Here is a 144,179-nt window from a genome sequence, read left to right as displayed (position 1 = left end):
CTACATTATTCTACGAAATGAGTGAATTACAACACTGACTCACTTTAAATCACGAATTTAATTGTTAAAAAAGCAAAATAAAATCTGAAATGTCGTTACGTCTCAAATGGCTCCAACGTTCCTGATGATAGGCACTACCTATCATTATAATGATATTCTGCCCTCTTGAACTCGTTGAGAAAAGTTGAAAAAGGTGTATTTTTTTTTTTTTAATACATTTTGCGGGTGAGATTTGGTCGTTGAGAGATTCGCCGGTGTCACTCGCGAAATCAGCGGAGCGGACGTAACGAACTCGCTGTCTGCGCCTCCACGCTCCGCGCCGAGGGCCGCTCTTGGCTGATAGATTTTTTGCATTATACATCACTGTAAAAAATATTCACTTTTAAATCAATACCGACCACATAATATATTTTATTCGATGCTACCTAATAGCCGCCCGCTTCACTGGGCCCAAGTAATTAACGAGTACGTTTTACGGGAATTAAATCCGTGGACAGTGTAAAAATTTAAATAATATTTGTTAAATATAAAATAGAGATTTATATTATTACTTTACTTTACTGTTTAGGTTAATACGAGTACAAGTCTGTATGAGAGAAATTCTTCCTTGGGTTTTTTTTACTATTACAGTGACGTGTATTGAGATGCGAATAAACCTATTGATTCTGTGCCTAGTCTGCCAGCCAAACTGTCACATTAGTGCACAGAATAGTTCACATGTGCTTGCATATATTTATGCAAGAAAATATTTTCAACGCCAGTTGGCCAGCCATTGAATTCTAAGTCGATTAATTGGCCGTAAGCTAAACTCAGTCAGGATAAAATATTTAATATTCAATATTAAAAATTGTAATTCCTATATTCGAAGTTATGGTTAACTTCAAATATATGATTTATGTGTCTCTATCCTCTCTCACCTTTCACTTCTCACCTCTTCATTCCTTTAATAGTTGATTTTCATGAATTTATCAAAAATATCCATCTAGTACCTAGAGCGATACCTAAAATTTTAAGTACATCGGACTTACAGCGAGCTCCGTACTCTTAAATTGCGATGTGAATTGTCGAGTGAAGTGGTATATTTTTGCCAAGAATTCGAAAAATTTTAAAAAAGCTTTAGATCTATTCTGTTTCGCTAGGTCGTCGCTGTTGGCTTACTACAACTATTATTACTAAAAATAATATAATTAATAAAAATAATTATTACGCAACTGGTTTTACGGTGTGAGTGAGGATGCGTTTCTATTCACGCTAGATTCACGGCTTGTGAATGTTTTGATGCACAAATTTAGACTCGAAGTGAAGAACAAGGTGCGAACATGCGTAAAACGTGAACAGGCGCAAAAAAACATCCGCATTTGTTTTCGTGGTGTTTGCGCAAAAACTTGAAATATGTTGAATACGTATAGTACTCCACAACTCAGATGTAGCATCGGCAAAATTCATAAAACCGATCATATACGAATTTAGTACGCTATCCCAAATTATCAATATTTATTTCTTATGTGAATATGATCTTTACACAAACGAAATAGCTTGTAATATGTGGTAGTATTTAATTATTGACGATTCAAAAACGCTTCACTGTAAAGTTTACTTGAATAAAATTGATTTGATTTGATATCATAGGACCTAATATATTTGTCAATTTGACATGTCTATTTACATGCACTTGCTTTCTCGGGTTGAACTAACGGGAATCTATAGCGAAATTAATTTTTTGACATGTATAACTTTTAACATACTTTTAACATATTGTAAAATGTATATACTGATTATAATTCAACATATTTTGTTTATTATGTGAAATAAACTACAAATGTTGCAAAAATGACAACAACATTCTGTAAATTTCCTAATGTTGGGCTCCTCTTAAGGCCTCCCCTCTCTTTGAGGAGAAGATTTGGAGGATATTCCACCACAGGTATCAGAATTTCGTTGAAACTAGACACCCGTAGGTTTTCGTCCGATGTTTTCCTTCACCGCCGATACATACCTGTGTTGGAACACGCAATTATCGGTTAAGATGTACGCTTTTTACCACTGGACCATCTCGGTGTATATATTAAATTTTTTAATAATGTTTGTTTTTTTTAATATTATATATAGTAAACTCGACTTGCCTATTAATATACAATAGCGGTATTCTTCGTTCGTAGCGGCGTTCCGAAGCTTAACAAACCGCACATACACGTACAAGTTACCTTGTTTCCGTTATAGCTTAAGTAGCGTTCGCTTCAAAAGTGCTCAGCAGTGCTGCTCTTTAAGATCTCACTCGTAAAATGTTGAAAACCGACTTAGAATGATATTTTGATGCATGTATTATTTAAATATTGACTATTAAAATTATTATAGTCAACGTTACATATAATTTCACATTTGTTTCTTGCAGCGAGTTTCGAATTGTAATATCTCGTATCAATCAATCAATCAACCCATTCTCGTCCTAGTCTCGGCGTATGGCCACTACTGGACATTGGCCTCCAATTGCACGCCACTGTGATCGTTCTTGGGCTACTCGCATCCAGCTCCTGCCAGCCATCTTGTAATATATATTGTTGGAATAAACAAGCAACATCTGCGTCAAGTCACACAACTTCCCTTAAAAAAAAAAGAAAAGGCAGGAGATTCGTGGCTGACACATTGAGATCGCGATTACGATTATTATTGTGTAGTGTGATTATTGATGGTTATTCGCGTTGTATACTAAATGTTTTTCTTTTGTGGTAGATTGATTGTTATTGTAAATTAATGATAATTGTTATAGAGGTTAGCCTACTTCCTACTTCTGGTTCTAAAAATGTATATATAATATCTCATCTATCTCTACTCTATATCTACAATTTTCTTTCCGACTGTGTAGACAGATTACAGAGATGCTGGTCCCGGTATTATACGAGTACAATAAAATTATATAATTAGTAAATAAAATGTTTATTTGGAGAACAAATATGAAAAAAAGTTTCTTAATTTATTTCGACTACGAAAGTTGACATTTGAGTTGAGATTATTTTAACTGTAATAACTCTTTACTATACATTCTAAATTTAAACCTCTCTCTTGAACCAATCTGCTTATTGATAAAAATGGTATTGGAATCCGTAATTGCATAATTTAAGAGATCTTACCATACACACAATATGAATGAAGCAATTATGTTTATACTATGTAGAGATGTAGAATGTTTTGTTCTCTATCTCATATAATATAAACATACTATGTGTTTAGTTTTTTCTGTCCAGATAATAAGTAATACAAAACATATATATCAATACATTTAGTAGTTTTTTGGAATCACGTAGAGAAAAAAGCAAACAAATTTTATATACTAATATAGTAGGTTGAAGCGTTAGGTTGTGAGGCTATTTGATATTATGCGACGGTCCACGGGAGCAGAGGGGAGCTTAATGCGTGTGAAATCGCGCAGAGAAGCTAGTCTCTTCATAATATTCATATGCACTTATATGATATACTTTTATACACAAAGTAAAGTATTTTTGATTGTATAATAATCTAACTCCAGCACAAGTAAGTTCTTTTAGCATATAATGTAACCTTATTTTATGATTTTTATTTATCAAAATAAGAAAATTCTTTAATAGTAGATTTCGTAAAGTTGAATCTCGTTGGTTAAATTCGGAATTGGTTGGTTAATGTGCTAAGGAGTAGGAAAAGTTTCAGGTAAGCGTCTTCTTTCGTGAGACGTGAGCCGCCTACTTATCGAAGTACTTCCTCCATCCTCCTGAAGCTTGGTTAGTTAGTCCACATTGCAGATAAAGATTCCTCTACTCAGTTGGACAAATTGTATAAAATACAAATATATAAAACGTACTTAAACTAACGTAAAACTTTTACACTACACAGACTTATAAAAAGTAATATCAACTGTTGTATTATTCGTATATTAAAACTAAATAAACTAAGTTGTACGGTAAAGGTCTAGACCTAAATTGTATCGAAATTTAAAATTACTTTAAAATTAATGTATAACTTTATTCAAATCAATGATGAAAATTAAATACGATGAAAAAAAAATCGAAGACGCATTTCGTTAGAATATTAGCAACGCGCCACAACTCCCAGTCGTGGGACCTTCAGAAGATGAAAATATAATAATAGAGGCGCATCAAACGTGATGTTATTAAGGAGCTCCGTGACCGGCGTTGAGATCGCGCGCGAACGAGCGCGGCGCGCACGCACCACGCGTGCCGAATGTCTATTCACATGCAAAATCATCTGCTTACCGAATCCTGTGCGACATTTTGTAAAAACGCTGCCGATATTTCTCACGATTTCGTCTTCTTTGTGTGTATTAAACTTTTTCTATGTACCATAAATACATCTAACACATTTTAACGGTGTTAACATATTTAGGCAGAATGAATGATTTATTTTTAAATATTTATTTAGCAACGTTAAATAACATAGAACGAAGTGTATTTATATATAAGAACCGAACCGCAGTGTAACTAAAACTAAACGTGTAAAGTTTCCCGGAAAGTTACATTTCTTTTCAATCCACCATGATTTCTTCAGTTGCCCGTAAAGAGAAAAATACTTTTATTTGTTGTAGAGAAGAAGCAACGGCCGTCGGCGCCTAATCAAGGAGTTGGCCGGGAGTCGCGCCGCTAACGAACAGGTGTACCTATAAATACTTTCCGGGGCGATTGCTTCAGGCTTTAATCAGCGCCGCGGCACCACTTTACCGCTTTTCATTGACTCCCGACTGACCTGCCAGCGCCGATTGGAAACCTACACTCCAGGGAAATACCGAAGAAAAATCTACGCGTATTTCCGAAGCTTTGCGACTTTATGTAACAAGATAAATTAATTTTTATTAATCCCTAAACGTGCTTGACGACCTATTGTTGAAAATGTTACAGTTTACTTTTAGAGTTTTTCATTTTATAGTTAAAATATCGTTCTACACCAAATATTTATAATAAGTATTTTTTATTAATAAACATTTAAACATAATCATTGTAATGTTTTTACTATTCCGATAATTTATAACTAAATACAAGTAAAAGTAATACGAGATTATGATTAAGAAAAAAAAATTAATTCGGTGGTATTATTATCACATAATCTAGAATATCATTAAAAAAACAGCAACTAAATAATAACAACATTTATGGTTACTTCATATGCGATTTATAAGTAACATAATTTCTTTCAATTATGAATTAACTTTTAAATTTCAATTATTAATTAATTAAATAACTCGTATTTTTAGTTCAAACAAGGCAATATAGAGAATCGCGATACGATTAACTTTATTCATATCTTATTTAACATTTTCTTTTCAACGTGTATTTAAGGTTGATAGGTGGCCCAGTGGTTAGAACGCGTGCATCTTAACCGATGATTGCGGGTTCAAATCCAGGCGAACTTCATCGAAATTCCGCCACATGTGCATTCCACCAACCCGCATTGGAACAGCGTGGTGGAATATGTTCCAAACCCTCTCCTTAATGGAAGAGGAGGCCTTATCTCAGCAGTGGGAAATTTACAAGCTGTTACTTTACTTTACTTTACTTTATGTATTTAATATTGAAATTAATCATACTGTCTGGAAATAAAAATATGCAGACATAAAAAACGTAAAGCATAACAATATTAAAGTGTACCATATAATTAATGCACGTGTATCATTATTTGAGAAAAAAGGACAAAAATTATGATAAGCCTAGTTTTTATTTTTATTTTGAAAAAACACAAAGTTTGATACGGAAAGTGTATGTTCAAAAAAGACATTATACTGTCGGAAGTTTACACTCGAAGTTAGATTATACAGCGTCGCAGTCAATTATAAGCAAGTTATTAAGACGTAACAAATATATCAATATAAAATACGAAAAAAAATATATTATTTTTGTAAATTGGTCTTCGGGGGCAACGAGAACAACATCGTTGTATAAAATTCCTTATAACTTACTAACGACCCGCCCTGGCGTCGCATAGCTATTTATTATGTATCGTTATATTATCGCCTAATTACATAAAATCATTATAAACATTAGTCTATGTGTTATTCTGATATATAAACCTATATTACTTTAAAATTTCATCCAAACCCGTTCAGCAGTTTTTTTTTTTTTTTGAATGAGTAACACACGTACATAAATTTATCCTCACGAACTTTCACCTTTATACTATTAGTAGGATTTACATGACGTTTCAAATAATGCCCATAACATAAAAATGTCTCCTGTTACGTGGTTCTTTATTCGATAACAGTTACTGCGAATTACTGAAGATAACATTCAGCTTAGCTGAAATCGCTCTAAGGAAAGGAGACTATCGTATCTGCTTAGACAGCATATACTTTAATGTCATTAAATAAAAGTCAGTAGTCGTAATTATTGTTGCAAGTTCGAAAATATTTCAGCGATATTTGATAGAGGGCTATTCATCATCAAGTACATATTTACAGACAAAATGTTTTAAAAACCTTTTCATTAATATTAATTTGGATTTCAATCAGACGCGTGAAATAAAATAATGCAACACATATAAATATAAAGATTTATTCATATAACTTAAATTCCATTATTTGTATCTGCAAATACAACAATCTTATGATCTATCTTACATCATATACGTATATTACTTATCATATCTTACATTGAATGGTCTTATAGCTAACTATCTGTAACTATGAATATACAAGCTCACTTTAAGTAGAATGATATACATTTAAATAATCTAATACAAACTGTCTAATACAATTTTTTCCAAAAAATCTTTTATGGCTGAGGCTACTCGATTGTGGAATGCCCTCCCGCTTAATATCAAATCTGCAACCTCTTTAACATTATTTAAAACTAAAGTTATTAATTATTACCTCACACTCTCACACTGAATGGCGACTAGATACCATTTGTTATTTGTATATATCTGTATTTTTATATGTTTTTATGTATGACTCTATGTATATATGTATGTATAAATGTATTTATGTACCTAGCTATATGTATGTAGTAGTTTATTTATGTATTATATTATTTGTATCTATGCATGTAGTCTATTTTACACCACCTACCATTTCTCTGTTGGCTACTACTCCATATCACCTCGGTTGTCTGGAAGAAATCGCTTTAAAGCGATAAGACCGCCGGTTGTACCATCTATTTTTTTTATGTGTTCTTACTTATCTGTTTAATTTGTGGTGTACAATAAAGTGTTTAAATAAAAAAAAAAATAAATAAACTGTAATTATATGTGACTACGCTATTAACAGCTTATATAAAATAATAATTGAAATACTTAAGTTTTGAACTAGTCGCTTCGGCGGCCGAACAAAAACTGCCCCAGAGACCAGTCACCATATCTCGGTTGACACCGCACTTACTTGAAATAATTTTTATTTTTCACCTACCCTCAATGATTGATCAGTACACAACACTTGTAATAAACGAGTATTATACTTTTTACAAACATGATTCAATTGCTATTAGTATAATAATCTATCACGTGTATTTATATCGACGCTTAAAGCTGATTTACATCAAGAAACATTAATGCGGAACCGAGTAAGTCGTCTTAAATAAAGAACTAACGCGACTATTCCCCGCACGTCGCAAGCGCACGCGTTTTGTGCCAAACTTTGACTGGATAAAATTAAAAATGAATGCTATGCACGGCAAGCAAAAATAGGGCTGGAATCTTAGGAAAAAACGGCCGTAATTATCTTACAACGATGGTACTGATTTGATTTGTTTCTTTTTTATTACACTTTATAAAATTTACAACTGCACTATTTCAATGTTTACATTTTATAACAATTATGTATAAAACCAAATTTTTGAGTTGATTAAGATAATAATAATAATTGTGACATCCGTGGTCGAGTGTACACCGATTTTCATAGGTATGCCACTCTGAGGTCCCGGGTTCGATTCCCGGACGAGTCGTAGAAAAGTTAATAGTTTCCTATCTTATCTTGGATCTGGGTGTCTGTGATGCCGTCGTTATTTCTGATTTTCCACACTAAAAGTGCTTTAGTTACTTACATTGGGATCAGACTAATTTATATGATGTTGTCGAACATATATTATTATAAAATTATTTATTATTTAATTATTATTATATTACATAAGTAACGATATTGATTCGGTATATAAAATTATGAATACAGAATAATGCGAAGAATATATCTTTGTTTTTGTTTTACTCCTATTATTTTTTATATTTTTATATTGGTGTGCAATAAAGAGTATATAAATAAATAAATAAGAATAGTTAAACGGATGTTAAATAGAATTCTATTTCTTAATTTTAATTCTCCAAAGCACGTTGTAAATCGTCAACCCTGAAGACATACGGCGCTAGTGTGCCACGAACGAAGTGCACTTTGCGACTTTTCAATACGTTCTAGACTCCGTTGCTTTTAATTGGGTTCGCACCGCTTCTCACGGTTTGTCTCGTGATTTCGTAACAAAAATGAACAACCCCATGATATACTGTACAAGACTACTAAATAAAATAAAATTTATTTGTTAAAGTTATTAATTTCAGGATAATTACCATGTTTTTTTATTTTTATTCGGTAGATAGTAGTATAGTAGACGAGACTGAAGTTTGCGGGTAGATGTTGATAATGTTAGAAGTGTCCATATCACACATAATAAAAATAACCATGTTAATTTAAAATCTTATATAAATTTTATTTGTATCAATATCAAAGTATACTCCATTCAAGTAGACTTTTGCAAGTACTTGAATCATTGTTTAACAATTTGTATTAAGTATAGCTTGATGTCCGAAAATCCACAACAGCGCGATTTCGTAGACATTTCTGCCTCGAATAACCACTTTGTGGAACCAGCATTCACTGGCGGTTTTTCCAAATCGATACGACATGGAAACCTTAAAGAAAAGAGCGTTCTTCTTTCTTAAAGGCCGGCAACGCACCTGCAAGCCCCCTGGTGTTGCAGATGTCCATGGACGGTGGTAGTCACTTTCCATCAGGTGAGCCTCCTGCTCGTTGCCAACTATGTCATAAAAAAAATGCAGATGCAGTAAATCAGTGTAACTACTGATATTATGTATTTTTCTTAACGACGATAATCTACACTTTGTATTTATAACAAAAGTAACTTTGTCTATCTGTCTATCAGTGACGCTTTCTGAACAACTCAACTAAATATGGTCATGTACTTTTTAAATCTAAATCCTACGACCACGAAAACTAGTTTAAAATAAATTAATAAAAAAGGGTCTTTTTTTAGATATACTTCCATTAGGTAAAATCATCTGAAAACTCATCAAAGGGAGAGGAGGCCTTTAGCCCAGCAGTGGGAATTTACAGGCTGTTGTTATTTATTATATCTGAAAACAATTGTGTAGAATAGTTGTTTACCTTAGAAATATTATAAATGTGAAAGTAACTCTGTCTGAATGTCTGCCGCTTTTTCACTACCAAACCAACAACTACAACAACCTGTAAATTCCCACTGCTGGGCTAAAGGCCTCCTCTCCCTTTGAGGAGAAGGTTTGGAACATATTCCACCACGCTGTTCCAATGCGGGTTGGTGGAATACACATGTGGCAGAATTTCTATTAGACAAAATTTGTCACATGTAGGTTTCCTCACGATGTTTTCCTTCACCGCTGAGCACGAGATGAATTATAAAGACAAATTAAGCATATGAATCAGCGGTGCTTGAATGGGTTTGAACCCGCAGTCATCGGTTAAGATGCACGCGTTCTAACCACTGGGCCATCTCGACTCTACTCTCTACTCTAGACTTATAAATTATGTATATATTTGATGCCGAAGCGTATGTTAAAGAACAGGCCGGCAACTTGAGGGTAATGTTAGTGTCAAGCTTGTACTAAAACGGGAACGACAGCAAGCAACAGCGGTTGTATAAAACGAACATAATATTAAAGCACGTTATTTATAAAAAATGTTTATCTTTTGTGAAAAAAATAACTCTTAAATCTCGTAATTTATTCTGGATAGAAAAGCACATTGTAAATCATGTATATTTATGCAATACTGATGGAGAATCTATCTATATGGTAAGCGAGTCCCTATCGAGTGACCGTAACCACAAAACTCGCAGAACGTATCGTCGAAATGAATACTAATAAATCAAAAGAAGCAATACTAAACTTTTGAAGTAAATTAATATAAAGTTGTGCAATCTTACGTGCATTGGTATTCAGAGACTACGTTCATATAACAGGGAAACGAAAGATTTTAATGAAAGCCTGCCATCTTGAGATTTTCATAGAGTTGTTACTACCACTTGTTTTATTTTATTCGATTTTTTTATTACTTTACCATTTTTAAAAACATATATTTAACTGCCAGCCAGACCCGGCTTCGCACGGACAGAAATTTTTTATATTTTTACCTTGTATTTATGTTTTTGTTGCTTTTTTCCGACCTGTTAAACAATTCTTGTTCAACTTCAATTTATTTAAACAAAAACCTTAATGTACCTTATATTCCTAAACCATGAATCACCCCTGTCTGTTAGTGAAAACCTCATGAAAATCCATTCAGTAGTTTTGGAGGTTTTCGCGAACATACAGACAGATGCGGCCGGTGGACTTTGTTTTATAATATGTAGTAAATAAATATAAGTTTTGGGTAGCATTTACAAAATATTGTAGGTTCAGTTTCTAAGGTGCAGTAAATATTAACGTTAAGAAGATCCTAGATTTCGAATTTATGATTTATACTACAAACATATAGTCATTCAATCGAAGAAGCAATGAAGATAAAATAATCTTAGATTCAATTATTCCAAGCGATTTGTTAAGCTCAGCTCAGCTATATTGTGCACGACTAGCAGTTCCTGAATCATATAGTCGTCGATTACGAATAATTATTAAATCAGATGATTTTGTTGTATCTGTGAAGTGTGAACGCCGTGACATAAAGAGTCACGTGTTGAAGGGACAACTGTCACATTCTATTAATTCATTTCAAGAGCGACGAGTCGAATATTATAAGGAGGAGAGATACAGTTCGAGCCTTCCAAACGGGACCGTTGGTTCACGCAACTGTGATAATTACTGCTAAAATTATATACCTACTTTATAATTTGTTACTGAATATAATACAGGAATTGTCATAATTGTCATACTGTATCGTTGTACTAAATTGCCTGAGACCTACGCCCTGAATCCTGTACCAGAATATCCTACTGATGACGAGCCTGCCACTGATCTATTGCAGCCGCCGTCATATTTATTTTTAATAAAATATTCCTCTTTACTATTTATATCCTCCAACTTTCGATAACTGTCTCGTCTACGTTGAAGTCGTAATTTTTTCGCAAATCCATAGTTAATATAATAGATTAAATATTCAAGCTGTCGACCAATAATATCGCGTCAATTTGATCTCAAATGTTTTTTATACGCCTTTTATTCTGTTGTTATCGGCACAGACTATAATATATATGTGAACGTATTACAGATATAATAATGAGCAGGTATTTATATTATATTATGTATACATATAATTAGAGACTGGAAATGGAACGCGTCTTAATATTATAAATGTAAAAATAATTTTACCTCTCACACTTAAACCGCTGAACCGGTTTACATGAAATTTCATTTAGAGATAGTTTGCATTCCGAGAAAGACATAGGCTATTTTTTTAATAAATCCTTAGAAGGGAAGAAGTTGCGTGTGGTCGTTAGTGTGCAGATAAAGTTTTATAAATTTCACGCGGGTAAAGCAGGTTTAACTAGTGAACAGTAGTCTAAAATATCATGAAAGTAGATTTAACATAATTAATTAGAATACAAAAAATACTTCAAAATGTAACTGAGCATTATATTAAAAGATATGTGCCTAATATTTAGAAGTACCAAACTATAATAATAATATAACTTAATGAAATTGGAAAAGTGATGGTTGTAACAGCTCCATGTAATCGGAATCTCGGAATATCATATCCTTGAACTCGCAGCAGTCGCAACAGCTGTTCCTTTAAGCGTTCCTCCCGCGGCTGACCACCTCCTTCTCTTTCCATCTCCTAATTATTTGCTTTTTCATTATTTCATTACAAAACGCCTATCGCAGTTCGATTATATCATATAATTTAAATTTGTTTCATATCACATTACAATATTTTGTCCATGTAAGGGTAAGAGGGTAAAGTAAGTAGTGAAAACCCCAAAAATTTTCATCATCATCATGTGAGCCGTAAGACGTCCACTGCTGAACATAGGCCTATCCCAATGATTTCCATCTTGACCGGTGAGTAGCGGCCTGCATCCAGCGATACAAGGCTGACTTGACCAGATCGTCGGTCCATCTGGGGGGACGCCCTACGCTGCGCTTGCCGGTACGTGGTCTCTACTCGAGAACTTTTTTACCCCAACTGCCATCAGGTTACCTTTGTTCATCTACGGATCTCCTCGTTTCTGATTCGACCAAAAATGTTACAGCTAAGCTAAACCTTTATTTACAAAGTTTTGGAATTTCTCCTACCTCGTTTCTCCAATACAGTGGGGTGCAGACATTTATGCTGGTTTCCTATCGATGATGTCCTGCAGCGTTAAGCATGAGATGAATTGTATACACAATATAGCACCATCTTATTCTTATATTAATATAGAAGATGTTTATAATTAGACCTCGTTCGTGGTAGTGTTTGACTAAGGCGGATCTGACTTTGATGTTGGATGCGCCCAATTAAAATATTAGGTTCTGTATAACTATTCATCGTTCATCATGTATATCGGACTTAGAGCGAATTGTGTGTTTGTAGTAGTTTACACACACATTTGTTTTTTTTATGTCATCGAAAGAAATCAAGATGTAGTTATAAAATTAGACACTGTGGCTGAAATTTGGTTTGAATTCAGAACGTTTATCCATTTTTGTTGTTTTCACAGTCATGAAATATAGGAATCTACTATTATTAAAAAGCGAACTTCGATTTTGTATTCTTAACTTTTATATGTATTTATAAATAAATATATGTATCTAATCAATAAGAGATCATGTAATAGCGCTATCGAAAGAGATATAACATAACATACAATGTTATATTAATATTAAGTCTAAAATTATACTATTTTTCTATTTAAAGAAAAACGTAAAGACAAAAATAAACTTTACCCCGTAACTGTAAATTCCACTTCGTAACTTCCTTTTAAGAAATAACTTTTATACACAAATACAACAATATTACAATATTATAACATAATGTCGAGCTAATAAATATATGTATATTAAATTGGCTCATTTATAAAATTCTGCAAAACAAAAACCCGACAAGCACAGCTTATGTACACACGCACACACTCAGTATTTTTGTCTCATTAATTCTTGCTATTTGTTTAGGATCAAAACGTCAAACACATCAGCTTCACGGCGGCGCCATAATAGATTTTGCGTTTTAAATATTTAACGTGTTTTGACCAGCTGTGATATTCACGACAGTTACTCAAATAAAACACTTTTTTTTCATTAAATGCGGCAAGAAAAACATCTATCTAACATAATTTCCCGCAAATACGACCTATTTTTTAAACCACCAATAGGTATTTTTAAAAGCATATTCAATTCCGTTCTCTTTGTAAGAAAAATAAGGAAAATAATTTGAAATTATAAACGGCATTGATATGCCGTTCGTTAATATTAACCAATCAAAAGGCAGATGTCAGTTCACAGTTGCAATGCACGTTGACTAAGGAAATTTTCATTGCAAATTCTGTCATCGTGCTACATGCGGAGGAGCTGCTATACAAACAGCGCGTTATGGATGTCAAACTTAAACGAACCGAAATCGACCCCGTGCTTTAGAACTGAAGCCACTTTTAATACGACAGGGCTGCTACGATGTGTGAGTATTCCACACAACGTTTAATGATTGCGAACGAAAAATAAAAATGCTTTCAATTAAACTTAGCATATACAAATAGCAGCGTTAATACAAATAAGGATCAAAGTGAATTTTAAAGTTAATAAATACGGCGCACTTTGTCGTTCGCTGTGAAATTTTTGACATTCATTTCTACTTCATAGATTTAAATTATTTTATATTTTAACGCAAGGGATGTTGAACGTTTTGACAGCCCTAAATACGAATCGAGAGCGCCGTAACGAACCACACTGAACACGTGTGTTCTTAGTAAGGAACTGTTGATCCATGCTTAGCTTACGAAAACACACGACATGTCCACGTCGCTTAAAAATTGATTTAATGCTAAATTAATGTTGGCTTAATAACTAAAATAATTTTAATCAAATGTAGCGCTAATTTAAACAATTCAAAAATTTATATTAATTAACTATATACAAAAAATGTTTGAGTGTTTTTTGGATAAATTTTGATAATTATAGCATTATAAGAAAATACAGTAAACGTTTTTAAGAATAGTGTTGAATTTAATGACTAATATTACCTACTAATAGATTCCATACCAATTGAATCGTAGGGACTTCTCGTGCGGTAATAGTATAGACAGATAAAATATAGAGCATAATATCATAAGACAGATACGTCGTATTGATCGAGTCATCGATGCGACAACAATTTGCCGGTCTGGTCGTTTCCAGTGGCGCTATGCAAATGCCCGCGCTCCATTTTCCGCTGGGCCGGTGGCTGCGGCAAAGAGCTTTACGGGGCTAGGGCGAGGGGCCTTGCATACCGGATGTTCCGCTGTCGTCGCAGGAAATTGAGAACGCTGCATAAATCCTCATCCTACAAACCAAATTTGATTCGCCCTAATCCGGATATTGATATGAAACCAACACCGCGGGCAAATATTTTAATCATTTAACCAGAGATTTCTTTGAAAGTTTTGTAATCATAATATTAGAAAACATCCGTTCAATTTCCGTACATAAATGTATTTTTACAAATTCTTGTGGGGACCGAGTATAGCGCGTCGAATGTCAGTAGGGTGAAATATTGTCGGGAAAATTGAATACGTGCAGGTATTCACAGCCACTTCAGTGTCCTTTGGATATTTCACTACAAACACTTTCTATACACTACGACTACAGACACACGCGTGCGTACCGTCGCGTTAAAATCTCGTTTTATAGGGATACGAATTGTATATCGGTAGAGATCAATTTTTATTAACTTAGCTTGCAATGATCTCACGTGCTGGCTAAGATAAGCAGTTCATTCAACCACGTTACACTTACGTAGATTAGTGGTTTTAAAATTACTAATGTAAGTTTCTTCACCGCCTCGCTCTACAAGAAATGTAAAATTACTACTCGTGTTTTAGGGTTAGTTGTCAAGTGTTAGCCAAAAAGTAGCCTATGCCCTTTCTTGGAGTTCAAGTTTTATCACACAAAATTACATCAAATTCGGTTCATTGGTTTAGCCGTGAAAAAGCGACGGACAAACAGATGACGTACATTCGACTAACATTGTAAACATAAGCATTGCAAGTATTCAAACCACAACATCGCATTCCCTGCTTAAAAGAAAATAAACATTAACTACATTATAATTTATTAAAAAATAAAATAAAAATATTATTTATTTATATAAGAATCAGTATTTGTACATAAATTTAAACACGCAAATTGCTCAGTGGCATCTTTCACCTGCTCCTGTGATTAAACAGCTTTACCCACAAACAGTCTTAAAGACGCGACGACGTCAAATGTAAATGTTGGCATAAGGAAACCTTTTGCGGCAGACCGAAAGAAAAATTTACACGTTCACGGTATTCGATGTTTACTTTCCTCGATAATGAATAAACACGGATCACTCTGATTCTAACATTAATATTAACGCAAATATTCTAATAATTTTCATTAAATTGTCGTTAATTACAAAATCAATTGTAACTTACACTATAAGGTTACATGTATTAAGAATTAAAAAATATATATCGATATCCATAATTATTTATTTCATTGAAGAGTAATGAATTTACATCACGTAAACTCTTAAAGAATAACTAACGATAACTATAGCTAATTTTACTTCTCTGAACTTTTAAACTCTTATATTACTATTTTTTTTAATTCCAAGTCGATGATATGACTATTTACACTAGAGTAAAATACGTAAGTATGGCAACATCACACAGAATTACAGATTAAATTTTAATCAGCGTCGATATGGTGATACCCTTATTCAATCAATTCAATAATTGTATATGAAGTAGAGTTATTGTAAAAACCATGACATTATAATTTCACTTTAGCCGCTATATGTACAGAGTTTTATTTTTCTTTCGATTCAGTACTCTTACCGTAGAAATATAAATAAGCCTAGTTCAATTAATTGTGTTGTCGTCCTAACTGATTTCGGCTACAGCATAGGCTTAAGGAAGACTAGAATAGGACAGATATATTATCTCACTCTCTTAATCCCATGGGAAAGACTTCAGATGCAATATCAATAGCTTTAAATACTATCTAAGGCACGGTAGTGTACACTCGGCTGGACCTGGGGTTTGCACCCAGGTGTTCAGAATCGGTGAAGGAAAACATCGTGAGGAAACCTGCACAAATTTCATTGAAATTCTGCCACATGTGCATTCCACCAACCCGCATTGGAACAGCGTGGTGGAATATATTCCAAACCATCTCCTCAAAGGGAGAGGAGGCCTTTAGCCACACAGTGGGAATTTACAGGCTGTTGTTGTTTTTTTTGTTGTTCAGAATCTGCAGACACATATCTACCATCTACCTCTAGACTAATGAGGCAGTTTAGTTCTACATTAATTACTTATAGCAGTTATCTCTTTCAGTGTTACATTGTATTAAAAGTATGAGAATAAATTTGCTAGATTAGTAAAACGCAAACATACAGAAGTCGTCCAAATCGTATACTAGTCTATCTATAAGCTATTTGTGCAAATTATATTACAGTGCAGTACAGTGTGTGCGCCAACACAGATTCTTTTGTAAACAAATAATCAAATGAACAGGTTTAGTACCAACACCAATTTTCGAACTACGAGACTTTCGAGTCCTCTTCGAATTTTTCATCTTATTCTGATCTCAAAATAAAACCGCAAAGATCCTGTACATGACATTTATATAAAATGTCTATAAGTATAAACTATCATAATTCACTTAATACAAAGTTATTCGTACACAAACAATTTATACTTGGAGAATGTTTATTACTTGCATTAGATATTAACGAGTACAGCGAAGTCTAACTGCTCCAAGTGATTTTATCGACACGGAATAGAACTAGCTACGAGCTGGGGGTACATTAAATTCAATAACACGAGTTAGGGAGTTCGGCGCTCGCTCCGACCGTCCTCAAATAAGTAAAGAAGAAAACTTTCGAAAAACTCCGCTCAACTTGTACTGTTATATGTATAAATTTTTGCAAGGCAAACTAAAATAAGTATGTATTGTATCAATGGAACGACGAACCTATTTATAAAGTTCCTCGCAACCTCCTCAGATGCATTCCGAAATTCCCAAACAATGTGATCTTTCTGTTCGATGTTTTATTTTGTTTATTACTAAGGAGTTATTAATTTTATCCGGTTTCAAACGGAGAACAGTTTTCTATCACAAAAGGTTCTCTTTAGTTTCATTACGGTAAGTTTATTATAAACTAGCTGTGTCCGTGACTTCTTACGCTTTAAAATTAACAATAAAGTTATTCTTGTAGGCTACGTCACTACCTATTAATTCAGCGTTCTGCCAATAAAAGTTATCTCAAAATTCAAAAGTCCAGACGTTCCAAAAATTAGCTGTAACAGACAAGCATACAGACACAAAAATTGTAAAAAATATTATTTTGGTATATATATCGTACTTATACTTATGCCTGTTATTTTAATATTACAAACAGACACTTCAATTTAGTTATACGAATCCATATGTAAAGAAAGTCTAAATCTAAATACTGTTTGGTTTTTATGGAATGGTTAGGTCAACAAGTAAATGGACCAGTTAATATTAAGCGGTTTCAAATGCCTTTAGACATTGTCGCCATAAAAGAAACTACAATACATTGCCAATGTGCCATCGACCTTGAGAACTGTGATGTCATATCTTTTTTATCAGCTACACGTGCTCTCTCTTCCTTCAAACGGGAACATATCAAGCTTACTGCAACTATTACTGCCTGGCGGTAGAATATATAAGCGGATGTTACCTAGTCAGACTTGCATATAGCTCTACTACTAAGATTTTCGGGACTACACATTTTTTTAACATAGTTAGCAAGATTTTATCATCATTACATATATGAAACAAAGTCGTTTACCGCTCACCGTCCCTATGTATGCTTAGACCTTTCAAATTACGCAACGGATTTTAAAAGATCTAAGAAATATTAATATAATGAGGGCATAATGAAATATTTGACGTTTTCTATTAATAATAATCACGGATCATTTGTGTTACATACAAGATATTTATATTACATGATTTTTTATTATACATCATATTTCGTAAACATTACGATCGATGACTAGGTGCTATATTTCCTTCATAACATTTAATTTAATATAATTAAACTTAACAAAATTTCATAATTTAACTCTCTTAAAAAATAGTATGATCAAACCTTAACCTTATTTAAAGTCAAATATGACAGAATAGTTTCAGGGACAAGATACATATACTACAAGATTTTTGATTGGAAAGCACGCATGATGTTTCATAAACCGTAAGATGGAACACGAGGCGATATATTTATTTAATTACATCCAATTTACATTTACAATACAATTAAACTTAATAAAATTTCATAAAATAACTATCATAATTAAAAAAAAATAATGTGATAAATTCTTAACCTTATTTAAAGTTAAATCAGAGAGTATAACACAACTTTCTTCAATAGAAATGGTTGATGAAAGTCAAAGGAATGATCTTTTCGACTTCATTCATGGTTTAGCTGCACAGTAAACGGAGCGTTTATTGAGTAGAAAATTATATGCAAAATCACGACTGTAGTCACGGCATACCACAGAGGCGAGGGAGAAATAATTAATGTTGGCCGCGGAAACTCTCAGAAATTCAGTTTTTATAAAATGAGGCAAACTTTTTCGAAATAGATTATTCTAATTTTATGAAACAATATTGTAGTAGGGGATTAATTTGGATCGTGGGTCATGCGCTATGGAAAGCCGTTTTAAAAACATGGCGCCGCCATAATGATTGCTTGATGAGCGTCATGTTGCACCATCCAGCTCAACCGACTTGTACTATATTATAACATACATAGATTTCCACTTTATATTAAGCTGTTATACGTTTACTTTCATTAATTATCTAATATATCAATTATTCATGTTAGTTTTTTGATTTTATGATTACATTACTATAACAAAACAATCTCAATAATTATAAATAACGACTCCAGTTTGCTTCAAAAATAAATACTTTATGATTGTAAATATAATACTTGAGACCAAAAATATCCCACAGAGTTTCTTCCCGGACTCATCTGATATCTGAGACGTTTCTTTCCGGTCTGGTGGTAGAGTTTTGACAATCAATAAGACAGTGGTATATGTATTTATAAGTTCAATTAATATATTTAAATTTGAACGCTAATAAGTTGTGGAGAACGAAACAATGTGACAATAATACTACATCACTACATATTATAAAACAAAGTCCTCCAACCGTGTATGTCTGTCTGTATGTTTGCGATATCATGCGGTTTTCACTAATATATAGAGGGATTCATCAGGAAGGTTTAGGTACATAATATATTTAGGCTTTTGTTTAAATAACTTGAAACAATTGGTAAACGTGTCGGAAAGAGGCAACAAAAAATATATAAATAAATAAGGTAAAAATATAAAAAAAAAACTTATGTCCACCCGCGTGAAGCCGGGGCGGACCGCTAGTTAATATAATAAAATAAAGTCGAATAGTATTCCAAAGAATATTATAATAACAAACACATGATCTAACAAACAACTTAAACTTTAGTTAATTCGATACTCGACGTCTAACTCGGTTGTGTGCGCTAACGTGCGAGCGAAAATTAGAGAGTAAACTAACGAATACTTACTAGTTTAGTCATAGGCACTAGAGTGGAGACGAGTTGAGAATGTCCTAACAAGTAAACTGTCCGGACCCGCGGCGAATAATAATGCACAAAACGCGGCGACAGCGACGGCCTTTACTGCAAACCATAACGACTCTCGGAACTTCTACAGATATCTTTGAGTACTTTGTATGCTTGTAATACGATAGAATTTAAAGTGACTGCACTGTACAATACTGCAATTTATTCTATATTTGAATAAGTGTTCGTTTTTTTTTTTACTTTCAACAGTTTTTGTAGAGGCCAGTTGTTATGTAAATATTGCCTTTTCATAAAATATTAAGAGAAGATACGTAGAAATGTTTGTTAACTTTATTTTTTACTTTTTTTTTCTTTAAAGTTTTAAAGATGCGCGGTGCGCTCAACATTATTTACTTCAAGGTGTTTGACCTATTTTCATTAATTCTATTTTTTTTCAAACGAATCACTTGCAAAAACTGAGTGAAATACTCGAGGATTGAACTTTTTTTACTGACAAGTGTTGTTTGCAGGCCTCAAGTTAAGTAGTATTCTTTTAGCCAGCTTACCCGATTTTCGTTTTGAATTCTCATTTTATGTCATTATAACGTCGTCCAATCATATTACAATATTTGGCAGCATTTTATTAGAGTTGAATCGAATTTGGAAATATTTCATCAGTTATTATCTATATAAAGATAGTCTAGCGCGATTATATAAATCCACACGACTCGCTCCATTTTTTATAAAGTTCTTTTAACCCGTAACTAATGTCTTAATAACTACTGACCCATTTAAGCGTTTAATTTTATCTGCGGTAAAATTTTACTTATTACCATTACTTAAAAGTTGAAAATAATTGGTATAAGTTATGCATCCTAACAAGTGCTATTTTATACAGAACTGTCTGGGTGGGTACCATCCACTCCATAGCTACTCCACCGTCTTACAACAATACAGCTTTGGTTGTTGGTTGGAACGGTGAGTGAGCTAGTGTAAATACAGGCTCAAGGGACATAATCTCTTACAGTTGGCAGCCATTGATGATGTTACAATTTTATACGTCTATGACTTAAAGTGACCACTTACCATTCGGTGTTCAATTTTCACATATAATATAAGATATTTACATAAAATCAAAAGCCATAAATATTGGGTAAATCTATGAAATCTTCTTTTACGGATGTATGTAGAGATAGAATATTTTATCATACTATGTTTCCGTATATATGTTATAGTTTAAGTAACGGTCCTTATAAAAACAGTTTTCTGTACTTATTAAATAAATTATTTTTAGAAAAACTTAACTCCGCTTTCTGTCCGCCTGTCCATTTGAACGCGATATCCTTAAATGCCAAAGATCCTGAAGGAAGCCTGAGGCGTATAATTCATTGTGGTTTTGTGTGTAAATTGATTGAATGAGGACGATGATTGTAAAAGGTTAACCAATAAAGTTAAAGGAGGGATTAAACGCTTTTATGTAGAACCTCGTTTTAACCATGTGAAGCCGAAAAGGGTAGATTAGTATACTTTGAAACAATTATTATACATATATTCAGTCCATAGGAATTCCAAAAGTATAAACTGTTATCTATTATATACAAAAAGGTAAATCATTTCGATCAAATTGTTAGGTTATTCGGATGTCGATATATTACAAACAAATATAAAACATCATAATTAAAAATATTTATTTAAAAGCATGTGAGTATGGAACAGTTAGGTGCCACAGCTGACCACAGAAGTTAAAAGTGTATCCTGACATGCTGCTCTAATGACAGTTGGTGTAAAATAAAAACCTCCTAAAATACAAGACGTTGCTATTAGTCATTACGTTAGACAAATAATATATCATTTTGCGTTTCTATGACGATTTAACTTTTTTTATAAAATGACGCGATGTTACAAAATAGCTTTTTCTTATTTTGGCTAAGAAATATAATTTCAAAAAAAAATAATCTAATAGAAAAAAAAGTATCATTTATTATAAAATTATACAAGTTAAATTTAAAAACGTTATGAATGTTTTGTTTGTCTGATTAAACAATGCCTTAAGTACAATGAAAAGCGAGAGAGGTAAAATTCTCTTATCTTATTTAAAGTGCAGCGCCGCCGCACCCCAGCGTTGCGGGCGGTAATAAAACCGCAAATTTACTTGCAAGTCACGGACTAGATTACCGCGAACGTCGCGGCCTCTCGGTCGGTCCGCAGAACAGATGCTCAATTGCTTATCTCCTTTTCATATCTTACTTTAAATCATAACTTACATTTCTTATACGTGTAGTGTAAATTATATGTTTTTAAGACTTCGTAGCACAACAAACCTGTATTGTGATTTAAAAGTTATTCGTCGACAATTTAAAAAATATAAATCGTTTTTACCAAACGTGCTCTGCTGATTGAATCTAAGATGCTCGGTCACGTGTGCTTGTATACTTAATATATATCCGTAATACTAATTTATCAACTCTTTAAACCTCTCTTAGGTACAAACATACTTAAAGATTAATAGAAGAAAGTTATAATATTATTATTTTCTTTAATAAACAGTTACGGAAGATGTTGTTGTATTCAAACAATCTATTAAAATATAAATTTTATTCGCGAAGGCTTAGAAATGACTTTTGAATCATCATTTACAGAATTTACATAAATGTATTGTTATATATTTTTAATGTATAACGTAAAACTACCACCGGTTCGAAATGTATATTCTACCGAGTTGATCAAGCAAGAAACTTAGTAGTTATAAATAAAATATAAATATAATTTATATTATTATGATAATTCACATTCATATTAATAGACCTAATATATTTTGTTTGAGCACCTTGTCTTAGAGAAAAGAAATTGGGCGAAAAAAGTAGGCCCCGTCAATGAATAAGTGCTGGTGGAGTTAGCAAATTGAATTGAATAAAACACACAAGTCCGCTAACGAGCCGGTGTTTACCCAAGTGGACACTAATTGGCTTAGCCGGTGGTCGCCATCGCATTCAAAACAAAACAATCTGAGCTCAGCGCTCGAATGGATATGGTATTTTCACTATTTTTTTCACACTTTCGTTTGAAATATTTGCAAGCTGGCTTTGATCACCTTTATTGTGAGGATTCGTTGTCTATTTTCAATATATGAAGGTACCGCTATTTTTAGACTCACTACATTTAGAAAGTTTCGTTATTTATGGATTTTAATTGGATTTAACTTATACATTAATTATGAATATTATAACTAAAGCAAATTATACCTATTATCGATTTACCATAAGAATTCGTTAAAAAAAGTTAAATAATGATAAAATTTGTCTCAAATACTTTTATATTTATTATGTTATATCCCGGTAAAGAATACCACTTACTATGTGCCATATTAAGAACATTGTTTTCAAACAAAATATACAATGCAGCTCAACGCATGCGCGACGTAGCCATGTATACTATACTGTAGACAAATTATTTATATTAGTATAAATAATTCGCCTTTATTATTAAGTAATTTAGTTATATTATGCAATTTATGAACACAAAAATATAAACATTCTTATAGTCACGAAATATATATAAATATAATACGTCTATTTATTTCAAGTAAATAAATAAAAACAAATCAATATTAATACAATTCTTATACTTCTTCATTTGCCGCCAATTTGTGTGATTTGAGTTTGCAAAAAAGAAATAAATCAAAGTAGGTTTTATTTTGATCATGTATTGATAAATATTAACTATGTTCGATAAGGTCGTAATCATTAAACAGTATCATTAATATATAATTAATGAAATAACTATAAAACTGTAATTAATTTACGTTTTACAATTTGTATCCGGAGTTTTCGGGGACATAACAATATTTAAAATGTGATATTTATACATATTTATACATAATCTGCTAATTATCTGCAAACTCAAATCAAATGATTACATAATAAAAATCAAAATAGAATACCGTATCCAATTAATTTTAAAACTAGTTTAGTTTTCATTTGGGGTGAATCTTGAATGAAAATACAATCACTGTAACAAGACGCTCAACTCATTTAAGACTTTAATTACTTTGCAATTATATGAATGACTTCATTAATCATTAAATTTAATTAACCACGGCTTTGCTGTCTTTTTTTTTCGGGAAAAAAAGAAACTTCGGAAATCTCACTCTTCACCCAATAAACCCCATGGAAAAACATACGTCGATTCCATACACTACACTAAGTGAAAGCTTAAAAGATCTTACTTTCCGAAATTATAGTCACAGCGAGATAAATATACAGAACTAAATAATATATTTTTATAAGTATTAGTCAAAACTTTATTATTGATAAGCATAAAATGTAATTTTTTTTTTAAATTATATAGCTTTCAAGAGAACCTTACCTTACCTTACCTTACCTTACATTACCTGACCTTACCTTACCTTTCAACAAAGGAAGTTAACAAGCAGCCATAACTTGTGTCGCGGTAGGCCTTACTTTTTTTTCCGCGCTACAAATTAAATTGTACAAAGGAAAAACTGCATGTTATTGATATGTTTTATAGCGTTAACTATATCTTAATAGGATTTGTGGCATATCATAAGCAAAGTAAAACAAAATATAACAGTCTCATAAGAGCCAGGTAATTTCGGAGATGCCGCGAGGCAGTCGCTAACCTAGGTACACACCTCAAGCGAAAACAGTAAAGGAAAATTTAAATAAACACACTTAAGTTTACTGCGGTGAAATGAGCTCGAAATAAAAGTAAACATTCCTCTTCGTATTCAAGTCTGCGAGTACGAAAGAAATATTAATTGTGTTAGCCTAATTTATAATGTCTTCTAAACCAGAATGTTTTGTAAACGTTGAATGTTATTATGCAATTTTATACAGCGGCCGAGCAATTTTGAGACTAGCTCATTATCACGGGTGACGGTAGTAATTTATATTATTATTAGTACTCACACTCGCATTTTACAGTGTTGGTTGTCATGTGTCAGCCAAAAGTAGCCAAGTATCCTTTCTTGGAGTTCGAGTTTGCTTCATACCAAATTTCATCACATTCGGTTCAGCAGTTTGGTTGTGAAATAGCGACAAACAGACAGTCAGACAGAGTTACTTTCACATTTATAATAGATTATATAATAATATTATTTATTTACATATTATAGGGATGTTAGGGGGCGCAAACTACACCTTAGTGCTCCAAGCCAACCTCCTGCATCCTGCCGACCAGCAAACGAGGCTCTGGCGACCAACCGGTATAACAATCAACAAAATAGGCGTAGCTAAATACCATAGGCCGATGACGGGCAGCAGCGTCACCGGTGCAAGGAGCTACGTCCTGCGATCGCCAACCCGCCTGCCCAGCGTGGCGATTATGGGCAATATCCTCCTTATGCAGCACTCATGCAAGCCATGGCCCCCAGTTCCCGGCAGCCCCGCTATTCCTAGTCATGGTTTTTTTTTATGATATAGGTTGGCGGACGAGCATATGGGCCACCTGATGGTAAGTGGTCACCATCACCCATAGACAATGACGCTGTGAGATATATTAACTATTCCTTACATCGTCACTGCGCCACTAACCTTGGGAACTAAGATGTTATGTCCCTTGTGCCTGAAGTTACACTGGCTCACTCACCCTTCAAACCGGAACACAACAATACTGACTACTGTTATTTGGCGGTAGAATAACTGATGAGTGGGTGGTACCTACCCAGACGGGCTCGCACAAAGCCCTACCATTGTAACGGCAGGAAGGAAGGTGCTAAGAATCATCGGGCTACGGAAGGTCACCACAACCGACTGACCCTGGCGACACTAAAACGTTGTCATGGGGGACTTTAACGCAAAAGTGGGAGTACAAAATTGTAGCGAATCGGTAGTAGGACCCCATGGATTTGGAAGCAGGAATCATAGGGGGCAAATGCTTGTTGGTTTCCTCGAACGGGAGGGGCTCTTCTTGATGAGCTTCAAGAAGCAGCCGCAAAAGAAGTGGACGTGGCAAAGCCCCGAAAAAATTAGATCGAATTCATAATGACGGACAAGAGGCACTTATTCAGAGACGTCTCAGTGATAAACAGGTAGTGATCACCGATTTCGCCGAGGCTCTCTGAATATCAATTTTAAGGCCGAGCGCGTCCGTTTGATGAAGTCCACGCTCCGACCAAAGCTTCTCCAAACCATTGCGGGATCTGAAACATTCCAGTTAATCCTGGAGAACCGATTCGCTGCCGTGGAAACCACAACAGTCGTAAACCAGAACCTTGAAAATATAGTTCAAATTTTCAGGGAAGAAGGCACGAGATGTTGTGGCATGCAGCGTAAGGGCAGGAAGTCCAAACTTTCGGCAGAGACTTTAGGGCACATGAAAAAACGACGTGAAAACCCACCTGCCACTTCGTCAGAAAAACGGCAATTAAACCAAGAGATCAGCAGGCGCGTACGACACGACCTCCGGTGCTCCAATATTGCAAATGAAAGAGCGATTGAGCAGAATCGGGGGTCTAAGGTATTCGTATAATCTCTTGGAAGTAGCCACCTGGCGAAGTTGACCACAGCAAGGGGAGAAGTCGTTTCTTCCAAGCCTGCAGTACTTTCGAAAGTAGAGGACTTCTACGGCTGGTTATACGCATCGCATGCATCTCGACCTGATCCCGAAAATGAGGATTCTAGAGCTACATTAAAACGCCATTTCTCCAAAGACCTGCTTGAAGTCAGTATTGGCGAAATAGAGATTGCTTTTAGACAGCTTAAAAATGGAAAAGCCCCTAGAGAAGACGGCGTTACCAAAGAGTTATTTAAAGCAGGAGGTAAACCGGTATTTAGGGAACTCCAGAAGCTTTTTAATTCTGTCTTCTTCGAAGGGAGAACTCCAGAGGCGTGATGTAGGAGTCTGGTCGTCCTGTTCTTAAAAAAAAAAGGAGACAAAACCATGCTGAAGAACTATCGTCCCATATCCCCACTTAACAGACCGGGATTCGAACCGGATACGGCACCATTGACCACATTCACACAGTGCGGCAGATTATACAGAAGTCCCAAGAGTATAATCGGCCCCAGTGTCTTGATGATGATGATGTTGGTGATGATTATTTATTTAAAATAAAATGAAATACCGACATTTTTATGATATAGAAAAAAATATAGAATTGAATCCTATTCTCTCGTAGGAGTAGAGTATAATGATCATAATCATTTAGTGTCAGCGTGTGTCCGTCCTTGGACTGGTAAAAAGAGTACAAATCGACTGACTTGATTTGTTTCTTACTAAATTCGTTCACGCGGAAGATTGAACCAGATCAACCGTCATTACTGTCGACAGAAACGTTATCAAACATGTCTGTTTGAGATATCTCTATGTATTTAGAGATATCATAAATTTCATCGGACAATAATCATCGCACATGTAATTTCAGTAGTTCGGGATAACCAAAATAATATTATCGTTTTACTATGATACACCAATCTCTCTTTCTTTTGTTACAATGCCACGCTATCGTCCAATTGTTTTATAATGACAGCTCAATCATATTTAAAATAAGAAATTGTAACACTATTTCTTATTTTAAATATGATTGAGCTGCCAGTATTAAAAGCTACGCCATATAAAACAATATTAATTACAGTTTTACAAATTATTGATCAATTAGTTACAATAATAATTGCATATAATAAAGTAAATTCAATAGCCCCTGCTATATTCATAATATGCAATAATAATGTGATATAAATTATGATATAGAATCAAATGTCATAACACCGTATTGAAGGCTAGGGTTACTCTTGTAACACACTCTTTACATATTACAATTCGAATGCCTGTATTTTATTTTATTGTTTTGTCCTTATTTTAGTCACTGCTGAGGCGAGATGGCCCATTGGTTAGTGCGCGTGCATCTTAACCATTGATTGCGGGTTCAAGCTCAGGCAAGCACCACTGAATATTCATATGCTTAATTTTTTTATAGAAAAACATCCTTGAAAACCTACATGTTTCTAATTTAAAGTTTACTGCTGCACACCTTGGGAATGAGATGATCGCCTCCAGGCTGTTTCAGATAACAAAAATATGTTTGTTATTGTAAATGTAACATGACATTAATAAAAAAGATCCCGCTAAGTTCTTCTCGGGTCATTCGAACAGCATGGTAGAATATGTTCCAAATTTTCTTTTCAAAAGGAGAGGAGGCCAGCAGTGGGAAATATACATTGTTATTATTGTTGTTTAGTTATTGGTTTGATCCAATCTTCGCTTCATCGATAAATCTATAAGATTCACTAAATGTACTCCTGAAATCTCAAATTAAAGACAATACATTGAGCAATAGTGATAAATTTTATCTATGTTTGTTTTTAAGAAATCAAAGTATAATATATTCAGCGACTTTTTAATCTCTATTTTACTTGATGAATTAAAGATCATTCAGGATTTTGATTACACCAGCAAGAGATTCAGTAATTTTATCATATATTTTTGTCATCTTTACAGAATTAAGGGACAAATGTACGAAGAATTGAAGCTTTATCGCAAAATCAAATACCCTACATTTACCTCGGGGTAGAACTAATCCGAAGTCGGTCAATTAAATCAACCGAATAACTAAAAAGGTACTGAACCTAAATGAACTATGTTTTATAATAGACGTGGAAATTCAATCAATTAGCATCATATTATACAATTCGAATTACCAGTTTTATACATAAATCTGTAAAAATGAAATAAAAGTAAAAATAAAGTAACAGCCTGGTAAAGTTCCCACTGCTGGTCTAAGGCCTCCTCTCCCATTAAGGATTTGAGCATATTCCACCTCGCTGTTCCAATGCTTGTTGGTGGAATGCACATGTGTCTGAATTTCGATGAAATTAGACACATGCAGGTTTCCTCCCGATGTTTTCCTTCACCACCGAGTACGAGATGAATTATAAACACAAATTAAACACATATATACAGTGGTGCTTGCCTGGGTTTGAACCCGAAATAATCGGTTAAGATGCACGCTAACTACTGGGCCATCTCAGCTCATGAAATAAAAAAAATGAAATAATTTCCATTTACAATATTCATGTGGAATCCTAGCCGTATCTATCAAAATCTAAAACGTACACAAGCCGAGTTGGTGCAAATAGTATTCAGATCGCGAAAGTAATTTTAGAAGTGTTAATACAAGGCGGTGCGTCTCAGTGGGTTCTCATGCCGCGCTTACGTCACACCCGGCGCGCGCCTCGGCATATCACTGGCTTGTATCTTGTGTTCAATTTGCATATAAATTGTGTCTTGCGGTCAGACAGCCCCACAAGATGACACACGTCTATGATGTCCCCGACCAAAAGTTTATCATATCCCCCAAATTGCATAGAAGATTGTATTATGTAATTCTGTAATTTAAACTCAAAACTCTCTCGACTTAAATTATGCTATAATTATAATTATATAAGTATACAAATTTATGTATAATTGTATTATTTAATGGCGGTCATAAAATCATCTTTTATCGTTACTAAGTTAAATTAACGCCTGTATTAGTCTTCATCGCCCTCGGCTTCTAACGCAGCAATAAAACGATGAAAGAACGTAATTTTTCAGCAAATCATCTCCGGCCGCCATGAAGTCATCAATATTCATTTTGCGGCGCGCCTCCAAAACAAACACCTTTCCGAAGTAGCATAGCGCGGTTCCTTTGAAGGCAACTATGACGCGGGTGACGGCTCGCCGGCGCAGGGGGCTAACTCAATTTATTTGGATAATTGGCTTGTTTCACAAGCGCGTTGTATACCAATAAATTGTTTCACTTTACTGAATAGATTATAACGATGTCGTTATTACTTTAATGTGTGCTCTATAGCGTACAATATATTTGTACACTACTCAATAAAATTCCTTTAATTAGTATTGAATATTTATTTGATATAAAAGTTAAGTAAAGTACTAAGTACTAAGTTCAACTACTATGCTAAAGTATCAGGCCTGAGATTTATAAGCAAATATTTTGGAAATTTAATTAGTAATGGGATTGTTATCAAAACTTATAATATTGTAAAGAGGTAAAATTTGTTTCATTATATGTAGGGCGTCATCTCCGAATAAGAGGATCAATTTGTAGGTAAAATTTAGTAGGTAAAATGCGTTATACCAAAGTATATAGTATATATTGAACATAATTATATTATGTATATTGCTTTCTTTATTACTAAACTGCACATATACATGGGGCTAGTTTGACGTATATTTTTTGATTTGGGGGTTATAATTAAATAAAAGTTTTATAAATGCTACGAATGATTTTGTCTAAATAAATAACAAGAAAGGATGTGTTTAAATATATCATTACAAAAAAAATACCATTTGTTATAAGTGTACATATACGAGAAACCCTTTTTTATTTCGATTCCGACATTAGAGCAAATTGTTATTATTACTCTAAAAGATTATATTCCGATTTTCGAAATCTATATCCAATAAATTGAATCAGAGTATTATAGTGTATAATTTAAGGAAGGTCCAGTGGATAGGGCGATGCCGGAGTGCTCTCCGACGCTTCCGCAACACCCCTTACATTTGCATATAAATTATGTCCCACATATTGAGAAAAGGAAACTTTGAATGTCGTAAACTCAAATTACGATGGCATATTATATGAATGACGTGTATCGGGAAAAATAAATATTCGTAATCTTTATTATACTTTCTGCATTATCGTAATTGTTGTAATCTTCAACGAGATACATAGATAGACTTTAAAATCTGTAAACAATATTTATAATTGTCATAATAATTATACATAAATTATACTCAAATATGCGTTGTCTTTCGGAGAAAGTTATTGTATAATGATATAATATATAGTTATGCTTCGCGGATCAATTCTTCAATTTCGACTATCTACATGACATACCTATGTAAATTTTACGTTCCGGTGATAAATAAAACTTTATATAAGTGTAAGATATATATAAAATACAGCTAAAACAGAGCTCTTGAAAAGTATATACTAAATAAACGGAATCAAAAGAACGCTGGCACAGCTCTATTGATAAAATGATTATCGAAACGAAGGCACCGGTGGATTGGTTTAGCCGGCGCACGTACGGCCGCGGCGCTCGGCGTCCAGCCATCATTACGGCGGCTCCGCGCCAAATTGCGACATCCGCAGCCTTTAACCGTTGCACTGGCTGCACTGCCCTCACACTGACCGACCGACCAATTTGACCCATTTCATCATTATAATAAATGTCATTTCTGCTACTGAATTTCTAAATTTTATACTTAATAGATTCGAATACTCAAAGATTCTCAGCTTTTTTTGGAAAACGCAATCAAATAACGTGATTAATGAATAAATTTACTTTAGTTGTGGTGACAATACAGTTTAGTATTATATTAAAATACTTAATTTAAGTAGTGATTTATGACATGAAATATATATTTATAGAAAATTAATTCTATCAGATTGAAAAAATAAATGTCAAAAGCTTTCAAATTATGAAGAAAGGAGTCGCTGCAGTCGCTGCTTATTACGGAAGAAATGTCTGATTCAGAATAATTTCTTTCATCATAATCTTCCGGAATTCAAAGGAAAGAGTTTTATGGTAGATATTTGTTGTGGCAACCGCCGTCAACCCTGGCCCGTCCCGCGGCGTACGCTACTCTGTCCACAGTAACAAGCTACTGCTGTTTATTTTACCGCAATGAATTTCCTAGAAATATTTTCTTCGTTTTTTAATTTTGAATACATTTGAGTACAATTCTCTGTGGCGGTGGCGCGCCCCCGGCAATCTCCAAATTGCCTCTTTATGTACAGACGTTCCGACCCTCGGTTTTTCCGTCTTTTGAATGTCGTTTTGCTGTTAAATAACGGTACTCTATTATTGTAATTTGGATCATGTAAGTTTTATATCTGCTTACGTATTTGTGATTGATAGCAGACGTCTTGTTATTTTTTTTGAATTTTTATTCGCTTTGAAATTACGACCAGAACGAAATTGTACAAAGGAAAATGCGTGAAAACTCTAATGGACACAATATTTTCATCAATCCTCGTCAATTTTTGTAACTTTAAAGCGGCGAAAGAGATGAGAGAAATACAATTTACAATTAAAGCAAATTGTATAAAAACAAGCTTTCCTTTAAATCTATTTACAATTTAACATCATTTGCTTATGACTTAAGTACTTCTTTTTATGAAAAACTCCGTTTTCAAAATTAGCTTTTAGCGAAAGAATTCCTTTGAATTTCAATCCACTAAAGATCACAATTACACGTTTTACAAGATTCGAACTCATTTATTTTTCCTTAAAGAAATTATTTCTCGTGAAGCAAATTAATTCCTTGGCATTATACTTCTTTCAAAATCTGAATAAACTTGGAAAAGATTTCATAAAAAATAGACGAGACCGAGAGCCCGCGGCTAACGCCAAATTACGTCGTTATTTACAAGTATTTTCTTCTTACCGGAAAGGACGGATAATATCAGCACGCGGAATCACACGGGATTCATTGAACGGTAAATGCGAATATTTATGAATTAAATTAATACTAGTAGTGAGATATTTTTTACAATTAATTAAATAGCCGATTTATTTCAAATTTATAAGCAAATTAAATTACATAACACATATATCGTTATATTTTAATTGACATGTGGAAAATATGTTTGTTTATATTTTATTGCAAAAAAATAATGTCCTTATTTTTATATCAGACCAGGTTAACCGAAAAAGTAGGCAGTCTTGTCTCATAGCGTTCTCTCACAGACAACATTTATTAAAAATAAATTTAGTATTTTATTATATAGTAGTTATACTATTTACTTGAATTGTTTGTAAGTAAATTACAGCTTTTCATATCAACAGTACTGAACAGTTTCATAAAGTATAATATTCTAATATTATTTTTTACTAACTTGTTAAATGACGATTCAAAAATGCTTGTAAAAGCCCATTTGAATAAAATTTATTTTGATTTTGATTTTGACTATATTTAACTGATGTTATTAAATTAATTCTTATGTAATTCTATTCTCTGCTCTGGTGATAGATATCCTAAACGAAGACTTAGGGAACTATAAATTAAAATAAAACATTTGTTTATCTTTAATGTGTTATATATTAGTATATTAAATTAATTGCTTCTCCAAAAGTCAGCTAGCCTCAGGATTTAAAATAAGAAATAAAACTGAAACAGAACAAAAGTTCAGTCAAAATTCAATACCTGATATACATATAATATTAAAATTTTATAAATGAAATGAAATGATTTAATACTGAATATATTTTTATTAAATGATAATTAAACTTACATTAGGATCTTGGGCGTAAGAACATTTGTGGACATCGAATGCTCTCTGACATTTGTCTTTATCGGGCGTATCTAAAAAAAGAAAGCAGTATCATGAATTAATATAACATATCCTGTTTATAATCAAAAACAAACAAATGCACCATTGCCTATCTTTACTACAAAGTATAAAACAAAGTCTCATTTTACATTCATATATCCCTATGTGTGCTTAAATCAGTAAAACTACGCAACGGATTTTAATTCCGATTTTTTATTGGATAGAGTGATTCGAGAGGAAGGTTTATATATATAAGATACGGACAATTAAGTAAAGAAGCGCTGACAATTTTAGAAGTTACATTAATAAAATCAATCAATGAGATATATGTACATGCTTAGTAGTTGTTTATTTTAATAGTGCGATGTCTTCAAAATGGTCCATTTAATTGGCATCAAAACTGATCAATAGGCACATGTCTTTTATAAAGCGTATTTATACATACATATATAACCCACGTCTTACAGTTTTAATTAAAACTACTCAACAAAGGACAATACGCATTTGAAATGTACTATCTCATAATATACGCCTTAAAACGAGTAATAGATTAGTGAAGCAAGATTGTCAGTGATATGCAAATGTTATTTGAACAAACATAAAAGTAGAAAAGATAACAGCCTTTATTTCCTTTTGGACTGGACTTGTATTCCACTGCTCCAATTTCTGGAGAAAGTTGGAGCGTATTCCACTACTCTACTCTAAGTGAGTTTACGGATGCTCATGTTATGGAATTTATGCGACACTCACCTTATATAGGTACCTACTGATTCGTAAATAACGTTTTCCTTCACTCGAAGCAAGAAGAGTTATAAACACTAATTAACTGTTTATTTAAATATTTGGTTGAATTGTCTTTATAATTTCAGAAAATTCAGAGTTTGTAAACCACAATCTTCGGCTAACATTTACCTGTTAAACCATTAGGCTATCGTATCTTAATATTGATTTGCAGGGAGTCGTTGGACCCCTTACGTCTTCGACTGCATTCGAACCATTCAACTTTATATTTAGAACACGAAGACAAATAAATATGGTCATTATTTATGAAATTAAGTAAAATGTCGCGCTATAAACGTACTATAACACTTTTTTCTTATCGCAGACAAAGGTGCGAACGTGTAATGCCAGTAATATAACTTTTTTTTAATATTATACAATCTTACTTTTTTGTAATCTGTATGAACTCACCGAGACCTTTGCAAGCATTTATCATTTTCACGACTCGATCCGTGTACTTATCTGGTATTAAACTGACCATCATGTCGTAATCTACGTTGCCATCGTCGTCCACCTAAGAATGAAAGAAATGTATATCATTAAATAAATAGTATCAGTTTAATAAAACAGTAATGTTATGAATAAATAAACAAAAAGGATAAGTAATAACTTACAAGACTCCCTTCCTCCAGTAAGCAGAACATGTAGCACTTCAATTTGACGTCTTCCTTAAATATGCCGTTTTCGCAATTCGCTATGTCCTCTGGGGCCAAGTAAAAATAAAGACTTTCGAAACATACAAATATTTCTTTTATATATAACATACTATGAATACAAAATATTATAACACACACTCGTATATAAATTGGATTTTTTTTCCTTAATTAAGACTTTTCCTTTTCACCACTTTCAGTAAATAAAATATTTTAGTTTTATAGATGTGAGCTTTACTGTTGTTTATTATAAAACAATACAATTTGTATGTAAAATAAATATGATGCTACAAGCTTTGACGATGGCCTGAAGAAAATACTCTGTGATGACTTTATTGGTGAATTTGATACTGCCGCCAAACCGCAAAAATTGGTGACTGAAACGACTGATTGGGTTAGTGTTAATGGCACAAAGACATAACATCTTAGAACTTATGGCTGGCGGTAAATTTATAAAAAATAATTGACGTTCCTCACAAAAATGTATGGGCGACCTCTTTATAATAATTATCGACTTTATTATGAAGAGTATAAAAATTTAAAAAAAAAAATCTGTACTAATATCATAAATACGAAAGTAACTGTATCTGCTAGGTGAAATTTAGTATGGAGGTAGATTCAGTCTCAGGGAAGGGGACAAGTACTGTTCAATTTAACCCTTGAGGGGAGAAAATGGGGAGACCGTTTGTGTACTATAAATATAGTTTCAAATATAAATTGAAAATGACATAATATTATATTCTAGTATTTTTTATATTTTTTAATTAGCTTAAAATTAATAGTTATTTATTCTACAATTTGAAATTTCGAAATGAAATCAGAAAAATAATTAAAAATATTAGCTGGCAGTTCTGATATTATTGACGACAACGTGAAAAGCTTAGTTGCGAATATATCACGTCACACACAAGCGAATCAAGAACAAAGTTAACGGAAATAACATTTTCTCTCACTCACCCTCCGCCACCCCGGTCTTGCCGACGCACTCGTTATGAACATGTTGTATTATTTCTTTGATTTCCTCACTAAGTTCCTAAAAATACAATTTGTTTACGTGAAAACATTTTTCGATCGCTTTCTCGGATCTCTATTCGGTACTAAAATATTGACTATTACATTGTAGAGACGAACAAGGTATTTGTTATTAAGGAGAGGACTGTATCCTTAACACAGGTTATTTAATTAGCCTAGCTATTATAGCCAGTACTTGATCTGTGTTTCTTTTGATGACCGTGTTATGATACATTGAGACTTTTGTAATAGTTCAAGCATGTAACTGTTTATAAAGTGGCATTAAAAATATTAATCCTACCGTAATCCGTATCCTACTGTAACAAACCCCATATTGATGTAGATAATCTGTTATATATTATATAGGTGACCTTAAAGATCTACACATGAATGCTGTAAGAAATAGTAACCATTAATAACTAACCAACTAAGGCGCTATGTCCCTTGAGCCTGTAGTAGTAGTATTGGCTCAAACACGCTTCAAACCGGAACAAAAAAGTATTGCTGTTCGAGGGAATCAGTAAAGTAAAAAAAGAAAAATAACAGCCTATACTTAAATTTCCCACTGTTGGCCTAACTCTCCCATCAAGGACAGGGTTTGGAACATATTCCACCATGCTGTTCCAATGCGGGTTGGTGGAATGCACATGTGGCAGAATTTCAATGAAATTTGACACATGCAGGTTACCTCACGATGTTTTCAACGCCGAGTACGAGATGAATTATAATACAAATTAAGCACATATATATATAGTGGTGCTTGCCTGGGTTTGAACCCGAAGTCATCGGTTAAGATGCACGCGTTCTAACCAAGGGGCCACCTCAGCTCAAGGGTTCGAGGGTATCAGTGCGTGGTTCTTACCCAGATGGGCCCAGGCTGTATATGTTGCAGTAGCTAATGGGAGCGCAAAGTCGCGAACCCAGATGTCGAATAAAATTTTTAAAACAATCAAACAAAGTCCTTATCCGTATACATTTGTCTATATAGTGTTATCATTTTAAATGAATTGATAAGTTATATTTATTTGGAAAATAGATTGTGTTGAATCTATGTGGATGGAGAGATAATACAAGATTATAAATCAACATTAAATAGCAATTTTAAAGAACTAATATTCAAATCAAGGCGACGGAATAATTACTGAAATTAATATAAGTTGTATATTTTAATTTTGCATTGCGTTTTTTGCATGATTCGAATACTCTTTTAAGCTCTTATTCCATTTTTTAATTGATAACACAACAAACTCTGAGATGGAAATAGGTACAGAAGTATTTGGCTCCTTTATGTATAGTAATAATAATAATTTCCATTAAAAATGTTTTCATCGATAAATTCTCACAAAAAAAACGAATCTACATTATAATAGTGTGTTATTATATACATATACAATATACACGTTATATATTGTATATGCAATACATCGAGTTTTTTATAACAATTTTCAGTTTTATCATTTACATATACATATTCCTTAATAAAAACCCTGAATTTGTTACTCTTACACGACTACGTAAACCAATAAACTTATATTTACGCATTTCTACTTAATGTAGTGTCATTATACAGTCCCTTAGTATATTTGTTCTACATAAGATCCCTTTGTGAACTCAGAGAGGCAAAGAAGTCACTTCAATATTAAAAATGACATAACATTCTCAAAGAAAATTATTAAGCTGAGATTCCACGGGGACCAACCCTATGCACGTCAACTTGTATCATAACGTTAAATATTCATTTAGACAACTAAGGATCGTTTCCACTATATTTTCAAAAACCATACATTATAATAAAATATAGAACCTCTTTCCATGAGTTAATTTACATATTTCTTTGAATTCATGCTTTTTTTCAATGTGAGATCACGCTTCTTTCATTTGATTGGCGTTTTTTGTTTTTTGTAAATTATATGAGAGTTTCTAACATAGCACAATCACTGTACATAAATTACAAGCAAGTATCGGATAGTAGCTTACAAAATAATCAAAGGCGGTTTAAAACGCACAATGGATATTGTATAGTATTAGTGGTAGTACCTTTACCACCTTGTGATGATGGCAGTGGTTTCGTCTCATACAAGAAGTCCGATAATTCATAGGTATTTACATTTAAATCCAAACTGTACAACTATTCAATTTTTCGTGCCCAGGAATTCCTGAATAAAAAAATATTTTAATTTGATCTAGCTATCCAATTAAAACAATGACTTTGATTATTTCAAGGTATCCCCAATAACGGACATGTATAAGGAAGTTGACACAAGTACATTTCAGAACCCCGTAAAGCACATAGGTTTCCTGCATCTGTTCTCTCCGCTCGAGTCGGAATTCCGTTCCACCGGACTATGAAAGTTCATATGTATAATACACTACTGAGAATCCTTTGAAATAAGCAACCGTAGCGAAATACAAATAAGGAACTATGTTATTAATACTTAGTTTTGTTTTTTAAATATAAATTTCAGCTTAAATAATGAGAATAAGGAATAATGAGGATTGTTTGCCATAATCCAATGTGATCTCTAGCTATTTGATGCAGGAATTTGCGGTCTACTCGCGGCCCCGGTGCGGCTGCAATGCGGTTTTATGTATAACCTAATACTGCGGTCCACTGCCGGTGCGACGGCGGCACCGTGTACGCGATGCCTTATTGCAAATGTCAGACGGATAAACAAAACATATGTTACAAATAAAAATAAAGTAAATAAATACTAAATAGTTTATATTCATATTATATAGATATTTATATCATTTTTATCATAGGTGTTTAAACCTTGTTATTCAGTTGTTCAACGGCTAAATATCAAATCTTTGTTTTGTTGTACCGATGGATAAATTAATTAAACACACAAGAGACCAGTTACATGCCTAAGTGGTGTGCGGAAACATTCTTGCAGTCGTACGCGCCACTCATCATATTATTTCTATAATTTTTATTTTTTAAATTATAAAGGAAATGGAAAAAAGTTGTGAAGGAGTCTTTTTCGCATCAGCATAACATATTCGCAGTCGACGCGAGACGTTGAGCAATAGTGTCGCGCGCATTCCCGCACCGTCACTCATCCATCAACTCCGATCTTCTCTACGTTTCATAAACTACAAGACACGTCACAGATCGTGAAAAATTGACTTTGTGAAAGTACCCCGCGATACTTGGGGGACGCTTCGCGAGTATCATCTGTCTCTTGCAATCACTAAAAATGTTATCGGACTAATTTCCGAATGATTACTTTCAAACCAATTTTTTAATTTTAGTATTATTTTTGATTTAATATTTTTTTTTTGCTAGAAAATATGTTTTTTGTCTCGTAAACGAGACATTCGTACATAATGTCGAAATATCGAGCTCCACCGAATAAAAATAAAAAACGTGGTAAATATCCCGAAATTAATAATATTTTAATTTTGGTATTATTTTTGATTGTATGATTTTTTTTTATTTTCTATTATATATAGTTGCAAAAAAACGTAATTAAAAAAATACAGATTACTGGTAAACTTACCGGTTTTTCTTTTGCTCCATGTCCAAAAGTTATTAGAAGGAAAACAAGCAGCGCCGCCGGTAGCATGGCGTCTCGCTGCCTTTGCTCCAAGGATAGACTAACGGCGAGCCGTTTTTATACTGGATAAGATCACCTTTCTAGACTTAAATTATAAAGTGTAAAGCTGTACTTATCTAGTCACTAATTAGCACGATACCAGCATTAGCGTTTTATTGCAAGGCGTAATCAAAAGGCGTGAATTTTAGACTTATGAATGATTAAGCAAGTAATTTTGCGATGCATAAGTTTGAATTCAAATTCTATTTTGATTTTATTTTTTTATGAATAGACTAAGTTCTATAATATTATCATCAGATCATACCCTTTCCCTGACGAAATAAGACTACGTCATAATAATTAAATTGTCGGTCCAAAATTAATTCAATAGAGGGTATACACGTATAAGAATATATAAATGTACATTACACAGCCTGTTAATATCAAAAATCCTCCATTTGGCTTCGCCGTCGTCGGTAAATAAAATATTTATATACAATAATATTAAAAGTAAATAAAAATTTGTAAACTATTTTATTTACAGTGAAAAAAATGCTAATATATAATGTTGACGGAAACCCAATGAGAAACTAATATGTTTCGGTGAGAAAGGTCTCCATTGTGCTCTGAGCGATAATTATAAAATTAATGTCAAAATATACGGCGCTCAGCCCGTCGTCGACCACAATAAGCCGAAAGGATATCAGTCCTAATGATTATTAATGTTCTGAAGACAGCTTGTAAAATCACGCGGCGCTCGCATTGAACTCTACTCCGCTATTATGTGTTATAAAGTGTTCGCAAATTGCTTTCCTTGTTTTAAAACTCATATTATACATGTAATGTTGCTGTTCTATAAATATTTGTTGTTGTTTTATTATTTTTCTGAAATTTGCAATGGTACTAGGAAGTACATATGTAGATAAGAAGTTATCGCTAATTGTCTTACTTCTTAATTATTATTTCACTACTTTGTACTGAATTCTGTTTTGACATGAAAGGTGAATGAGGCAGATTCAATGATATTCTAATAAACAGATTTGTTATATCCATACTAAACAACAGAAAAAAGTGTACCGCGCCGGGGACCGTTTATTTTAGTTTATTTTTACATTTCGTTACAAAGTAAAAAGGATACCTTGATAAAAACAATAAGTAAAAGGGATAACTAGATGTTTTAATTACGCAAAACGTGTTACTACGTAATTATGATGTATTATAACGTATTACTACGTAAAACGACTTAAGGCAAACGTCCCAATTAGGACGTTTTCTAGCAGATTTATATTCAATACTTCATGAAAAATCAATAAAAACGTATTTTCTAATCTGTCAAATAACAATTTTATTCGAAGCCACTTTCGGTTCGACTGATCGAAAAAAAGAAATCCTTTATAAAATAATATTAATAGTTACGAAGCTTTAATTCAGAAAGAAAATACAATTTCAATTTCAAATGAACAATTTACTCGAAAGTTAATAGAAGGAATAAAAAGCTAACTCATAGTAGCCTTCAAAAATGGTTAGGAAAAATATTTCTATAGGAGCCTTTTGATAATCTCGTACGCACACTTATGCAGAATGCAATCGACATGAAAAATCCATTAAGGCCGTTTGCGTCGGTACCGTCCCAGCATAGGCGGCGCCAGTGACCGTGCTAAGCGGATTTGTTGCGTCCCTGTCGGCTGCATCCGCATCCATTCTCTATGCAGATGAACACGCACATGCATCATCGCATGCTTTATGTACTGGCAACAATATTATAGCCATGAACCGATTAGACTCTGCGCTCGCCAATGATTGTTATTTTTCAAATGGTCATGAATGTTCGATTAACACGATCCACGCACACGAACCCAAGCGACGGAATAAGATTAACGAGTTTTCTAAACACTATGAGTAAAGGTATTATATAAGAAGGAAGTCGCAACTCACAGTTAAAAAAAAATAATTATACGCGACGTTAGCTATAATAATACAAAATTTATAGGGTACACGTGTCAAATGGAGTGTCCAAGTAAGTCGGATGGCGAATTTTCAATAATTCAATTCAATAAACAAAAATATTTTTGAGCGCTTTAAACTCAAAAAGAATTATATTTCAGTGATGTTAGCTATATTAGTTAAAGAAAAACATTTTTTTTAAATAATAGTAGGCTGGCCAGTATGTTGCCCTCAAAAGAATAAGGGCTCGCTGTTGGCTAAGGCTGTTGCATTACACCACGCTGCTGCAATACTTGTTTGTGGATTTCGACAGGTTTGTTCCTGATGTCCTTTTTCACCGCTGAGTCTGAAATAATTACACACATAAACTAAATGGTTCTTATCTATCCCTAAAAGTTTAATGGGTTAGGTTAGGTAAAGTTAGGCGGGGACAAGGTATTGTAGGGATGGGGTGCATGTCAGTCGCCTCCTCGTGGCGCACCCTGGGCAACGGGGCCGGCTTGAACTTGCTCGCCGGCCGCGGCTAAGACTGACACGGAGGAAGGCCGCGGGGTCGCTCCTAGTACTTCTCCGATTACGGCGGAGTGGACTATGTGAGCGGCCTTGCTGGCAATTAGCGGAGGAGTATATATATGTAATATATGTACACATGTAAATATTGTATTATTTGTAAATATTGTATTATTTGTAAGTATTGTAAATATTTATATATAGAGCGGAGGGCTCGTTACGAGCACTGAAGGAGGAGTGGTGGTCCACCATCTGATGCGTGGTGGTCCGCTGTTTGTGGGTGTGGAGATACACCGGTCGGTCGGCGGCGGAGCCTGTCATCTTATCCGCCGCCACCAGGGCGTCAGCATTGTTGGCGCCCAGCCTCCAGTGGCGGACTCGGGGGAGTCCGTCACGTTTACTGGACGGAGGCAACGGAGGAAGGCGCGCCCTTGGGCGCGCATTCAAAGATTTGACCGCCTCACGGCGGTCGCCGCGGGGGGGCCGCGGAAGTATGCTTTAGCGTTCCCGTAGCCCCTCCATCACGCGGTACGGTGGAAACCCGAGGAGGTTTTAGTGGGTAGGACAGGGCCTTCTGCCCTGGCACGGGGCCCTTATGGCCCCGGTCGAGTCCCACATACCCGTCCCGGTCCCCCGGCCGGGCGGGAGGCGTAAATGCCTTTCCTCCTCGTAAAACAAAAAAAAAAAAAAAAAAAGGTATTGTAGGGATGGCGATTTTAAAGAGGATGTAATTTTTTAATGTTTGACATTGCAGCAGTTGCCTACTCTATCTATCATTTCATCCGTGTACTGGCTTTATGGAAACATAATAGACCAAAAACGCCATATTCAGAAATTGTAGCAGATCAGCTCTTTAATCAAACACCAACAACCACAACACACACGTGACAGTACTGTACAGCAAAAATTACTGTTGATGACTACTGGGCGGTTAGACCGTGGACACGAGAAAATCATGCTTTTTGCTTGATAGAATAATTATGATATGAATTGGCGCTAAAACAGTGTAATATTAAGTAAATTAAGCCTTTAGAACTAGCAGAATTATAATGGGGAAATTGTACAGATTTTAGAAGATGTACGGAAAGTAAAATAAAAAAATATCGAGTTTTAGTACTTCTTTTTCACGTTTAATAGCGTAATATTAAATCAAAAAATAATTAAATAAAAAATATCAAGTGAGTAAAGCCTATAGAACTGATCATCTTCGATGGTCGGTCGATCTGAATGAAGACGATTGTAATTAATTGCTGTCGTCAAAAAAGTGTATATTGCTTTTTTGTAACAAAACGAACGTAAACTATTATATCTAAAAAATCGGACTTCAATCATCCACCCAAATATACGCTTCAAATAAAACTTTAACAATGTCCAATATCAATGCAATTAAAATAGGACCACTTTGGAGTTACACTAAACCTGATGTAAAAATCATCAAAATCACTTTACAAAAAATAAAATATTCTACATAGGGCATCTCCTCTTTTATTCTAAAGTCGGTTAAAAAACCCTTTTCAGCTGCGACTTTGGTTAATTAAAAGTAAATTCTCACCTGATATACTCGCAGAGTAAAGAAAATCTTATTAAAATATTCTCGACACTGCAATTGTAAGACAGGCATTCAAAAGCTATGAAAAGATGTGTTGCACCGGAGAGATGTTATTAGACGTACTCATAGGCACGCAATGAGTGGGCTACAGCGCCATATGTTGCCGCTCTAGCAATTTCATGTTATAAATTTTTATTGACAAAAAGTCCCTTAATTAAAAAGATGCATCAATTTGTAAAGAAATAATTTAAAGATAGTGAAGAGAGGCGAGTCAAGTTGGAACGAGAGAGACGTCATTACCGCAATCAAAGCATGAACCCGCAGCATGCACCCTGTGCCCGCTAACGATGAGTGCTCTCGATAAAAATTAAAAACACGTGCAAGCCCAGTCTGAGGAAAGTTTTAATGAGACTACACGGTTTGCGCTCCACCAAAAGATACGAGTATTAAATATACATACGTTTATATCCGTGCCGTTTATTGTACGAATAGGTAACCGCGATTTAAAGTGGTCATTTAATGTTTTAGTTTGAGCAGTTTGTTTGGCGTAACATTTGTGTATTATTAAGTTTATAGTACTTATTATAGGTTTATAAATAAAATATTTATATGTTGTTCTTGTAATCATTCTAATTAAATGATATTGAAACTATTAGAGAGCATTTGGAAACGATGAATGAGTAAAGACTTATTTATCGGTGGCTTATATCGAAGTTTACTGATATTATAGTTTATAAAATACTGAATGTTAGTTATATTTCAGCTTATCTATATAATCTTAATTCACTTATAAATTATGGATTTACTTCAATAACCAGCGATATAGAACTTTGCTTGGTAAGCGGGCGATTAGTACAATCAGCAATAAAAAATAGGAATGCAGATGAACCAAAGACCAAGAATAATACATAAGTATTTTTCATCGCCCGTAGAGAAACAATAAGTAGAAACCATTCCTTGGTACAGCAATGCCACGCTAATTGATTATATACCTTCTAACTTGTAATTACTGGTCATCGAATGTGGGTCTCAGTATATAATTACAAACGTACCAACATTTGATCGCTCCAAAATTCTATACTGTAAAGGTATACTCGTCTGTTCACTAAGAAATAAAACAATTCTTTGTTAATTAAAACAAATTTATCCTGTATTCTTAATATGCAATTCATAATTTCTGCATAATAACTATAATCATAGTTTTATTCCACTATAATTGAATGAAGATGTTGTATTAATGCCATCAGCATTAATAAACAGTCCGTAGATATATTTCATAGACGTACAAAGCACGACAGTTATCATTCGGACGAAATCCAGTAAGTGTTTTCGAAACACATGAAATCCATTAGAATTTTTGTAGTAGGTATTGCAGATTGTCCTACCGTTTCATTGCACAAACAGAGGTGGCGCGTAGAAGCGGGGTTTGTGCTCATTGACCGTGTATAAACGGATTTATAGCGGACTATCAGCAATCAACATCAACAAACTAGCCGTCATACGGCAAAACATCTATGTCAATATTCATTGATTATTATAAATGGTATCAAGTTAAATGTTTCATGTAAATGAATCAAAGTTATTGTATATAAATAATATTGTTTTCAATTATATTAATCAATCAGATAAAATAATAATAATACATAGATATGATATATGCTTATATTTTTAATTTTACCTAAAAATGATTTTATTTTCTATTTTTTTTGCTACTGTGGGCTCCACAGAATTTTATATTATGTCTGTGGGTACCCAACCCGTATTATAATATCATGGCGTTGATTACTTTTTGTTTATAGCAACTTTATTTTAATGTTAAAATCATGTAAACTTTAATGTTTAAATAGTATATAATCAGTATTAACCGTTTTTATAAAAAAAATACGCAAGTACAAATTCCCTTAAAAATAAATAATTACAGCTAGACATCAAATCCTTAATATTTAATTTCACAGAACAAATAACACTAATTCGTCCGGAGAGAACAAAAGCTTTTCATTTCAACCTAACCGAAAAGATGCTTTATTGTTCTCAATAGCTTTCTCCGCCGCGATGCAGTCTGATAAAAATAGGAATAAATTGTGAGGATCTTTGCAAAACAATAGTTGGAAATGGTCTACGCGAGAAAAAGCCGGATGCAAATGCCATTCATATTAATTAGCAAAGCGAGACGGGGCTTTTACGAAATTAGACCGTGATTTCAGCGAAGATTTATTGTTGTGTTTCAAATAGTTTTCGGAGCAAAGGTAGCCATTTAGACACTGGGAAATTGATGTTGTCAGATTGTTATTTAGATTGAATTGACTAAAGTTTCTTGTTTACGTATTAGCTATAGGTACTTATTTAATTAATAAGATCATTTTTTACACTAGTTATGCTGGAACTGTGAGGTCATATTCATAATTAAAATACAAGGGGTCGTGTGATTTCTTCTGGGTAACCTATCAGCAAATTTTTAAGTATGTTTTCGATTTTTAAGCGTGTGTATCTCAAAACATATACCTACCAATTACTCAGACAAAATAGTTTATTTTTTTTTATTACATAACCATTTCTAACATTCGTACAGGTAACGCATGGCAAGAAGATAAAAACATAAGATTAAATCATAGATATTTTTGTTTTACTTTTATTTATAGTAAATAACTATAAGATAAAATAAGGTAAGTAAAGTAACAACCATTAAATTTCCCCATGCTGGGCTAAGGACTCCTCTCCGATTAAGGAGAGAGTGAATATATTCCACCACGCTGTTCCAATGCGAGTTGGTGGAATGCACATGTGGCAAAATTTCGATGAAATTAGACACATACAGATTTCCTTACGATGTTTTACTTCACCGCCGAGCACGAAATGAATTATAAAAACAAATTAAGCACATATATATAGTGGTGCTTGCCACGAGTTCTAACCACTGGACCATTTCAGCTCTACTATATGATATATACTTATCTATAAATAGTTAATTTTACTTTCTATAACTCAGAAACGATGAAATATTTGAAAGCATTGCTATTTGATGAATTAATATTTTCTCTATTGTTCATAGTATTAAGCATTGATATGGGTTGCCCGCCTGAATTACGTGAAAGCAATTTATTTATAACGATAGTCAATTCAATTTAACGTTTTACAGTTTTAGGTTGCAGTGGTTTGTACCTGTAATGATTCTAATAATTAATGAATGAATTGCATAACACGCGATCACTCTTTTATTGACTTGCCCGCTGAACTTTGCCGAAGCCCACGTAACTGGAATTTGCTTTTCTACTAATATTGTTTTCGTACAATTACGTCAATTACACCTGAGGGCCCTTACATTTATTACGTAAGGCAATTTAGTGATCGACCATGTCTTATGTTTTCTTACCACGGATCAAGTTAACACTATTGCCGAGGTTCAAACGCATACCCTTAGAACTTTTATATTAAAAAAAAACATTTCAAAACATTATTACTTTCAAAAATAAACCAAACGTGTAATCACAATACGTATAAATAAGTTTTCTTTTAGATAAATATTAAATAGAGGGAGAAGGTCTTATTTTAAGTCTTATTTTTTCTTATTATGGAAAGAGAGGAGGCCAAAAACTAGTGAAAATAGTCTTACGTCATAAATGAATGTTCCCTAATCATCACGTTCTAGCTTTCCAATTCCTACAATAAAAAAAGACATTTTTCTTTTATTAAAATTATATAAGTTTTCTTTAAATGTATGTGTACAAACAATATACCCAGGTGACATGAAAATATTAATTTAATTGGCATGCCAGTGTCGGAAAAATATCATGAAAGCTTGTCGAAGTAGATAAACACACCTTGTCTACGGCGAATAAGCCACAAGCCACAATTAATCCATTTAGGACCTTGGCATTTAAACGTTGACGAAAATCACAACCGAGATGAGCAAATACTGGTGACGAATTGTGGGAACGTATCGTGTCGGACGCAAATTAAATCCGTGAAAAGCATAGCTAAACGACTACGAAGGATATGGCTTTCGAAATGTCGAAAAATATTTTGAAGTTAAATAATTTTATATCCTATAAACAATTTATGAATATATATTTTCACGGAGTGGAAACTAAAAAAAAAGAATACCAAGAAATTTTTAAATCATATTATATAATTTAAAACAAATAAAGTATTTTGCAACAGAACACAATCACAAGAAGACCTTAGACTTACATGTGACGAAATGTAAGCAATAAAATAAATAACATCTAATATATCATAATATAAATAAATAAATATGAGACAACATCACATACATTACTCTGATCCCAATGTAAGTAGCTGAAGCACTTGTGTTATGGAAATCAGAAGTAACGACGGTACCACATACACCCAGACCCAAGACAACATAGAAAAATAATGGTAATCTACATCGACTCGGCCGGGAATCGAACCCGGGACCTCAGAGTGGCGTACCCATGAAAACCGGTGTACACACCACTCGACCATGGAGGTCGTCTAAACAATTTATGAATATATATTTTCACGGAGTGGAAACTAAAAAAAAAGAATACCAAGAAATTTTTAAATCATATTATATAATTTAAAACAAATAAAATATTTTGCCACAGAACACAATCACAAGAAGACCTTAGACTTACATGAGACGAAATGTAAGCAATAAAATAAATAACATCTAGTATATCATAATATACCGGTATGCTATAGATCAAAAATGATTTCATAGTAATTATTAAATAAGTCAGATTCAATGATCATTTATTTAATATTATTTTTAATAACGTAATAACAATGAATGTTATCTCGACTCACACAGCTTCACGTCACGCAGATGAAAATGCTGAGGTAGATGTGCGGCGTAACGCTGGCTGACCGCATACGCAACTCCTACATCCGAGGTAGTCTCGGAATCCATGACGTAGCGGACTAGCTTCAAGAGCGTCGTCTGAGGAAGTATGGCCATGTCGCGTGTCGACTATGTCGGGTGAAAGTGCCTTGCTATATTTGTATCTGGAACTAGGCCTCCTGGGTGTCCCAGGAAGCGATGGTTGGATGTCGTGAAGCAAGACATAAGAGCCAATGGACTCACACAGAAAGACACTAAAGACCGTGCAAAGTGGAGTAGACTTAGTCGGAAGGCAGACCTCGTAATAACTGGGATTAATAAATTCCAGGCATAAAAAGAATAACGATGAATGTTTTATATGTCTAGTAAGGACAAGAGAAAATATTTTTTCAATTACAACTATGCCAGCACCACGATCAAGTAAGTCACACTTACTACGACATACTTAATATTTAATATAAAAACGTTTTCACGTATTCCTTTGGTCATAAATTCAACTTTTTTTTAACACTTAATAATGGTAAGCTGTCAAATCTTAGTTATAAGTATATGAAAAGCGTAAGCACATTTTTGTTACAGTGATTATGGGACAATAGATGCACGTAGATCTTATTTTGAAGGGCTTCAACCATAGTTGTCCAGAAAATAAAGATTGCAATTTACTAAATGGTTATGGTTTAACAAAAAAATGATTTTAAAAAAAAAGGTACTAGCCGGTAATCGAACGGCTACGGTTGTATAAAAAAAACTAAATGAGAAACTTGCGAAATAACAACGACATGCGTTGTACTCGAATTTAAAAAAAATTCCACCCTCATATTTTACAATTGTAAATTGGTTGAATTGTCATACTGCTGGGTTCACGAAGAAGCTTCTGAAGTGCTACCAATGTTCAGTCAAGTTGGTATTTGCCAAGTCGATGACAAGAGCCAAGGACTAACTTTGGAGAAACTCACGTTGCGATATCTCAACAATAAAATTAAAAACTACTAGTAGCGTAGTGTTATTAATAACAACACATGGTCCTTTTCCATTAATGGAAAGGACTATTGACAAATTCACAATTCATTGGGTCATTAAACAAATTGTTATTGAATTAATTTAATTTGGATAACAATATATAAGTTGTAAATTGTGAAAATCACTTTTAAATAAAATCATTTTTTTATCAATAAATACCAATTCTAACTGAACTAATATATGTGTTATACATTAGTTTACAATTAAGAAATTATTTGATATTAAAAATATGTAATAGAAATTTAGATTGTAATTTGATGTACACAATTAACTAAAAAAAAAACATATCATAGGTTGGCAATTTCTAAAAAAAATATGGAATAAACACGAAAATTCGCGGGCGACCCACTAGTATTTAAATCAATCATCTTTGTTGTGATTGCTGACATTAATATTATATGATATAATATTAATGCCATTGCCAGCATATAATTTATATGTTGTAATTTCAGTTGGTCAGCATGACAAAATAAATATAAGCTTGATAATAATTCTTCAACAAATTATATTTATCAACACCACGCCATCATCTAATTATTTTCCGTGACAGGTCAATCTTTCACAAAAAAAAGGATGTGTGTACTTTTGTCTTAATTATTATGCCACATAAAATAACATCAATTAAAGTTCAACAAAATTATTAAGCAACTAATTACAACAATCATTTTATAAGTATTCAATAATGTATAATTCATAGTATCGTTTATATGTAAATGATCTGATATAATTAATAATGACATCCTATGACGTAACATAACACTATTTTGGAGGCTAGGGTTACTCTAACTCGTTAACCCTCGTTATTTTACCAACGATATATAAAATAAAAGACTTAATAGGAAAAATTGTATATTTGTCAACACATTAGCTTATGTGAACCTTTGTTAAAAAATATATATAAAATCAATGATGTTTTAGTAAACAGATATGTTATTAACGCGCAAAAAGTGAAGACTAGACGACGTCCTAATTGGGACGTTTGCCTTTAGTTGTTTTACGTAATAATAGTAATAATAATAATAAAGTAATACGTTATAATATATCATAATTACGCAGTAATACGTTTTGCGCAATTAAAACATCTAGTTATCCCTTTTACTTATTGTTTTTATCAAGCTATCATTTTTACTTTTAACCTTTAAGTACCGACGTGCGGTCTCACAGGCCCCGACAGATATACGAATTGCTAGTTTACCCCTTTCCCTGCACCATATCGAATCCAGTTTTTCAGTAGCTGCGTGGTTAGCGCATTCATTGATATTGGAACAGGAAATGCTGTTTTAGGGGCCATATTTGGTGAGTAATTACCCTTTGAAATTCCGACGCGGCCTCACAGGCCTCACGTCGGTACTAACGTAACTTTTTCTATTAATTTATATTTTAAATAATATGTTATTTTTAATGATATTATGAACAATAGATACACCAGGGACCTCCGTTTATTAATGAAATAGTTTTGCAACAAATTAAATTAAAAAAAAACCAGGGTTTTTGCCTACTAACATAAGAATAAACTTTATTTGGTTTTTACAAAGCATTCAACGATCTGGTCTCATCTTCCGAAGAAGGGAAAAGCAGTCATTTTAACTTAATTAATGTTTCGTAACGACAAAACAAACAGTAAAGCCAGAAATTATAAGTTTTTATAATTCTATGAAAGGCGGTATAGATAAATAATTTGATACAGTATACACATGCAATCGCCGAGCAAGACGGTGGCCTGTGTCAATTTTCACCGAATTTTATATATTAGTTGCGTCAATTCTTATCTTTTAAATAATGTTAATATGGGAAAACATTGTGATAGAGATACATTTGTATAAAAAGTCAACAGTTAGTATTAGAGCATATAAAGCAAAGATTTTGTAGCCTAAGGTTGCACGTGAACGTAGAATGAGTTTGGCTAGAGTGCTTGAAGCTGTGGAAGTCAAGAATTGTGTCTCCTCAGCTTCATATTTTCTTTCACACCAACCTAAATTCAAAAGAAAATCGATCTATGCATACTATTCGTGTAATAAGTACGTTTGTTTGTAGTGCGCTAAACAAGGGTGACCTGGCAGGGCTTAAAATTTAAGGAGTAGTTGGACTATGGATGTTTTTTTATTCAGAAGCTTTATGTCAATATATTATTTTTTATCTAACAGGTATATAAGTCATAAGTTAGAAATACTATTTTTTGCTATTCTGAAAGGAGTATTTTTTGTGTTTTGATTTTTTATATCGAATGGTCTAAATTTTTCCCGAAATTGAAGCCAAATAATATTATTGTGTTATAATTACATGTTTCATAAAGTAGAATTTATTTCTATGCTTATTTTTTCGTAAAACCCTTTAGTTTTCAACATAATCTAAGGAAAAATATCAACTCATACTTTTGTTATAAAAAACTGATATTATATACGCGGCCTCTCAGGCCTCACGTCGGTACTAACGTTACAAAAAATGCACGTCGGTACTTAAAGGTTAAAGAAATGTAAAAATAAACTAAAATAAACGGCCCCCAGCGCGGACACTTTTTTCTGTTGTTTAGTATGGATATAACATATCTGTTTATCATATCATTGTATAAAATGGAATAAAATATGGATCACGACCTTGATCAACTTAATCTAGCGACAGTTGTAGCTTAAAAAAATAGATAAAATTTAAACCAACATTTTTAATTAGTTTATTTAGAGTACAAATGGAGATTTGTATGAATAAAAACATTAAATAGTAATGAATGAGGGCTATCGTTTTTGGAGGCATCAGTTGGCACAACTAACTAGTAAGCTTTCGTTGAAAAAGTATTTAATAGTGTGGCAGGGCCAAAAGATGATTTACTTTTAATTAATATGCCTTCGTTTGTCAGTCCCGAATCAAAATCAGAAAAAAAGGATGACATACTTTTCTGAAAGACAAAACTCGCCTAAAACTTAGTGAATAGCAGCAATAAAAAATAAACATTCTTTCAGTGTTCATTAAATTTGTTCCGTGACATTTAACAATCCTAGAAACTGAAGTTTCTAGAAATGTTTGTTTCTCTGCAATAGCAATCTCGCACTATTCAAATGTAGTAACCCTCATTACAATAATCTCAAATAACTTGATAGAGTTTAATTTATAAACTTTTGCGTAGTTATCAATATTTTTTATAATATAATAATTGTACCTCATATTTATTATTAGTAAATTGAAAGTTATATATACTACAGTTTAAACAGTTTTCTTTATCCTAGTTGCTTTACAATACCTCCCTAAATCGCAATTCACAATAACAAATAAATTGATACCCTATAAATAAATGCAAAAGACACAACCAATGTAATAAAAACAACAAATTTTATAATTACTTTTTAAATTAATTTTATCTTTGTATAAAGTAAAATCGTGTAAAACATTAAAAATAAAAGCTAAAAATTACAAAATACTTTTTAAATTTAAGGAACATTTTCTTTATCAAATTAGGCAATGGAATAATACTTTTCTATATATAATAATAACTAACCTTGCAAAATAAAACATTTATATATCTAATTTGTGACATTTAAAAATAAATTTGTCTTTCATAATAATTGAATTACTTTTTTGAAAAATGTCATTTGTACAAAAAAAACAATAGTAAACGAAATAAAATTAAAAAGCTATTAATAACTTATTTAAAAGTAAAAATAATGGCATATTTAATATTACGGTATAAAAACCAAGTACTTGTACCTTGAAATTTTAATAGGAAATCTGAAGTATGTCAAAAGTAACTTACTTATTATTTGTGCCATATATTTTATATCCTTCATTTAAAAAACGCAAGATTATCCAATAACAATGATTTTAGGATGGAACCTTGGATCTAAACTTTACTGTATACAATGCAAAAATAATTATCTAAATCGATTCATAAAAATATATAGCCATAAAGAATATATAATCATAAAGAACTATGCTTCATCCTGGTCAAAATTTTACTGACATTCCATTGAAAAACATTAAAAAAAATAGCCATAAACATTTTTGGCATTAAACAAATACTTAGTGGCTCACTTGAATATATATTTATGTTTAGTGCATTGTTTGAATAAACAAAAGGTATTTTGTGATCACTACAGTATCTGGTTCTTATTTCACAATACAATCTACAACAATAGGCTGAAGTCTGAGCAAATTTAGTTGAGTATAATCTTCCAAATATTACATAATAGGTTTTTGTTTAAAGAGTAAAATATGTTTAATTTTCTGTTTTGAACGTCACAAGCATGGTGGAGGCAATGGCATATTAATAAATTTACACACTTCCAAAAGAAAATTCTTCAAGATGAGCATTTGATTATCTCTTGACCCATTTATTGTAATTGTCGGAATAAATGTTGGTTTTAATATATTTGTGTCATCGCCATGTTTCTTCAGCAGAGCTGATCCATGTGCACTGACTGCACAGTTAATTATTGGATCTGGATCAATTTTCATAAGTTTCGCACACTGAAATAATTAAACAAATATTATGTTTCTTTTTATTAGAACCTGTATTAAATTAAAATCTATTGTGTATTGCTCAATATAATTAGTTCTCAAACAATCCAAGACATTTACAAGTAAGGTGTAATACATAAACTTATATTATTAATAAAAAAATGTCATTAGCATATTAATATTCACAATATCCTGACTAATGTGACAGGTATCAGCAAAAAGAAAACAATATTTTCTTTTTTTCACTAGCGGACTGTGGAGTTAAAAAAGAATAGCAATTATAGAATTATCATAAGAAAAGCAATATCTGAGATAACAAAAAATATAAGTATTGTGTTACAATGATTTGATATGCATTTGTTACAGATATGAAAAAATTTAAGAAGGAAATAATAGTTACCCGTGATAAAGCCTCATCTGCATTCCTATTGTCTAAAATCATACACTCTGTCATCTGCACAGAGGCTGTCATGTTATTCAAGGAATCAATAGTGCAAGCATGCACTTTATTTGCATAGCATTCTAACTCTCCATGTTGACAATTAAAATGGAATTGGCCATTTCCTTCTGTGGTCTGTATTAGAATTAAAAATGACAATTAAATTGAAATTGTTTTTTTTTCTTAAAAACTACTTATAAGCATAATAACATAGAAACTTAAGCATTTCAATATAAAATATTATATGCAGATACTTACACTGGCTTTCCCATAAGGAACCAAAGTTACATCTATAAATTCAGATAGCTTCTCTGTTACAGGCAGTAAATGCGCTTTGAAAAAATGCTTAGAATCAGGACAAAGTGTTTCATAGTATACTCTTATTTTAACTTTATCTTGCTTATGTTTGTTGTACTTATCATCTTCTAGTTCTACTATACTACTCTGTAATTAAAATAATTAATTTTCATTAGCATATATAATTTTATATAAGTATTATATACCTTCATATACCTATGAATATAAGCTCATATGAATCAGATCTTACCTCTAATAACTGATTGCTGGGTTTTTCTGACGGTAATAAACGAAAGCACTGCCAAATTATCAGCGCTAACATTATCAACACTAATAATCTATATCGATTACACGAGTAAAAAGCCATCTTAAGGGATTTCTATATATAGATTTTGATTTTTAGCTGTAAGCACAATTTATATTACCATTATAATATTAACACTAATTATTTTATGGAAAATTAATGCACCATTAATACTTCTATAATTAAACTTCAATAATATTTTATTTTAATTCTATTACTGATACCATTATTCCGAGACATATGTCATATGTGACATTATCAATGTTGTCATGTCAGACCGCAGATGTCATATATCACGATCAGAAATCAAGCGATCAAGAGCCAAAACAAATTGTATGCAAAGCCCAAATACCATTTTATTAAATAGGCAGTAGAATAAAATATCTTTCAACTCGAAATTTAATGTTAATTTGATTTTATATTTATATAAAACAGAACTCATTGTACTTATTAGTATGTATAATACGACACAATTTAGATGTAGCATTGGCAAAATTCGTAAAACCGATCACATCCGAATTAAGTACGCTATCCCAAGTTTTCAATATTTATTTGTTATGTGAGTATGATCTTTTCACAAACTTACGTAATAACTTGTAATATCACATGACCCTAATACTTGCTTTCTCGGGTAGGGAACTAACGTGAACATCTATAGCGACGAATAGCGCCGAATGGCGCGACAGGGAGCTATTGGTTGTATTAATCGGCAGTAATCGGTTTTGCCGATGCTTCATCTAAGTTGTGTCGTACTATACTCAAGGAGAAAAGTAAAATAAGCAACATTCGACACCAAATTGACGCTATATCATTGATTCGTCATCGGTTTGATTAATCGATGATATTTACTATGGATTTGCGAAAAAACATTTCGTTTTGAACGTCGATTAAACTGTTATGGGAAATAATGTTGTCTTAAATTTTCGCGATTATTACACATTTAAATAAAACTAAGACTTGAGTCTACCCGTGACCACGAACACTGCAAAGTGCTCGAAACGTCGGGATGTTTAAAAATAATTAATATACGCGATTCATCCGTTATAATTAGTTTTATTTAAATCTATTATGGGAATTTTTGAATTAAAATTAAATTGGATAGAAGCAGTTAAGTGTACCTAATACACAATATAGCTGATATATTAAAAAAATAGCATGAAATGCGTACATTTAAAACTTCTTATATAGGCTATATGTAACTTACTAACTATATGGATACCTACTTATAAATAATGTAAAAGTATGTGTATTATGTGTGTTTTCTGTTTCAGTTAAACACAATCTATATAATTCATAGCATATTATATTTTCAAACTAATTTCATATGAAAACAAATATATTTTCAGATAGATATGGAAATAGAAAAACTTGTACCTACCCTATATAATGGGAAACAAAAAATAAAACAAGTCCGACATAAATATGCTTTATCACAATATATTATGTATAATATATTATATACTACACATATTTCTAATCTATAACGATAATGTTGAACTTGATAGAAATATTTCTTTATTCCAACGTCTTTTTTATTCGTCTATTCAATCCTTTTAATGTCGTTAAATATACTATCATTTTCTACATAAGCAACAATATGTATTTATTTAGTAAAGAAAAGGAATGAAAAAAGGAATGTCTTTAGTACTTAGTCTTGCTTTGCTTTTTTCTTAAACACAGTTCGGTCTTTCGCAGTTCATTTTGCTTTTACCTCATATTCCGCTGTTTAATGCTTTGCGCATTTTTTGCCCTTATATTTACAATTCCACAGCCATTCAAGTATCAGATAAGAGTATCAGAGATATAAGGTCTCAACCTTTTAAGAGATTAAGAACCTCAATGGTACAGTACAGATTAAATATAAATCCCTTTATCTTTTACAATACATTATATTCTAATACCAATAAAATATATATTGAAACCCACTGCTAGTGTTAGATTATCAGGTCAGGGGTTTCAATAGCCTGTTTGTTTTAAAGTGCTTTGTAATGAAGCCCTCCTGTGGGACATATATTAGCCAGCACCAGTATGTGCGCAAGCACAAATGCAATCTGATAATCTGATGGGATAGCAAATCCGAAACGAGCCGAAAGCGTTTAGGTTCAGAACTATGTGCTTTCCGACGCACGTATGTATACTCGTAGTATGTATTCTCATACATACTTTCAGCTACTAAGAAAGAAATTCTATTTCAGAGTACTTAGTTTTATTTTTTATCTTTCTTGATTCAGTAAACATTGTGGATTTTATATTTAATTTTATTCAATGAAACTTTATTCCTCCTCAAACATAATATAATATTTATGCAAGGTCTCGGATAAAATCAACTTTACGTTAATCGAATTCATTCTTTCCATTCTTCAGGAATTTCTCTAAAGACCCACGCCACTTATTTCGGAAACTTTTCCCATCATTATGGTGAACTGCAGTTTTTATCTCTAGTACCTAAACACTTATTAAAAATATGCAACTACGATTATGATGCCATGCATTCATTTGTTGTATTTGCAATACCTTCTGGTTTCAGACTTTGTAAGCAATGGTGAAGTCTTTAATATCTATGCCTCACAACAATATACAAGTATGAGTGAATCATTAGTACCAATACAAATTAAATCAAAAGCTTTATTGTAGTCAATAAAGTAGAGGAAAATATCTTGTTCCATATCTCTGTATTTTTTTTATATACATGTATATATATTTTAAATTTATAATAGTAGTAGTTGCTTGCTCTATCTGCATCTCCAATAACTTGCATCATCATCAAAGTTGATCTAAGATCTAAGAAATTAGAGGGCTAGAGAATAGTATTGGTAAATAAATAATAAATGAATATTTTTTCTTAATTTTATATTTTGATTAATTAATTATATTTCATTCGGTTAGTTGTAAGGTACCAAATTTTTCTATGTCATAAAAGCCAGCTTTCACTTGTCGCCCACCAAAAAATCTTCCATTTAAATCAACAACTGCTTTAATTGCACTTTCAATTCTTTTAAACTCGACGAAAATTCGAACAGCCTCGTCATGTGGGACATTTGGCATCTCGAATATCAGTACCTTCACCACTTCACCATATTTTGTATTACACTCATCTTTTACTTCTGGCTCCAGCTCTTCATCGACATCACCAGGACCCACCATATTCTGAAAGAATGTATGTAACATGAGGTTTGCAATTTTAAAAATAGCTACCTTTACAAATTTGATAGCCAAACATTGCTCTCCACAACCCTTTTTTTAGTTCGAAAAGGATGTGCCTATTTGGAGATTCTTGGCATATTTAGTACCCAAGCTACTCCTTTTTCTGTACCCCAAAGCAACTTTGTATGGAGTTGATAGACAGACTATCATATTTGTTTCTTTAAAAAGTATGATGATTAATGTGTCTAGAACAAAATCAGCATCATATTTAACACAATTTAAATTATAATAAAAATACTTACCCTCAACAGAACTACTTTACTAGGTGTCTTCATAATTTCTGTAATTGAAGGCTCTTGTTTAAGAAGTTGTGAACTTGAATTGGGTGAATCTGTAAATACAATGAGATAATAGGAGAAATTTGAAGCACTCTTAACAAAATTTTTGTACACGTAAGCCTCACCTTTTTTAAAAAAATATATGTAATATGAAAATGATAAAATAATTAGGTACAATAGACTATTTGACAATCCGAAAAATAAATTGTGAATTATTGTAATCAGTGTATATTGTGAGTTTAAAAATGGTTATTTACTAACGAAACTTGAAAATAATACTTAATTTATTCAAAAATCAATACATAAAAATGCATTTTTTCAAATGTTTGTCACGTGACAAAAAACGCTCCTGATTGGCCGGGCTTATGATGAAGTTACTTTCTTGTAAACCTTGCTTTTCCACTATATGTACCACAGATTAAAACACAGCAAAGTGACGTCACCGACCCCATTGCAGCGCCATATTGTCTAAGTAGCGTTTTCGCGCGTTACTTAAATATGGTATTTTTAAAATGATATTTTTCGGTAAATATGTACTAGAAATAAAAAAATCAGGTTCCTTAACCACTACTAAATAATATAAGATGGATTTTAAAAATCAGTCAAATAGCCTATTTTTTGCATGAAAATAACTGTCCGAAACATCTAGTGTGGTTAAAAGTAACGACTTATGTTATAAATACAGCATACAAACCTGATCCAGGAAGTGAAGGTAGAAGGAAACTAGGCGGTGGCATGGCACTGTTGTCCTTTTCATGAATAATGCGACCCCCTCTTTTAGACGTCTTTTCCACTTGTAATGCTACAGACATTCCCTGTTCTTTCTTACCTAAACCTTGTCCTTCCTATTTAAAAAAAAGTATATGTATAAAATTATGGTAAGACTAAATTATTATAAAAATTAGGGTTACATTACATGATGCCTATAAGTTTTGATATACCTTAAAACCATATTTAGCCATAATTTTTGCTGCAACTGAACTTGCACCATATCCCCCGATTGAGAATCCTTGACTGGCAGCGGGAATAGGAACAATTGATGGGGGCGGTGAAAGAGATTCCATCGTAAGAGATGGTGGAGGTGCAATGGCAACCCCGGCGGCTCTTTTTGATATTTCCTCTGCCTCTTCCTCTTCAGGTTGCTACAATATAATTTATCAATTAATATGTTTCCTATGTACCATAACACATCTTAATGAATGACAAATAAATAATTTTAAAATTGTTACATTAATATAAATTATGTTTACTAACTTGCAAAATGTTATTTGTTTTTTTTAAGTAATAATATAGTACATTACCATAGGTACAAGAGTTTTTTCTGGAACAATATCTTCATCATCACCAAACCTTGATTTACGTTTCCTCTCTAATCTATCATTTCTTTCACTTCCATCAAGATTTAACCTTTTTGCTTGCATTTCTAAAATATAAAGCGCAATTAATTTAATGAAAAAAGAATTTTCTCTTTTTTATCTTTTTAATCTTACCTTTGGCAACTTTTTCATAATCATTTGGCCACATAGGATCATACTCATTAGCAACATTCCAATCAAAGTCTCGTACATTTAATGAAGCTGTTATCGTTTTTGAATGAGTTTTGGGGCTGTTTGTGTTTAAGTCATCGTCATCTTTTTGTTTACTTTTCAAATCAATAACAGGTGTTAAAACCTTAAAAAATATATAGTACTTTACTATATTGACATTATATTAGATACTCGATTATTTTAAATATTGTAGTAGATAAATAAAATACCTGATTCGATCTACGCAATGCTTCCCTCTTTGGTTGAGTTACTGCAGCCTTCTTAAGTTGCAATTGAGACTGTAAAAGTTTAATTCCCGAAGACCATTCTGCTACTTTCTCAGTAGTTCTAGCTTTAATTGTATCAAGATCGTCGTATAAAGACATTTTATTGATTCAAATATGCGAAGGCATATAAAAAATATTCACTATAACCTGTTATTACAATTAATTTCAATTAGAAATTTAGTAAGGATATTTAGTTTCTGAAATTCTCGATAGTTAAATGCTTTTTTTATGTAATGATATTTTAAAAGAATAATTAAAGATTTTCTTCGAAAGCTAAATAAAACACTTCAATGTTAGTATTTTATGACAATGACAGTTGTAATGTTGCTAGCACTCAAATAATTCTACCCATTTCTTTCGAAAAAACTTGATTTAACAATTGAATTAATAACAAATATTGTTGTATGATGAGCACCAATATATTTATTATTAAATAATGTACCAAAGACTTGCCTTTAACTTATACATTTTGAATTGACAACTTCTGGATGCCAAACTGCTTCGATATAATTATATTATTATTATATAATTATAATATGTACGTACGTTACTCATTGTCTCTTAAGGCAGCGGTAGGGAGGCTGAAGGCTCCTCTTCTCCCACTCTAACAGCGCTAGCCGTATTTAGAACAGTCGTTTTTTTAAGTAATCAATTATGTCTTATGTTATTTTTTTATAAAGTTCTTATCACAAAAATGTAATGATTCCTGAAAAGCATTTAAGTTTTTTAATATGAGTAATAATAAAAAAAAAACATTTAAATTAGCTTTAAGGTTTTACGTAACATTTTTAATTAATACGACAATATAAAAGCTTTTTGTTAATTCAAATATAAAAGTAAGCCTATTAAAACAAATTTAATGTAATACATCAAGCCTATTAGACCTACATACGAAATTTGATGGGTACAAAATAAAAATTATGTAAGTAGAATTTGAGTATTGGAAATTTTAACAATTAAATCTTTTGCAAAATTGCAAATAATAAATTGACATTAGTGTCATTTTTAAAATAAATTTGATTTTTTTTGTGAAATATTTTTAAAAGTTATGCTGGACTCCGCATAATGTCAGAAACAAAATATAGTAATTGATTTTGAAAATGGGCACAATTATAAGCAAGGATACGAGACGTATTAGTTTTGATAATACTATATCTATGAACCCAGTACTCATACAATCAGTTAATGATAGCGACGAACTAATTTTTGATGATTTTAATGAGGTTTGTGTTCATAATATTATTACGTGTATGTTTCAATTGAGTAGGTACCTACTAGCAAGATGTTCTACCTTCGTAATGTACATAGTATACAACAACAGCCTGTAAATTCCCACTGCTGGGCTAAAGGCCTCCTCTCCCTTTGAGGAGAAGGTTTGGAACATATTCCACCACGCTATTCCAATGCGGGTTGGTGGAATACACATGTGGCAGAATTTCTATGAAATTTGTCACATGCAGGTTTCCTCACGATGTTTTCCTTCACCGCTGAGCACGAGTTGAATTATAAAGACAAATTAAGCACATGAATCAGCGGTGCTTGCCTGGGTTTGAACCCGCAATCATCGGTTAAGATGCACGCGTTCTAACCATTGGGCCATCTCGACTCTACATAGTATGTTAGGTTTAAATCCTAGATATATCTATTCTTACACGTCGTCTCTCTGTGGTTATTTCACGGTTTGAAATTTGGTATGAAACAAGCTTGAACCCTAAGAAGTCCTTCTTTGGCTTTTTTTTATCGACAACCGTCGATCGACAAATATTTTTATATATCTCTTAAATCTAGTAATAGATGGAAATTACATAAAAATCTTCTGCAATTAAATAGGTTCTGAAATCCGTCATTAGTCACCTTCGTAGATTCTAACGGGAAAAAACCGCCAAGAAACTCATCCTTTCCACTATTATTAAAGAATTTATGCCAACAAAGTACTAGTTTATCTATTTTGGGTTTAATTTGAGTTATCAAATCTTTGTACCTTTGTGTTATGTTATGTTATATTATGCGATATCTTAGTAAAAACTGAACCTACTCTGATTATTATATATTGTATCACTGATTATACAGCGATTTTAAGCATCCTTTTTTATTGAATAGGCTGTACTTTGAGAATATGAGGGCAATCCATTTACATTTAGAACAGCACTATTTACTTAAAGCGTACTGAAAGAGGAAACACTAAGGAATTAGTCATAGGTTTTGTCAATAGTTCAAAGTTATACACTAATCATTTTGTGAATTTTTTTAAAGGGAAACATTATATTTTTATACTTAGATTAGAATAATATAAAAGTCAAAATTATCATAAATATTCTTATTGTAATTCAAACGTAAAATATTTCTTTCAGATACAGCCTAGTGAATTAAATTTAAAAAAAAGAACTAATTACGTTAGAATGCATGATGAAGAACAAGATTATTGGGAACAGAGGATAGACCACTTAAAGAATGAACATCAAATGATTAACAAGATTATTGAAGATGAATATAAAACATCAATCGAAAAAAATTACAAATTATTTAAAGCACAAAATATGACACAAGAAAAAATTCAGAAATTAAAACCATGTGTTGATTGGAGCTCTAAGGTGATGTTTACAACGATATAAAATACTATTAATAAAAGAATATTTAGACTTGGCAATTTTGTGTAAGAAAATATTATATAATTATTTGCAGATTATGCGATGCTACGAAGATAACTCTCATCAACCGTTATTATGTTCAGGTGTTGTCCAAGCATTCAACGATTGTGTTACATCGTCTCGGCTTGGAGATTAAATTTATTTTAATATTAACACAACATTATTTACAAAAGTAGTAAAATTTTTGTTATGAAATTTTTTAGTACAAAATTAGAGGAATTTACAAAAACAATAAATGAAATAATAATCCTCAGTTAGTTTAGTTCGTTTAATTATTTATATACATATAAGAATTACCTACATTTTTTTGGGAGATAAATAGTGTTAACTTTTTTTGAGCCAAAGTAAAACTAACACTAAGATGGAAAATAACTTATTATATATATGTATTATAATTTATGCCTATAAAATGTACTGAAAGTAATTTTAATTAATTGTAATGTTTTACATGACAATTGGATCTAAATGTCTTCTGTTGAAGGCGATATCACATTTATCCTCGAATATCTTTAACTATCTTAACTCGCGTGAAGGAGTTATGAATACAATTTTTATTATAACTGATGAATCAATTCAATTCTTAGTTCAATGCCTTTTAGTTGTGATAACTGATTAAATGGCAGCACTATTTTGCTGTCAAATCGTAAACGTCAAAGTGTTTTTAAATTCGCTAACTGTCTCTAGTGTTGTTCAAGATTAAATATTGTTGTCTGTTGATAAGTCTTAAAATCTCCAGTAATTAAATGTATTAAATTAAAATGGATTTGTATACCTAAAGCTACAAAATTTTGCATCCTACCTCATATGATAAGATTCTCTTAAATAGTTCATCATGACTTCTAACGATTCAGAGTTAGATGATCGAATATCTAGCCACACCATTTTAGAGAAGATTAATGCCTGCAATCAAGATGTTACTACGAATAAGGTTTTAAATAATTTAGTACACATAATATTATATAGCCACAGATACAGTATTACATAATTTTGAATTATTAGCCTCAAGTATGTACCTTGAATGTGATTCATATAAATAACGTATAAATTAAATTTATTTCAGGCCCCTGATATAAATGATTTTACCATTGTGAAACCAATTAGTCGCGGTGCATTCGGAAAAGTTTTTCTCGCTCACAAGAAGAATAATAAAGAACAATTATATGCTATCAAAGTGATGAAGAAATCTGATATGATTAATAAAAATATGGTAACTCAAGTCGTCACCGAGAGAAACGCATTAGCATTATCCAGAAGTCCATTCTGTGTTCATTTGTTTTATTCACTGCAGTCAGCATCATCTGTATATTTGGTAAAATGCTCTATTTTTAATATTATTTATAACTCTTTGTTTAAAATTGTAATCAGTTAAATGGGTTATATGTATTGTTCATGCTTTGTTATTACAATTGTATTTGATAATTTTAAGGTGATGGAGTACATGGTTGGTGGTGATATGAAGTCCTTGCTAGGTGTTTATGGGTTTTTAGAAGAAGCCATGGCAGTATTCTATGTGGCAGAAGTAATATTGGCCTTGGAGTATTTGCACAAACACAATATTGTACATAGAGACTTGAAGCCTGATAATATGTTAATATCCAGAAGTGGTCATGTCAAACTTACTGACTTTGGTTTATCGAAGATTGAAATACATCGAGGTATGTTTGTATATGTACATAAAGATTTACTTAGATTTTGTGCACCAGGGTAGACAACACTCACATATATATTCTAATGCCAAACAGCAACACTTAATGTGTTCTGTATATTCTAATGCTAAACATCAACACTTAATGTGTTCTGATGTAAAAGGTGAGAGACCCAGTGTAACTAAAGACACAAGCATTATAAAATCTTAATGCACAACCTTCATGGCATATTGGTAATGTGAGGAATAAGTAAAATTTTATATGCCAATGCCTGGTTTATGATGACTCAGTCATGCTCAGTTGCCTGTTTGCTGTTTTATGCTATAATAAAAAGAAGACATAGTTTCCACATGCTGATAAATGGCTGTAACAATAAATATTTTACCCCAGCCATTATATTTTAGATTAGTTAAAATAAGTTAGCTTACAAAAAAGTATAACAAAGTTTTTGTCTGTTTCAGATTTGGAGATATCTGATTTTGTCAACTGTACACCGAGCTTGAACATGCGTACGCCGGGGCAGCTTTTGTCTCTCACTTCTCACCTCTCCTTTGGCTCCGGAGGTGGAGACAGTACACACGCCTCTGTCACTGAAACTTGTGAGAACCTTCTTGATGAACTTAAGGAGACTAGTATGACGTTACTATAAAATTAATGGTGACTAATAACTTGTATTTAATTTTCTGAATGTTTTTATATTTTTCAGCTAGAATGAAGAGTGTTTTTCAAGGTATCGATACACTCGAAAATTCACCTTTACTAGATCATTCCCAACTATCGGGAATACATCCTTTCATGAGCGCAGAAAGCATAAACTTGGACGATATTGCTGCAAGTATTTAATGTCATATTAAGATGTAAAGTAAGTTATTAATCAGGAATATAAATATAAGTGTTCATTTGTTTTTTAGAGTCATGATTCAGGCTCAGAATCATTAAGTTCTTATCACACTTGTGAGAGTTCTAAAAACAGTACAAATTCAAAAAGCAATAAGTCAACAGATGTCAGCAGCACGAATGGCTCTTCCCTTGAGTCTAATATATTCACAGATTCTCAACACGATCAGTCCACCTCACCACTGTGTAGAGGTCAGTCTTTAAAGAGGATACCCAGGTTAGTTTACTTTATATTTACTATTACTAAAACGCACACATCTGTAATTTGATTATTAAATAAATAAAAAATTGTTATAATATTTTTCTAATTAATCTATTTTAGCTTTCGTGCCAAGAAGAGAAAAAGAATTTTAGACTGTGATGGAGACACACCAACGGGTGTTACAAGTCTTGCAGAATCCAAGGAAAATCATAGTGGCCTAACACAAGAAATAATGGCTTTAGAACTGGAAGTTAGTCAAAATACACCAAAGAGGATGTCAATACACCCTACACCTGACAGACGTAAAAATCCACTCAAAGGAGTATTGAAAAAGAGGTTATTAATTATTTCTGAAATATTAAATTAATAAACAATTTTCATTGAAGTTGGTTACTTATAAAATCAAGTTAATGAATAATATAGAAGAATAGAAAAACTTTTAAATACAGATTATATCATATACATCTCATTTATTTACACATTTTTATTTTTGTCTATATTCAGATGGGTTTCACAAAACGATAGTCATCATTTCAATGTAGGAGTAATATTCTCAACCCCAGTAGCTAACAAGTCACCAGAAACAAAGAAGAAAGCAACTAGATTTAATCTCCCTGTCGATGAAACAAACACGAGCGTAAAAGAAAAATCATTCACATTTGGCAAACATATCTCGACAAGCTTAGAGATATTTCCTACGAGAAGGCTGAGCAAGGTAAAATTTGAAACTATTTAAGTTATTATGTAAAATAATTACTATGAGTTTAAGAAACATTTTTAAAAAATAAAATAATACATACAAAAAATTAAAGTGATTTTTTTCAGGCCAAAATTTAAGAATTCTCTATATTAATATGGACATATCTTCGAAAAACCTGAATCAAAATTATTGTTGCTTCTTAGTAATTTTAATATTGTATAATATTTCAATCCATATAAAAATTACAACTATGGAGTTTCACCAAAAAGAAGAATACAGCCGCGCTTTAAATTAGTGTTTAATAAATGTTTGTAAAATATTAATTTTTTTTGTTTTTATTTCAGGGTGAAGATAGTAAATCTCCTACGGACTTATGTAAAACACCAATAGCTGCCGCACATACGCCGTACAGAACGCCAAAGAGTGTACGGCGAGGAAACCAAGTTTCCGATCAAAGGATTCTTGGTACGCCGGACTATCTCGCTCCAGAATTATTATTGAAGTAAATATATATGTTTTTTTTTTTTTAACTCTGTAAGCACAAAGTGATAGAAATGTTGATTGTTAAAAAATATTATAGATGAAAATTGTGCACTATATGATTGCAATAGTCGGTAATTAATGACATTAAATTTAAATTATCCTAGATACGACTTTTTCGAACACTCGAAGGAGACTTGAATAGTTTTTAGTTTCTTATCTTTCTAAATATTAATTCACTCTATTTTGTCAAGTTATATTAACAATTTACAACTTAGCTCATTAATTGACCTTGATTTTTTTTAATATGAGATTTTTTTTTCAGACAAGGGCACGGGCCGCCTGTCGACTGGTGGGCACTGGGCGTGTGCCTTTACGAGTTCATGACCGGTGTGCCGCCTTTCAACGACGAAACTCCTCAAGCTGTCTTTAAAAACATACTCTCTAGAAGTAAGAATTTTTGGCATGGGCATTATAGGTATTAATTTCGGGATATATTATTATATTTCGACATCATCTACGAATGTCTTGTTCACGAAACTGAAGTTTATATCAAGCTCCACCGAACAAAAATAAAAAACATGGTAAATATCCTGAAATTAATACCTTTAGTAATAAAAATAACCATGTTAATTTAAAATTTTATATGGGCATCATAGATAAAAATTATGTAAATTCTTAAAAAAACTTAAAATAATGAAACATTATTACACATAAAGTCTTTAAATATTTTTTGCGCTATAAGAATGCTTGGAAATAGCTTGGAACCTTGTCGAAGTAAATCGAAAATTATAACTGACACATCTCGAACTATGGATCGTTAGCAAGGAAGTTTTGATGTCTGTCTGTCTATCGTATCCGATTCTGGAAAATCTAAAAGTCGGAAATGATGTAGTGTCTGTACATAGTAAGTTGAACTGAAGGAAACGTTACGCGTAATTTAGACTTTACTTCCTCTCTCATTACTCATTGATTATATTAATCATATAATCAAGTCGTAATAAATGTCTAAAACAATGTGGTGGCAAACGACAAACTGAAAATGTATATCGACATAAAAGTAACAGCATCTCCTGTCTTCTCTCGCGCATTGACGCAAGTATGGCGGACAAAAGCGTCGACAGAAGACAGAGCTGTCTCCTGACTGTACCAGTGATGGGTAAATCGTGCTTGTCTCAGTCATAATGTTGCATTGTTGCAGGATCGGATAAGCCAAATCACATTATAAAATTAGAATTTTTCGGAGTAGCAATAATCTTTATCATTTATTTTATTTCGAATAGGTCTGCTTTAACTCAGTAATAATGTTCTCAGGCTTAGGTTTGAACATCGCGGTAAATTTCACAAAATAGCTAAAATGCGATAGTTAAAACAATTTCTCTATTCCCCTCTATCATTTTTTTCCGATGGTATGTGAAATGCTATGCTATCCCAAACGAATAGGCTATTTGACAATGCGAAAAATAAATTGTGAATTATTGTAATCAGTGAGTTTATGATTAAAAATTATGAGTTTTAAAATGGTTATTTACGAAACTTGTATATAATACTTAATTTATTCAAAAATCAATAATTAAAAATGCATTTTTTTAAACGTTTGTCACATGACACAAAACGCTCCTGATTGGCCGGGCTTATGATGAAGTCACTTTCTTGTAAACCTTGCTATTCTACTATATGTACCACAGATTAAAATACAGCAAAGTGACGTCACCGACCCCATTGCAGCGCCATATTGTCCAAGTAGAGTTTTCGCGCTATATTTAAATATGGAATTTTTAAAATGATATTTTTCGGCAAATATGTACTAGAAATAAAAAAAACAACTGTTACTGGGTTTAGAAACCAGTCAAATAGCCTATTCTATCATTGACTTTCTTTAGGGCTGGTATTTGTATTTCAGAAATCGCATCGTTCGTTTTTTTAGTAGTCCGGTTACAGGCCTCATCCTACTACGTTATGCTTACGTTTACAACGAACAAGCGCTTCACGTTCCCACTGTGAACTCGGCCGACAACTGAAAAAAGAATATAGTCTATCTCTCTCTCTCCCCGCAGACATCCGTTATGTTTACGTTTACAACGAAGAAGCGCTTCGCGTTGCCACTGTGAACTCAGCCGACAACTGAAAAAAGAATATAGTCTATCTCTCTCTCACCCCGCAGACATCCGTTATGTTTACGTTTACAACGAACAAGCGCTTCGCGTTGCCACTGTGAACTCAACTGACAACTGAAAAAGGAATATAGTCTATCTCTCTCTCCCCGCAGACATCCGTTATGTTTACGTTTACAACGAACAAGCGCTTCACGTTTCCACTGTGAACTCGGCAGACAACTGAAAAAAGAATATAGTCTATCTCTCTCTCTCCCCGCAGACCGTTATGTTTACGTTTACAACGAACAAGCGCTTCACGTTTCCACTGTGAACTCGGCCGACAACTGAAAAAAGAATATAGTCTATCTTTCTCTCCCCGCAGACATCCGTTATGTTTACGTTCGATACATCGAGTGGCCGGAGGACGAGGAGGCGCTGTCGGCAACTGAAAAAAGAATATAGTCTATCTCTCTCTCTCTCGCAGACATCGAGTGGCCTGAGGACGATGAGGCGCTGTCGCCGGCGGCCGTGGAGGCGATCGAGGCGCTGCTGACTGTGGATGCGGCGGCGCGGCCGGCGGCGAGCGCGGTGCGGCGCCTGGCGCTGTTCGCGCGCGTGGACTGGGACAATCAGCTGCACGCCGAGCCGCCCTTCGTGCCCACGCTCGACGACATCTACGACACGGGATACTTTCAAGGTACACCTTGCTTTACGCTGTTTGTATACAAAAGGCGCTTATCTCGGCTACAATGGTCATTTAAAATAGGCACACACCGAGGCTGGCCGCAACGCATAACAAATATTCTTTTGGATCAGTTTCATACATTTTGTATGGGCTATCGCACATATCAGAGCAGAGATGGCCCAGTGGTTAGAACGCGTGCATCTTAACCGATGATTGCGGGTTCAAACCCAGGCAAGCACCGCTGATTCATGTGCTTAATTTGTCTTTATAATTCATCTCGTGCTCAGCGGTGAAGGAAAACATCGTGAGGAAACCTGCATGTGACAAATTTCATACAAATTCTGCCACATGTGTATTCCACCAACCCGCATTGGAACAGCGTGGTGGAATATGTTCCAAACCTTCTCCTTAAAGGGAGAGGAGGCCTTTAGCCCAGCAGTGGGAATTTACAGGCATCGGGCCGCACCGCGACCCAATATCCTATAATCAGTCAGGTTTTGGCAATCTAAGAAGATGGATAGTTCTTGTTGATGATTCGGTTTCTGTTTGGTAATTCACGAACAGCACTCATTCTGCCGTCTACTTGTTGCGTCTGCTAACGCACACTGAGACGGGCCGCATTGCAACGCATAACATCGCCGCAAAAATACGCCTGGCAGTGATGCGCCAATGCGTTGCGATGCGACCCGTTGCGGGCAGCCTGATATGTGCGATAAAAAGTAAAAAGTAAAGTAACAGCCTGTAAATTCCCACTGCTGGGCTAAACGCCTCCTCTCTCTTTGAGAAGAAGGTTTGGAACATGTTCCATCACGCTGTTCCAATGCGGGTTGGTGGAATACACATGTGGCAGAATTTCTATGAAATTTGTCACATGCAGGTTTCCTCACGATGTTTTCCTTCACCGCTGAGCACGAGATGAATTATAAAGACAAATTAAGCACATGAATCAGCGGTGCTTGCCTGGGTTTGAACCCGCAATCATCGGTTAAGATGCGCGCGTTCTTACCACTGGGCCATCTCGACTCAACAAACTAATATTACAACAAATTAATATTACTGTTTAAATCAGTATGCACTCATTTTAAGTAATGCTGCAACATGTTTGTATATTTCCAGAAGTTTCTAAAACTAATCTGTGTTTTCTGTTTCAGCTCGTAACATTCTGCAGCACCTCAATGTGTCCAACTTTGATATGTGAGTTTAATATAAGTAGTCAATTGCTAGACGTGTGATATTTTGATATTAATATATTTAGCTTAAATTAAATAAATAATGTTTAAAACTATCCACATTATCTGTTCCTATTACAGTCTGATGCATTAAATACTGCTCTCAATAACGAATTATATACTTAAAATGCTTTAAAAATATATTCAAACAGACTAATTTATTGTAACAATTGTTTATTGTAATTATTAATATAATAAAATTATAGGATTAATTTTGGTTTAATTATTAGTAAAATAAACAACATATCAAGGTATTCGTTTATTTATTGATAGTTCTTAAACTATATTGGCACAATTTAATGGCAATTATAGCCGCAATAATTGAAAGTAAAAAATAACAATTTATTAAGAAAGACAAGAATACATTTAAGTTGCCTTTCTCAAGATAATTGATTTATTGTCTGAGCCATAAAGAATATATATGTGATGGTGACATTTAAAGTCACAATCAGATGCGATTTTAATTTGTTTTTTTTTTTTTTTAATTACGTAAAAAGTTTTAAATTTCCAGCCAGTAACTTCTTTATACTTTAGTAAATAGTTTACATCACTAGACAGATGTAAGATGATCATCAATATTCTTCTTTATTGGCTACAGCTTATACATATAACCTACATATCGAAATCCTTGAATGGTTATCCTTATACATATATTGTTTTTACTTGGAATTCTTCTGTATCCAAGGTAAGAAGGATGTGACACGCGTGTAGACGCCGGGGTACTGCCCCTTGCCACAGCCGATACCCCAGGAAACGATACCCACTTGAGTCCAACGACCGCCCTCATTCACCATGAGCGGTCCACCACTGTCTCCCTGTAGAAAATTATTCAGAAAACAATAAATATTTATTTGAATAAGAGTAATGAGCATACAGATAAATAAAGTAAATAATAAATAATTTATTTAAGAGAAACTGAAGGTTTATTTTTGATGTCAATAAGGTAACATGATTTTTATTTAAGTAGACGGACGTTCACCGTCACGTATAGACGCTTTAAGATCGATTAATCAATTCTTACACCACCAATGCGCCGCCAACCTCCAACCTTGGAAACGAAGATGTTATGTCCCTTGTCTGTAGTAACATGCCTCCCTACCCACCAAAAGAGATGGCAACAATAGGTACTGCTCTTTGACTGTAGAATACAATATGAATACAATATGGCTATGAGTAGTCACCCTCAGCTTCGCGCGCATTTTGGGGTGTTGCTTGTCATGGGTTTTGCTTCATACCAAATTTCATCAAATTCGGTTCAGCGGTTTGGTCATCAAATAGCGATATTCAGACAGAGTTACTTTCACATTTATAATTTTAATATAGTTAAGTGGGTGGTGCCTACCCAGACGGGCTTACACAAAGCAAAACAATGCTAATAAGGAGTACTCATTAGTCACTAGACTACTTACACTGCAGGAGTCCATGCTGGCTTTACCGGCGCATATCATGCTTTCGATAATACCACCCGGTGCTGCGGAGCCGTATTTTTGTCGACACTCTGCATTGGTCCAGATTGGAATTGATACCTCTTGTAAAATGGACGGTTGGGGGCCACCTAGAGGGCAAATCGTAATACTTTAGAAAAATAATTAAGAAATCATGCAGAATAGGTATGCTCCCATGGCCTGTCTTGTTTGGAAACTTCTGAAACCTATGGAACTTTTTTTAATGCAATATATACAATATCAAACTTGCTCTTGATTGTTTGCTATAAGATAAAGTTATTGGGATTTTAATTCAATCATAGCCGTTAATGTTCTACTATTATACTTCTCTAAACTCCTATCTATAAGAAGTCAGAATGAGAACTATATGAGGCGATCAGTTAGGTTCAACGTGAACAGCTGGATTTGTTTGTGTGTTGTATGTAAAAAATACTAGCTACCCGTTGCGACTTCACACAGTAATATCGATAAGGGTCAATGTATATACAACTTTTAAATTGAAGAACAAACATAGAAGAAAATTAAGTTTTTTTTTTCGGCAAGGAAAATTTTAGGGTGTCGTTTTTCTATACTGAAATATGTATGTGTTTTAGATATAAAGCTTCCACTTGATTCACTCTGTTTAATGATCAAAACCGCATTAAAATTAGTTGTGTAGATTAAAAGACCTACTTTGACCTCTGACTTTTTATACTATGTATCGATAACTTACTTTCGCGTAAACTTCCCCATCCAATGACAGTTGCGATCATCCCTGAGTACGCTCGGCTTCCACCAGGCAAACATACCGGACGGACATACTTTGTAAATTGTACAGGTTGATCCAGAGTCAAGATTGCGACGTCGTTGTACTGAAAAAATTAAATTTTAGATATGTTTATCTATTTGGTTTTTTGGTTTTTAATTTTTTGTTACAAGCAACATCGGAAAGTTTGTATTACAGGTAACTATAAATTCAGACGAGCCATAGACTAAAATTTATATTTGTTATTTATGCTCTAATACTGGTAGAATACGATATAACGAATTGACTGTCCTTACCAAAGTACGCATGTCGAACCCTCGATGTCTGACCACCCGTTTGATTTTCCTTTCTACGTGTTGAGTTTCAGTACTCGTGCGTATGTTGTGGTCACCGAGTCTTGCTGTCAGCCGTGCGACGTCCCATGATGTCATGCTGTATTGTATTTGTAAATTAGTCATTAAAAACGATTGTATCTGCTCATACTAACTTATTGTCATATAACATCCACCAGATATTTTCGTTCCACTTCCATGTCCCCAATGTTGTACGTATAAATCAGCTCGAATACAAATTTCGATCTAGTGGCTGTTACTATTGTTTTAATTTATGACGAATTTAGATGATGGGATTTTATTACTACGATATATGTTTGATAAGAACAAATCGGTTTCTTTAAATGACCGGTATTTAATACGTTAAAAAATCAGAATTTACTAGAGCATGATACGGATGTACTAGTTATCGCCCGGTGTTATGCGTAAAGAAACTTGCTTATTAACAATTTTCATCAAATTCGGTTCAGTTGAATGGCGTAAAAAAGTAACAGAGAGAATGACGGAGATACTTTTGCATTTATAATATTATTATAGACTGTACTTGATATTTTGCAATATAGTTATATACATACTGTGCAACGCAATGTGCAGCTGAAATCACGTGCGAATCATCCATAAGCGAACCGCCACAGAACTGCCGTCCGTTGTTGAACAGCGCCACTATCCACGGCCATTCGTTCAGCTCCGCGTTGTGTCCGCCCACTATACGCTCCTCGTCTAGAGACTCGTAAGTGTTGCCATAAGTCTGCAGTTACAGAATAATATTTTCAATAATGTTACCGCTTCATATGTGTCAATATTATTGGTATGCTTATGTTTCTGGGATCACAGTTATTGTTGTTACTCCTGTTACTCGACTACATAGAGTCAGTAACTCCTTTGTGGGGCAATGTATACGGTTTTACAACAGGATCCCAGAAAGCGTTCAAAATGCCTCTGTTGCCAAATTTAAAAAAAATATTAAGGAACGCTTGTGTGCAAAAGGTATAAAATTAATGAGTTTATGATCGATAGCACACCTTGGGAATGAAACGATCGCCTCCTGGCTATTTCATCTCATATTAAATTGTTTATTGATATAATATATGAGACAAACAAAAAAAAAAGAAAACCCGCTGAGTTTCTTTCGCCGGTTCTTCTGAGGTCAGGGTAATTTCTTTTCCGAACCGGTGGTAGTGTTTCAATTGACCATCAATAAGAAAGTGTAATGCTTCTATATTGAATAAACTTATTTGAGTTTGAGTTTGACAATAAGGCTACATACTTAAGTTTGATGTTGCTATTACGATGATTATATTTTATAATAATAAAATATAATCATCTTATATGGATAGGATTAATTTACATTCTAGGCAGTTTAAAATTTTGCAAGATGGGTAATCTAATGGTATTGACAATTATATAGTGACGTACCTGTGGTCCATTCTTTATGCCACATGATGTGTCAACGCTGGGTTGTGATGTAGGCTTAGTCGGTTTAGTGGGATATGCTGGAGACCATGTCTAAAAAAAAAAAAAAAAATAAGATGAAAAAATCGATATACGAGAAACAGACAAAGAGAGACAAAACAATGTATTTCGTTATGAATCAAATCAAGTCAAATCAAAATTAACTTTATTCAAGTAGGCTTTTACAAGCACTTTTGAATCGTCATTTTACAACCAAGTGAAGCTAAGGTGCTGTGAATAGAGATTCTATCGTCAATATAATTTTATATTTTTCATTTTTTAAATATTATTTTATATTTTTTATAAACCTGTTTGGTGGTACTGGCTGGAGGTTTTGTGCCCCAAGTCGTTGGAGGCGTATTTGATGGAACTGTTGGTTTTGTTGTAACACCTGCAACTAAAGGCAAAAATGTTACTGGCTACCCTCACTAACTTATTGAATAAGTATACGTTATTAATAAGCGATTCATGACTGAGAAGATAATATTTAATCCCCATTCATCATCATCATCATCATCAGCCCGCTTTTGTCCACTGCTGGACATAGGCCTCTCCAAGTGCACGCCACTGTGGTCTTTCTCCGGCTACTCGCATACAGCCCCTGCTGTCGCCTTGCGTAAATCGTCACTCTACTACTACGTATAATATTTAATCCCCATTACAATTATTGTATTATTTCTAAACAATATTTACCAGTCGATGGTGGGTGCGTGGGCGCTGAGTGATCTGGCGGATGCGTCGGTAGCGGAGGTATTGTTGGCGGCCATTGTGGAATTTGATTGTAGTAATTAAACGGCCATTGTGCAGAAAGAGGCGCTGCCATGAAGCTATTATAAAAAAATAAAAATTCGTAGGTTATTAACTTATCCCATATAGTAGAACCTAAGATTTTTAATCGAAATAATTTGTTTATTATATTAGACTTAAATTGACGTAATTATTTTCCGATCCACTTCATATCTTACTTTTAAGTGCTGAAAAATGAATTTATGATATCATATGTCCTTTAAAAGTCATGTTTTACTCTATTTCTACTAATCTGACACGACCAGAAAGGGCGAATACAAATGGGTTTACTTATATCGGTATAGTGTAGTGCTTTCCAAGGAAAGGACATATGTACTTTTAACTCGCAAACTCCAGGCTGTTGTTGAGAAATTCTATAGAAAAACCTACTTAGGTTTTATCAGCTCAATCTGGGTTTTGAACACAGGTCCTCGTGATCTGTGGCCTTATATCTAGCCAGTAGAAGAACAAGCCGTTAAAATTCGGTACGTAGTTACTACAAATAGCAAGTACCCTACTGTAATGTCAGTTATTTCTGTTGATGTCGTAGCTAGCATATTTTATAGCAACAAAATAAATTGCAATTCGTAATGCAGGCACATGAAATAAAATAATAACATATAATAATACATTTACATCTAGAAAAATATGTATATATACTGTTACTACGATTCCATTCCATTCCATCTCTCTTTTGCCATCATTAGTAAGTTTATATTAAATAGTAGAAAAGTGATTCAGCTTAGTATATAAAACTTGTCCTACTAACTTGGATAATGATGAAGAATGCTCTGGAGGCGGTAAGCCGAATCGTTGGACGTCTGGTTCCTGCTGCGGAGGTGTTTCTACGGGATCCGAGCAACACACGCCAAACATCTATAATTATATAAAAATTAAAAGGTTAACAAAATATAGTTTTTGTTTTAATGATTATTTCCGATTGTTAAACAAACTAACGGAGAATAATCGTGTGAATTAATCTAATGAGTAATGAGTCCGAGATACAAGAAATTAAAAAGAATTAAGTTCCAAACTTTTGGTTACTTCTCCAGACTAAACTAAAATAGTTATACTAAAAGACCCTATCATTACTTTTCATAGATATTTACGGTAGTTTATGTATTATATGTTTTGTAGTAGACTATACTTTGATATAAGAACTTTAATTGTTCGTATTTTAAAGCAGCTCTTATAGTTACATTAACGAACAATGATAAGTGCAATTTTAGTGTATGGAGATCCCAAAAATAACAGGTGTACTTTAAGATTTCTGGGCGTTGCAAGTTTCGGAATCCTAGCAAGGCAAACAAGTTACGAGTCAAGAATACAATCAATACATACATTTTTTTCACGACTACGAGTCATGTAGACTTGAGACAGTATTTTATATGCAAACTATTTATCTAGATAATCTTTAAATTTAAACTGACAATCCTCGGAAGTCCCATTATGAAAGCTGCGAATCCATTTTATGTAAATACGTATGTATATTACAGGTCGTAATGAAACTTGTTCTAAATCAAGCCTCACTTAAAACAATAAGAAAATTCATAGATTTTTTATTGAACAATAATATGAATTGAACGAACAAATAAATGAACAATTCACGCTTTTGACATTAATAGCGAAAATTGAAAGTGAGTGAAATTGCACACCTGAGCTACATATTAATACAAAGTATTATTGGTTTAGTAATTGTCTTATTTAGGAATGACAAATAAGTCTCCTCATGTCTTAATAGGTATAGATTGATTATATGTAAGAATTTGTATTAAATAACTACTTTTATTAGAAGATTAGATAGTTAGTAACTTACCTGTTGGTTGTCAGTCCCTTTGTAACTGCACGTATCGTACTGGCCCATTACCCATCCATTGTAACCAGGGAGATCGGCCACTTTGAAAAGCGGGTAGCAATCTCGGAAGGTTTTACATTTGCCTTTCTTGCCCGTTGTCGTTTCGCACTCGAAACCATACCCATTGTTAGATGTCTATTAAAAGAAGTGTTAAATATAGCAAGATTAGTTTGGCAAAATCTCATCTTAAATTAATATTAATATTTTAATAATGTTACGTTGGTATTATGTTTTAATGCTATTTAGTATTCAAATATTAAAATTAATAATATATATAAATGAGTAAGCATACAAATCGAATTATTTTATTCGTGAAATGTAATTTATCGGCATTAGTATTATGTTTTTTTTTATTTCAAAATATAAGAACACTTTGTTTTGATAGATAATTATGTCAAAAGAGTCGAGATGGCCCAGTGGTTAGAACGCGTGCATCTTAACCGATGATTCAAAAAAAATCAAAAAATCAAAATCAAAATAAACTTTATTCAAGTAGGCTTTTATAAGCACTTTTGAATCGTCATTTCACAATTAAGTGAAGCTACCACCGGTTCGGAAAGTAGATTCTACCGAGAAGAACCGGCAAGAAACTCAGTAGTTACTCTTTTTAACATTTAAAAAATACAACGTCATGTTAATTAAATACAATTATTTCAATTAATGTATCCTGCTTGGAAGTCAACAGGTATTAACTCCACGCTTTTTTATCATCTACAAAATCTTGTATCGAATAGTATGCTTTTTCTACCAATGTATTTTTAACAAACGATTTGAATTTACTAAACGGCAAAGTTAAAGATTTCTGCGGAATTTTATTATAGAAACGGATACCTTGCCCCAAGAAGGATCCATTGACTTTGCGGAGTCGGAAACTTGGCGTTATAAGTTTATCCTTACTTCTAGTGCATATACAATGATTATCACTGATTTTATCAAAGTGATCAATGTTACTGTGAATATACATGATATTGTTGTAAATATATTGCGACGCAACAGTAAGTATTCCTACTCTGTTAAAAACATCCCGAAGAGAGTCTCTAGCTCCAAGATTATAAATAAACCGAATTGCTCTCTTTTGTAAAATAAAGACAGATTCAATATCTGCAGCGTTACCCCAAAGTAATATGCCATATGACATAATACTGTGAAAATAACCAAAATAAACTAAACGAGCGGTATCAATATCAGTTAGTTGTCTAACTTTTCTAACCGCGTATGTTGCGGAGCTGAGTCTTCCTGTTAGGGATGATAAATGAGAAGTCCACTGAAGTCTGGAATCCAATTCTATTCCTAAAAACACCGTAGTATCAGCTACTTCAAGACGGTCACCATTTAAAGATATATTATAATTTTGCTTGCTAACATTAGGTAGGGTAAAAACTACACATTTTGTTTTTTGAGCATTCAAAACTAAATTATTTACTGTAAACCAATTGTGTATCTGTGATAATGCACCGTTCACATCGTCATAGTCATTTTTTTTCCTGTCAACCTTAAAAATCAGCGAAGTATCGTCAGCAAACAACACTATATCACAAATACCCTTAACATAGAAAGGAAGATCATTTATATATACTAGGAATAGAAAGGGACCCAAAATTGAACCTTGTGGAACTCCCATTTTTAACGTAGATCCAGAAGACTTTATTCCATTAATGAAAACTTGCTGGATTCTTTGACTTAAATATGAAGCGATGAGATCAAGAGCTTTACCTTAAGATTGCGGGTTCAAATCCAGGCAAGCACCGCTGATTCATGTGCTTAATTTGTCTTTATCGTGAGGAAACCTGCATATGACAAATTTCATAGAAATTCCAATGGAATATGTTCCAAACCTTCTCCTTAAAGGGAGAGGAGGCCTTTAGCCCAGCAGTGGGAATTTACAGGCTGTTGTTGTTGTTGTTCTATGTCCAAAAAGATCTATTTCAAATCTTTTGATGTAAATGTCCTTTGGGAAATTTGAATTCTCTGTATTTCATGTTTTTGAATAAAAATTCTCACGGTTTAATTTTACTTATACGAAAGACTAGCTTGATTCTTTAAAGTATAGGTCGGATAAGAAATATGACTGAACCTTTAGGGACAAAAATAAACTTACCTGTTTGGCTCGTAATAATAATAGTTGTTTGCCATCTCGCGTGTTGTTTGAATCGCGCTTCACTCTCTCGACAGCTACTGGAATTAAAGTTACATTTTAAAAATAAGAGTTCAGATGACCTATTTGTTAGAACAGTCAATCTGAATTAAAGTTTGCGGGTACAAAGTCGGACAAAATACAGAATTTAAAAAATGTTCAAATCTTAATGTGCACCACATTATGAAGACTATAAAAATTTTATTTGTACTCTAATCTCATAACTTTTATTTTTGTTATTTTTTGGACTCAAATTTTATTAATGATCTTTCACACTATGCAAAAACCTGTATGTGTCGCATGAAAATCTGCTATATAAATAAATATGCTCTCGAAGGTGCTTTGCAGCAGCGTGGTGAGATATGGTTGTAAGGCTTACGTTACCACAAGGTTGTAAGGCTTATGCCACCATTTTTGTTATACACAAATATTATTGGTTGTAAGCGAATTTTCACATATATCATAACAATATCTAATTCATTCCTTATCGTAAGTATTTGCTATTAATTAGGCCGGGTAAGTTCAAAATTTTGGGTTACCTACTAGTGAAAATTTGATGTTAAAAAAATTCCTACCCGGGTTATAATCTGGTATGAGCAGCATGATAATGCCAGTAGACCGACGATATAATAAATTGGCACAGAACTTTTCTCATGATAGTCGTTAACTCTTGTTCATAATGTATAAATAGATACTTAAGTGATACTATTAATTTTATTAATTCTATTTATGAAAACATAGGATCTACGCCAGACATGTCATGCATGTCTAGCTACCTAGCCATCTCATAAAATAAAGATCAAGTGCTGGTTATCCTTACTAGTAATATCCAATAATCCTAATGAACAATAATTAGCCCTCTCCCCTAAAGCTTAAGACGTCAAAAGAAACTAGAAATACTGCCTAGGTAAATAATAAACATCATAAATAACATTAACATAAATTACCAAAGCAATTTAAGAACGTACAATTAAATAGTGAATTGTTGTTCTGTGTATTTAAGTGTGGGTGATTGATATGTGTGTGAGTGTGTCAATTGACATAAGACAATTAAAAATGTATTTTTTGCAGTTTCATCATTCACTTAACAGGAATGCAAAAACTAAAATAAAACTAACCGAACTAGCAAGATAATGTAAGCGTTGAAGGACAAGGTTTTAATCGTATTTCACTCGCATTATTTATGCACGTGTAATACGATATGACAAACGTTTAACTTGTAGTATTAAGACGTTGTTTATTACAAATTACGACACTATTACAATAATATAACACGATATTATTATTGTGAGATGAAAAAATGAATCTCAGGGCGAACTGGCAACACTGACCATTAAATTGTATGGAACTTGTATAGGGGCGTAGACAAAGACCACTTACTATCGGGTTTATTTATTCGATTGCCTTTTCAAAATACAGATTTTTTTAACTAAAAATAATTTTAATGAATATTAGTGGCATTTAATTTTACTCAGTAAGTATTATATGTTCATTCTAGGTAGTTCACATTTTAAATAATTAATAAATATAGCCTGGTCCAGCCACAGAAGAAGTAAAGACAAATAAACAACTTTGACGGTTAATTGATGAGATATAATTGGTCGATGTCTTGAGTTATCTATGGTTTTTATTATGGAAACGCAAAATATTGCGTTTTGAATGTCGGTGAATTGTTATCGGAACTTTGGGAATAAAATTGAAGTCAATATAAGTATTAAAGTGGAATAGTGTTGCATAGTAATAAAATATATAACGGCACTGGAGCGCCATTATCATATTTGTCTCTTAATATAGGATTTGTATCACTCATCATGTGGGCGTGGGAATGTTGTTATTGATTCCAGAAATAAAAGTTGCAATCAAACGTTCACCAGAGCAAGCTTAACTCACCTTCGTCCAATAATCAAAACTTTACAAATTAATTCAATATTAATCAAATAGATAGCGCCGCTGAGATGGCCCAGTGGTTAGAACGTGTGCATCTTAACTGATGATTGCGGGTTCAAACCCAGGCAAACATCGCTGATTCATGTGCTTAATTTGTCTTTATAATTCATCTCGTGCTCAGCGGTGAAGGAAAACATCGTGAGGAAACCTGCATGTGACAAATTTCATAGAAATTCCGCCACATGTGTATTCCACCAACCCGCATTGGAACAGCGTGGTGGAATATGTTCCAAACCTTCTCCTCAAAGGGAGAGGAGGCCTTTAGCCCAGCAGTGGGAATTTACAGGCTGTTGTTGTTGTTGTAGATAGCGCCGCATTTGACGAGCCCCGTCATTTATATTAATCAGGTATGTATATGCATCATGTAACAAACTGAAGCTACATAAGAGGAAATTACAAGTAATGTAAATCCAATTTCTCGATTAGAATATGCTGAGATTTTAAAACGAAAGGCAAAAAGACCACGTGGAACGTTATAAAAATGCAATAAAAGCGAATACAAATTCTTGCATTACTATTACGGTAATGCATAGCAACTGTTGCTATCAAATATTTGTTTCGGACTGACGAATGTTGCAGTCGATAAATCAGCATTATGGAGTAATAGCTACATAATACTGATTTATATATATTTGAATTGATTTGAAACAATAGCACCACCGGTATGTGTATATTCTCCCGCTTCATCTGAAGACAAGAATACATAGTACGACACAACTAATTTGTCGCATCGGCAAAATTCGTAAAGCCGATCAAATCCGAATTAACTACGCTATCTCAAATTATCAATATTTATTTCTTACGTGAATATGATTTTTACTCAAACGTAATAACTTGTAATATCATATGACGAGATATTTTCGTCAATTTGACACGTCGACATGGTTGAGCTGACGCGAGAATCTATAGCGCCGAATAGCGCGATACTGAGCTTTTCTATTGGTTGTGTGAATCGGCAGTAATCGGTTTCATTGCATTTTCCGATGCTACATCTAAGTAGTGTCTATACTTACGCGTTTTTTGCAAATTATCCGTAATAATTATTGCAGTTGCTATATTTTTATGCCACACTTATTTAAATATAAATTTAAAAAAAATGACGTTAGCTGAATACAGTTGTAATTGAAAGATTATTGAAGTTGTCGTCAAATGTAATCATCTAGATATATTAAATATACCGTATATAAACATATATATAATTCAATTAGTTATACTCCTGTTTAAGTGCTCGTTTGATAGGCATTACTAAAAATGATAATTGAAATATCTATACATATAATAAAGCTGTAGAAAACGTATGTCTGCTCACTGATTAAAATCAAAAAATGAGCGTGAGCGATACAAAAATAGTAACAGACCACAAAAAGGCAAGTTATTATATATTTGCCTGTTTCTACGCTAATCTCTAAAACGATTTTAGTAGTTTTCATAGGTAGATTAAGTTATAATTGGATTAAATATTAAAGCAATGTTTAATGTCAGCTCGTATGTCAGCGACATTTATAGAAACAGGGGCGGGCACTGTCTATCATAAATATCAGATAAGAAGAATAAAAAGTTTGTATACTTCCGTCATTGAGCAAAACATTTGAAAATATTTGTGCTAAATTACTTATAGACATATAATATCTACAATGCTATCGGTGTATGATATGATTTAATCAAAGCATTTGATTGTGTATATCAAGAAACGCTTTTGTACACGTTAACACTTAACGGCATTAACGATCTAATCTTAATTACTCATACATAATACTAGTCAAAGAATTCAACGCGTAATAACTTAATAAAGTCTTCTTGATCTGTATTAACAATTGGTGTTCCACGGGGATGAATTTTTGGTCCTTTTTATTTTTTTATGTATATAAATGACTTTCCTTTTTGAATTCAAGTGATCTATCTGTATATGTGCCATTGTTAGTTCTTGATGATACTTCATTATTTTTTAAATTTGAAAGAAAGAAAGCTAACTATGAATAGGTATCACCTATGGCTCTAAGAGATTGAACTCCGCATCATACACGATTTGATAACTTTAACATATAAATTCTACTGATACTGTTTGATGAATATACTTTGGTTATTTTCATAGTATTATAACTAACAGCATTTTACTATGATATAGGCTACATATATTGAAATTATTTTTATTCTGCAAAAAGAGCTGTTCTTTATTTATATCTCAGAACTCGAGACGAGCTTCGGGTGATCTTTAACAAAGTGACCATCCTTACAGTTGATTCAAAATATATTTATATCAATGTATATTCTCAATAATAAAGACCTATTTGGATCGGATGTTGTATATTGGAATCGGTGGTATTATAATATTTAATTCACTATAGTAACAAGACGAATTAAATGTGATTTCTGAGTATTTAATAAACAAATATTTTAATTCTAATTTTGATAATCGTGTTTAATTTAATTTCATTGTCATGTTTTTGAACTAATTATTAAATTGCATGCTGTCACTAGTTAAAAGTACAATTTTAATAATATAAATAGTTTATGTTGTGATTATCGTCCTGAAAACCTACGTCTGTAAACAATTTGTATTAAGTGCTTATGGAATACGGAATTATGGAATGTTTTATAAAACAAAATTACGTCCTTGATACAAATATATGCTAATGATAATAACGTTACATTTACTAACGACATAAAAATAACGTTAAAACATTAAATAATAATATAAATAGTACCGCACTATGATCATCCACCATCAACACAATCAAGTTATTTAAAATTTTAATTGATGTCGTATCGAGAGAGGAATTGTTTACAAAAAAAGAATTCATTAAGGTCGTACAAAACAATGTTATTTTGTATATTTGTATCTTGCCTCTTTTTCTCAATTATATATAAAATTTAAAGGACCTTTCAATTCATAAACGTATTATTAGGTATGAAAAAAGAAAACCAAAATTGTAAAGGCGTAAAACGTAATTTTTGCCTGAGGCTTCACCCACGTTCGAAAGGGAAGAGAGGGGTGAAATATCAGTTATTACAGGTACGCTTTGTTCTTTTCTGAACCGCTGTTGAGTAGTTAAGAGAGAGTAAGTTGCATATGTCGTAACGAAAAAAGAAACTTATTTTCAAAATCATTAATCTTATGCCAGGCTACCTTCATGTCGAATTTAATTATGATTGGTTCATTGCTTTAGTCGTAATGAAGTAACAAAATGGCAGGCATAAATATTTTTGCATGTATCATTAAAAGTCTAATGACCTGATGCTGATTTGAGCATTCGTAAATTTCCTTCTGAGACAAGGTGATTAGCAGATAGTTAGATGTAGATAATTTAGTCCAACAATTCCGGTACAGGTAACAGTAGCAAATTATCACATGCCTAATTTGTGTTTATGTTGGACACACCCGCTACAACTAATCCACAGCGTGTAAGAATATAAATAAATATTAGACAACATCACATACATTACTCTGATCCCAACGTAAGTAATTAAAGCTTGTCTTAGAATAAGAGCTGAGTCTTATCTAAATGTAAAGATCCGTCGCAGGTGTGGGAAATTAAGTCGAATAATGATAATGATATGTTAACGAAATAATCAAGAGTTTAATATTTTATTTCTATTTTCGGCTGGTGATGGGCGCAATGAGTAATAAGTGGTCTCTAATTTGATATTCAGTGAGCGTCGAAAAAGCATCGGTCCCAACGTGCAAACATGTTATTTTGTGTCGACATAACGGTGTTCGATTACTATCAGCGTACTGGAATCCAATTTTAATTTAATACTTGAACATTGAACTTGAATATTAATATAAGTATACGTAATTATTTTATCAATTATGTATCTGTGGCGGGATGTTTCTGATGATTAAGATGTACAGATTTTAACATAGTTGGTCGATATATTAAAAATACTGAACAGTAATTCTAACACTTATATTTTATTTTATTATATTTGTATTGTTTTATTTTATTTTTCCTTTCGCACAGGTAAGATATATATTTTTTTGTATTCCAATTATATTTAACTGTATATGATTATTAATGAAAAAAAGTTTATTTATCGTTTATATAATTTTTTCGTAATTAAAAATACATTCCGACAAAGCGTCTCTCCAATTGCGTACATTTCTTATTGGTTTATTTATTGTTTTATTTTTTAGTTATGACAAACAATGACTGAGAAATAAGTATTTATTTAAATGTTTACAATTTCCAAACACGTACACTGTCATCTAATGTCTATGGATATTATTAATATACCCATTTAGTCTAAAATACCCATCTAGTCTAAGTCTTAGTTTAAAATTACACTGACCTTTTTATTTTTCAGATACCATACTTTTTTCACTTAATTATTAAAATAACAAAATACTATTAAGTAAATGTCTCAAAGAGTACGTATTGCACTACTAATAATTCATTTGTTCGAATAAAAATAAATGGAAAAATAAGTAGAGTTTATGAAAATGGCCCGAGTAACAACCGACCTTGGAGATGTCAGCGGGCCTGTAATAAACACAACTTGCGACCGAAACATCTTGGTCATTAAGTCTGATTTTCAACGCAATTAATGATTGTATACAAGCTTCAAGTATTCCTTGAACTAGAAATATGTGGCATATTTATTTCTTACGCCAGGATAAAGTATATTACAGAAGGAGACGCATTTTATATCAGATAACAATAAGAGGAGTATCTGCATCGTAATTTTAAATTTTAAGAGATGTGGTCTTGGTTGTTAACTAGCTAGACGACCCCGCTTTACGTGTACATTGTTATTTATATTCGATATGAATTTTCCAACGCCTTAAATAATCATCGCCAGTCATATTTCATCCAATTGATACAAAACCATAATGAAATTAAACCCATGTCTTCCTTATGTGTGACTTCGAAAGAATCGTACGTATGCAGGCAGGTACGATTAAGACGACTTTTATTTATTACATTTATTGAAGTGAATCTGTTACAAAAAATAATACTTTTTAGGCAACCACCTGATGGCAAGGGGCTGCAACTCCCTTAGATATTGGCGCTGTAAGACGAGACTAAGACGTTATGACTCTTGTGCCTGTAGTTACACTGGCTCACTCAAAATTCAAAACAGACAAATACTAAGCTTTGCTGTTTGTCAGTAGAATACCTGATGAATCGCACAAAGACTTGACAGCAATAACAAAGTATTTACTTGTTTTGAAAAAAGTCATAAACATATGATCCCATAGGTCCAACTACACATAAATGTAGACTTATACTATCGATACATAGCACATATAACATCAAATATTAGCATTATTATATAAATAGACTTTCTTTAGTTTTAATATCTATATATAATAATATAATTTAACAGCCGTGTCCTGCGGTTTCAGCGGCATTAAATTTGAATTAAACATGCCGGTTTCTTGCAGTTTTCCATATCGTATGACGTTTATGTTATTGCATCGCTTCTTAGTGTCGTATCGTGAAGTTAAATATCCAATCTCAATAAACGCAAAAAATACGCGACTCAAATCATGACACTTTTTATAATTATTTTGAGACAAATCTATCGAATTAGATAAAATTTAATACTAATTGTACCGACCTTTCAAATTGGTTGTTTTTCGTTATTAAATGCAACGTAATTTGACAACCACTAGCAACGTTATTGTTGGCTTAGCATTTTAAAATGTCGTCGTTGATAATAATTAAGCAATAAGAACAATTTATTATCACAGGGATTCCGGGTTCGGCAGCCCAATAGTAGAAAATGTCAACATCGTCACAATGATCTTTAATAGATTTAATTAATGCTCTCGTCCGCCGCAAAAAATGTAACAAGCAGGCGTCTTTATACGTTACGGAGGACAATGAGTGATTGATGTTGTCTCGGAAGGCGTGGGTGTTACGATTTGCATTGAATCGATATCGCGGCATCTTTCGAATAATGACTCGCGTGTTTCGAGTCCAGTAAGATTTCAATTACATTTTTATATACACGGAAAATCGTAAAAATTTTATCATACTCGCTACTAGTATAATAATTATATATAACTAATTACTATTTGAAAAAATGAATTCGATTTAGAAAAGAAAAGTTTATATTAATAGTTGTTTGCACTGTCTCCATTCCCCTTTGCCGGACTGCGGACATCGTTAACGCAAATTTTAACTTTCTCTAGCCTCAAAACCTCATACAAATGTCATTGTTTTGAAGCTACGTCATAAGAATGCTCAATCGATTTACTCTCTTCATTTGAAATCGAAATGTAAACAAATAATTACTTCATTGATTATAAAAAAAAACAACTTATTTAATTTAATTGGGAAAAGAAAACCTCTTTACTTTTAAAAACAAAATATAAACAATAATAAACAAATATTTTTAATTTTACATGAATATAATTTAAATTGCAATAATACATTGAAAACTTACCATCAATAAATACAGCATCATCGGTATAAAAAGTTCCAGTTTTTGCGGAAAAATCGCCCACATTTTCATCGAGAACGCTGCTCCTTGAGACTACAGTTAATAAACTTAGAATAAAAAATTGGGCATTTAATCTTATCAACATTTTTGTGTTACAAATGCATTCACTGATGGTATCAATATACTTGATGTGATAATTCGAGCGCGTCGCGAGGATGTGCGACCCACAAGGAGTCACTTCGCAAAATGCTTTGGCTACTCGATCACTCGCCTTTATAATATTTTTACACTGACGCTCTACATTAGGTTGAAAGATAACAGAGCTTTTTCTCCTTTTGTTATTGAGCTGACATTTGTCGGTATCCACGATGATCTTTAAGATGTCAAAACTTTTGATAAAATGCATCCAAAAGGCTATATGTGATCGTAATAATCGGTATGTCGTTCCCACGCATCACATCAAAACACAGGATAATTTGAGTTCGAATATAAACCGATCAATGAACCATAATTTTATCACAATCATACGATGTTTGTAATTTACTGCAAGACATTAAATTGTAATCCTTAAGGAATTCGATTAAGTTTTTTTAATGTGTTACTTTGTCCTTAAAATAAATATTGTAAATGAAAAATATAATATATACAAATTGCATGATTTTAACGAAGCGTATGTTCATAACTTCATAGATATTAAATTAGTTCAACCTATTTAAATATTCACAGATTGAAAACGTTCAGAGAAAATAGATATTATTTATGGTTTGCGTATTTAAAAGTACAAAATGTCGTTTAGGAACACAGGTTAAGACAATGGTGAGTCAACCCTAACGCAATTGACCATTTCTTACATAAATAATCTTTGTAAATCAAAGGAATTTATAATAATAAGCTAGTATTTGTATCTTAGATAGCAGTTGAAAGCGTATTTATTCTATTTTATTTCTTATGCCAAGATGGACAGCCCGTGTTTCCCACCTGCCTACATATTTCATATAAAAAAGACAAGGAAATAAACTACCTCATGTGTCAACTCAAGTGGTTAGCACCCGTGTATATTATCAATGTAAGAAATAACATCAACTCTTTCTTACATTGATAATATGGTGCAATACATAAATTTAGATGTTGATTAATAGATGATGTACCTGGTGCCTATTTACACAGGTTCACCCGCTCTTAGAAGTCTTAGATCAACTACATAATACAACATAATATTAGGATTTAAAAATACAGTAATGTATTGGAAAAAGGGGACTGTTTATTTATGTTAAAAACATCTTAATCACTTAATTATTAACATAGAAGCGTAAAGTAAAGTAAAGTAACAGCTTGTAAATTACTCACTGCTGGACTAAGGCCGCCTCTACCATTAAGGGTTTGGAACATATTCCATGTTTCAATGCGGGTTGGTGGAATGCAAATTGTGGCAGAATTTCGATGAAATTAGACACATGCAGGTTTCCTCACGATGTTTTCCTTCACCGCCGAGCACGAGATGAATTATAAATACAAATTAAGTACATATATATATATATATATAGTGGTGCTTGCCTGGTTCTGAACCTGAAATCATCGATTAAGATGCACGCGTTCTAACCAACAGAATAGAAGCGTATTGTTTAATTAATTCATAAAAAGTGTAATGTTGTAAATTATTATGTGAGCGAAGTCGTGGGTAAGAGCATAATTTTAAAATAATGCTTGTTTTTTGTCCCACGTTTGACGGTTCTTAGAATTACTCTAAGCTGCATTTACGTTTTGATATCAATCAAGCCTAAATCGATTTGGTGATTTTATGTTGGTATGACGGTCAGTTGAATGCGAATTCGTATCTCGCTAAAATGTTTTTCCTTTTAAATTTGTCGTTGTTTTGTATTTTATGGAGATAAGATCTGTATCAAACGTAAAAGTCATTTTGGGATTTTATGATTTCAGTGTTGTGTTTAAATTAAATGTATTAATTATATGTATCAATACCACTTTCCTGAGAGATGATGTATACGATTTCGCAGCTTTTTTATTTCACTTTGATGTAGTTAAAACTTCGTGACGGGAGAAGCAGATCCTGGTTAACGTGACTTCGTGCTGCCAGCAATCATGTTGCTTAGGAAGGGAATGGGTTTCGACGGCCGTAGGCTCCTGTTGTTAGACCTTCATAGTCCGGTTGGGGACGGCAGAGCAACAACGGGAATCTGATCCCACTAGGTGGAGACGATGAAAGTCTATTCTAGATTTTCTCACAGCTCCGACACTCGGGTTTTCAAAGGCGTGACACTCTGGAATATACACGCATTAGTGGAATGTCTCGCGTGTTTTGTTTAGATAGCCCTGAGGAGAATAGCAGGCCGGATGTTTTCACTCTACATACTAGCAGGGATTGCGACGGCCGTGATCACCTTCATTCCCTGCAGTGAGATTCGTTAAGGGGAACACAACACGGTCAGCAGCCTCTTTGATCAGTGTGAAAAATAGCCATCGAATGAGATAAAAGATTAAAACAAAATATAAAAAAAATAAATGCTTTTCTTGCAGGATAAATAATAAAGTAATGTATTAAATTAACATAGTTTACAGGTCCCTATGCAATTTAATTGATATAAAATGATTTACTACTGAATTTCTTGTCGGTTCTTTTCGATAGAAGCTAGCTTCCTAATAATCAATGCTATGTTTACTCAATTCAGGATTGATTATCGAACAAAGAATATTCGGACATTTCTTTTTAATGCTTGGGCTTAAATATATATATGGTATAGATATATAGTACTATGTACATTTATATACTTATAAGAAATCTTATATTCTGGTTAAATAACTCGCTGAATGATCAACGCATTGTATATTAACTGTATGCAGAACCAAAATATTATAATTATTTCAGTATTCATAATGATTCGTATCTCATTTTATTTTCTATACAATTGTAAATAAAAGCCGAATTAATAATGTAATAGTATCATGATCCTTTATATCTATTGCCTTGCCTATAGTAGTGTGCTTATATACGTATACGCAGTTACACGCACACAAGCTTAAAAGTGTCAGAAGTTGAGAAGCGGAAATTGGTATAAGCGCTTTTAAGGTAAACATTCCACAGAGTCTTATAAGAACACATAACATAATATGGTGAAATATTCAAATTGATGGTGATTATCTTAATTACAGATAATGCAAATTCTCGTTATCCTACACAAGCACCGATGAAGATTAAATATATACCTACTATACCTACGTAAAAGCCCCAACGCAAAGACGGTAATCTCTTCCTCTTTAAGGTAGCGGAAAACGAAATAAGAGGTAAACGTGTCATTAGAAAAATGAAATATATTGTTTGAAGTGAAACACAAATTTACGTAATTAATTTAATCATCTACGTTTATGTAATTAGTTGCTGATTTGATAATTTCATTACTTCAACAACGCGCTAAGCAAGGTGATAATTTTATTTTTTAATATCTTATACTGGTATATATATTTTTAATTTTATATCAATCATTTACTATGTTGATTTTATATGAATATAAAATTTTCTATTTAGTTGTTTTTGATTAAATTTGTGTAAATAGTGCTACAGTTGCTTCACAATAAGCTTAAGATAATATTATGTATATCCACATTATTATTATCGAGAACGGTAGCATCTACTTTTCGAACCGGTACGCAGTAGTAGCTTCAATTTAATTTAAAACAATAATATGTTAATACACAATATTTTGTCGAAATGTTATATTATTAGCTGGCTTCAAAAAAAAGAAGATTTTGTATGTTCCGATCTACTCTATCATTCATGATTTTTTTTGTTGATACTTTGTATATTTTTAGTTAAAAAATTTTATTAGAAGACAATTTCTTCACTGAATATACATTACATTAAGCGCTATAGAAAGAAAATAATTCCTAATGGAGATTTATTTTAATGGAATAAAACGTAGAATCGCATTTGCAGCATTCTATGTATAATATAGATTTGCGAGTAGGATAACTTCTGTAGCACTCGCTCGCAATGTTTGCTGATAAAGATAGGGCTCGTGGTATAATTTAGCTACATCCATAGAATACAGATAAACGATATCAAAATCTTTATTCCGTAGAAAATCTTTATTTTAGTATAAATTGGCTGAAAAGAAACGATCAAATAGTTACATTTTTTTCCATTTTATTCATACAATATAATAAATGTAAAAATAATTCTTTCTTCCTGCCTGTTACGGAGAAAACTCAAATCCAAATGAAAGACAAAGGCTATTTTCATTATTATTCATTATTTGAGGGGAAAATTGAGGTTAAAGGTTTGCGTGTATGTGTTGTTTTGTTTTGTTGTTTAAAAGACACACTTATTTCTCTTTGATTAACAAGCACTTCTCGGTATTTTCAAAATATTGTTTTTTTTTTTTAAATCAAAATAAACAGTATTCAAGTACGCTTTTAGAAGAACTTTTGAATCGACATTTTACAATTAAGTGAAGCTACTACCGGTTCGGAAAGTAGATTCTACCGAGAAGAACCGGCAAGAAACTCAGTAGTTCCTCTTTTTCAACATATAAAAAATACAAAGTCATTCAAAATTTACTATGTATTACTTAATAATGAAATAATATTGAATACCGTAGAATAGCTATTCAAAATTAAGAAGTTATTGTTATTCACTACATAATGTTTTTTAAATTGTTTCATAGATATTAATTCATAGATGATTTAAACTCACTCATCAGCCACTCTGTTATCCAGTCATAATTGAATCGTAGAGTAAGATTCCTTGTCTTATGTAATGTATGTATGTGGGAAATTAAATTGGTGTGTATGTATCTAAGAGCTGAGATGGGTCATTTGTAAGACTCTAAGAAAGCTAAACTTTTATTTTACTTTGTTTTATTTTAGTTTTATACTGTTTAATCGATATTTTAATAGCATCATGTAATCGCACACAAACAAATGCCAACAATGTTGTATACCAGATGTGTATAAAGGCAAATCATACTGGATTGTATATTTAGTGCATTATAATATTGTGTTAGTTATTATGACAAGTCGATTGTGTATCTTAATAATAAATAAATAAATAAATAAACTAAAATTGATGTTGTTTACAAGCTGTTTTCCGAAATAAATATCACTTACTTATTTCGTGATCTTTATAACGTTTTAATGTTACCTAAAAGGGTTTTAATGTTAGTGTCCATATTTTTAATAGCATTCCTAAACGATTATTAATCTTATATGCGGTTATAAAAACTTTCAAAATCGATTCAAACATCCTTTACACATTTTACACACTGTGAAATAACTAACGACTAGGTAGTACAAATGTATTACTTCTCAAGCCTTGCAAATGCTTAAAAAAGCTTTATATAAAAATACACAACAATTAAAAAGGTGTCTGTAATGAAAATAAAACACCAAAATCCTGTTTGAAAACAGGCAAATAAAAAATAACTATCAAATAATAGAATAACACACAAAACGCACGAAAAATACTTACGATGTATAGATTGAAACTGATTAAATTAAAAATAACCTTAAATACTTGTATTACTAAGGAAGTGTGATATCAACGACGTTAATACAGTTATAATTAGTTTTTATGTGACGTAATAAAAAAGTGTATCAACCATGTAGGTATAAGTAAATATTTGAGAGCAAAATATATCATATTGACAAAGTACCGTAACGGCGGTCGCAAAACACCTATAGCATAACCACAAAAGGCATCGTATTTGATGTCAATGACCTGTTGAAATAACGACTCTCATTAATCTTACCTTAGTCTACTGACATGTGATTGATCCATATTTAAATTAGCGAACGTTTAGTACACAGTGTTATTGGCTAAATAGACTTACAGACCTACGTGGCTGTTAGAAATATACATTGAACATATCATCTGTAAAAAAAATCGAGTTATTGTCTATGGGATCATCTTAATGTCTTTGGTTTGTAATAAAGTTTCCATATTTGACAGTAAGTCAGGCTATGGGTATCTTATACGGCTATCCTAACAGTAACGAATATGTACAGTCAGAGTAAGAAAAGGTTCATCATTTTAATATCTATTTTTGTGTCCGATAATCTGCTTTACCGATCGAGAATGACATATTGCGTCGCATTGATTTGATGTTTAGATCCAAAAGGTACTAAGAGTTCAAGGCTTAATAGAGGAATTAGTATGAAAACTGACGAAGATTTTTCTTACTCTGACTGTACAGTCAGAGTAAGAAAAACTAAAATATTTTATTAACAGATAAACAAGACAAAGAGACTAATATACAATGATATGTTAAGAAGCATTCGTTGTACTATTAACTAGTTACACTTTTAATATTGTCCTTAACATTTAAAACTTTAAAATGCTACATGATTTATTTAAGTGCATTTAACGCTCTGCCTTTTAATTAAAAGGTACATTTTATTGTTTATGGAATTCGGTCTTAAAAATTAGAAGTAGTCTTGCTATTGACAGGACCTTGAAATACTTTGTAATGACATTTGACTGACATTGATTTAAATATCTATGTCATTTTGAATACATTTGCTGTATTGAGAAAATTTGAAGAATTACTTATAGAGTGACCACGCTTCTTTTGGTCTAACAATTATGAAAATTAAATGGATTTAAATTAACACAATGAATTGAAGAAAAGTAAATGAACCCTTTTGTGCTTTTTATTAAAAGTTGAGGTACCTAATTTTGTATAACAAAATATTTGACCTCAGAATAACTTCTCCTAAATGCACGGGTGGGTGACAATCTCAATATATTTTAAAAGTGCCTATCTACCTACCTTTGAATATTAGAAACTTATCTAAAATAGATATTTGTCTATAGCTGGATAACTAAATATGTATTGTATTTATATAGTTAATTACAGAGATTAACCATAAATACAATACATAACAAATTTAAAACAAAGTAATTGCGCAACAATTACATAACTTAATTATTAATAACAGTGTTCCGATTGATCCTGTAAAAAACAATACCACCGCCCCTCACTCTCATTGTATCAATGAAAATAAATTTTAGTTATGGTAACTTAAAAATCTGGAAGATAAATGAGTTTTATTAAAAAATAATTGGTAAATAAAGGGAAGTTCGAATGCATTGTCACGCAATGTAAATATTTATCAAGATATTTATTACAAGCGTTTTTACTGAATTAAAAATATTTACGAGTTTAATAAATTATTTAAATGAGTAGAAGAAAAAACACGAGATGCGAAGAAATCTGTATGTATCTGCACAGTACGTAAGAATTGCTAGCTTGACTCTTGTTCTGTTTTATTTTTTATACCTATCTCATCTCATAAAGGATGAGTGAACCGCTATTGTTACTCTGTGACGATTTTAGAGCACAAATACGGCGATTTTCGTTTAAATTGTGCACATACAGTAATAACAATAAATACCATAAATAATAGACGACGTCGCATTATTCTATGATCCCAAAGTAAGTAGCTAAAGCACAAACACTCAGATCCAAGACAACATAGATAATGTATAAACTTTTTCTTCATCGACTCGGCCTGGAATCAAACCCGGGACCTCGGAGTTACGTACCCATGTAAACCGGTGTACATAGTACTACGAAGGTAGTATAGTCCGTGTGATTGGACGTGAGAAGACTTGTATTGTGTTTAATACACTTGGAATCGAAATATCCAAATGTCCCATCATGATTATTTTAAAATATATAAGAGCATTATCCATTAGCAACAATAACGTCTGAACTTTAAAATGGAAATACCACATTTTTTATTTGGTTTGGTAGCTCTACGTGCTAATGCAACTAGCATTCACGTGTGTAATTGGAATTAGCTTACATTTTAAAATTACATATACATTTCAGCTAAACTTGTAGTCTAGCCAAGTCTAGTCCGCGTAATTGTCAGAGATATTTCGTCATATTAAATTTAGATATGGTCATTTCTATACGTTTTATACATTCACGTATAATATTGATAGAACAGTCATTAGTTCACATCTTGGGTCAAATCTCGATTCAAAAAAGAGAGATGTTATAGAGAGCTTTAATAAATTTCGCTGTTTCAGTGATCGTTGTTCCTAATTTTGAAAATGACTATTTTTGATCGAATGGTTAACTTATCGAATATATTTTTTTATTTTTTTTTATGATATAGGTTGGCAGATCAGCATATGGGTCATCTGATAGTAAGTGGTCACCATCACCCATAGACAATGACGCTGTAAGAAATATTAACTATTCATTACATCGTCAATGTGCCACCAACCTTGGGAACTAAGATGTTATGTCCCTTCATATCTATGGATGATGGTGACTACTTACCATCAGGTAGCCCATATGCTCGTCCGCCAACCTATAACAAAAAAAAATGTCCCTTGTGCCTGTAGTTACACTGGCTCACTCACCCTTCAAACCGGAACACAACAATACTGAGTACAGTTATTTGGGTAGTAAAGTAAAGTATTCTTAGCTGCGATTATAGTTGATTATTTCGATGGTAATCACAGTCAAATGGATGATATAGATGAATAAACGAACCATTCTATACAATAAACATATCTATCTTAACGAGAGACCCTTTGCTTGCCTTTGCACGGCGGCAATGCTGATACTAATTATACTATAGTCAACATACTAATTATACTATAGTCAACATTATATTATATATAAAGGAGAAGCATGTTCGAGCTCGGTTTTAAAAAACATGATCATGATGTGTCAGGATTACGAACATTATCGATATCGGAGGTACGAAATTAAACCCAGGGAATATTCTTTTCTGATTTATTCCAATCTGAGGAGGGCCGATAGCTCTGATGATTCGAACAAGCCTGTCGATGCCGGCGCGCGCTCCGCCTTTTATTACAAAATTGTCAATATAACACCTTTTTATGTACGCTAAAATATTTTAGATTAATTTAACACCTCAGAATTGACTAAAAAATATTAATTTAATAATCAAATAGATTTAAATTATCAAACAAATATTTTTGGACACATGTTTTTCTTAAATTTGTGGTTGGTTTGATTCGCCTACATATACAAAATTCATAGCTTTTGTCATTAAAGAATACAAACCGCTATATCGCTACCTTTTTAATTTATAACATACAAGTCCCGTTTATTCCCTATCCCTTGGGAATTCTGAAATATCCTAAAATAGTTTTTAGTTGTTGTTATAACATACTTGCATACTATATTTTAAACCCCTAATAATTATTGTTACGAAGATAGAGCTGCTTTGGTTTGAATATATAATTCCCATTTGTTCCCGATCCCGTGGAAAAATCCCTTCTTAGTGCACCTCTAGCACACTTATTAATACTTGTGCCAAATTTCAAGTCTCTAGGTCCAGTGGTTTAGGCTGTGCGTTGTCTGTCACTCTGTCACTCAGTAATGGAACAGTTTTATATATATTGATTATCTTCGGAAATATTTATTTTAATTACATGTTGAAGGTACAATAATCATATCAATGTGTGTAATGTATATCATGTACTTTATTGGATAAGGACTAATGCTATATTGTTTAAAACCAAAAATATATCATCACGGAGTTTTTGAAGACCTTTTGAGGTGCATAATACCGTAGTACATTTTGATCTATCTTGTAAAGCTCTAAAATAATTAGTGTATTTTATATGTATGTATGTATTTTGTGCATGTATTATATATACAAGGTTATTGGTAATTTGAAAAAATCCAGTTTAAAGGTTATAAGGTGACTAATTGAATTTTAAATCAAAAGAAAATAATAGATCTTCATTGATACTTCTTTTTTAAATACATTTTTGAAGAAGCATTTTTGGCGTATTTTGAAGAAATCTACAAAATCCGATAACTCAATAAATTTTTATAAATAAAAAAAAACCGCCTTCAAAAATGAACTAAAAAGAAAAAAATAATCAGTTACATCCATATCCAATTTACGATTTTTTAATCACCTCTCAAAGTCGGTGCCAAAATTGCTAATATAGATACATAATACATACATACAAACCTAAATCTATTTATTGTATAAATGACACCATTAGACAAACCTTACTATCGATACAAATTAAATGATTTCAATATAGGAATTTATTTACTTTGTTGGCACCGACTTCAAAAGGTGATTAAAAAATCGTAAATTGGATCTGGATGTAACTGATTATTTTTTTCTTTTTAGTTCATTTTTGAAGGCGGTTTTTTTTTATTTATAAAAATTTATTTACTGCTTTTCAGTGTTGTTTTGTTATTTATAATTACAATTGGTAGTGTTTGTCATTCACTTTATTATATTCAGTACATTTCGGCTTTCGACTCTAAACATAACTCAACGCCCTTTCAATACGATGTGGACTGCAACTCAAATTAAGCGTTACCTAAGTTACAATAGTGCTAATGCTAACTGCTCATCGCCAATTAGACAATACCATTTTTCCCGATGCAATACCGTTAATCATTGAGGAGTTCTCCTGGTAGTCCACCATCAGCTAAACTTCATCATAGGCATGTTTACTAACATCAATTGCTTGACGACTATCTTAAAGAAATAGAACTAAACCCGTAAAATAGTTACTTACTAATAGGTTCTGATTACCAGTTGTGGTCTTCATCATCAGTTCTACTTCATCAAATGTCACTTTTCGTGAGCATATGACCAAGGTACTTTGAATAAAACCGAAATCACTATAGGTGTGCCTATAAAATTTGAGGAGTTCCCTCGATTTCTCCAGGATCCCATCATCAGATCCTGATCTCCTGACAATGGGACCACCTGTAAAACATGCCCTTTCAAACAAAAAAAGAATTGTCAAAATCGGCCCAGCCATCTTCGAGTAATTCGGTAACATACATAAAAAATAAAAAAAAAAAAAAAAAAAAAGGCCCCGACGAATTGAGAACCTCCTCCTTTTTTTGAAGTCGGTTAAAAATGGATCACTTTTTCACCATGGATTAAAATATTGCAAATAGTCACCTCCATAACCTCTTAACGGGAATACGTCGAATTACCAATAACTCTGTACAAACTTGCCTCTTTAATAACACTACCGATTAAAAAACCAAAATCCAAATCTGTTGTGTAATTTTAAAGATTTAAATATACACAAGGACAGACTGACAACCGTAAGCGCTTTTGTTTTATACTAGGTAATGATACTTAGTAACTATCGGTACAAAGTACAAAACCATGATTTGTGGGTTTTTTCTTATATAGGGTAGGCGGGTCACAGTCTAGCTAAAATTAAAAAAAAAAAAACAATTGCATGTCATATGGATTTGTTGGTCCCAACGATTTTCTTATGTTATTACTGATATATTTTATTTTAAGAAGCGCCTGATCAATATGTTTTGCTAAAAACTTCAAATATGACATTGCTATAAAATACAGTTGGAACCTTATTGTTTCATTTAAAAAAATCTCATACACGTTTCATTTTTATTATCATACGGAATCAAAATGAAACAATAGGAGTTTTAAAAAGTTTATTGTTTAAATAAATATTAAAATGGTCATAAGTAAATGTAAAGCAGAGAATGCCTTCAGGCATTAAGTCCCCCTTTTTCCCCATAAATATATTTATATATACAAGGTGTTCAATAAAGCATTTAAATAATAATAAAAAAAAATATCGTTAAAATTAGGAAGGATTTTTCTGTAATGCCTAAATTTGTTTAGCGCACACATATTATGTTGTTCTCTTAGTATTTTATTAAAAATGATTTACACACACATTGACAAAACACTAATAAAGCTATCTTGTATGAACATACTATCAATAGCAGCTAATTAGCACCGTTAGTGTTTCTAAAATTTTTAAATTTTTTAGTGTCTTGCTAATGAAGTCGTCTCTCTTATATTTTTTAGTACTCTAAAATATTCTTAATAATCAGATACCAAAAATACACATTTATATATGTACTAATTTTGACCTTATCTCTATATCCGTTTGATATAATCCTAATAGAAAGAAATACACACGTTTAATTTCGCAGTATGGTTAGTAAAACGTGAATATGTATCCTTGCTCCATTCTTCTCATTTTGACTTAACCTACATAAAAATATGTTAAAATTAAAAACAATTACATTGTTTTATTATTAATATGCATTAGAAAAAGTGCTGCTGATCTTCAGTGGGCTGATGCTCTGATGGGACTGTGGTTTTTCTGACAGGAAATGTATTGACACCCAAGTTTAGAACTTGTAAGTATTCTGCTTCTTCTTGTCTGTGAATCTTGTTGCTGAACTCATAAAACTATTTACACGAAGTTTTATACGTCGAACTTGTGAATAAAATATAACATAAAATTTGCTGTACAATTTGTTGTTCAACATTTAAAAAATTATAAAGATTTCTTTCGGCTGATTTTCCTTTGATTTTTGTGTGAGCTAATTTCATTTGTCAATCAATTGTCAATCATTTGCTGTTATGTTTTATTACGTAGTCGCGTTATATTTACATATGGTTTATTTACGTTGCGATGCTCATGTTTGTGGATTGTCCTTCAGACTTGACTCTAGACATAAAACCTGTACCAACTGCAGCTTAAAAAATATATTAAAATTATTTATACAAACGTCAAGGTTATTCTTTAGCATAAAACTAAAAAAAAACCGTACAACATCTTATGCGGACATTTCAATTGTAACAATGCGTTGTTAAATTTAATATTTTTATTTATTTTTTATTTAATTAATTTAAATATGTATTAATTAATTTAATACTAAATTCAAAAACGTACACACGTTTAATTAATTTCTGTAAAATTTATTTATCAGTTGATCTAAATTTAGGAAGAATTAAAAAATTATCCATCCTCATTATTTGACTTTAAATCATATCCAAATTACTTCATTCAGTAATGATATACATATGTAATAGTAAATACATCATGGTGTATACAGAAGACTCAATGGACTGACACTGGTTTCCTGGAAAAGGGAAAGGACCAATTACGCCAAATTAGTTGAAACACTTGACCGTAGATTAATAGTCCAAAACTTTTGTAAAACATATAGCACCCCTTCTTATCGCCCTAACTGGTAACATGTGGTGGCATGCTTAAGTAGGAAATTCTGTTGCCATTCTTGCTACTACGTAGTCATAAGTTTTATAAATCCTTCGTTTACTAAATATAATTTTAATCTGTAAACACCTTAAAATTTAAAGTTTAGTTTAGTCTAAAGTTTTAGAAGCCATTTTTTTTTTAATTCAAAATTAATGCATTTTTCCAAATTAAACATTTGTGAAATTTTAAACATTTAATAATTGTTGTTTAACAAATCGATATAGTTTTGTGTGTGATTTTTGTAATTCGTTCCCCCTCTTTTTAACCACCAAAGTGGGAATATGGCTGACTTTATGAACAACAACAATAATTTTAAATAGACAATCAAGATGAATATATTCTTTATTTCGCTACATGAAATAAGTTAAGTGTAAAGCTACCACCGATTTGGAAAGTAGATACAACCTAAGAAACTAAACAGTTACCCTTTGCCACCATATAAAATAAAAGAGTTTGTTTCTAAATTTCTAGAAAAAGAACTTAATGCCATTCCACACTTTTTATCATTAATATAATTATGTATTGAATTGAATAATATGCCGTATTTTTTTGAGACATGACATATAAATAAGTTTACAAATCGTCAAATTAAAAATAACTATGGAATCAATTAACCGTGTATACCGTATACAATATACCGTGCCCAGGAAGGATGTATACGACTAAGCCTAAGTCGGAAACTAAGGTTTTTTTAGTTTACCCTGCGTCAAGTCTTGAGTCTAAAGAGACTCATAAAAATACTTTACTGTAATGTTAAGAAGAAGTACTGTTACTTACTTTCTTATGTTAGGTAAGGCAACAACAACAACGGTACATACTATCTTTCCTGTGGGCATTTAACAATTATTTTTTTTAAACCAATTTTGTACCAGTTATAATACATTGCTCACATAAATAAGTCATAATAAGTTTGTTTCCTGTCAAATTTAAAAAGAAATGAGGTATCATCACCGAACAATACAGTATCATGCAAAACTAAACACGGAAATATTTTTTAGTAATAGTATTTGAGGTCAAGTTAATAAGTAGATCATTATACTGGAGGCCGAGGCAAAATAAGGTCATAAACTTGAATTACTTAGTATTGTTAAGGTTTGTTTGTAAAATAAGTGGATTATACCCCAAAGGAGAGTCTGGATAATCTATGATATTCACTATGGATTAAAAAAATAGCGTATTCAATGTCTTTGAAATTGTAGAAGTAAAATTAAAGTTGGGGTTTATTAATTATTAATAAATAGTAAAATAGGTTAGTGATATAATATATAATGTTTTATATATTAGTCAAGACGTTTACGTGGTACATAATATCACAAAACTATTTATAAGCAAATTGTATGGAATATGTAAATCAAATATTTATCTCTACTTCAGGGTATTCAGATGTATAAAGATTAAAAAAAAAAACTAATTGGTTCTCTTTTGATTGACGAGCTTAAGAATCAATAAAAAATGTATGCAAATTTAAAATAAAATGTTTGAAATGAATCCTCAAATTTTAAATAATAATTATGTTCATTTATAAATAATAATAATAACCCTGTAATTTTTAATTGAACAACATCGTGACGTCAAAAATAAGATAGCCAGCTCTCAGGGCTTTTTCCGACGATGGTGGGATTATAGCAATGGTAGTATCATCAACAGTAACCGAGGTCGCGAAATTTCGACGAGAGGAACCGGCATAAAACTTAGAAGTTACTTTTTTGTCTATTGTTATATCACATATGTTAATTATAACCAATTAAGTTTGTATATCGTGCATGAAAATCAACAATCTGTGACTCCAGACGTTATTATAATCAATATAAAAAATATATATTCATGGAGACTACTATAATGCAGTTTCATATTTGCAGAAATAATTAAATAGACAATTAGTTTTAATTAAAAAAAATAATTCAATGTGTTCTAAATTTAAATGAAAATGCATTGATGCAGATGGTATTTGAATAGTGGGGAAAATATTTGGATACATACCTCCGTGGTCGAGTGGTATGTACACCGGTTTTCATGGGTACGCCATTGCGAGGTACCGGGTTCGATTCCCGGCCAAGTCAGTGTTGATTATCATTAGTTTTCTATGTTCTCTTGGGTCTGGGTGTTTGTGGTACCGTCGCTACTTCAGATTTTCCATAACACAACTTAAGCTACTTACATTGGGATCAGAGTAATGTAAGTGATGTTGTCTCATATTTATTTATAATCCTTGATGACTCTTTTTTTATTAACAAACATAGTATTCAGGTGAAAACCGAAACGATAATTTTAACAGATTAAATAAATAATGTATTTTTGTGCTGCCTAGGGTGGAAACCGTGTCGGTCTCGAGTACCTAATTATGTTCAAAGGGAAGTTTTATATTTCGGAACTGGCTAACGAATTAACAAGGGAACTGAAAATTTTTAAAACCTTTATTTGGTCAAAATTAAAATGGATCTTCTACCATTTTAAGTTCAATTCACATTATTTAAAAAAAAAATTGTAATTACTTATTATTATTGTTTTACGCGACAGCATAAATGTTATCCTCACCCAAACTAGCCTGTTTATAGGCTTAAATACCTATACTTAACAATTTTACCAAAAGATACCCTAAGCATGGAATTAAAAAAATGCTTGGACGAGAATATATGCATGTGCACGCTTTAATTCCTACGTTATGTAAAATGATTCTATTAATAAGCTTTTACCTAATCGGCGTTTTATTATTTATATGATAATTGTATTATTTAAATGGTTGTCGATATTAACTAATATATTCCGTGGTACAAGTGGATGACATTGAGAACACCGAGAATCTGTTGCAATCTCAGCTGCCAGCAATATCATACGTAACTCTGACGAAGGTTGTGTTGTAGATCGCAAACCTCCTTTAACAGCGCAACGTGAAACACACGTTGTTTATAATTTAATAATAAAACAAATTGAAAATGGTTTTACGTTCGGTCAGTTTTTTATTAAGTATAGTTGTAGCTTGTTATGGATCAATTGAAATAGGTAAGTTATTTAAATTAAGATTGATTTCGAAATATTAAAACAAAATTATTCCAAATTTAAATTGTCAAATAAAAAAATATTTTCTGTTTTTTTTTTATTTCGATGAGATAATCAAAATAATGCACTAAAATAATATATTGTAAGGGTTTTTTTTATTATCTTACTATGTTACGAATATGAAAAAAAAAATCTGAGCGATTTAAATAATTTTATAAATTTATATTATAAATATTTTCAATAATTACCACATTAAATACTGTGATATGAAAATGTAATATATTATATTTGCACGCATACAAAATCCTCATAGTAAATTTCTGCACGAATAGGTTTGTTTCGGAAACGGTTTTATATTTGTATCGCGTAACACAAAACTAAAAAAAATAAAATTATGATGTTTTCAAATATTGATCGTTCCTTAATACCTATTTATAATTATAGATATGAACTTTAATATAATTTCTGTTTCTATACAAATATTTCTACGTGAAAAAAAATAGGCGATTATTTAAAACAAATGCAAATACCTTGCTCTTCCTTCTAAGCGCTTGAGAAATTCAAAATCACTTAACAGAATGTATGAATGAATGTATGTATGTATATAACAATTCTGTACCTTAAAGGACGTAGTTTACTTAATATGCTTTACACCTGACGCACAAATCCTAACTCACCCTAAGCACCTAGCAGTAATTAGGTTAATAACACTATGTTTTTTTATGGAATAGGTTGGCGGACCAGCATATGGGCCAGCTGATGGTAAGTGGTCACCATCACCCATAGGCAATGACACTGTAAGAAATATTAACTATTCCTTACGTCGTCAATGCGCCACCAACCTAAGATGCTATATCCCTTGTGCCTGTAGTTACACTAGCTCACTCACCCTTCAAACCGGAACACAACAATACTGAGTACTGTTGTTTGACGGTAGAATATCTTACTACCTATCCTACCGCCAAGTAAAAGTAAAGTAAAACAAACATACTTGATATCTTCGGTTTGTTATTATTCATGGTTTTTGTTGTTGACATTAATCCTGCATTCTATTATATAGAACAAGAAGTGATATGTCATTGCACACACATGTTCAATATTATATGTTATTATAATATCACGTTACTTTGATGTTCAACAGACCATAAGTTATCACATCATGCGTAGCGAAGATTTTATCTATTAATTTAATTATTTTTTTGTTCTAAACAAAACACTCTGAGTCATGGTTTTGTATGTTTCGCCGAAAGTTATTGTAGTTAAAGGCTCGCCATTTCGAATACGAATGTGATTGTAAACATGCCCAGACGAACCACTTTCGTGCAAGAAGATAAGCAGGACTGTAGGTATATTAGGTGGTAGGGTTTTGTCCAAGCTCGTCTGAATAAGGACATTGGTACTCGTGTGATGTAAGCAATTGTTAATATTTCTTGCATTTACCATCAGGTGACCATTTGCCTCTCTACCTATATCATAAAATAATTCAGATATCGCCTTTTTCGTGAATAAATGTTAAATTATTATGTACATTGTACTGCCGAGGAAAATGTTCCCGGCTAGTGCCGTCCGACCGGACTTCATTAAGCTATAATTATTATTGCGGACACGTCTCTTGTGAGTTGAGATCTCATAGGATTGGTGGCATATGATGACGGACGTTGGAATCCAATATGACATTAATTTCAAGGCGAAGGCGTATTCGTCTAAATTTGTACACTAATTTAAACATGAGAGACGAATATATTTTCTGCTTAAAGAAAAAAATCCTAATATTAAAACCAATGCGATTTTGGCGGTTTTACGTACTTACTATTAGATGATATCGAAATGTGACTAAATCTTTTTTGTTTTCAGAAAAATACTTGAAAACATGTAATAGAAACTCCCCGGACGTGAACGATTGCCTCGTAGACGCCATTCAGAGCGGTATTACTGCAATGGCTGGAGGAATAAAGGAAATAGGAGTGCCACCTGTCGACCCCTACCTCCAGAAAGAACAAAAATTCGAATACAAAAATAATCAAGTAAGATTTTATTTAATTTCTCTGAATTTGACTAAAAATAATTGCCATAACATTTTACTTTCGATAGTAATCGTAATTATATATTAACATCGAATATTATTTGTTTGGTTTAGTTAAGAGTTTGGAATCTCATTAATATTCATAAAAACTTTAACTAAAAGTAAAAAAAAAAAAACAGGTAATCATACCGGAATCTACGCAAACGTTGTTTTATTAATGTGTTAATGCGATGGTACATGAAATAGTTACGTGCCCATAATAAAGATGTATTTGACAGTTTTATAACATCGTACACAAACGATTCGTATTCACGACGATGTAAATGTAATGTAAAATATTATAACATAAAATGTACAACCCTTTTTAACATAATACGATATCAAATTTCTCAGTCTGACCTCTCAAGGTCTAGGACGTTATAGGCACTACCTAATAGGTAGCGTAGCTTTTTGTTTTTTTTTGTCCTCAATATAAGCATTTAATATCAAAGCATTTTTCTGCGCCAAAATAGAAAATTTCCAGATGATAAGTCATTTGTAATTGTTGGTTCCCAAATCTAGAAGTTGATGAATCCATTTGTAATAGCATAATATACTTGGTAGTTTTTCAAATGGATTTTTCGAGGAAACATATTGCGATCAAAGTAACACCAACTCTTATACGCTGTGATTATTCAGACCAGACGAGTATAATTGTTGTATTTTATTCGATCATATACGTAACGATTCAAGAAGTCAGAGTAACGGCAAACGCATGCAGAACCACGCAGATCAGAAAATAGTTAAAACTGTTACAAGTTACCAAGTTACCTAACATCGCACGGTCACAATAGTCTCCTTACCCTTGTGAAATATACATTTTATTGAGCTGCAATTTCCCTATTTCACAATTACTTGCAAGACAAAAGAAATAATATTGTTCACTATCTGTTTTTATATTCGTTTACCAATAATACCCAAATTAATAATTTATGTATGCTACTGGCAGGTAACATCTCTAAACTGCAAATAATACCCGTGTCAAATATTATTCATTTTATATTTAGAGAAAAAAATTATAATACGATAATTTTTTTTTTTTGCTGTCCTTACTCTGAGTCTCACGCACACTAAGACATACTATAAGCATGAATGTCACTCGCGTATATTAATTCACGATTATAATATTAATAACTTAACGTGGAGGGGCGCGTCTTCGTCTGTGAATAGATCTGTAATACAGTTTATTTGCATTATTTTGTGCAATTTTTCGGTTTTGTGCAAACTAAGATTATGGGAGCGTTGTGTACAATAGACGAACATTTCGTAGTGCTGTCTTCGTTTTGAAGGATTGTTTTATTTTATTTTCTCGTTCATACTTCTTTTAGTTTCAGAGTTATGAAGGAAACACTCCAATCAGTTGACAAAATATTAGGAAATAGTAATAGGTTCTATATGAACGTAGTTCATTAAATAAGTAAAACCATTTTCTCAAAACGGGCGTTCAGTAATATATATATTAGATTTTATTGTACAGTCTTAACGAGTTAAGGAAAATATATAATAGTTCCGCTTTGGCTAGGATAACAAGATTGTCAGCTTCTAATTTTTTAATTACAATAATTATCGTGGACTAGCCGTGTACCCGATGGAATTTTCCCATTGTCAGCAACTCAGGAATCGTATAACTTTTCAAGAATAAAAAAAACCTGATTTGCCTATGTTTTTACCTATTGTTGACAGTGATAAGGCAGTTTTGTGCAAAAACGCATAAAAACCACAGCACATCCACGTCTTAACTAAATGAATTATCAACTTGGACAAAAATTGTGGTTTTACATTTTACAATTCATTCTTAATGTTTTTTTTTAAGATAAATATTTATCTCATTGGAGAAGGTAGCATTTATTATAGGTAGAAAATAATAAAAATAAATAACTAAAGGTACTTAGAAAAAGGTAAATAGGCTTCGATCTGACCTCGTTAATCCAGTAAAGGTTAAAGTGTAGAAAACATCATATAAGTGTCATAATCATTATGCCATCATACGAGCGTTAGTATTTCGTGGATCGAGTCATAAGTTAAATTAAATCATTACATATAGATAGACCAGATCTATAAGAAATGAATTCCAGATGTGACAAGGAAATCAGCTTTCACAAAATATGTATAGATTTACTTCACAGATACACGGTCACATAGTCAAATAGTCATCCATGTGTATATCTCTACCATAAAAGCTGTAGGCACGTTAAACAAATATCAAACTAAAAATTTTAGCTGAAACGATAAAAATATATATTTACGATTTTAGACGAAAAAAATAATCTTGTTATGCTTTTCGTAAGATAATCGAACTTTATACAACATATTTGAACTTTGATTTTTTTTTGTGTTAAATTAATACTGAAATTAATTGAAACGTAAAAATCATTTCGAGGAATTAAGACGTGTAAAGGAAATATGGTAATTATTTTGTAGAATAAATTAAATTGCATGATTTTTCTGATAAGTTAATTAATCAACAAATTATTTAAATTTTAAAATGATAAGTTTTTTATTAACACCGTAACATATAAAGCTAATTAGGTATAATTAGTAAACATATTTATTGGTAGGAAGATAAGAAAATATGAGTGTTATTCTGTGACAAATATATGTATTTATTTAAAATTCTGACACTGTATTTGTTGTTTGTGTTCTTTTTTCTTTCCTTTAAATAGGTACAAACTAATATTACCTTAAATTGAAGGTAGCCGTGATACACGATACCACTATAATAATCACTAACAACTAATAAATGGTTCTGAATAAATTAAAAAATAAATATCTTTTTATTTAGTTAAATTTAAACTTATAATTTTTTTGTAAACCTTGTAACTTACATAACAAATTATTTTAATTAAATTTATTAACTGTAGCTGCATACGCGTTGAAATATTTACAAGTGGACAATTCATAGCGACAAGCTTATTTGCTATTAATACACATTATCATACTTAAATATTTTTCTTCGAGCAAGTCCACTTGGGTATCATCAATCAGATATTCTACCGCCAATCAGTTATACTTACTTCTGTTTTCCGATTTGAAGGTACACATACATATACATCTGAGATCAGTGTGAAGAACGGTTAATATTTCTTACTACGCCAGCGTCTTTGGCGTCGAAAATGTAGTCAAATTCGCCCAATACCAAATAGTCCATGCAACTCTACTTCTTAGTCTTAGGCTTAGGAGATACTGTGATAGCAAATGTAATAATCTTAACAAATGCTATAAGCAAATTATATCGTGTAATCATTTTTGTATATTATTTTAGATTCAAGCCAAGATGGTTTCGAAAGACATACTAGTAATCGGCTTAAAAGATTCCACCGTTAAAGACGCAAGGTATGCTTTCGATTTTATAAAAATCGTAGATTTTTAAATAAAAGTAAAAAAAGTAAAGTAAAGTAGCAGCCTGTACATTTCCCACTGCTGATATAAGGCCTCCTCTTCCATTAAGGAGAGGGTTTGGAACATATCATATTATATATATCATCATATCCACCACGCTGTTCCAATGCGGGGTGGTGGAATGTACATGTGGCAGAATTACGATGAAATTAGACTCATGCAGGTTTCCTCACGATGTTTTCCTTCACCGCCGAACACGAGATGAATTATAAACACAAATTAAGCACATATATATAGTGGATTTGAACCCGCAATCATCGGTTAAAATGCACGCGTTCTAACCACTGGGCCATCTCAGCTCTTACTCAGATTTAAAAATAAACTTTAAGTAGTGGATTAAAATATAATCAATAATTTCAGATTACGAGTAGACGATGACAGTTTTCATTTAGAAGTTGACATGTTCAGCCCCGCGGTGTCAGTGAGCGGTCGATACGAAGGCAGTGGCAGTTATAACGCTTTAAATGTCATCGCTCAAGGAACCTTTGTTACGAATATGAGTAAGTATAAAGTTCAGAACACGCTACCCTAACTGTATCGTAAATTGTGTTTTGTATTGTTCTATATTATATCGTTAACTATAGTGACCCGTCCGGGCTTCGCACGGTTGCATTACTGATACTAAATATACTACAGAATTTGTTCATTAACGACATCACATTGTTTATGTATTATATACACAAAGCTTGCCCTTGAATCACACTATCGAATAAAAATAACCACCTCATCAAAATCCGTTGCATAGTTTAAAAGATTTAAGCATAGACAGAAAAAGACAGTTAGCGAGAATCAATTTTGTTTTATATAAACTTTTAAAATTATCAGTATTACTTTACATAAAACCTTCCTCTCGAAAAACTCTATTACAAAAAAACCGCATCAAAATCCGTTGCGTAGTTTTAAAGATTTAAGCGTACAAAGGGACATAGGGACAGAAAAAGCGACTTTGTTTTATACTATTTAAAGGAGATATTTGCCTTATTCCATTTATTTTTGGAGAGATATAGTGGATTATAACACTGCAAAAGTTATAATAAGCTAGATTTTAAGGTGGGCAGCTGTCGAGCCCCTTAGAAATTACTGTTAGGATTGTAGAAATTATTTGAATAAAAGAAAAAAACACTCTTCAACTTTTGAAGTTCCTCTACTCGACATAAATATTGGTCAAATTTGGTAGAAAATAGAATAATTCGTCGGACACAACTCAGACAGTACTTATTCTTCCCTACCTTATCTTAATAATAGTAAAGAACAATTTGAGCGGTAATTATTAGATGTGGTTCGTCATGTGAAGGGCCGTTAGGCATTCCTAATTCCAGTCACAAGTATCATTGATCGTCGTGACAAGGACGAAAATAATCCGAGTAAAACACTTTACGTTGCGACGTTCATTTAGATTTTTTGCAATGGATTTTGAAACCATGAATCAATTTTCAACCTTCAGTTTTTTGTACCGCGCTATTTCATTCGAGATTTGTTTTTTCTTTAACAAATCTAAAACGTTAATTTTAATTTCTTGCATTAGTAAAAGTTATAATTCGATTTTTTTTTAACGTTTATAGCTGACCTTGTATACACGTGGAAGTTAGATGGGAAGCCTGAGACGATTAATAACGAAGTATATATGAGGATCAAATCATTCTACATGAGACCAGATGTCAGTAACATGCAAGTACATCTTACTAATGAATCGCCGGAAACCAAAGATTTGAGTAAGTATATCGATATGAAATACACATTGTAATATATTTGCTTGTACCATGAAGGTTGAAATTCCCTTAGCTATGTATTATTTCTTATATACCATAAGACTGAAATAGGTAGCTTCTAAACTCTGTTAGAAACACTCATCAGTAACATTCGCCTAGTAATTTTATTTAATTCGTAGTTACATAACAAAATTGTAGTCATAAGATGAAATTGTAACGTATGTTATAAGCAATTAATTTGCAAGGCCATGGTCGTATTTAATTTTTGCCCATTGTACGAGTAATTTGTAATTACTCATAAAACAACAGTGGAATTAAACAACTATTTTTTAAGAAAAAAACAAAAACGGTTTGTAATGTTTTCCTAAGGATGTCATATGGTTTATACTCTTATTTAAAAATATATAAACCTTTAACTCTTAACTCTAAATTAAAAAATATGTTGAAAGAAAATGAATTTGTGAATTAATAAATTAAATTTTAAAATGGCTAAATGACAATAGTATCTACCGATCAGCATACGCCGTTGGTTCAAACATAACGTCAAATAATGATTTTTTGATAAATGAATGTCTTATTGGTTTTTATATATTTATATAAAAATAAGACAATATTTTTCAAAATTCATCTCCTTTGGGAGATTAAAATTTGTATATAAATTCGACATTTTTGAATATAGAAAGATAAAAATATTTATTCAGGCTACCGTTACTGAGTTTGGTTTTCTCGAAAATTCGCCACTTAAAAGGATGAAATTGGACATGCCAGACACTACAGTTTTTCTCTTTTCCAATTTTTGAAATAAGAAAAACAGTTTTTAGTCTTCCGTTTGTAAGTAACAGATCCCCATCGGACAATATTTCTATTTATATGTTATATAGAAACTTAAACGGACATCCACAATTTTCTGTGAATTAATTTCAAACTCATGTGTAGTTATTAGGGATAGATCAACTACTTTACACGTGATGTCGAGGACTTCACATAAATTTATATTTAAAAAATGTGATGCTGAATTGTGTTTAGTATCTCAGCACTTCTGAAATGTATACATATTGAGAGTAACACATTAATTTTTATTATTACAGCCGCCCTTGGAGTGAGAGTAGTCAATGAAAACTGGAGACTGTTGTATAAGGAATTATTGCCGATAGCACAAGCTAACTGGGACAAGATTGGCGTAAGAGTAGCAAACAAGATCTTCCTGAAAACTCCATTTAACCGCTTATTCCCCAACACGTCGTAATTATCCAAATAATACTTTCAAGGAGAAGAGCGTGAGAAACAGTAATACTATTGTTTTTAAATGGATTATATATAAAGTATTACATGAAAGGTCGTCGGTTCAATCTTGCAAAATAAAATAAAATGGGGACATCGTTATTATATACACATACATATAACTGTATGCACACATGTGATAAGATTACAAATTCCTAATACAAAGATTAAATATGTAAATATAATATAAATATTCAAATTAAATTAAGTATCTGATAATTAAGTTTTAATTCAAATCCTTGACTTATAAGACACATTAATTTCGTTGATTACGTGTAGTATTTTTTAACTAATTTCAAAATGAACTGATATTTTCTGTGAATGTTCTCTTCGCCGATTTTGTAATGTGTTTTCCAAGGTGCATAAGCATAGTCTACTCCTAAACTCCGAGCTCCTACTAATAACTCCTACTAATATATAAAATAAAAACATGCAAATAAAATATTTATGAATTTTTTTTTTAAAATGTTAAAAAAATTAAAAAAGGCCACTGCAAGATTTATATTTGATATAATTTTCTTTTTTTAACAATAATTACGAATTAAAGTAACGTGAAATGGAACGTATTTCAAAACACTAACATAGCGTTCAGTGACGTCACTCCTGTTATGACTACTTATTTGAGATTATAGTTGTAAAAAAATGAACATTGAAACGGAAATTAAATTAAAATGGAAGTTGGTTTTGTCAAAGTAAACTCCAGATTGAAAACCAGTGAAGACAAGTATGATCAGAGCGCCAGGGATAGACAGGAGTGACGTCATACGAAATACAGATGCGTTTTTCGTGAAAATTTAAATTGACATTTTGAAACCGCATTTTTTGCAGTAAATTACAGTGTTTTAATTTTAATATAGTTGTGGTCTATCATATATGGAGTTCTTTCAAATAACACACAAAAATAAAATATCGCATCTTTCCTATTCTTGATAAAAATCCTATGATTTCGTCGTGTCTGAATTTACTTATGTAAGATTTTCATCTTCACGTTTCGTGTGATAACACAGTGCATAACCTAGAGGGCACAGGTCTCATAATCCAACGGGACGAAAAATCAGACAGGTGCTTTAAATAAGGCGCTTCAAGACTCCTACGAGCTTCTTAAACTGTGATCGATTTAGAGTATATTATGCGCATTAATGGCACGTGTAATAGGAAAAACAAATACCCACTACATATGATAAAATTACTTTGTAAGGATTCAAGGATTTATTTTATATATAAATTATTATAATGTTGATGGTGCGGAAACATTGATTTCAAGTGCGAATATTGTAAATGTAGTAAAATTGTCTATATCTAAATATTTTTTGCTTGCTTTTGGAAAACCATTTGAAATAAAAAAAAACAAAATACTTGTACTGCCTACACATATCCTCCAGAAATAAAACGCAACAAGTAAAATTTAAAATAAGCAAATATATTATTAAAATTATACATTTAATTTATACAAATTTATTTAAAAGACGACTTGATTGATCGTCCGAAATAAAGTGCGTGGCAACTATCTCTGGATTGATGTCGACATCACGATGAAAGCTCATTAAGGCCAAACAAGTTAAACGTTTTTCCTTTGTTCTTCAAATAGACAAATGTCATCTTAGTCTGCCCGTGACCACGAACACTGCAAAGTGCTCGAAACGTCGGGATGTTTAAAAATAATTAATATACGCGATTCATCCGTTATAAATAGTTTTATTTAAGTTAAACGTGACTGTCCCATGCTGTTGAAATGTCTTAAAATTGTTTTCATCCTCCTCAACGAGGAAAATATACGCCCTGGTGTTGCCGTGGACACAGGTAGCTTCTAGTGGTGTGGTGAGCCATTGCGTAGAAATTATTTTTGACCACTCCGCTCGCCAAACTATAAACTCCGCTTCAAAATTAATAACATCATGGAGAAGAGGGCTGTAAAATTCTACTGTGCTCTTTAGGTCATTATAGGTGCTCGCTGTAAATTTCTGGGGCATCAACAATGACAGGGACCTTAACACTGACTTGTGATTAGTAAAACGTTCTCTTAAGTTATGTATAATGTGATCAATAACCGGGATATGTGAAGCGCGTCTGTAATATTCCTCAGGATTTTCAGCTACTACGTTGCTTCGGTGTTGTTGGCGCACACTCGCCTTGGCATAGCTATAGTGAACTCATGGCCATTTAGTTTTTTTGCTTGTTTCCCTGTTCGCTTAAATCATGATGAATAATTCGCTTCAGCTTGTTGTCTTATTTTCTGAGAGCAATAATTACATTGTCGACGTGATCACAGACCGTTGCTAGATCACATCCGGCGCTTTGTAAATATTTACACAGATTAATTGTTATCGGAAACAGTTTGATGGCAATATTCTTATTTATAAGGAAATCATCAGATTGAATCGCGACTAGAAATTGATTAGATGCTTACTGGTACGCTTACTAGTAAAATAATTTCGTCGAAACGTATCACACTATCATGTCTTTGAACCCATCGAGTTTCACACATTGCTATCAATGACTTGTGTCTAGAATCAGGCAAAATACTTTTAATTGATTAGCTCAGTATATTTGATCGGAGTGCCGATGCATGAAAAAAGATCCCAACAGAATTGATTGTACTTATACAGCTAGACAGGTTCCGTATTTTGCAAGTATCTGCAATGGCCAGATTTAGTGAATGTGCGTAGTGCACATTTATCAACCATGGACGTAAAGTGCTAATGGATTTTTTTTGTTACAACTTGAGTACCGCTGTAACTTCCACTCATCGCTCATGCACCATCATACCCTTGACCAATAAAACCCGTAGAATCGATTCCATTGGTTTCCAACCGATTAATTATGCGTGATGCGATGCCTTCTCCGGTAAGATCAGAAATTGATCCAAATTCTAAAAATCCTCACGCAAAACTTTTTAATAGGATCTATATATGCCTCACAAGGATATTTCTTGACGACCACATAAAATAATTATTTTTATAATAGAAACTAATTTGGTTCTATGCTGCTTCTGCTCTTGTGACCTCTTGGAAAATTCAGAATTAATTACTTCTTTAATGATGCGTTGTTTCCCATCGTAAATCGACAAGAAGTTTTCAGCCATTTTTATTGCCTCTATATGATAAGTTAAGCTGACGTGATGTGTAAATATATCTTTTGCCTTTTTCCAATTACGCAATCCTTTTCTGACAAGGTATCCAAGATGTTGGTGGTTATCCCTTTACTTTGCGAAGCAAAAAGAACAATATTTACAGTATGCATTGTCTTTTTTTTGGAATAACTTAGCCAATTAAATAAATCTAACCACGCCGATTGAAATTTTAGGTGTCTTTTATCATCTATTTTATCCAGGCATGTCTTAAAAAATATTCTCGTTTTAAAACGGACATATTTTTGTCCAAGAATTCTGAAATATCCTTATTTAATTCGGAATCACACGGCGCCTCCTCTCCCTCTGCGTTTTTTCCCTGCTGCAAAATGGCGAGTGGTATCGATGGATGTGATTTCTGTTCTAAATAAGTGTCACTGTGTGTTTGAATGATACGAAGAGCATCATGAGGATCCACATCATCCCCACCCACAGCTAAATTGGCAGATGTGTGAGAGCAAGATTGAGATGGATCAGCAGAAGATAAAGCGTCATAATTATTGTGTCTTGATATTTTTGTAACAAAGTTGTAAGCGGATTTTTTTTTTATTTACGTTTCATTTTAGCACCAAGCAAACATGCAAGCAAGTTATGTCAGAATCAACTGCAACAAACAAGAGTCAATAAATACGTATAGGTAACTTATATACATAAGTAAAGTAATTCTAATAAATAACTCATTAATCCATAAGTTGCCTTATATCAAAACTAACATTGTAAAATTACGATTCCAAAGTACATGTAAGAGCTTCTTCGAATCACTACATAGTACAAAAGATAGTTGTATATTTTTCGAAAAAAAATGCTGCAATGGTATTATCTATCTCTTAAGGACAGCCTACAATTACTATTTTTTATCCTTTACTATTACGAGAAGTTTATCGTAGCGAAACGATTTTAAGCAATAAAGCATTAATACTTACCTAATTGACTACCTTAAATACATTGTGCATTTCATAAAAAAGGGCCCCGTACCAGGTCTTAATGCCCTTTCCTACCTACTAAAACCATCCTCGGGTTTCCACTATGCCGCCGAGTGGTGAAGCAACGGGATCGCTCAGGGCATGAAACCGCGACTCCACCAGCGGCAGCCACCATGAGGCGGCTGAATGACAAAAGTGGAAAGCGCGCCTAGTGCGCGCCATCCTCATCAATCAATCATCAATCGAAATCATCATCGATCAATTAACAATAATTTCAATTACCAATCAAAAGACCAGTACCTATGCTTGATACAAGAGAACAATCTATAATCTACCCATCTAGATCTATCCAGGATTTTATTTGAAAAGTTTACCAAACACTGTTAATCGACATGAATTTGTACTATTTGTAATGTAATTGTCAACTTATTTCATAAAAATCTTATTTAAATTTGTACTGACTTGCGATCAACGGACGACGACCAAACGACGACACAACGGTCAACGAGTAACGACTGCAAAACAATGAAAGATGAGTGAAAGAGATATATGAGCCGCAACAACACTATCTGGCCTTCTCGCACTTACGCATAATCGCGCGCCGCTGACGACTGTCGCGAGTCGCGACATACAAGCAGGTACCTAATAAAATTTTACAAACTCAGACACAACATGATCTGTGCGACGTAGCGGTACGAGCTCTTGTCTCGTGAATAATAACAATAAGAAAGAAAATTAATTAGTTGTTGTAGTTGTTCATTAAATAGCGCAAAATATTTGTTTATATTACGATAATCGTGACTTTTCTTGACTTAGCAAAAAATTTCGGGGGCGGTTGGAACCCCCAAAACACCCCGCTGCCTACGGCCACGTCTTCAACAATTTCAATGAAGTAATGCTGTCCTCACTTTAACTGTCACAAGAAAACGGTCCAGTAATACTTTCATTATAATTGTTATGCACATTTCAGATATTACTATAATTAAAGCTCCTTAGAATTTAAACAAATTAATGTATTAATTTCCTAACTAATTTGAAATAAAAACAATTTTAAATTCAAAAAGTAAAGAGGCATCTGCTTAAGATATTTTTGACTTTACCGTTTCATAACTTTAAATCATTTTTAAAAAATATACTGGTAAGGTAGGCATATTATTCAAGACAAGATTACACAGACGTTAAAAAGTTTGGTATTAACGCTTGTTGACTTGCAGGCAGGATATATTACTTGTATATATATTTTTAATTGTAATTAATTAACATTACCGTTTTTTTAAATGTTGAAAAAGAGTAACTACTGAATTTTTTTACATTTTATTTTCCGAACCAATGGTAAAGTAAAGTAAAAAACCGGTGGTAGCTTCACTTAATATAATTGTTAAATGGCGATTCAAAAGTGCTTGTAAAAGCCTACTTTAATAAAGTATATTTTGATTTTGACTTTTTTTAATTATATATGTACTATAAATTTATAGAATAAAATATTATGAAAGTCGACTCTCTCGAGTAGTTAATATGATACACATGATTGATCTAGATATTTTCAAAATATTAGGGTTATTACTATAAATGAGTTCGACAAATAAGCATATTATAAAAATGCGTACTACTAAATTAATTCTATCCTGTTGTATTTAGGACATGTCCTATAATATAACTAGTCTGGTTGCCTTTTAATCAATTCGAACGTGTTAGAGCATTTTAATTTGTAACAAATAATGATAAGTAAACCTTTTTGTATTTAAGTGCTTAGTTAAAAATACTGTTATTTTAAATCATCATCGCTTAAACGCCCATCTCTAGTTGCTACCTAAAATGTTAACACCGATTAACTGACATTTGAGTTTTGACACATTCGGCTTGTCATGATTCATGTCAGTTTCAATTATACTGATGTATTTTTCAGTACACACAATTTGAAAACCATAAAATGAAGCTGCTTGATTGATGTGTAACTGTTATTTATCATATAAATTATTATATACAATGGCTTTAATGCGGAAATATGTTGTAGCCGGCATAGTGAGATATTGGCTTATTCACACAGACTATTGGCAGACAATTGCAAATAGAGTTGAAATAGCAACGCCTCTGAACTCATGGAAGAGGTTAATTGAAGGAGTATATTTGTACGATCATGGGATAGATCCTTACGAAGGGGACTCGTTTCACGAGTCTCCTATAATGCTTCTGTTTTTCCATTTTATATTAAAGAAAGTACCTTATCTATTACCACTTATATTTACTTTTATGGACATTCTAACTGCACATATTCTATACAAAACTTCGAAAGCGTTTGTACGACTTTTCGAAGAATCACAAGAAAAGAACAAACAAAATGTAGCTGAGGAGTCAAAAACAATGCTTTTGAACAAATCACAGTTGAATGAAGCACCTGACTATGTTTTGTCAGTTTATTTATTTAATCCTTATTCAGTATTGAACTGCGTCGGAATGACTAGTACTGTCACTCAAAATTTATTAATAAGTATGTCTCTGTGGGGAGCTGCAAGTGGACAAAGGATGCTCGCTTGTATATTTATTGCGCTGGCTACTCACCAAGCTCTGTACCCCATTCTTCTGGTTGTACCAATATCAATTTTACTAGCAGATGTAAATAAAGGATGCAATAAGTGTTCTTATATTAGAACACTTCTTGCCTTTGTTTTGTGTTGGGGTTTTTTGATTTACATCTCTGCATATATTATGGATGGCTCGTACAGCTATGTTTATAATACTTATGGCTTTATGTAAGTTTAACATAATATTTTTGTATTGTGTATCTGAAATAAGCATTTTAGAGTTTGTGTTTCAGATTAAAATCATATAAAATTCAATCTTGTTTTTTCAGATTAACAGTACCAGACTTAAAACCTAATATTGGCCTCTTCTGGTATTTCTTCACTGAGATGTTTGAACACTTCAGACTGCTGTTCGTCTGTGCATTCCAAATAAATGCACTGGCACTATATGTGGTTCCTCTAACACTAAGGTTTCATAAAGAACCAGTGTTACTAGCTACGGTGCTGATTGCTCTCTCTACAATATTTAGGTCATATCCTTGTGTGGGCGATGTTGGGTTTTATTTAGCCCTTTTGCCTCTGTGGAAACATCTCTTTACATGTATGTATTTTTGAAAACTGTTTCATACAAACCAATTTCAAATTTTAATAACTTGCTAGACTATATTTTTTTAAAACTAATATTGTATCTTTTATTTCAGTTATGCAACAAAAATTCATTGTTGGATGCGCATTTATCATCACATCTGTACTTGGACCTACCGTTTGGCATCTATGGATTTACTCTGGTTCTGCCAATGCCAATTTCTTCTTTGGCGTTACCCTATCATTTGCAACAGCTCAAATATTTCTGATAACCGACCTTCTATTTGCTTATATCAAGAGAGAGTTTACACTTAAACACGGTTCATCTCGTCGTATTGATGATAAGCCAGCTAAATTAGTTCTTCAATAATTCCATTTTGTGATAAAATATTAAAAAATAATAATATATAAATAACATGCATTTAATTTACAGAACAAATAGTCTACAAGCAATTTTTTGTAGTTATAGAAATATTCTTATTTTTACATTTTTTAACAATCATTCAACATATTATTTGTCCGTAAATAATTGGTTGTGATTCCACAAATATGGAGTATCAGGAAGTTGTCTATTAAGTCAATAGGATTAAAAAACAGATTACATGTTAATAACACTACAGATATATTCTATTTGATGTAATTATATTATGTTCGTATGTTATCAAACTTAAAAGGCAGGCTATAGTAGGCAGAAATTTTAGAGTGAATGAATTACATATTACAATAAACCTGTTAATGTTTCAACTAACTTATTTAATTGTTAAAATATAGTTTAGTGCCTGAGAAAACAATAATTATTTGAATCTGTTACAATTGTAGAACACAAAAATGTAAAAATATTATTAGATTACAAATTTTAATAAATGCAGTTTTTATCTACGTAGTCGCATAAAGCATAACCATAATTTTTACAACTATTGTAAATAATTTCTTTAAATTTACATAAGAGAGATTGACTGTTTGATTATAAAGGCTAGTTTTAAATAAACTTACTCATGAACTAATCAATAAAGTGGTTTATTTTTTAAATTCCCTTTCATTTCCGTTCATTTATGTATATCTTTTTAATTAATCCTTGTGTTATAACAACGCCCTACTTACCCAATGAGCAACTATCTTATCTCTACCAATCTGTGCCTGTATCACACACACCCTGACATTTAACACGGAGTGATAGTGTCGTTATGTTTATTTATGTGGAAATGTAACCTAACATATTAAAATATGAAGAAAGTATTGTTTGTGCTTTTTTGTGCTATATTTAGTTGTGAGTATAATGTTGGGTACATTAGCCATTGTTAATTTATTAAAACTCGGAGATAATGGGAGTATAAAATAATGTCTTTAAAATATATGTTTTCATCTGTTTAAACAATAATTATTTAGTAATTGTTAAATTTTTAATGCGTTTTTGTGGTTACTTGCTTACTATATTTTTGTAACAATATACAAATAAGTATAATATGAAAATCAAAGATTGTTAATTTACTTTATTATACATACAATAATTATTATTGGTATATTAATAATAATTAATTTATGAAAAAACTGTATTACAATATAGGTTCGGAAGAGGTTGTACAGTCGAGTATACCGTCACATTTGTTGGAATGCTACCGAGGCGAAACACCTTTTCTTGGAGCTCCGAAGAGACTTGACGTATTCCTTTCGCTCCTAAGGCGACTGGAATTGAATACGAAACTTGATATGAGATTGTTTAGTGCGGCATTGCTAAGAAGGTATTTTCAGGCACTTATAAATTATAACCATTGACTTGTATGTTTTATAACAGTAAACAATTTATCGGCTATGATGTTTGTTTTGAAATTGGTCTAATGAAAATCAAGAGTTAATTTAGACCTAGAGTTAATTCTAAGATGTATTTTTTTTATGGTGTAGGTTGGCGGACGAGCATATGGGCCACCTGGTGGAAAGTGGCCACCATCACCCATAGACAATGACGCTGTAAGAAATATTAACTGTTCCTTACATCGTCAATGTGCCACCAATCTTAGAAACTAAGATGTTATGTCCCTTGTGCCTGTAGTTACACTGGCTCACTCACTCTTCAAACCGAAACACAACAATACTGAGTACTGTTATTTGGCGGTAGAATAACTGATGAGTGGATGGTACCTACCCAGACGAGCTTGCACAAAGCACCTAGCACCAAGTGGAATAAAAGCAATATATAAAAATAAATTTAACAATTTTCAGTCTTCGGCTTGACGGTATCGAACTATTCCCTAATACGGTAGAGACAGAATTCGTCTTACCATACCGAGCATCTGCCTTTCAATTTCATAGATACAAGCTACTAATGGAATTGTTTTTACCGAGTCAGAGTGATCTCATAAATGTGGACGAAAGTCTTAATAGGATAGAGAAATGCCTGCTCCACAAAATGATCAGTTCAACTGTAGATCCATGGGAACGGGGTGACGAGAATTTTGTATGCCCATTGTCCGCGCAGCATCGACATATGCAACAAAGCGCCAACAGGTAACTAATTACGAAGATCGATAAATGCCTATATTGTAGTTGAGTGTATGTGTTAATTGGCATAAACATAAAATGAACTAATTTCGTAAGTAAAGTTTGATACTTTAACACGATTTGTTTGCCATTATAGCATTTAATTGTGGTGCAATTTCAAAGTTGATTAGCAGAAGGTAAAGTTCTGCCAGAATTTGACGAAATGAAGCAAATAAAAATGACTTAGATTATTAAGTTATTACTGGTAGAGGTTATAATAACATTGCTTAATTTCCAATTCACATATATCCACGAATACGTAGGTACAATTGTTAGCAACATATCATGAGATTAATGAAAAGTACCTACTTATAAAAAATCTGCGTCTACATCTTATTATCTATGATTAGATTCGCCTGGAGGGTATTTTAAAGTATAGTCTATACCGGAGGACTCTGTAACAGTGTTATATTATACTTTATATTGGTAACAAAAATAAAAACCTTTCCTGTGTAATGTACGTAACTGTATTTAATTCGACTTACAATATTAATAAAATGTATGTATAAAATCAACATTTTATTTTAACAGGTTGTACAGCAGATGTCCAATCGAAGACGGTGTAATCCAGACTGAATGGGGTACGGTATCCCCAGGTACCGTAATAGCAGCGATTGCTTCCTCCTTAGAAACACAACGAGTGTCAATCACGGATATTTTAAATGCAAATATATTCCGAGCAGAAATATCACAATCATTACTAGATTCGGCTATGGAAGATTTCGATACGAAAACTGGAGCATTTGAAGTAGATGATATGAACACTGAAACAAATATCGGCATCAGTAACATATGGGTCGCAACTCTGGCAGGTACCCAAAGATTCTGTAAATAAGAGACGTAAATTCTATTGAGTATGATTTTTGTTGTTGGACGTCGATAGGCAGACTGTGAGTGGTTTCCACTGTCTATAGATATTGGTACTGAGGAATATTAACAATCCCGATCGCCAATGCGTAATCAACCTTGGAACCAAGATAGTCCTTCATAATTGTAGTTACATTAACTAACTCGCCTATGTTTTTCATAATTGTAGTTACATTAACTAACTCACCCTTAAAATGGTAGCACTATTAAATATTGTTTTTTGTCGTTAAAATGTGACGGGTTAGCACAAAGCAATACTATCAAGTAGCGCAATTTAAGTTTTCTTTTTTAAGGCGATTTAGCGGAAGTCGTTGTCAATCAAGGTCCAAGAGTCGGAGCATCTTCACATAACATGATAATTGGTAGCAGTAACCGATGGAACGATACTATTCTCCCAAGGGACTATTACCTGTTTTCGCAGAATGGAACGTTACGCACATGGCATTTCACTGATGCTGAAATTTTAGCTGGTATTGACGGTTAGTTAAAGTCGCTTAAAATCTGTTACTGATCTAAACTAATATTATAAATGTGAACTTAACTCTTGTCTGTCTGTCTGTTGCTCTTTCACTACCGAATCGCTGAACCGAATTTAATGGAATTTGATATGAAGCAAATTTGAACTCCAAAAAAGGACGTACCTTTATTGCCTAACACGTGACAACCATCCCATAAAACTCGAGCGATGCCGCGGGCGATAACTAGTATAAAATAATTTTTAAAGCAATGTATGTACATGTAAGACGTAAAAATAATTCCCTCAAAATATCCTACAGTTAGACGTGGTTTACCTTCTCGGCATTAAAATATACCTAAATTGAGATGAATTATGTCAAACTTCTTGTTTGTAATTGAACCACCAATTGGAAGAAGGGAATAAATCCAAAAAATAGGAACAGAGATACTAAAAAAAAACTTCATAACTTTTTACTTTCAACTTATAAACTTATAGGACATCAATGATCATTAAGAAAATATCAATCCTGATTTATTCACCGACAGACCTGCCTGAAATGTATAATATTTAGCCCTACGTCTGAAGAATGTAAGAGTGTATAAAAGTGAATATGTCGAAAAGTGGCGTTTATTCCCTTTTTCCAATGGGTGGTTCAATTAATTTCTTTCATAAAATGAATTAAATGATGTTGTTTTAGATTTCATTTTAAAATTATATAATTTAATATTTTTTAACCATTAAGTATTCAAAGGTATTAGATAGAATCAGACTTAAATTTTCCAGGTCTAATATTATCTAATTATTTACCTACATGGGTCAGCCAACGACGCAGCTTGCGGTTATCGCAAGTAATAGAGATGTATTATTCAAATGAAGGAGTATCTTTTGAACCGTCTGTCCGCGCTTGTAACAGGCTAGCGTTGTTTTCGAAGATCAACAGCTCGCAGTTGTTTACTGAAGCTTCTAGATTCGCACAGATTTTATCTCTGCAACAGATCACTGTCTATATACCTAAAGATGTTATGGAGCGAATAACGGAGGCAGCGGTCACGGCTTTCATGAGCTATGTTCGTAAGTATTTAATGTTATATTTGTATCATTATCACTATCAGTATTTTTTATTTGTTAATCATTATATAAGTATTTGTAGCAACTATACAGGTATTCCGCATGGACCATAAAATCAAAAACAAAATAAACTTTATTCAAGTGGGCTTTTAGAAGCACCTTTAAATCGTCATTTTCCAATTAAGTGAAGCTACCACCGGTTCGGAAAGTAGATTCTAACGAGAAGAACCGGCAAGAAACTCAGTAGTTACTCTTTTTCAACATTAAAAAAATACAAAGTAATGTAGGTAATACAATTATTTAAATTAATATATTCTGTTTGGAAGTCCACAGGTATTACCTCCACGCTTTTTTATCATCTATATTATGTATATACTCATACATACCCTATAAGCTAATCAAAGATATTAAGATCCTATAGACAATTACTTTTTTAAGTAGTTGAACATATATCAAAGAATTAAAAAAACCTCGTCTTAAATTACCTACAATTAGATTCTATTTAGGTAGAGCTGTGAGTGAACCTAACTTAATGTTATAAATCATGTGTAGGATTTCCTTCATTGAATATAAGCAAACAACTGAAATATTAAGATTTATTTAGGATGTGCGGAAATAAAAAAGAGCCTGTATTTTGTTTTCGAAAAATTAAATCACGACAAAACTATTTTCTCTTCTGAATTATATCGAGCTTTCGTAATTCCTACCAAACTAATTTTCAAACCCTTACATTGTAGTTACTTATAGTAACTACATTTTAATACAATAATTGCGATTACAAATACCTGATAAAATTTTGATTGAAACAAAGTTAATTTTTCGTTGGATGAAAAACATTTTAGGAAAATATTATGTGACCTTGTATGTACCTTCCCCTTTATCAGTAAAATTTATGTGAGTTGTTTATTTGACTTTAAAAACAATAGCAACAGTACTGAGGCAGAATCACAAGGAATGTAAAAAGTCTTCCAGCGTTCCGACCATCGACCTAATCGTGGCGACCGACTCGAGTTGGAAGGGTTACGAAGTAGAGCAGTTTATGTCGTAAGTATTAGTAGCTGAATTATAATTTAGATTTAAATACACTTTAATTAGTAATATTAACGTCTTGCGTGACTCGTAATAATAGACACCCTCATCAGTAATTACTTAATTTTTTTTTATGAAATAGATGGCAAACGAGCAGGAGGCTCACCTGATGGAAAGTGACTACCACCGTCCATGGACATCTGCAACACCAGGGGGCTTGCAGGTGCGTTGCCGGCCTTTAAGAAAGGAGTAAGCTCTTTTCTTGAAGGTTCCCATGTCGTATCGGTTCGGAAAAACCGCCGGCGAAAGCTGGTTCCACAATGTGGTTGTGCGAGGCAGAAAGTGTCTAAGAAATCGCGCTGTTGTGGATTATTTAATATATTAATTAATCATTTACTTATAACATTACTTAATCTTATAAGTAAGCGATTAATTAGTCGAGAATTAAGGCGCACAGTAAACGCTCAAAAGACTTGTAGACCTATTTGGCAACATGAGTTTTTGTCACCAAAAAAGTATTCTTAAAGAAGGACTTTAGGAATTCAGGTTATTAGTCGACCAACTCGTTGTGCGTTTATTTAAAAGTGAGATGGAATGTTGGTGATGGTGTTCTGTTAAGGTGGATAGGGGGAGCTTTAGAATTGGAGTCCCAGCGCAGTACCATAGCACTCGTGCACGGCAACACCGGGCAGTGGATCGTGCCGCCCGCAGACAACCTAACATGCTTTTACAGTACCGTCGCGAATAATACCATACAATGTAAGATTTGTTTAATTCCATGGCTAATATATTTATAACATAAGATTAATTCGTAAACAAAACTAATTTATAAATTATATAAGCAGAGCTCATTAAGAACAAATAACTTGTTAAAACATTTTTTTATATTATTACTGTTGTTACAATGAACACCCATCCTTCGAACCGAAATACAACAACACTGAGAACTACTGTTTTGTGGTAGAATATCTGATAAGTGGGTGGTACATACCCAGCCCGGCTTGCACTAAACCCTACCACCAAGTAGTGATTACATGATTACTACTTGGTGTTAGTGTTAAATACATGATTAATTATTAAGTAAGACAAATGTAGATATAAGACAATAAGATATAGACGGACAAATTTACTACTTTTTACTTTACTCATTGTTATTTTCCAATTGCAATTGGAGAGGCCTATGCCCATCAGTGGACGAACATGGGCTATTGATGATATTCTAAAAATTACTAATCGTACTTGCTTGTTTAACTTTATCAACTTGTATTTTTACAAATAATAAATTAATAACAAAATTAATTTTCGTATTTATGTAGGGCCAAATCGTCTGAATCTACCGAATGTTATATCAAGAGTCATCCAACACAGTCGGAACCGGACGTTACAAGGTATAACAGACAGGATAAGCGCTGGTCACAGCACTGTAGTTCTCATCATAAGCCCTACGGATAGACAAGCGACTGACGAGATAGAAAGATCGAGAACACTGATGGCTTCCTTGCGGCGGAGCTTCTTTGACACCTACTTCGCTTACGTGGCGCAGGACACGAGAGATTTCCAAAATATAAACAACGAGTACCTTGATTATTCAGAATTGTTTTTAACGGTTGGTATTAAAATAACCTATTTATGTTCGTAATAATTAAATCGTTGATACAGATTACCTATATAAAATTTAAATGCTACGTTCTTATGGAGTTTTTCTGATAGATTTATTACATGTATATTGGTAGACTCTTAAACGTTTAAATAAAACTAGTTATAACGGATTTGAATCGCGTATATTAGTTATTTTTGACATCCCGACGTTTCTAGCACTTTACAGCGTTCGTGGTCACGGGTAGACTCTTAAACGGATATTGATGGTAAGTGGTCACCACCGCCCATAGAGATACTGAAGCTGTAAGAAATCATAGTGAATCCATGGTTAATGATTCACTAATATTGTATACTAAGATGTGTCCACTGTGAGTGCCTGAGTTTTCCCTTTTTCAATCGATAATTGCTTGAAATGAAAGAAATTTTTGTGTGTTTTGTCAACGTACTGCTTTGTCTGGAAACGCAGTCTAGATAAGCTAATAATAACTATCATTCCTCGCTTCAAATATTCTGATAATTTAAAATCTTATCCTCCTATAACACGTTTTTTTTTTCGTAGGTTGATTCAGTGTCTATTCCAGACGTCATTAGAAAAGTGGATAGTGATCTTGTAAAAAGTAATATTCCATCTAAAATAATCGGAGCTCAATGTCGAGTTAACGGCACCGAATTCTCCCAAATTGCCTACGAGGACTACGTGTTGCCAGGCCGTGAACAATCCTACCGTATTCATCCGTTTTACTTACAAAAGCAATCCGATATTCACGTTCAGGTAAGTGAGACTTTGTGTCAATAGGGCAAAGATTATTTCGCCAATTGTAGACCTTAGGATTATGTGTGTTGTCTGTGGAATAATACTAAAATCAATGATAGGATCGTCAATCAATAAGTTGTTATATTAAAAGACCTCAAAGGATTTTGTTTATAAAATAAAATATGGTAGACGGTTTAATGATGGTAAGTGTTTACAACCGTCCACAGATATAGATGCTGTAAGACATATTAACCATTCCTGAGACCGACATCGCCATTCCGTCACTACCCTTGATGGCTAAGATGTTATGCTTCTTGTGTCGGTAACACTTACTCTCTCATCCTTGAACTAGAAAACAACTACACTAAGTATTATTATTTGGAAATAAAACAACTATCATACCGTCTTTTTTTCGAGTTGATTTGAGTTTGCATTTGAGATGGTAAACCAAAAAACTATACCTTCTTTACATAAAACAAATAAAAAATGTATCTAAATGAAATTTAAAAAGATCTCCGTAAATTAATTATAAAATTAAATCAGTTGTATTCAAATTATTTAATTAAATTGAAATTATAATAATATCTTATTACGAGTTATAAATATCAAAAATGTGTTTAAATTTAATTATTATACTAACAACGCCATCTATGTTTCATTTTGAATATCAATCATCTTATCATTCCAACAGTGCCATCTGTAGTTTAATTTTTAAAATACATTACCGTCATATATTTTAATCCATTTTTTAAATTATACTTTTGTGTGACACTTCTAAAATTGCGATTATAATTTATAATATAGAATACCTTCTAAAGAATACTAGGTAAATTTGTCGAATCAGAGCTCCACCTCGAAAATTCTTGATTTTTTTTTCTATCGTTCTTTACCAGTAGTATGTAATATCCTAAGTAATATTAAGGAGGCTTTGGAACCCTTGAAAAAATAAAAAAAATGATAATTAGGTAATTAGAAGAAAAAAAAATTATTTACCTACCGAATTCATAATTATATAACGAACTGTAGTTAAAATATTGTTGTATTTTCATCACCAATTAATGTGTGTAATTTAAACTCTATTGGTTGGATCCAATAGTGAATTATTAAACCAGACGTAGGACCACAGATTATACTTAATACTATTCCAATCGGAAAAAGTAATGATAAGCAAAGCTTAGTTTTAAGTACTTCAACAATAGATTTGCGAATAGCTGTGGAATTTATGCGTTAAACAACAATTGAATTACTTTCTTTTACTTATTTTTATTTTTAATTTAAATAACTTATAAAACATATGACCACTTTAATTTCACTTTTAAAATTCCGATAGTTACTTTGCCGACATTCAAAACATTACTTTAGTTTTACAAATCACAATTCACAACGATAGATTATTCAAGATGTCCGATAATGATATCATGTCATTTCAATGTCAAAGCTGTTTATTATTCATCTTCGATTGGAATAACCTATAAAATTGTTTATTGCCATTGCACATAAAAGCTGCTTAAAATGATTGTAATAAAATTTGATTTTTTTTTGTCATAGTTCAGAAACGATGGCCAAGGTAAAATATTGGTCTGCCAATGGCGCGGTGCTGATGACTCTCACTTGTGTCACACCATAACTGAACGTGAAGTCTACACTTTCAACATAACAAACCCATGCCCTTCCCCGGAGTTCTGTCTCCCGGCTCATTTCTCCGTCTCAGCGCTATCAACTCAAAATTTGTGTGCACGTAAGAACAATATTAAAAATACATTTTTGCGTTTTACTAACATAATTATTATTAACATTAAGTCCTTAATTTCTTATATTATAAAAATTTATCATAGAGAAAAAAATAAAAAGTTTTTTAACCACCAAGGCCCCGGGGGGATTCGAACCCCCGATCTCCTGTTTACTAGACAGGCGCTTTAACCAACTAAGCCACGGCGCCGATATCTATGTTGTTGAAAATTGTATATATATTCTTGCGATTTATACACGTCTATATTACGTTTAATTTTTGTGTCTTTATATTTTAACGAACTTTTCATCAGCTGGTAAATTTTAACAAAATAATCAAATAATATGAAATAATAAATTTTAAAAGAATATTACTGTACCTAATGTACTTTCTCTTAAATTTCCTCTTTTAATAAAAATATATTTTATTATGCCTTACACTTTCGAAGTGTATTTTATTGTGTATTGATTATATGCTACATATATTTACTTAGTTTCTGATCATGTTCCAGATAACGAGTGTCGCCTGCCTCACCAAGTAGGTTACTACATACAACATTCTGGTTTCCGGTGCTTGCCTCTGCTGGGCTCCGCGAACAAAATGTCGCCGCTTTGGAAAGTGCATCTCGTACTTTCTCTTGTGATCTCATTATCATATTATGTTTAATAAAAATTTATGAAATTTAACGAATCTTTTTTTTTATGGCAATACACATCATTTTAATAAAATGAATGGAGCATTATTCTCACGGCTACAAAAATTCCGGAGTTGAATGTATAACGGAGTAAATAAAAAAGACAAGATGTTCATTTATCAAAAATACTTACAAGGTGCAAAATTGATAACTTGTTTATTTTGTTACCCCTGGTGGGACTCGAACCCACAATCCCCGGCTTAGGAGGCCGATGCCTTATCCATTAGGCCACAGGGGCTTGTGATGTTATTATTCAATTCAGCCAACACAAATAATCATAAAACTGTGTTTTTAATGTGCAAATATAATGTATAAACAGGGAAAAGTCTGAAGAAACGTTTGTTTAGGGTAATCGAATAAAAAAACAAGGTATCATAAAAAATATTTAAACATTACAAAATTCGCCCGTAAAGCAGTGATGCTTCGCATCACGAATCCAAAAAGGATACAATAATATTTATAATTATATTTATTCATCAATTACTTCTTACTTATAAATTTATTAATACTTACGTTTATTTAGAACTTAAAACCGCCATCTAAACTCTTAATTGAATATTTACTGTAGTACGTTAGCACCGTACTGTACCTAGATAAGGAAAATGAAAAGAGGCCGAGGAAAATAGTGTTGTATCTACAACAATAGAATTTGCGAAATAGTTCTCAATCTCGTCGATAGAGTGCGTTGTAATTAAATTTTTTTATAAATCTGTGATGTTGAGTAAGGGTATTTTAACATTTTAGGCTTTTATCGAAAACTAAAAAATACCTTACAATATTAAGATAATTTGAAGAAAAAAAAGTGTTATTATTTTGATTACAAAGCATATTTTTGACATATTTTACAACGACTCCGTGGCGCAACGGTAGCGCGTCTGACTCCAGATCAGAAGGTTGCGTGTTCAAATCACGTCGGGGTCAAACTGTCAACTTTTTTATTTTATTTTTGTTCTTATATACTAAACGGACAATACAAAAACCATTTTTTTTTTTTCAAATAAATACCTAGATGAAAATTAAAAAAATTGTACGATTCCGTCAAACTGTAATTGCCTGGTCGCTTATACCGTTTATTTGGATTTGAAAATGACATTTTGTTTCCTTATTTTTCTACCTTTATAACAATTTATGCACCCTCTCACTATAAGCCGGAGAGCTATGTGAGATTACTGGCTACATGCCAGACTGCCCACTAAAATCACGCGGTTCTAATCGTCATGAATCGTCACGGAATCTCTTACGCGCACGACTGACTCATGTACATTCCCAGATTAAAATAACAATTTAGAGTACAATTATTTTGACATAAGCTAGTGCAGGAAGTGCAAAAACCCAAAAGCCGTGCGTTGGGGGACAAACGGCCTAATATAAGGTATAATTTATAAGTGACATTACAAGATCGTGCAAACATTTTGAATTTTTAAAAACATAATGAAATGTCGAATAATTAAATACCTCTGCAGACATTATACCCATTTCACTTGAGTTGACATTCAGTGCGCGCCAAATATGTTGTTAAAATTTGCGAGCCAATTACATTAAAGCAATGGAAAAAAAAACAATTAGTTTGGTAAATAAGGCAGCTAACCACTATCATCATCATCATTATCATCATTACATAGTATCACACAAGCTTACGCTGTCTGTACCTATTACCAATGTATGCTTAGATGTTTAAAATTACAAAACGTATTTTGAAGCAGTTTTTTTTAATAGATATATTGATTCAAGAGGAAGGTTTATATGTATAATACATGCACAATGTAATAGATAATGACTGAAAAACTGTGAACATTTTAAGACATTATGTGGTATATTTAATGTCAGTATTGAAACCGTGCGTCGCTAGTTTTAACTTAAGTTAGAAAAAATATATATAAGGTTGTATCTATTCAGTTTAACAAAATGAAATATTGAATAATATTTTCGTTTCTACTATACTGTAAAATGCATTGAAAAAATGGTCTCCAAATGTTTATTTATTTTGACAAATAATATTTTGGAGACCTTGGTTTGCTTAACCAGTAACCGTCTAATGTTGTTTTTGTTTATGAAGTAGTTAATTGGGCAGATATGCCTTCTGGTGGTGAATGTTCACCTCCCCTTGAGTATATTATATATATTCACACTGTAAGAAATATTAGTTATTCTTTTACCAGCTATGGAAGTTAAGATGTTTTATGTCTTTTGCTGTTCCACTGGGTAACTAACCTTTTAAAGCGGGACGCAAGTAAAGTATCGGTTTTAAAGGTAGAATATCTGATAAGTACTTTCCGAACCGGTGGTAGTTTTACATTTAATTCAACACTGTCATTAAAAAATATTTTGATTCAATAAATATTAATTGTTCATATATTAATAATTTAAAATTATATGTGGTTTCTTTTATATTACGTAATGATGTATTTAGTATTTACATTAGCGCCCGCAGACCGCAGTTTCACTCATGTGGTTTTGCCTACATAATGATAGTTATATGAAAAAATATGTTTATCAAAATGATAGATTTACTTAGCTATCAATACTTAGGTTATGTTTTATTCTATTTGGTAATTTCTAGAATCGATTAATTATATCCAATGTTATATGTGAGATGGTCCAGTGGTAAGAACGCGTGCATCTTAACCGATGACTTCGGGTTCAAACACAGGGAAGTACCACTATATATATGCGCTTAATTGTGTTTATAATTCATCTCGTGCTCGGCGGTGAAGGAAAACATCGTGAGGAAACCTGCATGAGTCTAATTTCATCGAAATTCTGCAACATGTGCATTTCACCAACCAGCAATGGGACAGCGTGGTGGAATATGTTCCAAACCTTCTCCTCAAAAGGAGAGGAGGCCTTAGCCCAGCAGTGGGAAATTTACAGGCTGTTACTTTACTTTATATCCAATGTTTAATCCATCCATATAAAGTAACAAAATTTAGAAACGAATATTACTGTTCAGTCCGTAAAAGTCCGTAGACTGATGTCTTAATGGTATACAGTTTAATTTTAAATGTACTTTTTTACAATGTTCCCTTTTCAATAATTGGGCTATCTAAAGTATTTTACGAAGAGCCTGGGCTAGAACTTTATAATGTGAATGTTGACACTAGTATTTAGTACGTACAGATATGTGTCGATTAGCATTCCGTTCTCGTAACTAGTTTCAAATTTTTAAACATATATTTATATTGTCAATATTCTAGTTTATAATGACAAGGACATTTCATAGCTGCATAACATATTAATATTATAGATTATATTGGATTATAGATTTTATTGCCTTTGTAATAGGAATCATCTTTAACACAAGACAATTTTATTCCGATCACGTTTTTTCAGGGTCGGATTTACGGGGCCCCGAATGCCCATTCGGGCCAAAGCCCTGATATAATCCACCACAAGATATAATCTCTACAGGAAGATAAAAAAGAAAAGAACATAATGGCGAGGGGATAAAAAAAAAGTACTTTGATAAATGTAGACTTAGTAAAAGTTAATGATTATTATACGATATTTTTAAAGTTTATTGATTACTACCGGAAATTAGAGGGATACGTTTTTGTTGCCCCAGGGCCTTCAGATATCTAAATCCGGCCCTGCGTTTTGTTACACAGTATATACTAAATAATGTGTAAACAGTTTATTAAAACTGGCGCGGTCTTAAATCATCTCTGCTTCGAGCCAGATAAGTTAAGTGACTTATACAAATACATACAATTTACATTTACGTATTATACCACGAAAACATTAGTACAATCGAAATTGTCACTTGATATTTTTCGGAATTTTAAATTATTGTACTGGCTACAGGTACTTAGTTTTTTTTATTTCTTAAGATATCGGGGAAATTCAAATATCTATTTTTTTCAATATAATATCAGTAATTAATAGACACTTATTTGTAGTTGGTTTCTTAAATAAATTGAATATTTATCGTTTAAGGCAATCTGATTGTGATTCCTTATTTCTCGGGTTAAACAATTTTTCTCCTAAACATAAGATACCTACCATATTTAAGTTTCATTAAGTCATTCATAAGTTTATATTTAAGAATATCTAAGAATAGTTAGTGAGTATGTACAAACAAAAAAAAACCATTATAAATAACTAACATTAAAAATAACTAGTTAAAAATAACTTATCACTTAAATATGCTGTTGACGGCTATCTGTTTTTATAAAAACAGCTTTTCAATTAAAATAATGTCGTGATCGCAAGACTACTTTACAAATCTTAAGTGGTAAATCATCATTTCTAACTAGGACCTAGTATACTAATGTGAGAAAAGCTGATTCGGTTACAATATCCATGCTATTTAGCTACATTAAAGCTTATTTTCGACTGAAGCATGTTTCAGTAATGGCATTTTGGATCTAAGAAGCTTGGAGTCGAGACGATCAGGTGACTGGCATACGTGTCTGCTGGCGCCTTTGTAAACGAATCGCATTCTTGAGGCAATGTAATACATGCGCAAAATACCTTTGTGTGATTTTCTGCGTAATTACAAACAGTTACGTGCATGTATACGAACACGCCTCCGTGTTTGTATGTATGCGTTAGACTCGTTTGTGTTCACTCTGGTCTCTGGAGGTCGTACAGTGATCGAGACATAACTATAAACATTTTTTATGAAGTATTCGTGCATGTTCGTTTATTTAACACTTATTGAAACGGTTTGGGAGTTAGCACGTGATCGTTAAACATATTTTATTTCAAGAGATGTGGTCATTGCAAAGTCCACACTGTGGTCATCTAAAAATTTCCATATTCAGAATACTTAAAAATTTTACTCGAATAAACACTAAAACCAATAAATTAATCCACATTTATTTAGTAATCCCAATATTTTTAGCAAACTTAGCTTTTGCATAATTTGAATTAATCATGTTAGGTAAATAAGACACTGTAGAACAGAATGAATGCAATAACATACATATTGCTAATAAACTTAGTTATCTTTGCATATTAATGAAATAATTTCTTTTAACCTTGGTAAGTAATACTCTATCAATCATTTGTAAATCAATGACGTCAGAAACAGTTGACGCAGATCGTCTAATGTCCGCCAATAACTCTTTATTATTGTCAATTAAGTTTTTGTGAACTTTTCGGTCCACTTGACCCTCGTTCAGGATGGTGTGCGTGAGCGCGGTCACGCCCAACACGAAAACAACTTCATTTGTGTACTTAGCACAAATATATTTCCGCATACTAATAGATAGATAAACCACACCTATAGCCGATTCCAATGGCAGAAGAACAATGTGTAAATAAACAACTTTGATCATGAATTACTATGAAACCCTTCAGGGTTTCGTATATAAATGGCGTTCAAAACGTCGTTTTAGTTGTCGACGAAATTTAGAGCCGGAAAATTAAAGATAAACGTATATCGATTATACGATGCATTTTAATTATACGCCTTTCAGTATCGTTACGTGAAATAGTGTTGTTTTATACGAAGCTGTCATAAAACCCTTCCCAGGAGATGAGTAGCGAAAACTAGAGCACACACACCTTTAATAAATTAAACAGTGGATAGATACATTTTAATAAGCCTTGGTCAACTATTTATTTGAAACCCAAATGATTAACAAAATATTTTATTAACATAAGAATTAATTAATTATTCCTGCTCTTACTGAGCCTCGTGGAATTAGTTGTGATAATGGTAAGAGACCTGATGGATTAACATTGGTTCCCTGGGAACGAAGCCGAACCCTTGTGTGGGACGCTACATGTGTTGACACGTTGGCCCCATCTCATATCCGAGAAACAATGTTAAGAGCCGATGCCGCTGCGGAAAAAGCTGAAGCCAAAAAATAACTAAATATTCGTGTATTATATCTAATTACTTTTTTGTTCCATTTGCTGTCGTAACGCTTGGCCCTTGGAGTAGTGGTGCAAAAAGCTTCATCAAAAGTATAACACCTCGCCTTATTGCCTCCACTGGTGACAGGAGGGCTGGTTCGTTTTTTGCCCAGAGGATCGGAATTGCGATTCAACGGGGAAATGCTGCTAGCATTCTTGCCTTCATTCCACGCGGTCAAGATTTATACAGTAACTAGTATTAGTTCATATTTGTATAAACCCAAATTAATATAATAATAGTTTATTAGATATGATGGCTTCCCAGTTACGACGGGGTGCATCGAAAGCAAATACTGAGTGTTAAAGCGAGTTATCGCTGGTGAGGAGCTGAACAGGCACTCACCAATGAAAGTGACACAGATGGTCGATGTGATTTGAATTTGAATGAAAAAAGAAGCTTCAGTCGACCTCTTGGCATATATACTATTGAATATAATTCATATGCACTACTTCTTATTTTCATCCCCTTCGATTCGTCGTCAGTATTCCTCCAAGCAGAGCATGAAAAGGACTCCACTGTGATTAAAGAAAGTAGCGACAACTTCACCATTAAATGAAATGAATTGATGAAACAGCCCGAAAAGTAGAGTCAAATCACGACTCTAGACATGATACGAGTATTTTTAAAGATCACGTTGCAGAACTACCACGGATAAGAATGGCTGTTTGACCAGTGACCATAATACTTACAACTACTTTCAGAGTTCTTAAAATATTTTCGTGAATATAAAGAAAAAGAAAATTAGTAGTTTTCGAATATTTATTCGAAACATTTGTTTAAGATTTTTTTTTTATGTTTATTTTCATTATACGGTCATATCCATCAGTAATAACATGTACTCAGGTGTTTAACTTTTTCTGCTCATATTATCTAATATTAAATAACCATTATTTACTTTTGTTGGAGCAATATGTTAATTTAGTCAGTGCCACGATGTAATATATATTTTTTAATTCTCCTTTGGTCAATATTGATCGTGCTTCATGTGGTTGTCTATATTTGACGGAGAACTTTTAAATAAATTCTAAAGTTGTGTACATTTACTCGTCTACATATATTGTAGGTATATTAAATATATTTTTAGAATCAAATGCTTATTTTGCACTCGACTGAAGCAAGTGAAACTCGGCAAGATTTTAGAAATCCGTATAATGTGCTTATAACAACATTATAATGTTTAGTCATCAAATTAAACTGACAATTCGACTCAAAGCTTACACTGAATTTTATGAATAAATGTAATTTATTTATATGTTTAAAACTAGCTGCGAAACTGCGGCTTTACCCGCGCGTCATTTTTAAAACTCTACCTATCGCACAAAAACTTCATTTTACCCTTTCAAGGGACACCCCTCGAAGGGGTAAAATCGGGTATGACAGACCCCTCGAAGGGGAATTAAATAAACCTATGTTCTCCTCCGGAACTCAAACTATCTCCATAGTGAATTTTATCTAAATTGTTTAGGCGCTTTAAGCGTGAGGAGGTAACTGACAGTTACTTTCGGATTTATAATAACAGTATCGATTATAATATGTAGTTATGTACAAGGAGTTCTTTAACGGAATATTACGTTATCAATTTTACAAAATTCACAGTATTTATATCAATTTATTCTATTACACCTTATAACAATGTATGTGTAAAAATGTATGTTTAATTTTATTTACTTTTAAATTACACGCATAATTATGTAATAAATTGTTAATACGTATAGGCACCGGTGTATGTGTTTATAATTTATATAATGTGCACCTGTTGCATATAAATGGATTTAGGTATATAGTATACCGATGATGATGAGAATATTTTTTACAGGGGCTCTTCTCATCAACAAAGTATAGGGCGCCAATGTGGGTGTAAACACAAACACTCTGTATAACTTTCATTTAAGTCCTTATATCAAGATCTATTCACGACGGTGCGTCACGCTACTTTTTTTATTGAAGACTAAGAAACATTATCTTAGTCTTATTTTATTTTTTGTGTGTGAGTGAGGCTGTTTCTCACAGGTAAACATGGTGTGCGTGTGACGACTAAAATTAAATTAAGTATATTTATTAAGTTTATTCTATTAAAATTAATTAATATAAGTGGGGGCCTTTGTTAGTGAATCGTTCGCATTAAACGACCAATGAAAATTCAGCCGGATATGGCGCAATACCACTGAGTTGACGTCCTTGCTGAGGCATTACAGTGAACACTTACAGCTTCCTAACGCTTAGTATATTTGTCCAAAAATCTTAGTTACCTTTATTTGTAACTACTACACCACTAGTTGTAAAAACAATCGGAATTGTTTCAGTAGTATTCCTGATCGTTACTCTAGACTCTAGAGACTACAGCTATTCTGTTGTGTATTGTAACAGAATCTCGAAACTCACCACATAAAACGGGCGTGATACGTCAAAAATCGGAATATGAAATTGATTGTAATTATTACAAAAATATATGGGATAGAACATTATTTTCACAAGTCGCATAAAAAGTGAATTCTTGAAAATAGTGTACAGAATTTAACCATATCCAAACTACAATATTTGTTTATATATTAAAATGATTGTTACATAATATTTTGTATAAACAATAATACGCAGTACGCAGATCCTCAGTGGATGCCATCTCGTACCTATTTCTTGAAGGCTAAATGCTCACGTGCTATTATAGTACTCACTGCTCTTATCTACAAATTATTTGCGCATGACTTATCAATTGTTGCAATTTATCACTAACATTTATTTGCTTTATTTGATTCATATTCAAAATTAAAAAAATAAATGTATTGACATATTAAAAAAGTCGTTATATTTGTTCTTTACCGATAATTAAAAAAAAAATAAAAAAAAGTTTTTACTAATTTCTATATAAGTATATGGAAATAATTATCAATTATTTTATTTAAATTGAAAGTAACCTATTTCCATCAGACGGTTTTTATAAAAAGTCACGTAATCATGAGTTCATATATTTCAAGGCTATCGATTGCAACGAAGAAATTAATCAAAAATGTTATTTCCAATTACAATACCATGTAGGTATTATTATTTTTAACAATAACTATAGTTAGCTGAATAAATTTATTCGTAAGTTTTTGTCACGAATTATTGTGCCAATAAATTGAAACAGCCAACGTGTACATGTTATCGGATGACGTCTGGGGGCTTGGTGAATCAAGCCAATCGGCGCTGACTACAGCTCGAATGCGTCACAAACGGAAAATAGTGTAATTGTTATGTAATGTTAAACATATTCCAGCCCAATATAATTAATATGATTATTGGGAATGCCAGAACAGATGGCTCACAATACTTGTTTGTGCGGTTTCAAAACAAGAACTTACCTAAACTACTTATAAAATCTACGAAAATTTGTGACTAATTTTTATGGTATGTGTTTGGTATATTAGACGTAAATAACATTTCAAAACGTACAAATATTTTTCGTCAGGCTGATGCAATATGAGGCATCAATGTCAGATGTATGTAAGCTAAGCCGTGCATATCGGAACGTCGTATTTTGATAGTAGCGCCTGCCGCCTAGTAAGCGTACACAGCTGACAACGGCCACACCTCCAATCCACACACACACACACACATAGAGCAAAACACTTTCTAAACGCTGACATCACTGACCTCCACATCTGGAGGATATAATGCTTATAGAGATATAGATAGATTAATACTGTAATTTATAGCTTATCATTGTTTTTTTACATTTCTTATTATGTTAGGTATGACTCTAAATTTTTTAAAAAGAACTGAATTAATAGTCGTTTCTTTGTTAATTTATGAAGGTGAACGAGTTTTGGTCTATTGACTTATTTCCTTTTAATTTTATTTATCTGTGTGCGATATTAAAATAACTTTGAATATATTTAAAATGAAGTCGAATTATTATAGAGTCCAAAACTAATGTTAGATATATATTGATTGACCTTTAGGTTTTGTGAAAGTATTCTTCCTGATTTAAGCTGAAATAAATATTTGTCTGTCTTTGCAAACGTTTCAAATTGACATAACATTGTTTTATTTCGGCTCGCTCACTTTAAGTCGTAAAACGATTTTCTAAACACCGTTTTGTCACGATTCCAGTTTCATTACGTACAGAAAATAAATGGGCGGAAAGAAATTAAATAATACCTTGCTTATTTTTGCATATAATTTACTTCTATACGACATTTATTGTTTCGCATGTCGGCATATTATATTGAAACTTGTATTTGCAAAATGGTGGCACTCAATACATATACTAACGACAACTAGCAATATATTTCGGTTCAGATTTGAAGGATGAGTCTGTCTAAATACTAGTACAAGCTGCACATCATCTTAGTTAATATTTCTTACAGTACCCTGTATCTACAGGCACGTACCAGGTGGATCATTTGCTAGTTCACCTATAAAAAAAAACAAAACAAAATTGATAGATTTTTTATGATGTAGGTAGGCAGACGAGCATACCACTTGATAGTGAGGCCAATGGCAAGGCCAACGCGCCACCGAACTTAGGAACTAAGTCCCTTCTGCCTGTAATACATTGGCTCAATTACCCTCTAAACCGGAACAGTACAGTAACAGTACCCACTGTATGGCGGTAGAATATCAGATGAGTGGATAATGCCTATCCACACGATCTTGGACAAATTGCTACCACCAATTGAAACTAAAATATAATTAATAATATTTATTTATTTTACTACCAGTCCTCAGCCGAAAGGTTGCCTGGAAGAGATCGCTTATTTAACGATAAGGCCGTCTGTTGCATTGATACAACTCTAGATGTTAATCCTTAGGTTTAATAAAACATTAAGTTGGTGCAATAAAGTATAAATGTTAATAATGATATACCGTGTTTCAGTATTTGTAATTAATTTATCAATTATTCCTATCTCTCTTTTTAAGCTTAGTGTTTCCATACTTTAAATACCCACTTGATATTATCATCTTAGTCCTGAGACTGTCATAGATTATCACAAAACTATTTATTCAGTCCGTTATTACTCATATTCATTATTAATATTAATCATCACCATTATTAATACCTTAGATATTTGACAGGATCCACCAGCCAGTACGTCAGCTGGCTGTTTGGGTAGAGCCTTTACCAGACACTTCTATAACGATTATTACATATAAAAAAAGAGTAAAGACTAATGGTGTTTTTAATGTATGTTTTATCTGTGTACAATTTTTTTAAGCTGACATCTACCATAGGCGCCAGTACAAGGCGCATGTAACCAGCTGTATTGGTGTAATTGTCACTGATTAAAAGCGGAATTTTCCTATCGCTTTCAAACTGGAACGAATTAATGTTATGGATGTATTCAATGCGCCGGTACATAAAATCATGTTATTATTATTCTTATTGTTTATTCGAAATGAATGTCAACTAGATTCCATATTAATTAGGTATAACACTAACAGGTACTACGCAAAGGGTTTGATATACAGCTGTGTTTTGTTTTCTAAAACATTTAATTTGTTTATAAGATTTTAAATAATGTGATTCAATTGAATTGACGACCTCCGTGGTCGAGTGATGTGTACACCGGTTTTCATGGGACGCCACTCAGAGGTCCTGTGTTCGATTCCCGGCTGAGTCGATGTAGAGTATCATTAGTTTTCTATGTTGTCTTGGGTCTGGGTGTTTGTGGTACCGTCGTTACTTCTAATTTTCCGTAACACAAGTACTTTAGCTACTTACATTGGGATCAGAGTAATGTATGTGATGTTGTCTCAAATTTATTTATTTATTTAAAAAAATTGAAGCTCGTATAATTTCAAATTTAGAACGTGATTAAAAAATCTCATGACCTAATCTAGTACATAAAGTAATTAGTAAAATATGCATTTATATAAACACGTATATATGACCCGAACCAAATTAAAGAAAGTATATAAGAATAACAGTTATAAAGAATAAGAAACTATTTGATGTTGTACTACTCAAAATCAAAATAAACTTCAAGTAGGCTTTTAGAAGCACTTTTGAATCGTGATTTAACAATTAAGTGAAGCTACCACCGGTTCTAGAAGATTCTAGCGAGAAGAACCGGCAAGAAACTCGGTTGTTACTCTTTTTCAACATTTACAAAATACATATATTAGTTAAATACAATGATATATGTATGTAATGTATCTTGCCTGGAAGTCAACGGGTATTAATTCCACGCTTTTTATCATCTGCAAAATCTTGTATCTAATATTATGCCTTTTTTTACCAATGTATTTTATACAAACAATTTGAATTTACGAAACGGCAACGTTAAAAATGTCTATACTTCTGTCTGTACTTCTTATTAGAGCTGTCTAATATAAACAATGTCATAAGGCATTGGGTCTTACAAAATGACTTATCAATAAATAGGTCTTTAATAATGTTTACTGGCTATATAGTTTTTTGTTCTTTTTTCGTTTGTGTGTCAAACGAGTTTACTTGTATTCTAGAATAGTCTCGAATTAGTTAGTACGACAATAAAATCCTTTGACATCGTTACATTTTGTTTGCATTTCCACATTAATCTATCACTTCTCATATATTATGTTGTAGAGCATTTCAATGGGGAGTAAAAGACTTACTATTAAGTTTATATTATGTGTAAGTACTCTACTTTTAAACTGGAACACAAAAATTCTAAGGTAGAATACATGATGACTTTGTGTTTCCTATGTAGATAGGTTTGCACGATGCCCTATCACCCAGTAAAGCACCAATAACTCTTATTCTAATCGCTCTTTATGTAATTTTAAAAATAATATCCCATGATATTATTTTATTCTATTAAAATCATCCGTGGGATGTGATACGTACGTAATTCGACAATTGCGCAGATAAAATACCTACACATTATAAATTGTAATCCATACCTTAATCATAGTGCATACAAATTAGCTAATCTGTATGACTAATGAAACATTATTGACTTTTGTAATGCTATGAACATTTTGAACTGTATCGTGATATCAAAGAATAAAACGGGGTATGGGATTTATTCAACAAAATGAGTCAAAATTTCATGGAGGCAGTCCAAAATTCTTCCCCGAAGAAGATCCGAAGTCCACATACATTAGAAACGCCTTCATTTACCTTTTTAGAAGAAACTTTGCCACCTATACCGGAACGCAGCTCCAATATGCGATTTTGTGGATACAAATTTGGCAGATTTTCATTCGACATTTATAGTTTTCGTCGTGATATCTGTTTGACCGACGAAGGCGAGATTAATAATTATAAACACAATTTCTTCATGAACTGATTGTGTTGGTTACATAAAATTCGAAACAACAAAGCTTGTAACAAAATTACCGTTACATAACCATATATTGTTGTGTTCCTTATTATGTAGTTGATGTGTGTGTGTGTGTTTATTTGCATGTTTTTGTTGTTTAAGGGGTGAGTGAGAATGTGTAATTACAGACACAAAGAACACAACAGAATCTATCATAGTTTCTAAGGTTGGCGATGCCATAGTGGTGTCAGGATTGGTTAATAATTGGGTTACAGGCTCAACATGTATAGGCGGCAGTACTTACCATAAAGTGACCTATTTAGTCTACCTATTATCAAAGAAGTTCTTAAAATAAACAGCCACCCCAGAGATCTACTCTTTATCAGAGGGAAACGGTTGTAATTTTACGTTTTTGGTACATTGCTTAAATAACAAAACATCAAAGTTCCTTTTAAACCGAAGTTGTTTATTTTATATAAACTAATAAGTTTATGGTATCCGTCAATTAAGCATATTATTATCTATGTCTCTAATGCATTTATCATGCTAACGATAACTAGCAACGACTTATAAAATTAATCCTCTACAATAACGCTCCATTTATTATGAAAGATGTGTATCTACATAATTATAATATAAGCGTGAATAATAAATAAGTTTATTTTTTCAATAAAATTGGTTATATACAGTACAACTCATCTAAAACACGCACACAAACAAACTTCTAATATATACAGTAATATAATTTCATAACATAATGTCGGAAAAAAGTTAATTTAGAAGATGCCAGTGTTAAAAATAGTTTAATTATCATTTTCTAGTTTCAGCCATTTTTAAGCGACTTTAAAAAACTAGGAAGATTTTCTCTATTTTTTGCTTGTTACCTCAGAACTGGGTGAACCGATTTTAAAGTTTTTCTTTGTCAAACGATTATATAAGTAAAGGCAACGTTGTTTAATTCGATATTTTAAAATGATGATTAAAAACTAGAAATATTCGTTTCGTGTAAAATAAATTTAAATCATAAATATTAGATTTAAGATTATGATCTCAGTCACACAATTGGCTATGTCACGCAGGCATGCACACAAGTAGCAACACGCACCAGCTCGCGCTGATTGAGGTTACAGAATGATTGATATGCAGAAGAAATTAACGGCTCTAATTACTTGGTGGTAGCCA

General features: G+C 32.5%; 8 protein-coding genes and 3 non-coding genes across 11 annotated transcripts; 5 read left to right on the top strand and 6 right to left on the bottom strand.

Moving 5' to 3' along the window:
- Window positions 1–33,002: 33,002 nt before the first annotated feature.
- LOC124530988 (pheromone-binding protein-related protein 6-like) lies at window positions 33,003–39,381 on the bottom strand. Its single transcript, XM_047105370.1, has 6 exons — window positions 39,202–39,381; window positions 35,645–35,720; window positions 34,649–34,737; window positions 34,446–34,548; window positions 33,216–33,286; window positions 33,003–33,091 (listed from the first exon to the last, which is right to left on the bottom strand). Exons 1-6 carry the CDS (start codon window positions 39,265–39,267, stop codon window positions 33,074–33,076), a joined length of 423 nt encoding a protein of 140 aa, XP_046961326.1. The 5' UTR covers window positions 39,268–39,381; the 3' UTR covers window positions 33,003–33,073.
- Window positions 39,382–52,026: 12,645 nt separating this feature from the next.
- LOC124531538 (GILT-like protein 1) lies at window positions 52,027–54,828 on the bottom strand. The gene is made up of 4 exons (XM_047106073.1): window positions 54,515–54,828; window positions 54,226–54,411; window positions 53,929–54,102; window positions 52,027–53,537 (listed from the first exon to the last, which is right to left on the bottom strand). Exons 1-4 carry the CDS (start codon window positions 54,629–54,631, stop codon window positions 53,307–53,309), a joined length of 708 nt encoding a protein of 235 aa, XP_046962029.1. The 5' UTR covers window positions 54,632–54,828; the 3' UTR covers window positions 52,027–53,306.
- Window positions 54,829–57,066: 2,238 nt separating this feature from the next.
- LOC124532614 (splicing factor 45) lies at window positions 57,067–60,182 on the bottom strand. Its single transcript, XM_047107603.1, has 7 exons — window positions 59,807–60,182; window positions 59,541–59,721; window positions 59,352–59,473; window positions 58,992–59,192; window positions 58,745–58,895; window positions 58,015–58,103; window positions 57,067–57,715 (listed from the first exon to the last, which is right to left on the bottom strand). Exons 1-7 carry the CDS (start codon window positions 59,960–59,962, stop codon window positions 57,443–57,445), a joined length of 1,173 nt encoding a protein of 390 aa, XP_046963559.1. The 5' UTR covers window positions 59,963–60,182; the 3' UTR covers window positions 57,067–57,442.
- Window positions 60,183–60,784: 602 nt separating this feature from the next.
- LOC124533659 (serine/threonine-protein kinase greatwall) lies at window positions 60,785–70,594 on the top strand. The gene is made up of 13 exons (XM_047109081.1): window positions 60,785–61,086; window positions 62,215–62,454; window positions 63,572–63,820; window positions 63,938–64,166; window positions 64,619–64,789; window positions 64,864–64,988; window positions 65,069–65,271; window positions 65,377–65,592; window positions 65,761–65,971; window positions 66,301–66,458; window positions 66,762–66,886; window positions 69,017–69,229; window positions 70,369–70,594. Exons 1-13 carry the CDS (start codon window positions 60,964–60,966, stop codon window positions 70,413–70,415), a joined length of 2,310 nt encoding a protein of 769 aa, XP_046965037.1. The 5' UTR covers window positions 60,785–60,963; the 3' UTR covers window positions 70,416–70,594.
- Window positions 70,595–70,921: 327 nt separating this feature from the next.
- On the bottom strand, window positions 70,922–87,779 carry LOC124533589 (proclotting enzyme-like). Its single transcript, XM_047108972.1, has 12 exons — window positions 87,536–87,779; window positions 79,160–79,236; window positions 77,023–77,196; window positions 75,976–76,082; window positions 75,114–75,247; window positions 74,729–74,817; window positions 74,385–74,474; window positions 73,544–73,716; window positions 72,933–73,068; window positions 72,604–72,742; window positions 71,856–72,001; window positions 70,922–71,261 (listed from the first exon to the last, which is right to left on the bottom strand). Exons 1-12 carry the CDS (start codon window positions 87,675–87,677, stop codon window positions 71,106–71,108), a joined length of 1,563 nt encoding a protein of 520 aa, XP_046964928.1. The 5' UTR covers window positions 87,678–87,779; the 3' UTR covers window positions 70,922–71,105.
- Window positions 87,780–103,397: 15,618 nt separating this feature from the next.
- LOC124533796 lies at window positions 103,398–112,238 on the top strand. Its single transcript, XM_047109315.1, has 6 exons — window positions 103,398–103,571; window positions 105,423–105,592; window positions 108,893–108,963; window positions 109,390–109,529; window positions 110,592–110,741; window positions 111,827–112,238. The coding sequence occupies exons 1-6, from the start codon at window positions 103,505–103,507 to the stop codon at window positions 111,982–111,984; spliced, it is 756 nt and encodes a 251-aa protein (XP_046965271.1). The 5' UTR covers window positions 103,398–103,504; the 3' UTR covers window positions 111,985–112,238.
- Window positions 112,239–117,918: 5,680 nt separating this feature from the next.
- On the top strand, window positions 117,919–120,413 carry LOC124529692 (phosphatidylinositol glycan anchor biosynthesis class U protein). Its single transcript, XM_047103560.1, has 3 exons — window positions 117,919–118,819; window positions 118,921–119,192; window positions 119,293–120,413. Exons 1-3 carry the CDS (start codon window positions 118,017–118,019, stop codon window positions 119,544–119,546), a joined length of 1,329 nt encoding a protein of 442 aa, XP_046959516.1. The 5' UTR covers window positions 117,919–118,016; the 3' UTR covers window positions 119,547–120,413.
- LOC124529687 lies at window positions 120,316–129,900 on the top strand. The gene is made up of 12 exons (XM_047103547.1): window positions 120,316–120,443; window positions 120,741–120,915; window positions 121,394–121,678; window positions 122,243–122,523; window positions 122,872–123,057; window positions 123,819–124,106; window positions 125,030–125,147; window positions 125,752–125,891; window positions 126,449–126,738; window positions 127,291–127,503; window positions 129,034–129,223; window positions 129,726–129,900. Exons 1-12 carry the CDS (start codon window positions 120,401–120,403, stop codon window positions 129,878–129,880), a joined length of 2,364 nt encoding a protein of 787 aa, XP_046959503.1. The 5' UTR covers window positions 120,316–120,400; the 3' UTR covers window positions 129,881–129,900.
- Trnat-agu lies at window positions 129,351–129,424 on the bottom strand. The gene has a single exon. It is a non-coding gene; the product is annotated as a tRNA-Thr (tRNA).
- A 173-nt stretch (window positions 129,901–130,073) lies between the features above and the next one.
- Trnar-ccu lies at window positions 130,074–130,146 on the bottom strand. Its single transcript has one exon. It is a non-coding gene; the product is annotated as a tRNA-Arg (tRNA).
- A 611-nt stretch (window positions 130,147–130,757) lies between these two features.
- On the top strand, window positions 130,758–130,829 carry Trnaw-cca. Its single transcript has one exon. It is a non-coding gene; the product is annotated as a tRNA-Trp (tRNA).
- The last annotated feature ends 13,350 nt before the right edge of the window (window positions 130,830–144,179 follow it).

This window comes from Vanessa cardui, chromosome 1, assembly GCF_905220365.1.
Source record: "Vanessa cardui chromosome 1, ilVanCard2.1, whole genome shotgun sequence".
NCBI lineage: Eukaryota > Metazoa > Arthropoda > Insecta > Lepidoptera > Nymphalidae > Vanessa > Vanessa cardui.
The sequence above is the reverse complement of the archived record's forward strand: the minus strand, read 5'-3'. Positions and strand labels throughout refer to the sequence as shown.

What these genes read in the sequence shown, in the direction of transcription:
- LOC124529687 (XM_047103547.1), top strand. Translation starts at nt 120,401, where the DNA reads ATGAAGAAAGTATTGTTTGTGCTTTTTTGTGCTATATTTAGTT. An exon ending in ATGCAACAAAGCGCCAACAG is followed by an intron (nt 121,679 to 122,242) that starts GTAACTAATTAC and finishes TTATTTTAACAG; the next exon opens with GTTGTACAGCAGATGTCCAA. An exon ending in GGCTTTCATGAGCTATGTTC is followed by an intron (nt 124,107 to 125,029) that starts GTAAGTATTTAA and finishes TAAAAACAATAG; the next exon opens with CAACAGTACTGAGGCAGAAT.
- LOC124530988 (XM_047105370.1), bottom strand. Translation starts at nt 39,267, where the DNA reads ATGCTACCGGCGGCGCTGCTTGTTTTCCTTCTAATAACTTTTGGACAT. An exon ending in ATGGAGCAAAAGAAAAACCG is followed by an intron (nt 35,721 to 39,201) that starts GTAAGTTTACCA and finishes TTGTATTTTTAG; the next exon opens with GAACTTAGTGAGGAAATCAA. An exon ending in AAATGCTTGCAAAGGTCTCG is followed by an intron (nt 33,287 to 34,445) that starts GTGAGTTCATAC and finishes TTCTTTTTTTAG; the next exon opens with ATACGCCCGATAAAGACAAA.
- LOC124529692 (XM_047103560.1), top strand. Translation starts at nt 118,017, where the DNA reads ATGTGTAACTGTTATTTATCATATAAATTATTATATACAATGGCTTTA. An exon ending in TATAATACTTATGGCTTTAT is followed by an intron (nt 118,820 to 118,920) that starts GTAAGTTTAACA and finishes TTGTTTTTTCAG; the next exon opens with ATTAACAGTACCAGACTTAA. An exon ending in GTGGAAACATCTCTTTACAT is followed by an intron (nt 119,193 to 119,292) that starts GTATGTATTTTT and finishes CTTTTATTTCAG; the next exon opens with TTATGCAACAAAAATTCATT.
- LOC124532614 (XM_047107603.1), bottom strand. Translation starts at nt 59,962, where the DNA reads ATGTCTTTATACGACGATCTTGATACAATTAAAGCTAGAACTACTGAG. An exon ending in CATTGCGTAGATCGAATCAG is followed by an intron (nt 59,722 to 59,806) that starts GTATTTTATTTA and finishes ATATTTTTTAAG; the next exon opens with GTTTTAACACCTGTTATTGA. An exon ending in ACCTTCACTTCCTGGATCAG is followed by an intron (nt 58,104 to 58,744) that starts GTTTGTATGCTG and finishes TTGTATTTACAG; the next exon opens with ATTCACCCAATTCAAGTTCA.
- LOC124533589 (XM_047108972.1), bottom strand. Translation starts at nt 87,677, where the DNA reads ATGTTGATAAGATTAAATGCCCAATTTTTTATTCTAAGTTTATTAACT. An exon ending in CACGCACCCACCATCGACTG is followed by an intron (nt 74,818 to 75,113) that starts GTAAATATTGTT and finishes TTTTGCCTTTAG; the next exon opens with TTGCAGGTGTTACAACAAAA. An exon ending in CAGCCAGTACCACCAAACAG is followed by an intron (nt 74,475 to 74,728) that starts GTTTATAAAAAA and finishes TTTTTTTTTTAG; the next exon opens with ACATGGTCTCCAGCATATCC.
- LOC124531538 (XM_047106073.1), bottom strand. Translation starts at nt 54,631, where the DNA reads ATGGCTTTTTACTCGTGTAATCGATATAGATTATTAGTGTTGATAATG. An exon ending in TTCCTTATGGGAAAGCCAGT is followed by an intron (nt 54,103 to 54,225) that starts GTAAGTATCTGC and finishes ATTCTAATACAG; the next exon opens with ACCACAGAAGGAAATGGCCA. An exon ending in CAGATGAGGCTTTATCACGG is followed by an intron (nt 53,538 to 53,928) that starts GTAACTATTATT and finishes TAATTATTTCAG; the next exon opens with TGTGCGAAACTTATGAAAAT.
- LOC124533659 (XM_047109081.1), top strand. Translation starts at nt 60,964, where the DNA reads ATGGGCACAATTATAAGCAAGGATACGAGACGTATTAGTTTTGATAAT. An exon ending in TGATGAACTTAAGGAGACTA is followed by an intron (nt 64,790 to 64,863) that starts GTATGACGTTAC and finishes TATATTTTTCAG; the next exon opens with CTAGAATGAAGAGTGTTTTT. An exon ending in TAAAAACATACTCTCTAGAA is followed by an intron (nt 66,887 to 69,016) that starts GTAAGAATTTTT and finishes TCTCTCTCGCAG; the next exon opens with ACATCGAGTGGCCTGAGGAC.
- LOC124533796 (XM_047109315.1), top strand. Translation starts at nt 103,505, where the DNA reads ATGGTTTTACGTTCGGTCAGTTTTTTATTAAGTATAGTTGTAGCTTGT. An exon ending in TCGAATACAAAAATAATCAA is followed by an intron (nt 105,593 to 108,892) that starts GTAAGATTTTAT and finishes ATATTATTTTAG; the next exon opens with ATTCAAGCCAAGATGGTTTC. An exon ending in AACCTTTGTTACGAATATGA is followed by an intron (nt 109,530 to 110,591) that starts GTAAGTATAAAG and finishes TAACGTTTATAG; the next exon opens with CTGACCTTGTATACACGTGG.